The 109716-nt window shown below is 47.7% G+C and overlaps 3 protein-coding genes and 1 non-coding gene across 7 annotated transcripts; 2 read left to right on the top strand and 2 right to left on the bottom strand.

Annotated features, from left to right (window-relative positions):
* Positions 1-15834: 15834 nt before the first annotated feature.
* ZCCHC8 (zinc finger CCHC-type containing 8) lies at positions 15835-32272 on the bottom strand. 2 transcript variants are annotated; one of them, XM_028528110.2, is made up of 14 exons: positions 31905-32272; positions 30555-30597; positions 28356-28430; positions 26841-26946; positions 25649-25729; positions 22019-22122; positions 21836-21901; positions 21217-21277; positions 20403-20545; positions 19302-19444; positions 18996-19117; positions 17755-17841; positions 17396-17504; positions 15835-16649 (listed from the first exon to the last, which is right to left on the bottom strand). In XM_028528110.2, the coding sequence occupies exons 1-14, from the start codon at positions 32101-32103 to the stop codon at positions 15871-15873; spliced, it is 2118 nt and encodes a 705-aa protein (XP_028383911.1). In that variant the 5' UTR covers positions 32104-32272; the 3' UTR covers positions 15835-15870. The 2 variants fall into 2 exon arrangements, with proteins under 2 accessions (XP_028383911.1, XP_035869942.1); XM_036014049.1 differs by lacking the exons at positions 21836-21901; positions 22019-22122; positions 26841-26946; ... (1 more) ...; positions 30555-30597; positions 31905-32272 and having other exon boundaries at positions 25649-25728.
* Positions 32273-32513: 241 nt separating this feature from the next.
* LOC114510493 lies at positions 32514-32675 on the top strand. Its single transcript, XR_003685671.1, has one exon. It is a non-coding gene; the product is annotated as a small nucleolar RNA SNORA79 (small nucleolar RNA).
* Positions 32676-35235: 2560 nt separating this feature from the next.
* RSRC2 (arginine and serine rich coiled-coil 2) lies at positions 35236-51499 on the bottom strand. Of its 3 annotated transcripts, none has more exons than XM_036014796.1 (10): positions 51338-51499; positions 47526-47682; positions 46373-46416; positions 43777-43967; positions 42936-43085; positions 41015-41137; positions 38626-38705; positions 37531-37763; positions 37015-37104; positions 35236-36020 (listed from the first exon to the last, which is right to left on the bottom strand). In XM_036014796.1, the coding sequence occupies exons 1-10, from the start codon at positions 51341-51343 to the stop codon at positions 35841-35843; spliced, it is 1254 nt and encodes a 417-aa protein (XP_035870689.1). In that variant the 5' UTR covers positions 51344-51499; the 3' UTR covers positions 35236-35840. The 3 variants fall into 3 exon arrangements, with proteins under 3 accessions (XP_035870689.1, XP_028383366.1, XP_035870690.1); XM_028527565.2 differs by having other exon boundaries at positions 42882-43085; positions 51338-51496; XM_036014797.1 differs by lacking the exon at positions 51338-51499 and adding an exon at positions 45526-45603 and having other exon boundaries at positions 42882-43085; positions 43777-43989; positions 47526-47622.
* Positions 51500-51718: 219 nt separating this feature from the next.
* Positions 51719-105576, top strand: KNTC1 (kinetochore associated 1). Its single transcript, XM_028527696.2, has 63 exons — positions 51719-51846; positions 54219-54389; positions 55919-56039; positions 57314-57429; positions 58001-58079; positions 58445-58522; positions 59413-59447; positions 59687-59797; positions 60552-60642; positions 60980-61032; positions 61254-61369; positions 61808-61859; positions 62401-62499; positions 63605-63648; positions 63753-63818; positions 63921-63996; positions 64321-64446; positions 64537-64626; positions 65224-65277; positions 66835-66896; positions 68431-68542; positions 69479-69622; positions 69815-69871; positions 69963-70067; positions 71526-71645; positions 71732-71875; positions 72705-72803; positions 73876-73979; positions 74126-74225; positions 74517-74651; positions 75168-75287; positions 76565-76637; positions 77270-77337; positions 80045-80325; positions 80720-80892; positions 81340-81437; positions 81875-82013; positions 82257-82313; positions 82781-82944; positions 83769-83873; positions 84243-84371; positions 85105-85221; positions 86061-86170; positions 87478-87679; positions 89256-89345; positions 91226-91397; positions 91484-91542; positions 91686-91902; positions 92702-92775; positions 93062-93272; positions 93397-93506; positions 95823-95869; positions 97181-97259; positions 98231-98349; positions 98668-98803; positions 99427-99522; positions 99958-100014; positions 101470-101524; positions 101616-101679; positions 102208-102337; positions 103423-103512; positions 104071-104216; positions 105043-105576. Exons 2-63 carry the CDS (start codon positions 54261-54263, stop codon positions 105500-105502), a joined length of 6966 nt encoding a protein of 2321 aa, XP_028383497.2. The 5' UTR covers positions 51719-51846; positions 54219-54260; the 3' UTR covers positions 105503-105576.
* Positions 105577-109716: the final 4140 nt, after the last annotated feature.

Raw genomic sequence — 109716 nt, 5'->3', positions numbered from 1 at the left:
AAGCTGGGAGGAGCTGCGCACCGCAGGCTTGGGGTAGGGGGCATCCTCGGGCCCTCCGGGGAGAGATCGGGGCGAGGAGTCCCTGGGAAAAGGCTGAAAGCGCTGGGAAGCACCGGGAAAGACCGCGGGCTAAAAATCCCTTGAACCGAGCCAGGCACTTGCTCTGTTAGTTTGAGAAAGGCCTCTTTGATTCGCCCCAGCCGCTTGGACGGAAGCCCTGGTTGGCGTCCCGTCCCCCACCCTCCCCCACCCTGGATCTCTTTTAAAGCTGTTGTAAGGGTCTGGAGAGGTGACAGCGACAGCCCGCTCGGGGCTGGTGCAGAGGGGCGGCCAGCATTTCACCCGGACCATGGCAACCCCAGAAGCTTTGCAGCTTCTGGGAGGGATTTGCAGCTGTCGGGGAAACCCAGGATTTTGCAGCGATTCCGTGGTGGATAAGGGGGCCCGGCTTCCTCCTTCTGCCGGGTGAAGGAGAATAATCGGGACAGTGACCCGCTTGCTGACCTTTATTCAGAGCAGGCTGCTGCCTGGACCGACAGGCACGCACAGAGCGGGGGGAAGGGAACTACAGTGGACAGGCAACGAAATTCTGAACAAAGTGAATTGCTCTGGGGGCCCCCTCCCCTCGATTCGCGTTTTTGAGTCACAAAAAATGCCATTTCCTAATTCAACATCGCTCTAGTTTGCAAGTTCCAAGGTAAAGGGATGGAGGCACCCCTGAAATCCAGTATCCGAATTCCTCAACAGAAAGGCACACCCCCGCCGCCCCACCCGAACTTTCCCGGCTCTGATCCGCAACCTGTGTAATAACCACTGGTGCGTGGAGTGAGGCCCGGCCGCTGCTAACGAAGGCGGGGTGCAGCCGCACACAAGCCTGTTTATTCCCCTTCTGCTCTGCTCACTCTGCCGAACCCGTCTTTATTTTGAAATGCCAAGATTTTGTGCCTCACGGATTTGTTTGCTTTAATTTTTATTTTTTTAATATTGCATTAAAGTACTATTTTTGGTGCCTCCTTAAATGTGGTGATCAAGGCCGACCCCCAACACTACTACTACTGGGGGCATCTGTTCCAGCCCCACGGGGGGTGGGTGCCCGTGTTAGGGTTAAAGTTGCCCCGCCCTCAGCGCACCTGCCTTGGCACCTGCAACCACTGGGCTCTTCCGGGAAAGTGTTAGAGCAGCTCCAGGACAAAACTCTGAAAACGGAGGGAAGTGGCAGAAGCAACGCAGGTGGGAGTTCCCAAAGCTTCCTTCTACAGTAGGAAGGTGGGTAAACACCTGTGATCGTGTTATTAATGTAAGCAACAGGGGTGAGTGCAAAGAGTGGCAGAGCTGTCGAGGGAGAGAAGTGGGCTGCTTGAGTCAAACAGGAGATGGACAGACAACATCTACAATGATAAATGAATGACAGTGTAATTCTATTTTTTAGAGATGGAAGTTAACCACCAGAAGAGCAAAAAGCAAAAAAAATTAGTGATCTCTGGGGAAGAGGGGAGGGGACAGAACAATGATGCTTTTCATTATAAATCCTGACATACTTAATTTTTAAAAATTATGTGCATGACCCTGACTGGTGTGGCTCAGTGGGGTAGGCATCATCCAGCAAACCAAAAGGTCACAGGTTCATTTCCCAGTCAGGGCACATGCCTGGGTTGCAGGCCAGGTCCCCCGATCGGAGGGCGTGCAAGAGGCAGCTGATTGATGTCTCTCTCTCACATGGATGCTTCTCTCCTTCTCTTTACCCCCTCCCTTCCCCTCTCTAAAAGTAAATCAAATCTTTAAAAAAATAAAAGTAGAAATTTGTGCATGCATTACTTTGATCTTTTTAAAATGGCATAAGGAGCCCTGACTGGCATAGCTCAGTGGATTGAGCGCGGGCTGGGAACCAAAGTGTCCCAGGTTCGATTCCCAGCCAGGGTACATGCCTGGGTTGCAGGCCATGACCCCCCCAGCAACCGCACATTGATGTTTCTCTCTCTCTCTCTCTGTCTATCTCCCTCCCTTCACTCTCTAAAAATAAATAAATAAAATCTTTGAAAAAAAAGAGCAACACTCATGACTGACCTATATCATTAAAAAAAAGGTATAAGGTAGTTAAGATCCTCGAACAAAATGGGTAGAGGATATTCTCTGCAACTCGATAGGTGTTTGTGGTCTGTTCCTACTCAGTTATTCTCTCTGCTGGTTTTCTGCAGCAGCAGGTCCATTATTCACCTGTGCTTCTCCACCCCTACTAGAACGTAAGTTGCAACAGAGGAAGGATTGTTGACTCATTCACTGCTCTAGTTTTTTTTTTAACTTTATTTATTTTTAGAGAGAGGGGAAGGAAGAGAGAAACAAAGTGTGGTTGCCTCTCCCGTGGCCCCCACTAGGGACCTGGCCGGCAACTTAAGCATGTGCCCTGACTGGGAATCGAACCCTCAACCCTTTGGTTCACAGCCCACGCTCACTCCCCTGAGCTACACCAGCCAGGGCCATTGATTGCTCTACCTTTTAAAAGAAGTGTAGGACTTGAGGTTGGTGAACAGTATGAAACTGGCTGGAGTGCTGCGTGAACTACTCTAAGATGTAAGGATTTACAGAGCTTTTAAAATAAAACACAAACAAAAGCTGTCATAACAAGAATACTCTTTAAATTAAAAGTAATTTTTAAAAATTCCTGAACCATGGTAGATGGGTAATGATTAAAAACCTAACTTCTAGGAGATAGTCCATGAGCACAATAATCTCTATAAAGAAGACATAGGACTTCATTTTCACTATGCTATTTTTTCCTATTTTCACAATCACACCTACTTTTACTAGCGCTGTTGTTTCACTAGAAATCAGCAAAATTCATTCGTGCACTTATCCAACGACTATTTTCTGAACCCTGCTGTGTCTCCGGCACTGTGCAGGCACTGGGGGTCCAGCAGTGAAGACCAAGTGTCTGTCTTCCAACCTCGACTTCCACTGCTGTCCGATTTACGAAAGTCGGTTGGAGAACCACTGTTCTGTGAATTCCCCTGGTGTCATGCCCACGCCCCTTGTCAGTTTCACGCAGCTCTGCTGAAAACTGAGGTACCGATTTATGAAGTCAGACGCAAGAAAAATGTGTAACGTCGGTGCTTGAGAAAACACATTTCCTTGCAAAGCTAAGGACCTCGTGCTGGTTCATTTCATCAAAAAGTGACCCCTGGCTGGCGTAGCTCAGTGGATTGAGCACGGGCTGCAAACCAAAGCATCGCAGGTTTGATTCCCAGTCAGGGCACCTGCTTGGGTTGCAGGCCACGGCCCCTAGCAACCGCACATTGATGTTTCTCTCCCTCTCTCTTTCTCCCTCCCTTTCCTCTCTAAAAAAAAAATAAATAAAATCTTAAAAAGTATATTTTTTAAAAAGTGACCAGCACAGAGCAAGACAGAGTCTTCAACTGCAAAGAAAGGGTAAAAATAAATCCCGCAAGGCATGGCGAAGCATTCATAGATGCTTTGGGGCCAAAAATTAATTTTATCACTGAAACCAACGAAGACTGTCAGCTATAGCTCCTTTACAGAAGCAATGCCGATGGTGGTGGAATTCTTTAAAAAGCGACCTGATGAATGAGTGACAAACGACTAAGTTTAAATCCAGACGATCCCTGCTCGAGGAGAACCATCCTGTGACAACAAAAGCTGTACTGTGCCCGTTCGGTCAACGAGGAACAGCGTCAGCCAGGCGCCCACGTCAGGTCTCAGCAGACCGGGGCTCGGCCTGTGTGCAGTTTCTTGAGATAGGGTCGACAAGACGACTTAGAGAGTTCCTACCACAGACATTTTCAAGGTTCTGTGACTCTTACCCAGTAAAGCACAACATCTGTGGAATCAGAGGTCGGTGCGGCAGTTTCAGAAGTGCTTGCTGAGCACCTGAAAAGGTGATTCAGTCTCCAGCAGAAATCAGGCGGCGGACGCCGACAGATGCAAGTATACACACGTTCAGTGCAGCACTGGTCCCCATAGCCGAGGGGTGGAAACGAGCCACATGTCCATCAACTGATGAACAGATACACAAATTATGGTCCATCCCTACAATGAAATATACTCAGAAGAGAGAGAAAAGAAAGAAAGAAAAAAGCAAGCCCTGGCTGTTGTGGCTCAGTTGATTGAGTGCCAGCTTGGAAACCCCAAGGTCACCAGTTTGATTCCCAGTCAGGGCACATGCCTGGGTTGCGGGCCGGGTCCCCAGTTGGGGGTGTGCGAGAGGCAGCCTATCATGTATCTCTCACACATGGATGTCTCTCTCCCTCTCTTTCTCCTCTTCCCCTCTCTCTAAAAATAAATATTTAAAAAAAAAGATAAAGTGCTGATCCATGTTACAACCTAGATGCTGAGTGAAAGCAGCCAGACACAAAAGGTCACATATTATATGATTCCATTGATATGAAATATCCAAAATTGGTAAATCCATAGACACGGCAAGCAGATTAGTGCTCGTTAGGGTTTGGGGATAAAGGAGTAAGTGCTGGATGGGGAGGAGGTCTCCTTTTAGAGCAATAAAAATGTCTGGGCCCTGGCTGGTGTGCCTCAGTGAACTGAGCACCAGCCTGCGAACCACGGAAAGGTCTTGGGTTTGATTCCCAGTCAGGGCACATGCTCGAGTTGTGGACCAGATCCCCAGCTGGAGGCATGGGAGAGCCAACCAATCTCACACATCAATGCTTCTCTCCCTCTCTTTCTCCCTCCCTTCCCTTCTCTCTAAAAATAAATAAATAAAATCTAAAAAACAAAAGTTTGGAAGCAGATCGCCACAGTGGTGGCGGCAGCACATTGTGAAGGTGCTAAATGCTACTGAATTGCATACTTTAAAGTGGGTATTTTTTGTTATGTGAATATGGCCTCCATAAAAATAATACGTGAACACGTGAAAGTAATACTCAAAAAAAAAAAAAGTCCAGCAGGAATGGATGATGATCAGGCAGGGTGGGAGATTTTTAGAAGCGATTTTTCCCACTGGGAGGCAGCTTGGAGTGGAGTCCCTCCCGGCTGTACACCATTCTCGTTATTGTACGGAGTCAGGTCTTCCTTCGTGTGCAGTCCTGACAGCTGGATGCGCCATGACAACGTCCGGTTCTGAAGCCCAGTTGCGCGGAGGAGACCAAACTATCAAGTCCGGCCTGTGCGTCTACGAAAAGTGTGCGCGTGACCGCCCGGCCCCGCCAGGGGCCTGCGTGCAGCCAGGATGAGCGGTGCTCCCTATGACTGCTCCTGAACGGACGGCTCAGCCGAAACAGGCGGCATTGATGCGGTCCCCAGACCCACAGGGGGACGGGGTGGGTGCCACGTGGTTTTTAATTCAGTATAAAAATGTCAATACCAGATGAAGCAGTTTATTTGGCTTCTTTGGTTCACTGAGTGGATTTCGTGCTTCACAGTCTATGTGAGCATGTGTGTGTGTGTCTTGGTGGGAGACATCTAATTCACGTGTTGAAGAAGTCAGTCAGACACACGTATGATTAATGGTTGTCAACAAGACTCATATCAGGACTTCCTGGGAAAATATTTTTGAAAGGAAGGTACATGCCCTGGCTGGCATAGCTCAGTGGATTGAGCTCGGGCTGCAAACCAAAGCAGCCCAGTCAGGGCACATGCCTGGGTTGCAGGCCATGACCCCCAGCAACCGCACATTGATATTTCTCTCTCTCTCTCTCTCTTCTCTCTCCCTTCCCTCTCTAAAAATAAATAAATAAGATCTTTAAAAAAGAGAAAATAGTCTTTTTTAAAAAGGAGGGTACAAAACAATGTGCATAATATGCTGGGGATTTTTTTAAAGATTTTATTTATTTTTAGAGGGAAGGGAAGGACGAAAGAGAGGGAGAGAGAAATATTGATTGGTTACCTCTCACATGCCCCAACCAGGGATCTGGCCCACAGCCCAGACAGGTGCCCTGACTGGGAATTGAACTGACGACCTTTCGGGACTTGTGGGATGACGCTCAACCCACAGAGCCACACCAGTCAGGATGCTGGGGGCGGGGGGTTGTTTGTTTTTAGGAAGCAAGGGAGAGATCTATTCATAAATGCTTAGTGAAAATATTTAAGCAAAATATTAATGCTCTTTCTTCTCGCCTTTCTTCACACCTGACCTTGACCCTGAACAATCCCTTTGTTGTGACTGGGAGGTGGGAGAGAGAGTGAAGTAGGTTGTTACCCAAGAAGAGCAAAGAAAAAGAAGGAATTCATATCAAGTTTTGACATTCAAAGTAGGACCTTTGTAACAGCTTTACTGAGATGTAATTCACACACCCTATAATGCACCTGTTAAAGTGTACAATTTGGTGGTTTTCAGCATATTACATTATTAATTTTAAAAAATAGGGATAAAATATGTAATGTACAATTTTCCATTTTGACCATTTTAAAGCCATACATTAATTGCATTCACCATGTTGTGCAACCCAAAATAGGAATTTTGCAGAAAAAAAATGCCTTGTATCCCAGCATTGTCAAGTGAGAAAGGCTTATTAACAAGTGGATGAGTGCCGGGCCTGCAAACTGAAAGGCTTGTTGGTTTGATTCCCAGTCATGGCACATGCCTGGGATGCAGACCAGGTCCCCAGTAGGGGGCGCGTGAGAGGCAACCACGCAGTGATGTTTTCTCTCCCTCTTTCTTCCTCCTTCCCCTCTCTCTAAAATTAAATAAATACAATCAAGAACCTTGGCTGGTGTGACTCAGCACATTGAGGGCTGACCTGCAAGCCCAAAGGTTGCCAGTTCGATTCCCAGTCAGGGCACAAGGGTTGTGGCTCCGTCCCCAGTTGGGGATGTGCGACAGGCAACAGATAAGTATTTTCTCACACATGAATGTTTCTCTCCCTCTCTCTCCCTCCCTTCCCCTCTCTGTAAATAAAGTCCCCCCCCCCCATTTTTTTTTTTTTTTTTTTGCTCTGGCTGGCATAGCTCAGTGGATTGAGCTTGGGCTGCGAACTAAAGTGTCCCAGGTTCGATTCCCAGTCAGGGCACATGCCTGGGTTTGCAGGCCATGACCCCCCCCAGCAACCACACATCGATGTTTCTCTCTTTTTCTCCCTCCCTTCCCTCTCTAAAAGTAAATAAATAAAATCTTTAAAAAAAACCTTTTTTTTAAAAAGACCATCTCCAGATGGAAGAAATAAGAGAAGATGTTATACTTTCCGGGAGTGAGGAAGGCAGAGCAGCAGGTGAGATCTGGGGCAGAAGCAGGGGTAGCTCCCAGAGCCCTCGCCCTCGCCTGGTCCCGGTTCCACATGCCAGCGTCTGGAAGAAAACCCTCAGGCAGGAGGACAGCCCCACCCAGCACTGTTAAGATGGGTGGGAAGGTCACGCATAATGAAGATCCCATTTGCGCGCTGGCCTCCCTTGCACACCAGGAGGCGTGAAACGCTGACTGAGAGCTTTGTGTGGGACCCCTGTGACGGAGTCGCAGCAGTGCCAGCTGTGTCAGCGAAGGAGGGGGGGAGGGCTGAGTCGCAGGAGGAGGCACGGAGTCCTGAGCGAGCCGAGAAAGAGCATATGCCGGCGCCAGGTGCCAGGCCAACACACACTCGCTCGCGAAGCAGGACAGCTGCCCATCAAGGCCTCAGCTGTGTCCGGCACTGCTGATTGCCTCCCGAGATCCTCCCCTCCTTTTACTTAACAAGCCTCTGATGTGGCCACGTGCCCAGCAACTTACGCTCGCTCGCTCAGCCTTTTCCTAGAAAAGCTGGTGAGAAGCGCTTCTGGGAAAGCGTTTCCTTCCCTGATAGATGGAGACAGACACAGATACGACAGCTGGAGCCCAAGCAGCTATTTGTTACCTGAGGTAATGAGCCTAGGGACAAAAGCCAAGAGGGGCCGGGGTAGCAGACAGAAAGACTAAAAGGACAGAAGGCCGGCCCTGGCTGGCTGGCATAGCTCAGTGGACTGAGCGCAGGCTGCGAACCAAAGCATCGACAGGTTCGATTCCCAGCCAGGGCACATGCTTGGGTTGCAGGCCACAGCCCCCAGCATCGCACATTGATTTTCTCTCTCTCTCTCTTTCTTCCTCCTTCCCTCTCTGAAAATAATAAATAAAATCTTTTTAAAAGATTAAAAAAAAAAAAGGACAGAAGGCCTCTCCTAGGAAGAGACCTATTTATCTAGGCACAGACATTTGATAAGCACCAAAATAGAATTACTTAGAACAATAAAATAAATATTGAGGGCCAACAGACTGGTTAAAAGGGAATTTTATGAAGAAAAGAGAAATGACTGCTGGGGATTTATATTGTTTACTCCATGTTGCCCTTTACTCCCATTCTTCAGAAAATGTGTGCCCTGGTTAATGCTTTGTGAATTTCGATTTGCTTTTGGGGGGAGGTGCCCCAGAGCTCCGAGTCCCGCTCCCAGGCTGATGAGGTCTTCCTCACACGGATGGGATTCAGTGTGCGTCAGCTGTGAAATTTATCAGCTGCTGGACGTCTGTTAGCCATCAACAATCAGGTGACACTGAACCATGTGACTTCAAACTTGGATGCGGCACTTGGGGTCACTGGTAAGACAAACAATTCCTTGGAAGAGCAATCTGTTACCACGGGCCAAATGGACCTTGAGGAGAGGGTTTCAACCCGAGTGCACCGGAACTAGGTTGGCTTGTTAATGTTACTGTTGGGCATTGTGGCCCCAGCAGTTTCTGACTTTAAATACTTCCCTATTCCGCATGTTTTTCCTATTCTGGAAGTTACCTACTTTTAATCTCAAATATTTTTAAAATAGGTGAGTCTTGAAAGAACTTTAAAGCATGGTAACACTCACACTTGCTAGGCTATACTGACTGCATTAAAGGATTCCATGATCCATGACGATTCTTTCAGAACTGGAGACTTATAATAATAAATTGCTTGAAACATACATGATGGGTTTTTAAAAACTTGCCACAGTATTTTGTGGCTCATCCAAAGAGGCGGGCTCTCTCTTTCCCCGCCCCCTGCATCTGAGCTGGTCTTCCTGACTGGCCGCATTATCAGTGGATACAGAAATCCCTGCTCTGCGGAACTTAAATTCCAGCTGGGAAAGGCAGCAACACACAAGAAGCAAAGTAACTATGTAACAGAGAGTAGGCAATGCTGCCCGGGAAGGTGTAGCTCAAGGGAGGGGGGAGTGGCTGGGTGGTGCGTGTGTGTGGGGGGAGGTTTACATCAGGTGGTCACAGTGGAGTCACCGGGAAGGGGTGATGTAAGCGCAGACCTGGAGGGGGTCAGCTGGATCTCTAGGGGCAAGTGGTTGGAGTGAGGAAGCAGCGGGAGCAGCGGGAGCAAATGCCCTGGCAGGCCTCCTGCGGACCTCTGCTCTGTTAGCTGTCATCCAAGGGGAACCCCCTGGGCGAGTTCTTACTGCCAGCCCCCAGACCTTTGGGCAGCATTCAGAGAAACTCAGACATTCCTCTCACTGGTAAGTGACAGGCAACACGTCCTGCTCGCACCACAGGCCTGCTCTGCCCGTCCTGGTCGCTGATTCTCTTCGAGAAGCCGTCATGAGCTCCCAGCCACCCACCCGGCCTATGGCCCCGGTGTCCTGCCACGTGTCCGCCTATGAGCGGTTCAGTGCAGACCGATACAACCGACCGAACAGGCCCTGGCTGGGAGGGTCCGAGACCAGCACGGGCACGCAGGGCGGGGGGCGGCACAGAAGGACATGTGCCTGAGGCCTGTGAGAAATCTGCCGTGGGCCCAGTCCCACAGCCTGTCCCATCCGGTTTCATGTCACTTCATGTGTCATTCCTTGGTCATGACTAACAAGCTGGCCTCCCACCGCCGCCGACAGCTCCGAGAACTCGCTCCCTTCGACGATGACGTCACCCCTACAGACACGCGACCTCAGCCGTCCAGGGTGGCGGCGAGCTGAGTCAGGGTTTATTCACCGCCTGCATTTTCAGTGAAGTCCTTGTCTTAGAAACATTCCAAATGTCGTCGGTCTGGCAAGAGTTCATCTGGTTTAGAAAATGCGTTTCTTTTTTTTTTTTTTTCCCATTTTTCTCATTGCTTTTATTTTTTTTTTTAGATTTTATTTATTTTTAGAGAGGGAAGGGAGAAAGAGAGAGAGAGAGAGAGAAACATCAATGTGCAGTTGCTGGGGGCTGTGGCCTGCAACCCAGGCATGTGCCCTGACTGGGAATTGAACCTGCGATGCTTTGGTTCCCAGCCCGCGCTCAATCCACTGAGCTACGCCAGCCAGGGCTGAAAATGCATTTCTGATATCTAGAATGTGCGATGTGTTAGAATTTCCCATCACCACAGACATAATAATAAAAAGATTAGGATCGGAGCATTGGAGAGCTTGCTTCCTGGCAACTGTTGTCAGTGTTGGCTCAAACTCTTATAAAAGTTCTCCAAAAAAATCAGAATCATAACTTTTTTTTTTGCATGATCTGTTCTTTCTTTTGGTTAGGTTAAACATTTTTTTTTGTGTATTTCTGTCACAGTCATTCTTTCTTGACCCCCCCCCCCCCATTAATCCATATGTTAAAAAAAATCCAATGAAAGGAAAGACAATCATCGTCTTTCCAGTTTATTCAAAGAAAAATCTAAAATACAGTGATAGGTTAGGGGACAGTGAACTGAATTGGACAGTAATTAGTCAAATCACCCACATGAACGTCAACTTAGAGAGTTGCAAGGGGACGACGGTCTTACTAACAACCTCATTTAAATCCTGGGGAGGAGCCCTGGCTGGTGTGGCTCAGTGGATTGAGCGCTGGCCTGCGAAGCAAAGGGTTTCTGGTTCGATTCCCAGTCAGGGCCCATGCCTGGGTTGCGGGCCAGGTCCCCAGTGGGGGGCATGTGAGAGGCAACCACACATTGATGTTTCTCTTCCTCCCTCTCTCCTTTTCCCTCTAAGAATAAATTAAAAATCTTTAAAAAAAAAATCCTGGGGAAGAAGTAATTTTTCAACACCAGTTTCAATCAGGAACCACATTAGTGGATATCAGATGGTGAATTTGCAAAACAAAAATTATTTTGTAAACAGACCATCACACCAAAATTGCCGATTCATAAACAACTCAAAGATTTGACTCGAAGCAATTTGACATTTCTATAGTGCCAAAGGTACCATAAACAAGTAAAAAATAAGTGACAAATCGCAAACATAGCTTTGCAGTGTACTGAACCGGAACATATGTATTTTTAATAAAGAGTTCCTATGTGTCATTAAGTAAACCAAAAGAACAATGAGCAAAGTATATAAGCACAAGGCACAGGAGAAATAAAATTGCCAATAAGCACACGATATTCAACCCAATAGTCTGGGGATGCGCCCTATACACACACTTCCACCCATGTTCAAAGAGTTCCCTTTCTAACAGTTCGCTGCAGCAATAACAAACTATTGTAAATGATACTGAATAAAACATTGTGTGCTCCTATGCAGCCATGAAGAATGATAGATTTCAACCCCACATTGATGCTTCCCTCTCTTGAAAAATAAAACCTTTTTTAAAAATTTCAAATCCTGGCAAGGAAAGTGTAGCATAATCTCACTTTTGTTTACTAAAACACACTTGTAAGACTACCTGCCTGGTGTGGCTCAGTGGATTGAGTGTCGGCCTGTGAACCAAGGGTTGCAGGTTCAAGTCCCAGTCAGGGCACAGGCCTGGGTTGCAGCCAGGCCCTCAGTAGGGGGCGTGCAAGAGGCAACCACACATTGATGTTTTTTCTCTCCCTCTCTTCCCCTCTCTCTAAAAATAAATAAAATCTTTGAATGAAACACTTACAAGACTCACATATAGAAAAATACTAAAAAAAAAAAAAAACCCTTAGCATCTGCTCAGGAAAAGTTACACCAAACTGTGAACAATGAACAATGGGAACTGAAACATTTGATTGTACTTATAAAGGACTTTGGCATTTATAAAACAGGTATGTATGACATTTATATCAGAATCAAGAATTTCCATGTTTGGGAAAAAGAAAAATGTTTTAGGTTTAGAAAACAGCCTGGTGAGAAAACACATTTGGGTGTGAAGGAGAATGGCGCAGGCTTCCTTCCTATGGGCTGTTTCCCGCCGAATGTATGACTTCGCTACTCCTTCTGCTTACAATTTAAAATACGAGTATTTTAAACAAAACAAAACAAAAGTATCTCAATTTCCTCTTTAAGTGGCTATGAAAAAGTATAACTTAACTGCTCACGGAAACGCACTAAAAGTGGGCTCTAAGGCCTAGACGTGTAACAGCAGCCGCTGGAAGGGCATGGGACGTGACCTTTACAGAGAGAGAGGCTGCTTTCTGAATCAGAAAACCCCGTTTCAACACCCCAGTGTGTGTCACAAAGACGCGCTGCACAACACGGCAAGGGGAGCGTTCTTTCATCTTCATTCTGTAGCCTCGTTCTCCCCACCCCACGGACGGAGTTGTTTCCTTTGGAGACCTCCCCCCAAATCCTTCTTTCTTACTTGTGGGGGCAGACAGATGTCACTCCCCCCATCCATGGCAATATCCCAACATTTCGCCTGCCTTGCTGATACATTACAAAGCACGCTTGTCCTGAGACTCCCGATTTATTAAGAATAGAGAGTAGCACCTCTGCAACTGAAGACTATACATACTCTAAGAAAAATAATTTACTCCTAAACACTTAAAAGTAAACTCATACCATTAGATCAAACAAATATATTAAAGGAAAAGGAATTCTCCCCAATGCTGAGGGAAAACGCAGGTTGTGTGGACAGTGGTCCTGGCCTGAAATGCCACTTGAGAATTCACCGTTGTCACAGCACCCTTGCTGGCTTTACCTTCCAGCGACACCCTACGAAGGGTGAGACGCAGGGGCCACACGACTCCGGCAGAGGACCTGAAGCACAGAACCAGCTAGGAGAAACCTCTTGTCGGTAGAAAGCAGGCCGCATTTCTGACCACTTAAAGGAATGCAATCTCTTTTTTAAAAGAAGAAATCAGTCTTTTGGTATTTTAGTAAGGCTTTCTACTTACCTGTTCAAGCAGGTGACAGAGAGCTGGCTTTGTCTTAGCAACCTGTGCTTTTACCCAAGGCAAACATTAGACATCGGTCCCCACCCCGAGGTCCCCACCCCAATCCTGAAGTGCAAGGGTTTGGTAATGATGACCTCACCCTCCCACGCCTGGAGACCTGTCCTGGCTTGCCCACGTCCAAACCGCACCTCTGTCCTCCACCCAGCACCCCGCACCGTCCTCACATACGGGCACAGAATCGATCTTATAAACAGGGAACCTTTGGAAGGCAACTGCTTCCCATTCTCTGGGCTTCCTCCGACAAAATGTCGCCTTCCTCCCCATCGCCCTGCGCTCGCTGCTGGGTTTCTCTTCCTGAAACACCTCTTGGATGTTCTCAGTGAGCACACTGCCTGGGGAAATCTTTCGATCATTTTCCTTCATAAAATTCAAACCTCATAGGAAAGCAACCAAGAGTTCTCGGTGTCAGTGAATAAACAACCCTTTTAAGTCTCTTTCTACCCCCCCCCCCCCCCCCCCCCCCCCCCCCCGCTTCCTGAGTGTCTGCTTGTTTCAACCATGGGATTTCCGGTACATTTCAAGGCTCATTATCTATGGAAGTCCCATCTACCCTTTGAGGATTAGCTCAAAGCTCTTCCTGGAGTCTTTAAACGCTGTCCGCCCCACTCCCCCCAACAAACTTGAACTCACGGCCCTGGGAGTCTGAGGTCAGCCTTCCAGAGCCGTTTCCCCCACAATAGCCCGGGTGCCCGGCCCCCCCGCCAGCACACAGAATAGATCTCCCCAAAAACAAGGAACCACCTTTGTCTTCTCCCACTAAAGCAGATTCTCCCACTGTCTTTTTTTTTTCTTTTAGATTTTATTTACTTCTTTTTAGAGAGAAGTGAAGGCGGAGAGAGAGAGAGAGATACATCGATCAGTTGCTTCTTGCACACCCCCAACAGGGGACCTGGCCTGCAACCCAGGCACGTGCCCTGACTGGGAATCGAACCGGCGACCCTTCACTGAGCCACACCCGCCAGGGCGTACACACCCTTGTCTTCTTTCCGTGCCGAAGCGCATACAACAACTCCACATAAGCTGTGTGCTTCAAGACATAACTGAGCAAATCAAGAATCAGGACCCAAGTTTGGGGAGGAACCAGGGGTGTTACGGGGCTTTTGACAGGGAGGCAGCCCATGGGGTCGCACGTGGGTGGGTCGGGGGGATCTGGATTCCGAGCCACTGGGCTACTTACCAGCTGTGTGTCCGAGGCCTTCCCCCCACACGGTGAAGGGAGCAACACCCAACCCAACACGGAGGCTGCACACACGGGGCGAAGCATGACAGTCCCTGCGTGCGGCGTCTGCGGCCGGGGCCCAGGAGGCAGCCATGAGGTCGCTCAGGTGCTCAAAGGGGACTCGGCGGACATGGTATTTCGGGGAGCACAGGGGAGTCTCTTGGGGGAGGCCGCCGCCGAGTCCCGGGGGCCGCTGCACGGCCCTGGCGTCTCCTCAGGCACCCGGTATGGCGACACCGCGTTTCTCTGCGGGAAACGCTGAGTGAGATCACGCAAGGGGTCACTTGCATCGCGCGCTTCAACTCCGAGAAACGAGCCAGAAGTCCCTAACGCTGTACTCAATTTCCAGCATGTTCCGAGAGGGCCTTGAAAAATAAGTTTCCCCTTTCATACAGTTTCCCTTCCCTCTCCTGTTTACGAAACAGCGAATTTGACGGCGCCAGCTCTCCAGATGGAAACTAAACCCAGAAGGGCCGTGTTTAGTTCCCTCTGCTGGTCTGAGAGGGTATCACGGGGCTGGGGGGAGGAAATGTAGGTTCACAGTTGTTTCTACGGAAAACACAGAAACAGTAACTAATACATAACAATGTGAGAATGAACTCATGTACTCACAACTATAAACCTGCTTTTGCCCCACTCTGTACTGAGGCTAATAGTTCAAGATCATCTAAATGTTTATTTTCGTGAGCCTGACTATAAAGATGTAACTGTTCCACATAAAGACAAAAACCATATTTCAGCTCTTTTAGAGATCTGACAATTAAAAGCAATTTTTTGCCTACTTTCTATTCTTGACCATTCATTAATTATCCTGGGGTTCAAGTCTAGGGATTTTTGTGTGTGTACAAAGACTGGCTGCCTTCCATTTTTTCAAAATGGGTGCTTTAAGATTCTGCTGCTTCTCTATTTGAGGCGGAAGTCCACTGAAAACATCAAATTTGCAATATCTTGTATTCCCCTTGCTTTTTTTCCCTTTATATTTTCACTAATTTTTGTGAACACATAATTTACTTCCAAACTTATGGGGTTTTATATACTAATTTAACTGTGAGTCACTTTTTTGTATTCAAAGTCTTAGGTTATGTACATGAAAACTAATTTATTAACCCTTTGTACACAAAGATGAACACACCTGTAGAGCAAGCTCGTATGAAGAATGAAGTTACAAAAAAGTCATTAAAATTGATGTAGGTAAATCACTTACAAAAATATCCCAAGGGGGATAAAGCTGATCATCCCTGATTTTTCTCATTTGGTTGCTGAAGTTGAAATGTGAATTTAAAATGGTTAGACTTTTTTTTAAAAAGTGATATATTAAACTTATTAATTAGCAAAAGGTAGAAAGGGAAAAACAACGTACAAAAGACAGATAAAAACCATCACTCTTGGCGGACACTCACAATCCAAAAATAGTATAAACCTCCACAAACTATCTCGAAAGCAGCCCATACTTACGCCTCCCCCAAGCGTCTGTCAGTAGGAATAAAAACATGGAAACCAGCAGGCCCGATCTTTGCATTCATTGAAACAGGCCTGACCCAGGCCACGGAGCGGCCCCGGGGGGAGTCTGAAACACGGAGGGGCGACCGGGAAGACGGCGTCAGGTGTCCACTCGGTGCTGATGGCCAGCATCCCGCCGCTCCGTCGAGCAGCTGGTCACTCGGAGGTCTTCTTGTTCTTCTGCTGGTTGCGGGGCGAGTTCTTCAGCAGGCTTCTTATCCTGAGGTACATCCCGGTAGACTCGGCCATGTTCTCGAACTCGAACGGCGTGATCCCCGTGGCGAACTTGCTCATGTCGGGGACGGGACTGTGGACCTTCGTGGCCGCGGAAGGGCTGGTGTCCACGGGCAGCAGCTGCTGGCCGCCGCCGTTGCTCAGGTCACAGTTTGACACGGCACCGCCATGGTCAAGGGCGCCTCGGGAGTCCACCTCAGGGGGCTCGTCCTTGTCCTCCTGACCAGGCGGTGCCCCCTCGGACTCGGGACTGGAGGGACGGTCCACCTCCGACGTCTCCGTGCGAGCGTCCGGCCCCTCGGGCTCCGCTGGCGCCTGCCTGTCCGAGGGCCTGCCCTCTGGGGCGGGGGGGTCCGGCTCGTTAGGACCCGGGGAAGAGGCGACCGAGTTCCCAGTCAGGGGCGTGTCCGCCGGAACGTCGGAGTCGCTGTGCGTGCTCTCGGCCTGCTCCAGGGCCGCCCAGATCCGCCGCTGCTGCTCCTCCAGCTCCTCCAGCGTCAGCGTGTCCTCATCCATGGGCGCCGGCGCGGCCCTGGTCTTCGGCGAGTCGCCGGGCGTCGGCGGCGGGGTGCCCTTGGGCAGCGGGGGCGTGAAGGTGTGGGGAGGGGTGGCCCGGGGCGGCGGGGGAGGCGTGCCGGGGGGCAGCGGGGGCTGAAACTGGGGCGCCTCCCTGCGCGGAGAAGCGTGCGGGAACTCTGCATCTGAAACAAGACAGTTAATGTGCATTGCTGTACTCGAACTCAGGGGTGGTAGGGACTCAGCCCAGGGGTCCGGGGAGCAGAAAGCCAGGGGAGTCGGAGGGCCAGGCCTAGCTCTGTCTCGGGTCCCCGCAGGGCGGGCAGACTTTCCTCCTGGCCTCTCTTTCCCGGGGGTGGAGGGGCGGGGAGCGACTTACTGAATGAACACAGTTGGCGGGACGCGCGGCGGTGAACACACAACACAACACAACACAACATGCAGGTGACGTGTTATAGGACTGTACACCCGAAACCTATCATGCTATTAAATGCCACCCCAATAAACCCAGTGAAAAGGTAAAACAAAACAGAAGAGTTGGGCAGAGTAAGTGGGAAGCCTGGCTCGGCTCCGCCCTCCTTCCCGGTGGACCGAGCTGCCCAAGGGACACTTCGCACCTGTCCCCGCGCTCGCCGCCCACCCGAGGGGCCAGCCCAGACCCAGACCCGGGACCGCGGGGACAGGGCGACCAGAGACCCAGGTCTGCCGGACTCCGGAGCCGGCTCTCGGGCCCATCGACCCCTCACGCCGAGCTGCGCCTTCCAGCCCAGCCCCGACTGGCGGCGGTGCCGACCCGCTGGTCTCCGGGGACAGGACACGAGGGCTCCCGTGCGGCAGGTGCGCACGAAGGGCTCCTCTGTCCGACGGGACTCAGGAGCGCACCGACCTCTCCCACCTTCTCAAGGGAAGCGAAACACGGCCCCAAACCTACCCGAGTCGAGCTCCATGTCGGCGGGGGAGGCCGAGCTGCTTCCCTTCTTCGGCCTCTTGGGGCTGCTGGGCTGAGACAGAGGCCGCTTGGAGCCGCCCCGCGCACTCGGCTGGCGGGAGAACCAAAGCTCAGTCAGAGCAGGGGGGCAGGGCCGAGCCCCCTTAAAGCCACTTAAACACGACACAGACAACCACTCTGGGCCAAGTCTGGGGAGCTGGGGGATGGAGCTCGCTCTCTCCTTCCGAGTCAGCGGAAAACAGAGAGCTTTCATACAAAGCGAGGGAGGCAGTAAGATGCTAAGGCATCACACACTCCCACAGACACGCGCGCTGACAGAGGGCCCTGGGGAGTCTCCTTACCGCCTGGAAGTTAGAGGTCAGGTAGCTGGCAAAGGCGTCCTTCTGCTGCCAGGCCTGCATCGGTATGGAGCCGAACATCCTCCACTCCTGCCGGCGCGAAGGGAAGGGAAAATAAACCTCGCGCTCTGCTCAAAGGATGCGAACTAGAGGTCTCCAATTTCATTTCTGCTTCATGTGCGACTTTTCTTTTTGGGCGGATTCATGACCCTAATGGTGCCTGAAGGAAAAAACCTCCCCTCTGCCTACAGAACAACCAGGACTGGACACTAAAAGACAGCTTGACCCTCACTGTCCCGCAGACGCTCTGCGCACGGCACGAAGAGGGCACAAGCAGCATGTACAGGGGCTCCCGCCGGGCCCGACCCTCCGCCAGCCCCCGTGCTCCCCGCTCCCAACACATTCCCTCCCCAGACTTGTCCTCCTCCTGCCCCTCCCTTTCCAACCGAGCGCTCATCTGCAAGGTGCGGCGTCTCTCTGTTCGCCCACAGCCCACTCCACAGTGACCGTCACTAAGAATCGCCCTGGCACTTGTCAAACCTACAGGTTCCAGGGACTGCGGTTGGTTAGGTGTAAGGGCGGGGCTGCGGGCACCCAGGGGACCCCAGTGGGGGCTGGGGCTTGGACCCACTTGCAGAGGCACTGATGGTCTGTACCATGCAATGCAGCCCTCAGAGTAGCCCGTGCATTTCGTTTTTAAATTAAAATACCGCTGCCGCCATCACAATAGCTAATTGCTGAACTCTGACCCATGAGAGCTGGAAAAGAGTAGTAAGTGCAGGAGCCGTTCCCACACAGGCTGAGAAATTTTACTTTAGGGGGAAAAAGGAAGAAAGACTAGAAAAAAGTAATGGTACACTTAGATTTATCAAAGGAAGAAATGTACTTTCCAAGTAATTCTGTAAAACTTGTAATACTGCCTCAGAATCATCCCCTATTTCAAAAAAATAATTCTTAAAGTTTTGGGATAACTTTAGATTTACAGAATACACAACTTTAGATTTATAGAAACTATTCCATTTTAGTTCCTTTTCTTGGAGCGTAACATTAAAAAAAACTACTGTGGGCTTTTTCTTTTCTGATGAATGTAAGATTTCACTTAAGATTCTAGTCAACATAAAGGAAATTAGAAAGTTGAACACTTAGTAACACATTTACTTCTTTACGTAACAGTAATGGCTACATAAGCTCACATTCTGAACAATCTACACATCTCGAAAGAGTAAAAAACAATATGTACTTACGTCTGGAATGCCTCTGGGAGTAGAGATATTAAACCCTGGATAGTTTACCAATTTCGAGAGGTCGTAAGTGACGTTTTGATTCTGCTGAATCTCCCCGGTCTCTGTCTCCCCGCCAGCGCCATCTGTCACAGACCACGGGAGGGGTTAACGCGCTGGGCGCCGAGGCGAGTCCTCTCCGGGCCGCACGAAGACCCGGAGAGCACTTACATTCAGGGCGAGAGCAATGCTCTTCGACTGACCGCAGTATGTCTGAACCGCTCGGCCGGAGCCGTCCAAACCCAGGTGACTTATCTAGCCCGACATTACCTTTTCCGTCGTAGAGCGCCAGCCCCGAGTTCTCCAGCTCGGCCTCTTTGAGCCATCCTGGGGGGTATCCCAGCTGGCGCATCCGGTATATAAAAGGCGGAAGGCTCTTGTCCGTCACGCCCAGGGCGTCCTGAAGTTCCTCACTAAGTAAAAATAAGAGAGGAAGAAAAAATACTGTCCTCTAGTTTGGATGAAAACACTTACTGTTCCAATGCTTTAAAACAATTCTGTGCCACATGACACAGCTGGTGACACGGTCCCTATCAAATACATGAGGTCTGTCCGGAAAAAGTCCAGCCGCTGTTGATACAGGAGAACGGTGTGCATGACATCGATGTCGCCTGGCAGCCGAGGAGAGGGGACTGGGACATGCAAGTGTGACCAATGACGACTTCACTGCACTAGTCAGTGGGGGCGGGAGACGCCCGAGTGAGCATGCGCACTGTGTGGCCATCGCATTCAAACGACTGAGTAGAGCAACTAATCTGCATCCAATTTTGCATTAAGCTTGAACATTCCTGAAGACTATTTGGATGATTCCGAAGGCCACAGCAAAGGGGAACTGGTGAGTGGCAGCTTCATCATGACAACGCACCTGCTCATGCAGCACATCTCGTGCAGTTTTTTGGCGAAACATCAAATCACCCAGGTGACTCAGCCCCCCTACAGCCCAGATGTGGTTCCCTGCGACTTCTTGCTTTTCCCAACGCTAAAATCACCTTTGAAGGGGAAGAGATTTCAGACCACTGCCGGGATTCGGGAAAATACGACGGGGCAGCTGATGGTGACTGGGAAAACTGTGTGAGGTCCCAAGGTGCCTGCTTTGAAGGGGACTGAGGCATCATTGTCCTGTGTACAATGTCTCTCGTATCTTGTATTTTCTTCAATAAACGTCATTATTTTTTACATTACGTGGCTGCAGAACTTCCGGACAGACCTCATATAGTTAAGACTTCAATGAACATTTTCAAACGAACTGATACATATCATCTAGAGCCTTGCCAGAGAAGGCCTCCCTACTGATAATCACCCCGACACACAGCACGTCCCAAGCCCCGGGGACACAGGGAGGAGCTCGCACGGCCCACGGAGAAGAGGTACCTGATGACGCCGGGCTTGAACCGCCCGAAGCGCTCCTCCACCTCGTCCGCGTGGTAGCGCTGCTGGGAGCCCTGGCCGCTGGCCTCCCCGCAGGCGTCCAGGTACTCCTTCCTCTTCTCGCTGATGCGGGCGGCGTTCCGGGGCTAGGTGCAACACGTCCGAGGAGAACGGGGTCAGGCGCTTCGGAAACACACGGGCTGGCACAAGTAACGCCCCTCGTGCTTATCACAAAATCCTAAGCCTAAGCATGCAATTCTGTAACATAACAACACCACACTCGAGCACACCGTGTGACTGACATTTTAGGTGGAATGTCCAAATTAAAACTATCGTTATTACTAACGCTACCAACCCCACTCCAGCAAGCTTTACTTCTGCCCGACCCCGTGTTCCGGAAATCAAATAAATAATGAGTGCTTTAGGGCAGGCAAGAAGATTATTTTGGTTTTAATGTATAAGTAACAAGTATGAAACGGGGTGGATATTTTAGAAAAATACGCAAGAAAGAGAAGCAGTCACTTTAGTTTCTTATTATCTGAAATGATCATAACATAAAATCAAGTTTTTAGAATAAGCTGTCTGAAAATTAACTCTCCTAATGCTCATTCATCTCAAATACAGAGCACTGTTCTAAATTTTTCAAAAAAATCTAATGCCTGGAAATTTAAGTATGAATTTGAAAAAAAAAAGTCCAATTCAAGGACCACAGGACATCAACATAGGAAGATTCTTCATACCACACAATGCCGTAAATACGCTGGAAACATCAGAAAGCTGTGGTTCAAAGATATTTTTTTATAGGAGAAAAATTTACCATCGGGCAATCTTTCATTTGATGTTCTTCAGACCCACAATTGAAACAGTGAGGCTTTGGCCTATTTGGTCAAAAAACAAAGATTTCATCATGTAAATGAAAACACAAAAGCAAATGGTAACATCCCAGACGACGGTCAAGTGCATCGGAGAGAAGAAAGCAGGTCGACCCCAGACTAGTAAGAGCTGCCGTGGGTGCACTTGCGCCCCCCGCCTCAGCTACTTACACGGGCAGGACTCAACCAGAACCCGGTGCTCCGATCGGTCTGTCCCCTCCGGGTTCTGCCCGTGCTCTGCACCGGCAGAACCAGGGCAGACAGACTGTGCTTCCTCTGGGCATCACGGGAAGGGGCGGGGGGGACTTGAGGACAGCAACACACCGACAGCAACAAGTGACCCCTCCCACCCACCCACACACGTTAGGCATGAACCAACGGATTCCCATAAACAGGTGATCAATTTAAACAGTTAATATAGATCTACACATTAAAGTTACAGCTTAACCTGTCATTTATTTACAGTAAACCAGCAATAGAGAACATTAACTTTTCAAGCTAAAAGACTTTATGATTTGGTTACAAAGCAAAAGGAAGAAAACAGAAACCGCTGCCCACACAAACCTTTTTGCCTTTACTTGTATGTCTTGCCCTTCTAGAGAAACAATGTGGCTGAAGACTTGCTGGTACCTTTAGTGAGTGTTATTAAGGAATGGTTATCATGGTCTGCAAAATGTGGCAACAGTTTTTGTAAAGGTGATTTAATGGCAAGATGCATAAGAGATCTTCATTCACTATGTAGGATACTTGGGGATTTCCCATCCTTCGGTAAGCTGAGGGTTTTCATTTAGTAGCGGTTGCCCCAATTTATCAAGGCAAAAATTAGTAAAATACAGGACACTTCCTACAACCTGCGGAAAACAAGTCAAAAAATATTGCTATTTAAGCAGGGGGGAAAGAACATTAAATAATGTAAGACTACGATTGCTTCAACAACTTATTTTGGATGAAATCAGTAGAAATAATAATCAACTCCCTAGTTACAGGAGCCAGATTTTGATGTGAAAGTTAGGAGCCGCCTGCATCGGTCCATTTCCCTGCACCTCCTCCACCTCGGAGTTACTCCTCTCCGAAGTTACTCCTCTCCAGAGTTACTCCTCTCCACGGAGTTACTCCTCTCTGCGGAGTTACTCCTCTCCACGGAGTTACTCCTCTCCACAGAGTTACTCCTCTCCGCGGAGTTACTCCTCTCCGCGGCTCGGCGCTCTCGGAGGCACCCGCTCCAGACTTACAAAATGGAAGCTCAGGCACAGCCCTCACCACTCCCTCCGACCCCCCGTTTCTCCGCTGCCCTTGAAGCAAGACACTCAGGAAGGTTCACTGCACTCACTGACTCTGTTTTCTTTCCGCCCAGCCTTTTCTTCTCCCTCCGATTTTCTTTTGACAAATTTCATACGTTGACAAAAGTCGACGAAAGGGTGCACCGATACCCACGCACCCTCCATCTGCATTTAACAGTGCTCACCGACAGTTCTGTACGCACGTCTCCCCCCCTCACACACACTCTCACACTTTCCACACTGACTTCTCACTGAGCCATTTAAACCAAGTCACCACCATCGCCACAGCCCAAACTAAGACTGTATTTCCTCTTGCCTGAGATGAGTACAGTGACTTCCTAGATGGTTTCCAGCTTCGATTTTCCTGAGACTTCACCCCTACATATTTCAGAATGAGCCTTCTAAAATAAGGACATTCTCCCACAGACCACGGTACCATCAGGAAACTGTTAACTCCTTACTGGCATCGCCATCCAATCCATAGTCCGTTCTCCCCACGTGCTCCCAGAATGCCCCGCGGCCTCTCCTCCCTGCCAGGCCAGGATCTGAGTAAGGTTCACACGTGCACACACGTGTTACGGTCAAGTCTTTTCAGTCTCCTTCCACCTACACCGCCCCCCCCCCGCTTTTGTTGTTTAACTAAGACGATGCTGTCCTTCTCTCAAACGTGTGCGAGATGCTTCCTTCCGTTGCTAACACGACACTGAGTCATCAGACAGCAGAGCACCCCCCGGCCCCCCCCGGCCCCTGTGCAACGCAACTCAGGGGCCCGTTCTCAGTCTTCACTTTAACCTACTAGCTGATATCCCTTCCTTCTAGAAGCTTCTTCTTCCCTTGGCTGCCAGGACACCATTCTCTTGGCTTCCTTCCTACCTGGCTGGCGAATGCTCCCGGTCTTCCTTGATAGATCCTTCCCATCTCTCCACGTCCTGTAAGGCCCGGCCCTCGGTCCTCCTCTCCACTGTCCCTCTCTCGGTGGCTCCACACCCATGGCGTGAAACGGAATCCACGTGCTGACCACCCCCAGGGCCCAGTTCCGACCACTCTCAACCTCCGGCCATGCACATGCGAGGGCCAACGTAACAGCTCTCCCGGGTGTGCAAACACACCACACACTCACCTGCTGTTCAAAACTGCGCCGGACGCCCACCCCCGCCCCCGCCCCCCCTGCAGCCTCTCCCAGCACAGAAGAGGCAGGGACACTCTTCCAGTTGCCCAGGACAAAAGCCGGAGCCGCTCTGACTACTCTCCTTCTCGGGCTCTCCGTTCAGTTCATCAACCTACTCAATCAGTCCTACTCTCCAGGTACATCCAGGTTAGAAACCACTTCTTGCCCCGGCAGTGGGGCTCAGTGGATTGAGTGACAACCTGTGAACCAAAGGGTCGCCAGTTCAATTCCCAGTCAGGGCACGTGCCTGGGTTGCAGGCCAGGTCCCCAGTAGGGGGCGTGCGAGAAGCAACCACACATTGACTTTTCTCTCTTTCTCCCTCCCCTTCCCTCTCTGGAAATAAATACAATCTTTTAAGAAAAGAAAGCACTTCTTACTGCAGCACTACCGTCTTGGTGTAAGCTGCTGTCTCACCTCACCTGAGATAAGACGGCACCTTCCTCGCTGCCTCCAGCTTCCACATGGGAGCAGCCACAGGCTCTTTCCACAGAGACCCAGTTCTTTTAAAAATTCAAGCCACATCAAGTCACATTCCACTCGACAGCCTCCAGCGGCCTCCCGCCTCACTCAGAGTCAAGGCCAAGGCCTCTCCGGGGCCTGCGAGGCAGCGTCAGAGGTCCGAGCCCCCGCGGTGGGGGCAGAGCCCGGCGGCACCGCCCGGCCGCACCACCCCCCGCTGAGGGACCGCCGGCCAGTTCCTCGGGGTCACGCGCGCTTCCTCGTCTGTGAGTGCGACGGAGAACAGTGTCCTCCCCAGTAACGTCTGCAGTGCGCTCCCGACGGCGCTGGGCACGCAGTGGGCAGCACGCGTTTCCTTCCGCCTCGGGGCTTCCCACCGCCCCTCCTGCCTCCTCACGCACCCACGCTGCAGTGCGGCCACCCCGCCCACCCCTGGGGCCGGCGCCGGCGCCGTCACGCAGGACGCACAACACAAGCCGATACCCCTCAGCTACTGAGCCTGCTGTACATTTGTAACTCAGCGAGGGCAGGGGCTCTGCCTTTTTTTTTTCATGACTATGTCCCTGGAACCCGGAACAGTCCACGCATGGTACAAAGGAACATTTAGAAAGTACTTATTGAAGGGCAAATTTCACAAGTGTGCACAATTCCCAGTCTCTAGGCACCTGCCACTTCAAATCCCAGCATCTCACTGTGGAGGGGAAGGAGAGCAACCTGGATCAGACTCCGAAACCCTCCTTTCCCTGCCCGACAGCGTCGCCGTCTCTATCCGACTCCGGTAACGTGGAATTTGCTTTCACAGAAACGAGCAAACCGCTGCCTTCCCCGCCTGCCGGACGGACTCCTGCTTCCTAAACGCTGGGCTGAAATGGGCCTTTCTGTCCTCAGTCCAGCCCCTGGGCCTCGGCCTGCGCCCCGGCGCTACACAGGGTGATCTGGAACGACACCTTTCGTCACACCTGCGGGGATGGGGCACCCCCTGGAAACATTCTCAGTTCTCAGTGAGGTCTGTGGGCTCTTCGCTACCCCGGCAGGCCCCTGCCCCTGCCCCTGTGGACTGCTGATGGAGCACAAAGGTGAAGACTGGCCTCGCTTTAGTGGAGTCCCGGATGACCGCGGCATCTTTAAAACACCGCAGAGCCACACCTCGGCCCCTCACTGACGCTGCTCAGTCCTGCGCGGGCGCTAAAGAGGCCCAAGCGTAGGTGCGTCCCTGTAAAGCTTCTACTTTCAGGCCGATCGGGGCGGCACCAAGCCCGCCGGACAAGGTCTGCTGGGCAACACGACAGGTGCTAAGAAGCGAGCCGTGGCGCTCAGAGGCTGAAACCCGCACGGCTGCCCGCGCCACACCCGGGGGACGGGCGCGCGCGCGCGCTCTCTGCGTGACGCGCACGGCGTCATCACTCACGTGGTGCGCGCGGACCCGGGGCGGGCAAGCCCCGGGAGCGTTCCAGGACGTCCACACTTACACTGAAGGCTTCCTTGTCGTTCTGAACGGCCCCGGGCTCCTCTACTTTGCGCCGGTCCTCTTCCAGCGCGACACTGGACGGCTGGTGCACGGGAAACACACACGACAGGTGTCAGCGCCTGAGCACACTCGGTGTCTAACACCTACCGCTAAGGTCTATAAAAATTTGAATTATTGTTGTCATAACTAGGGCGAGTTAAGTTTAGCTAGGTACGAATGCTTATGAAAGAAATTTCACAGGTAGCAAAGTTTAAAAATTTAAAAAATATATAAAATAGCATCTTCTCAGGCATTAGCATACACTCTGACTTCTATGCTAATGAATATCAATTACGGAACTTTCAACACTTAAACTGGCAAGGCAGACTTTAGTGTGTCTTGCAACCAGATAACCAGAAAGATAAAAAAAATACAACTTTACATTATTGGTCAATAGTAATGTAACTTTCACCAACCTCAAGCCACTAAAAAATTCTGAACTGTACCTTGAATCAAAACTTCAATAATATTTAGTATGGTTTTGATTTTCCACTTCTTAAATCTTTAAAATTCTACATAGGTGAAAATTAAGGTGACTTAAAAGTTTAATCAATCAGAAAACTGATCTCGAACCCCAGAGGATAAACCTGAGGACCCTTACCTGAGAGACTCTACTTAACCTTAATTTCTAATTTTAAAAAAGCCCCAGAAAACATAATTCTGATTTTTAAAACATAAATTCATGCTCTAGTATTCACATAGTAAAATTTCTCAGATTTTTGGGGGGCGCACTATTGATTTTTTTTTCTTTAAATAGGTAAAGGGGGAAGAGGAGAACAGTACATAAACTTTCAGTTTTAGAAAAAAAGAATCCATATTTTATAAACTCCAGAAATATAGATTTTTTGGCATGAACTTAATTTTCTACACAAACCCCCACATCCAGTCAGGGAAAGGAAAAAAGCAAAGCCTCTGACTCCAAGTGCAGCCGGGTCCGACCCCGGGGCCCAGGGCAAAGGGCAAAGGCAAGCCCCAGGGCTGTGCACGGTGGCGGGGCGCCGGCCCAGCAAGAGGCCCACTGACATACTGACATGCGGGAGGCGAACAGACAATCTTCATCATTCTGGTTGTGATTCAAGAGGATCCTGGTGTCCTAACAATTAGCAGTGAAAAGCACAACCTACTAGTCTTAAAGGCTCTTAAGTTTGAAATACCTGGGGCAAAAGATTAAAGGAAGTCTTTTCCACATCATTTTTCTGCTGTTCCTCAAATCTTTTTACTAAATTTGATACAAATTCCTCTATTTCTTGATGATATTGCCTGCATAAGAGCACAAAACGGTCAGAACTCAGACAGTAAAACATGGAACAGGCTGAAGTCTTACCCGTTACTACGCCACGTGTAACTTTTGTTACTTTGTTGTTCAGGTTCACCGAGTCACTGACCCTCAGTCTCACTTGGTGTCTACTCCTTAGGAAGAAACCACGCCCCGCGCGGAATTAACGGAACAATTATGGTAACCTGACACCATGCTGGGCGCGGGACAGGCGGCAAATGTGTGCACCAAAAACAACGGATTTGTGGATTTTGTGTATCCGGATTTTGCACGGGTGATACACGTAAGTGGTTTGATAAGCAGAAGTAAAAGTGTTGGGTAATGAGAGGCTCCTCTCCACCCTGCGTGCCAGCCACTGATTTCTGCCGCACAAGACAACCCATGCATTCGCTTTTCCACATGCTCTTCCCAGGGACCCTCTACGCCTGGACGTAAGGAAATACTACATAATATTAAACTGGAAAAAAGACACAGCCTAAATGCAAGGCAAGAGAAACTACTGAGGTCTACGTTCCCCAGCTTTCGGGTCAAGAACCACTTGCGCCCCAATGGTCTCCGTTCAGTCTCGGGTCGGGAGGCGCCCAAGGGGCCCAGCTTGGCTGCAGCTGGGCACCCACGTCCTCTCCACAAGCCCAAGGATCTGTCTGGTCATTTTCCCGCTGACCTTCCTGGATGTCTGCAGTGAGACAGCGGGGGAGCGGTGCACAAGTCAGACCGCCAGGGGCTGCGGGGACGTGGTTTCTAACCTGAAGGCGACAGCGGTGGCCAGCACCGGGCTGCTGCTCCCCTGCCCCACCCCGCAGAGCTCGGCCCCCTCTCCTGCTGGGACAGCGCGGGCAATGGGCCTGCCTGACAAATGGACGCTCTGAACGCGGTCTGTCACCACTCTTAGAGCAAGTGTCTCACAACGGCCTAGCAGTCACACTAGACCCCGGCACCCTGGAAGGCTGTTTACAAAGGTCTAGCTTTGATGTTGAAAAATGTATCCTGAGGAGAAGCTTTGAAGATAGCCAACGGGGAGAACTGTTACCTGACGTGGGAGGGGAAGTGGCTGACATTGTGGTTGTGGAGGTGGTTTGTTTTCATTTTTATTTTTTAATTAGAGGCTATTTATTGGGCTCTCACAGGTGCGCATTTCGCTACCTGGGAGGTGGTCACTATTCACACCCTGTTTCCCGGTGAGGAAACTGGTCCGCAGTGGGCATCCGTGACCTGCCCAGGTTCAAATTCAAGTGGACATGACTCTGACGTCCTCGCTCTTCATCCCGACACCACAGATTGTAAGTAAAGTAATGGGCGTGGCATAAGTACAAACGAAGACAACGTTCTCGCAGAAAGCACTGTTTCATAAACACACACGTTCATTGTATTTAGAAAAGGGAAAAGGACTTACTTTGAAATGGCATTGTTCATGAACAGAATCTGTAATAAAGGTCCGTCTAACTTAGTGTTGTTCACCAATATTCCACTAAAACAGAAAACACATTCTTAGAGCAGTTAAAGCAAAACTTGCATATGTACATATAAACCAATAGCTCATATATTAATCCTTACGTACCAAAGATCACATAACATTTTAAAGATCAGATCTGGAACCACCAAGAACTCCAGTTTTCTCAAGAAAAATCTGTTTCACCACTTGGCCCATTTCTCAGTTTCACACAGGAGATCCCTGATATAACGTATTTTTTTTTTAAATATCTCACAAAAAATTAAAAGTTAATCTTTCAGTTTTCAACCAAAAAGCTTCTTTACCTATTTTTTTTTTTTCTTTACAAATTGGGGAAAAGAAGGAGGGAGTTGGATAAAGCAGCAGGTTACAAGAATATATTGCTAAAACAATCGGTGAATTTGGCTTGGAACTATTCAGGAAAATGAAACACTTTATAAATAAATGGACAGATGCTTCTCGGAGGGCAGACCACACCGCACTAAGCGTCTCCAACCCGAGATCCACAGCACAGACGCACACCGCACCCTGTCCTGGATTCGACTCTCAAAGGCTGCGAGACCCAGAACGGGATGCAGCCCGGAAGCCTGCAGTGCGTCTCCACGGTAACCTGTGCCCAGCTGAACCTCTGATCCCTCTACCTGGGCAGCACGTGAAACACGTCAGTCTGCGTCTAGAGTTGTCCTCACAAGTGCAGAAATGAAAGGAAAACACGGAAAAGTTCAGAGTCTTGTTTCAGTCTGAGCAAACTCCAGTTTTAAAAAATACATCCTGTTTTTACAAACCACATGTAACGGCAGGGTCTTTGGTGGGAGTCTATTTTGGTCAATCGGCCGGGAACACCTGAGTAGGTGCCGGGTTGGGAGTGTTATCAACGAGACCGTGGCCACTATTAGGTGTGATAAGGGTGTGGCTGTGCATGAGAAAGCAACTTTAAAAAAAGGTACACGCTCAAATATTTGGGGTGAAAGGTGTGTATGGGATTAGAAGAAACTATGGCAACAATACGGGTCGTCCAGCACAAGGAACACCCCCCCTTTTTATTACAAAATCGTAGGCATGGGATGCTGGGACGTAACGGCACCACACTCAAGCCCTCGTACGACACTTTGGGTGAAACGTGCACATCACTGTCCACCCGGTGTCACACACGCTCTACCCGGCCCCCAGGCACACACGCACCCCACGAACCCCACTCGAGCAAGCCCTCCTTCCGCCGGACCCTGCGTTGTTCATGTGACGAAGAATGGGCATTAATCATACTGTTCTTCCCAAGTTCTTTGAACGTTTTCAAATATAAAGAAAATACCACAAATAAACACAATGTTTACTGGATAAAAAGGGAATGATCATGATAGTTCCAAATTAAGGGTAAAGCCAAGAGACTTAGGGCACAAACTTTATGTAACTAATTTTATTTCTTTTTCTTCCTTGGTTTTCTGTAGGATGCTTTATCTGTGACAATTTGGAGGGTACTTATTCTAATTTTTTTTCCTTTTTCATGATACTTATGCTTACTTTTTATAAATTGGCAAAGCCTACAATGCTATAGTCATTTGAATTTAGGTGATTATAACTCACTTTTAAATAAATATTTAATGTTAAGTAATCAACTCTATCGGAAAACGTACTTACCTAAATAGAATACCTTATGATTTTTGAGGAATTGTAGTTATATTCAATGGTTAATAACCAACCAAAAATGAGTTTAGATCCACAAAAGTGTGCTCACCCAGAGGAAGAAAGGCAGTAAGTACATGGGTAAGTTATTCCCAAACACGTCTAAATTCTAAAAGTTTACACTTTTCAAAGTCACCAGTGTAGTCACTCCCACAGGGGTAAACCGGCTACAAAAAAGGCCCCGTGAAACTGCACCAGGCAGCAGCCCCCAAATCTGAGAGCTTGAAAATACCACTCCACGTGGTAACACACCTGGACTTCAACAAGTATTTGAGAACTCAAATTCCACCCCCACAAGTTAAACACAAAGGATCATGACTTCGGATTTCTTCAGAGTAGGCTGAACAAATAAAAACAAAACAAAAATCCGGGACACCTTTTTTACAAAGACACTGTGATTTCGTGTTAACAGCTGGCTAGCAAAGTAAAGGACAACTATGGTGGAATTGCAAGATTTCCTACCTTGGTCGAGTCAGAATGTTCAATTTTCTTCTAAGTTCCTGATGTTATCAGGGGTTAAGGAGCACAAGCCTTCCCTAAACATTCACGAACGTCACAGAAATCAACTACAAACCCTCAGACTCGCGTTCAAAGACACACTGAGCTCCCGTTCTGTTGCAGGGCTAGGCATTCGGACCTAAAGACTGAGTTTTCATCTCTTCCGACAAAACCATTTACAAGCTATGGTCCTGGAGTTCAAAAGAAACTAACAGACGGCACTAAAAACGTTATTCCAACAACAGTGTCCCGTCAACAGTTAAACAGTCACTCCCTTAGGAAAATTTTCCAAGCAAAAGCATCATGATGTACAATAAAGTAAATGATTGTAGAATCTAGGACACTTTCAACTCTTCTCTATTTTAATTTTTTTTCCGTAATAACAGGAAAAAGGCAGCACGAACAAAAACGAAACCTAGACCTAACTTCCCAACCGCTTTCAAAAGGGATCCTTACAAATTCTTTTTTTAATTTTATTTTAATCATTGTTCAAATACAGTTTTCTCCTTTTTACTCCCAATCCAGCCCCCCCACCCCTCCCCACTTCCCTCCCATTAGAATCCTTACAAATTCTAAAAGGAAAACTACCCGAACCAAAATTATCTGTAAATACAGTTCTAAAAAAAATCCCTAAGACTGTAAATAAACATACGAACACACCTTGCTAGAAAGCCTGTCATCATGTAACCAAACCAAACGGAAACATTTGGCGCGTTTTCCCTAAAGCTTTTGCACCGCACTTTCACCTCGGAAGCTGTTTCAAAGTGGAAGAACTTCGGAATCGGCCCCAATCTCAATCAAGTAATTAACCACTTCTCTTTGCATCCTCGCAATCCCTAAGGCCCGCAAGTCTGCATCCCAAGACCACTAGCATCTGCCCAGTGTCCCCCGCTACCCCGGAAAAGAAGAAAAACACACAAAACAGATCTACGCCAAGTCTAAGTACCCGACTTCTCCTAACACACAACTGTGACAGGTCTGCAGCAGCTTCAGCTGGGCTGCAAAACGAAACCGCAGCACTCCCCAAAGTCTCCAACCCAAGAGTTGCAACACTCCGAAATAACCCTAAAAACCGGTCCCGGGCTGGGGGCCGGGTAAAGCGAGTGGAGTCCGGGATCCGGACCCCACACGCGGAGAGGTCGCGCCGAGGCCCCCGGGGCAGCTTCTGCAACCCGGACCCCAGGTTCTCTGGCCCGCCAGTCGGGGGGAGACATTACGTCGATCTGCGGGCCTCGTGGAATTTCCGCCCGCGCGCGCTCGCGGGCTCCGCACCCACCCCACCCGGCCGACGGGCCCTGCGTGCGGGAAGGATATTCTCGGCGCGGAGCCGCTCGATGGTTTCCTCGCACTGCAGGAGGCGCTCCCGCAGCTCCGCGTCGCCGGCCCCGTTCTCGTTCACCTCGTCGCCGACGTCGTCCTTGAAGCGGGTGTGAACGGGTTTTGGAAGCGACTCCTCCGGGTGGTCGAACGCCTCGAACAGCTCCAAATCGCCAAAATCCACCTCGGCCGCCATGTTGGGCTGTGGGAAACACTCGGGAAGGGGCGGAGCTGGCCCCCCGGGCAGAGGGCAGAGGTCGTAGGCCAGCACCACGCTCTAGGGCGCTAAGCGACCCTGAGTGTAGGGTTTTTCTTCAGACCTAGGCCGCGGAAGCTGCACAAGGGGCGGGCCAGTCCTGAGAGACTACAACCCCCAGAATGCAATAGCGTTCCCTCATGCCCACTTCCGAGGTTTGCGCGGGAGCACGGCATGCTGGGATATGTAGTTCCTAAAACTACTGTTCGCTCATCGTTTGCATTGCATACTGGGATTGGTGCCTTTTAAGCGTTAAAGCTCAAGTTAAACAGAACGTGTGCAAACAACATGGGTTGTCCTTGTTACGTACCCAAGGCTGAAAAATCGGGACACGACGCTCGGTTTATTTCTGATGGTGGTGTGCATGCCAAACTGCAAGGGCAGAATTAAGAACGCCACTGGCACTAGGATTTTAGGTCATCACAAATTAAAATTAGATTTTGTTCACTCAGAACACATTAGGATAATGGGATTATCTGTTTATTTTCTGAAATTTGAGGAATCAAACACTGAGTTAAAAAAAAAAAAGCCTCCAGTTTTGTCACAGACTACCTTTGCGATCTTGGACAAACTACTTCATTTTATTGGGCTTGTTTCACTTTTTTATGAAAAAAAAAAAAAGATCGAAATATTGTAGATTTGTCTTGGGGATGGAAAAGGGGCCACCTACTAAACCTGATAAGCTCAGGGGAGGCCTGCTTGGCAGCCTTGCAAATTCGAGTCCTAAAATAAACACATGGGATGGTCTAAAATTACTTTTCTAACTAAAGGTAATTTATGATAGGTAGTGCTGTCCTGGACAGTTATCTTTTTTGACAAATATCAACATTCACCTTTCCTGAGCCAGTCTTAATGCTTTTTTGCATCTACTTTTGGATCGTCCGGGTAATTTCCTTTTCCCAGAACCTGCAGGGCACAATCTCCCACCAGAGCAGGAGACTGCAGAGCCCCTGGTTGTGTTGTTAACTATCCTACACCCACTTATACGTGGAAGAAGTAGGTGTCTATTTACTCGTTTTCTCTTTATTCAGTCCCAGAGATTTCCCCACTTGGCTTTCTCCTGCCTCCCTGCTCTGCTAAGAAATAAGGTGCAGAACTGCCAGCCTCTGGAGCACTTTCTGTTCAAAGAGATTTTGCTTCCCAGCAACTATCATCAGTTTGGCTCAAATAAACTCATAGAAATTCTTACATGTTTGAACCTTGCTTTTCTGACATTTCTTAGGTTGAGTCTGTTGCAACTCTCGATGGTTTCTCTGGTGGCGGAGTAGGTGTTTAGAAGTAAAGGATATTTAAAAGATAAAACGAAAGCAAAAAGCTTATTGAAAGTGTTGATGTAGGGGCTCACATCCCAGGCATGTATCCCAACCAGGAATTGAACCCGCGACCCTTCATTTCACAGGCTGGTACTCCACTGAGCCACACCAGGGAAATCCATTTTTTTAAAAAATAATCACATATACAATTAGAACCTTGTTGGCCCATGAAACTTAATAACCAGGAATGCCATATAAAGCAGCTTGTTTCCATCTCCTTCCACCAACCTACTTATTAAATAGTATTTGTTTTCTAAACACGCAATGAAATCCACCCGTTGAAAACTTCATCCGAATTTCCTGTTTCCAACACCCACACACCATGACCAAATCCTATTCCACCTTCCAAGTTCCCCTCAAGGGCAATTGCTCTCTCACTGCTCCTCTTACCTCGCCCCAGAGGGGTCTAGTTTTACCGCCCTGCTCCCCCGTGTGTCTCCTGAACAGCAGCCAAGTTCAGCTGCCGTCAGGCGTAGCACCCAGAAACACCCATCATGGCGTTCTGGCTCTGAAATGTACAGCACCGTTAACAGCCAGAAGGGGTAAAAAAAGTTTTAATACAATCAAATCTATGGAGTCCCTCCTCTAAACTTAATTCCAATTGAGCGAAGCAGTTAACTGGCCTCCTATCCCTTCACTCCAATTAGCTTAAATTATGCAACTAACAATTACCAATATGCGTCTCTCCAGATCTGCACTGTTGAGTATTGTTGCCCCTGGCTACATATGGTTGGTCTTAATTAGGATGTTTTGAAACATAAAATACACACTGGATTTGAATTTAAGTATGAAAATGTGAGTGTAAAAATGTGTATCTCAACTAAAAATACCCACTTTAAATCTATTTTAGATGTTGTACTAAATAGTTTTGTTTAAACTTGGCCACCAATTTTTAATTAGCTGCTTCAGAGGAGTACAGGATGAACCATGTCATTCATAAAGCCAACTCCTAACATACTCTAGAAAAATACAGGAGGCAGTTACATATGCTTTACGAGTCTTAAAACATTGATCAGAGTACTCTTGCACACCCCAAACTGGGGACCTGGCTGGCAACCTGGGCATGCGCCCTGACTGGGAATTGAAAAGGTGACCTTCCACTTTGCAGGATAATGCTCAACCCACTGAGCCATACCAGTAAGGGCAAGACTTCAAATGAAGTTGATTTGGTAATGTATACATAAAACTGAAAAAATGTGAAATGTGCGAGGATGCCAACATGAAAAATCTCGCTATCATTTCCCCATAACTTGACTTGATCAACCACTCGATATTCCTGCATCACAAAACCACGCCCTACAGGCAACCTGGGCAGACAAAGGAACTCGTTTCCACAGGCTGAAGCTCTGCCACCGTGGTGCCTCCCCACGCTGTACTGGGCCACGGCACTGAGCCCCCTTCTCCCAAGGACCTTCCTAGGGACGGCTGGTGGATTATGAGTCCTGGAGTCCCCACCTCCGCCAGACTGATGTCCCAGTCAGTTCAGCGACAAAGTCGTTTTCTGATGCTTTAGTACTTTAGTTTATGCTGGAGAAGGCTTCAAAGGGACAATGAGCAAAGGGCATACAGAGAACTTGTTATAAGGCACTTTATTAAAATAAAAGTGCTTACATCCCTTTAAGGTATTAATCTATTTCCTGAATAACATGGAATATTTAACAAATACTGTACACCGATTATGTCCCTTATAATAGTAGGAAAACAGCATGTTTTAATAAATTTGTTTACTCCTCCCAACTTCCTTTTACATTTTTTGCTCACTATGGAATTGCCAATAGCAGTTTTTTTCTTTAAAAAAAGAATTTTTAGTGTTTCCCTAATAGCAATTGCAAAATGCTACAGAAACCATAAAACAAATTCAAATAAGAATTCCAGGTAACTTAAATTAACACCAGTTTTGAGAAAAACATTTTTATTCTCATTACCCGCCAGCTCCTTTGTGCCAGTAGGTACCGAACGGCCAGATCTTCTAGAGAACATCTACGTAACTTTCTTTCAGGTTTCAAGAGATGAAAATAACTGTACAAGGTTAAGTACAAAAGTACACAAGACAGCGGACACGAAGAAAATCCATGTATGAGATTTTATCCCACCTGCAGCTTTTACATATTTTGAAAGTAGAATTCATCAACTAAAAAATATCGTCCTTCTATAGTCCTGTCAAGTTTAATGGAAGTGGGTTTAACCTAATTACAACACTAACACCAGTATCACTGATCTGATATTTACAAAAAATCGTTATTTTTCAATAAATTAAAGTCAATGCAACACCCATGCAAGCTAGAGTGCTAGCTGTTTGGTGAACAAGGACCTGACATCAGAACCAGAAGTCTAGAAAGTTCCAAACATTAAGTGTGATCTTTTTCAAACTGCATCCATTCCTCGCATCGATGACGTGAAACCCAATCCCATTCCTCTTTGTGTGTGGGTCTGTGACCTTGCCATTTCATACTGAGCATCTAGATTTCTAAATACTTCTTCCTGTTGCTTCAAAGTCTTGTAACTTTCTTCATCCACTGAGCTGCATCCAGCTTCATCTTCACTCTAAACAGCAGACGGAAAACACATTAAAGCGAATTCAGACAGGACTGAAAAGTGCTTCTCGCTTTGCAGTCCTGGTAAACCAACATTGTTCAGATACACATTTGACCTCCATTACTCAGCTCCATTCATTCCATTCAGCATCCCATGGTCTTTCTAGGACTGGGATGTCACACACACACACACACACACACACTCACTCAACTTCATTTTAGTGGGCATGATGAAGAACAGGAAGAACATGCCAGACAGTGTGTACCCCAAACAGCCCTTCAATGAAAAAACCAATTCCCTTAGTAGTGACCAATGTCTGAACAGCTGTGGACCTCTCCGGGCTGTATGAAATCTAATACTGTTTCTATGTTACTTACACTTGGCAAAAACTCAATTTCTACATGATAAAAAAAGCTTCCTTGTAACTTTAAGAAAATCAAGAAGATCCATCCTACTCCATCAGGTACAGTTAACATTAAATGAGCAGTATTTTTATACAAAAGCAAATCCATTAATGTCTTTTGTAAAATTTCATTTACAAACAGAATCTTATGATCTCGAACAGCGTTCACCTAAGGCAGAGGTGTCAAACTCATTGTCACCGGAGGCCACACCAGCCTCTCTGCTGGCTTCAGAGGGCCGAATGTAATTTCCGGACTGTGTAAATGTAACTACTCCTTAACAGTTAAGCGAGAGCTTGGCGCTGCGGCCGGGTAGAAACAAGGTGGAAGGCCGGATTCGGCCCGCAGGCCTTGTCTGCCACCTGTGACCTAAGGTATAAATACGCAGGAATAACCAACAAACCTGTTAATGTAAGTCAAGTAATTTGCGCTGTCAACTTAGTGATAATGTACTTTAGTTAACTCTGTAGCATGAATCTGGAGAACATACACAGAACAGAAAGCACCCAGGGCTGACACATCACTGAAATATATCTGAAGTTGAGCATCAGCGTTACCCTAAAAATTAAGTAGGAATTTTAATATAAAGTGTATATACTCACCTTAATACCCATTAATTTCCTAAATTTGACGTTTTGGTCCTTATTTCCAAAATTCAATTTTTCCCATATTTCAGCAGACTGGGATTTGTCCTACGAAGAAACACTGAACTTTCAGAATATGTACAGTTTAAGTATGTTTTACTAGGGTATTAACTCTTTCTATTATATAGAATAAAGTAAAAGAAACAATAGCATTTATAACTATCAATGAAATTTATAAGTAAGGTTTCTATTATAGAGTAATGAAGCAAAGAAATACAAGCCCGTGATAATGTATCTTATAAAAAAAGCTAAACTAAGGAGCCCCTTTTTCCTTAATAAATATATAGTATTACTGGTTTGCTTTGAAAGCCTGGTATTTTTTCAGTGATATATAATAATGGAGGCAAATTAAACCACTTCCATCAGGTTCTCAGAAGAAAAACCCAAACTCATTTTTTCTCCAATTCCAATCTGTTTTTTAAAGCAATTGTTACTTAGGAATAAATGACAAAAGAGGGGAATAAAAGAACTTACCCCTTCTTTCTTGCCTTGCCAAAGCATTTTCCTTTTTTTCTCTTGTTCAGCAAATTTCATCGGATTCACAGCTGCGGGGTTGTAATAGCTGGGCACAGCGATCCCGGTCTCTGCCAAAGCTTTCGCCTGCAGGGCGGCCATCTGAGCTGCCATAGCGATCTGAGGGGTGACCTGCGTGCCTGATGCCAACAGGGCAGCCACATTGAGGACGGACCCTCCTGTAGCTGCAGCCGCTGGAGGAGGAGGACAGTGTGAACTTTAAGACTACAATAAGCCTCCTGGTTTACCTCACTGCAGGCTACTCCTCACCAAATACCATATTAGGAAATGACTGCGCATTTGGTTATAAAGCAAAAACATTTACCAACATTTATTGAACGTATTCATTGATAGGCATATCTCTACATATGATCACTTATATGTACTAAAACTTCTTTTACTTCTTAAAGAGAATTCTGCAAATAGTAAAAAGGCGTATTTCAATGAAAATGAACTTTGCTGCTTGTAGCTAACTAAACTTACAAACACAATGAAAGTCTGTATTCACATGGTTTAGTTTTATGAAATAATTTGACATTCCACTGGAAAATGCTAACCAACATTTAAAAATATTAAAACAGGTAACCACACACATTTAACAGATACTAAACAGAAAGACTTCAAATTACGTATTTTTCTGCCAGTCCAGAATGTAAGTTTTAAAAGTTGTTAAAATTATTCCTATAAAAGGCTGTTTGTACAATTTTAGATTTTATAGTACAACTATTCATGAAGAATGTCAAAAAACACCCTCCCCAATAAAAACCAATCAACCAACCAACCCACCCTCCCAGCCCACCTTCCACGCCACACATCAGCAGCAAGCGTGCTCTGACCACCTCCAGTCCCCACGGCAATGTTCATGACTACGAACTTGACTTAACAGTGAGGCACGCTACCTGCTCCAGGCCAGGCCACCATCTTTAATAAACCCCACTCCCCAAACCATAACCAGAAGACATGTGCAGTGATGGGTAGCAGGGGTCACAGGTGGTTTTCTCCTATTACTTTTCTGAACCTGAAATGCCGCGCCTCCGTAATAAAGAAAAAAATTACCTGCAGCCATTTCTTGTTGTTTCTGTTTTTCAACCATTTCTTTTTCTCGCTGTTCTTGTAACTTCTTTGCCCTTTCCAACCTGTCAAAGACCATTTAGATAAATTTAAAATAACAATATAAAACCAGTGTCTATCTTCACTAGTTTTTAGTTTCCAGAAATGGTTAAAAAAGTAAAAATTATTCAATCTTTATCGGTGTTGGTTACAGAAACACGGATAAAATAAAATACTGCAAATAAGTCAGAGTATGTTAAGTAGTAAACAGTGTTTACAGATTTACCAAATATTTCTTGGAGGAGGCTGATACAGAATAAGGCCAATCAACATACAGATAATTTTTTTTCATTAAATATACTTCATTGTATAGCCTTCAAATAAATAAAAAACATTTTTTTAGCCAACCCCTTCCCACCCTGGCTGATGTGGCTCAGTGGATTGAGCACTGGCCTGCAAACCAAAAGGTCGTGGGTTTGATTCCCAGTCAAGGCACATGCCTGGGTTGTGGGCCAGGCCCCCAGCAGGGGATGGGTGAGACAACTACACATGATGTTTCTCTCCCACTTTCTCCCTCCCTACAAGTAAATATATAAAATATTCAAACAAACAAACCCGACTCCTGCCTGAATAAGTATACGAACTCAAACTGCCATTCCCTATAACCTAATGGGGGGGGGGGGGGTTGCTCAATATTAGGACATTTTTAGCACCTGAAAAAATGTATCATTAGTAAAGGAACTGGAAACAAAACACAAATTCATCCCAAAAGAAAATCAAAACATACTTCGGTTCACATTAAATTCACCAATTAATACACACACTAAATATGCTGCCAAGTCAGTACCTACTTCCTATATGGCGAATCCTAAATATTTTCTTCGTAATGAGTTCCTGAAAGAGAAAGCCTTTTCTTTGAAGAATTCCTTGATCTACCAATTGTAAGTTAAATGCTGCCCCTTTTCCTTCTGAATGTGATATAAAGAGGCAAGGATTGGGAGAAAGTGTTTTTTTTGTTTTGGGGAGCTGTAGACAGTACAACAGTGGTAGTAAAAATTGGAGATTATTGTTTTTAGATAAAAAACAAAAAAACAATTTAGACTACAGTAACAGTTTCAACTTTAATAAAATCCAAACTTAAAATATAGTAAACTTGTAGTAAATAAGAATAAATTTTATGGCTTAAACAATATACCAGAGTTAGCCTTGGCTGATGTGGTTCAGTGGATTGAGTACTGGCCTGTGAACCAAGGGGTCACGGTTCAATTCCCAGTCAGGGCACAGGCCTGGCTTGTAGGCAGCGTCCCCAGTGGGGGGCGTGCCAAGAGGCAACTACACACTGACATTTCTCTCTTCTCCCTCCCTGCTCCTCTCTAAAAATAAGTGAGTAAAGACTTAAAATAAATAAATAAAAACAGAATTAATGGACCACTCTTTATAAATTAGTTCAAATACCGTGGTAAATTATTTCCTAATTCTGTTATCTTAGTTTCAGAGTGAAAACATGCCCGACTGCTATCGGCTGCACTTTCAGAACGGCCACTGCAAGTCTGGAGTTAACACCATTCACTGAAAAGTGAATGGAATGAAGGAGGGGTAGGCTCACACCTTTGCTGCTGCTGCTGTTCAGGTGGAGTTTCTGCCAGGCTGGGTTCACAGGGCAGCAGCCCATCAGGTTACATTGTGATAACTGTATTTTTGTAATGGGAAAAAAAAATACATACTCAATTTCATAAAGAAAAAGTGTTAAAATCAAAAGACTATAGCCTTCAGAGTATGGGAAAACCTGCAGACAAGGACTGGGATTTTCCTTTCCTCTGTAGACAAGGCGGTCCTCTGAAAGGCGCCGCAGGCTGCAGCCAGAGCCGGCCTGCGTCCCCTGGCCACCCATGTTTGAAACGTGATAATATTAAAAAATACAATGGTGCCCCTATGCTGTCAGCAGTGAATTTAAGAGATCAAATAAATTGGCTTGTGATAAGAAAACCACAGACAGAATTCTACTTATTCTTTCAGAGATTCTTTTCTTAAGAAAAACAAGACAAAGCAGCTTTAGAGGCAGAATCAACCAAGTTCTTCAATCATATTTCAGATGTTTTTTAAGTTTCAACCCCGCACTAAAACACTTCGTCTAGAACGGAGAGGGTGAGCCAGGTCATCACCAAGGGAGAGAGGAACTGCCGCAGACACGCAACCTTCCCACAGTGTGCAGTGCGCTCAAGAGCTACATCACTTACTTAGCTCTAGAGCACAAAGGTGCGCCAGTGTTCGTGGCTAGATGTAACTATTCCGTTTACCTTCTGCCTGCAAGCACTCCCTTTGTCTACACAACCGAGAACCCACTTCGGGTGGGGAGGAGGGCGAGGGTAAACAAGCGCCCACAGAAAGTACGCACCTCCGAGCTAAGGCTTCCTGTGCATCCATTGCTGTGTTTCTGCCTCTGAAGGGGGGCGGACTAGGAGTGCCGCTTAAACTTCTGCTAAATCTTCTTGGTTTTTCAATTCTCTTCTTCCTATCTCTGTAAGAAATCATATTTTACATGTCTCACTGTGGCCAAGCAGTAATAATTTTGCTGAATCAAAGTCTATTATATCTATGGTTTAACAAAAATCAAACTGTGCAGGAAGCATTTTGAACCCTCTCCTGCCTGCCCCCGTCCTACACCTCCCACAGATATCCTGGGTTCTCTGTGTGCGTGGCTAGTTTTCTGTAAGTTCATGTAACCATCCCCGCTACACATGGCCCTTGAGGTTAACTCCAATCTTGCCATTTCACCCAATGTTGCAAAGACTACCCTTGTGCCTTTCTCATATAAATGCCTGGTGGTGAGATGAAGAGGTTAAATGTTCCTAGTATTTTAACCTAGGATGAATGAATGAATGAGTTTGTAGATGTTTTCAAAAATACAAAGTACAAATCACTAAAACAAAAGAATTAGAAAATAAAAGACAAAAGGCACGTATTGATCAGAACAAAAAGTACCAATATTCAAAACTAGAAAAGCCATAAATAATGACCTGAACTGCCAAAATGGCAATTAAAAATAAAATCTTTTCTGACAACAAACTCACAACTAGCAACAACCAAACCTTACCGGCCCCCCCAAATCAAACAACTAGAACAGGAACAGAATCATAGAAATGGAGGTCACACGGAGGGTAATCAGCCAGAGTGGGGGTGGCAGGCAGTGGGGGTTGGGGGAAAGGTACAGGGAATAAGTACCATAAATGGGAGGTATAAGATAGACAGGGGGAGGTTAAGAATAGTTTAGGAAATGGAAAGCCAAAGAACTTATACAAACGACCCATGGACATGAACTAAGGTGGATGGGAATGTGGATGGGAAGAGGAGTAGAGGGGAAAAAAAGGTGGAAAATTGGACAAATGTAATAGTATAATCAAAAAAATATTTTAAAAAATCTTTTCCATTATTCTAATCAGTATCCATGACTACAGATAAAATACACTATAATAATCACCTCACATAAATAAAGAGAACACGTTTTCTATTAAGAATTTAAAATCCCCCCATGCTCATTATTGTCCTGTCTCAACAAGTTTAAGTCTTCGCTCAATCAAGACAGGTTTGAATTAAGCTCATCTTCTTAAAATAAACAAGTACATATAAATAAATAAATAAATCAATAAATAAAAAAATCAAACTTCTCTGGGGTTACACTGGTTGGTAACATTATGTAAGTTTCAGGCGTGCCACTCTGCAGCGCGCCATCTCAGCTCATCTTTTCGGGTACTTGAGGTGGCTGAGGGGGCTGGCACAGCACGGAGGGTCAAGCACGCGCGCTGACTGCATTTGGACACGTGTGGGACCAGGTCTGAGTTCTGGCATATAGGAACCATGATGGTGGGCTTCTGGGCAAGTTACTCAAACTCTCAAATTCCAATGGGCCTGGCTCACAAAATAGTTGTTTTGAGAACCAGATGAACGAACATGTGGCAAGAACTATGCCATAACACACAGCACATGGTAGGGATGCAGTAAACCAAGCTACTGTGATAAACACAACGAATCCCGTGTACAAGTAACAAGCAGTTTTCAATGCAACTATTCACATCTTTCCTTCACAAGCGACCTGACCAAACTGGGCCGCGTAAGACTGCCACACAAGAATTTAGATTTGTTCTTTCTTGGCCAGGATGGGATAGTTCTATAAATCAATTCTGACCCACAATTTGTTCTGAGCGACAGAAGACAAACGGCCTATGAGAGGCCTGTATGATTTAGGGGCCTATGTGAGCACCCACCGACTTCTACTCCTTGTCCTACTCCTGCTTCTACTCCTATGCCTGTGTCTTGACCTTGAGCGTGAGCGAGACCGGATGCGACGTTTCCTTTCCCTGCTTCTGGATCGCGACTTCTTCCTCTCTCTGCTTCTGGATCGCGACTTCTTCCGCTCCCTACTCCGGGATCTCGACTTCTTCCGCTCCCTGCTTCTACTACGATGACGCCTGAAATTAAAGCACACAAATTTGTAGTGAGAGGTGCACCTTTCCCATTACAGGCGTTATAAACTAGGTACCTGTAGCGTATGCAGTCAAGATAGGCAATAAACTACACTGGACTAAACTAAACTTCACCGTTTTTTTGATGCCTCTTAGCAATCACAGTAAAACAATACTGTCAAAAATGCAGTGCATCCTACCCCAACTTAAGATTAGTAGTTCCAAATCTACTGCCTATTTATAAAATTTAAGAATATAACCATGTTACCAAACTACTGTAAATTTTGACCTAATTTACATATTCCTCACAGAAATCTCCCAACATGTTAAATACTGGCTTCTCAAAACAAAAAAAATCCCACAAATACGAGCCATGACCCAGTATCTCAAAAATCTTTGTCTCTGTACCACAAGACAAAATGTAGATTAGAATTCAGCAGCAAATAAATCCTTTATCAGCATATATGATAGTTATATTGGCTTAATTATATAAATATACTTGAGCAATATAATTTCTTTCACTGCAAAAGATAGCTTGGACATTAGCGAGCAGAGAAATACATCAAAATAACAAAAAACAAACAAACAACATTCTAATTAAGGTTCTGGGGACAGTGCCGATTAACGGGGGTAGATCCTTCATGTGACTTAGGAGCTCTACAGAAGACGCACACTGGCAAACACCCACATTAGTTACCTCTCGCGAGATCTGGATCTGGAGTGGCTTCTGCCCCTCGACGACCTCCTTTCTTTGCGTTTGTGTCTGTCCTCACCATTTTCAGATGAATTTAGTCGCTCTCTCCCTTTATCAGAAGAATGTTCTTTGTCATTATGTTCCTCAGACTTGTGTTTCTTAGCAGGTTTATCTTTGGACTCATGTCTTCTTGCCTGTTTTAAGAAGAAGTTGGTTCTTTCAGGAAAATAGTGCAACAAAGAGAGTTAGTATGGGCATCAATAGACAAAAATGTTGTGATGCAACATTAGTAACCTTAGGAGTGTGTGGCGAATTAAAAACGGCCCTAGCCTCACATCACCCGCATGCTGCAGCTACATACAACTGGCTGTGCTTTCTCTTCGCAAAGCCCTCAAATGCAGTTTCCGCCCCCAAATGTTCTCAATGCCGCTATTAATACAACGTTCAACGTTACACATAGGAACCCCTAGAGTCTCTTTTATCTAAAATAAGAGAAGTATACACGTATAAAACATTTTTAGTTTTCCCAAGAAGCCTTTTATATGAACAGACCCAGTATATACATCAACTTCTAAGTCCAGAGTACATAGTATTACTTGAGGCTTAAATAACTAACAATAACGAAGGTAATAAGGACACAAAGAAATGCACCAGAAATGCATTTCAAATTAGGTAGCTAAGTAAGTTAACTCAACTAAATGGTATTTTCTGCAATTTCAGACTACTTTACGCAGAGCTGAAGTGTCCTTTGTATAGCTATATTGCCACATCCTCTCTCTAAAAGATGTCTCTTGGTTTTCTCCCAATGTCTAAACCGTGAGGCAATCACTTTTCATCTCGCAATATCCCAACAGGCTTGAAGTTCTACTACATTTCATGTACCTAGGACAGAAAATGGCAACTGTATCTGTTTTGACTTTTATGCACTCAGACTAGGTATATAACATAATCCCTACATCATTACCCAATACAGACTTCCCCCTACTCTGAAAGATAAAAAACCCAAAGCTTTTGTTTTCACAACACATGCATTCAGAGACTGAGCTAAAATGGTATGATCAAGTCTCCACCCTACACTCACGTACTTAGATTAAGTGCAACACACTGGATTCCTCATGTTAATATTTGTCAAATCCATCTTGTAGCTACAGCTTAAAACCTCGAACATCTCAGAATCACAATCTTAAGGCTGGAAGGAAACTCAGATCCTCCAATTCCCTTTACTTTATACGTAACTACATTTTGATCTGAAGTCACAAAGCTGCATAGCTGCAGAGCTGACCCCAGGCCCCCACTTGTCTGACGCTCAGGCCAGTGCTTTTCCACAGCAGGACACGCATTTCATGTTTCCCAGAACAGGCCATAAGATATTTCTTTACAGTCAACATTAATTTCTCTTAAAAACAAAAAACTTGGCCAAACATTTTATAACATGCATGATGACTTATCTAAAATGATCATAGTATGCGATTTATTATCTTACAGAAAAACAGAGAGACCTGGAGTCACAGCTGAATTTTAGTTTCAGTGCCAGTTCTCTACAACATGAGCTTATAGAAAGTATTTCCTTGATTTTGCCATATAGCGGCAAACTGGAAAGGTTTTAAGTGGTTAAACTTTCACAGGTTTTAGTTTATTTCAAACCAGTTTTTCAAATGTAACATTACTATTAATTTTTAAAAAACCATTAAAACCCTTAACTGATTTAAGATATACTTAAGGGAAATAGGAGTTTGAATGACTAATAGTTACCTTATCATGAAGTAGGCTTATTATTTTGCTATCTGAGTCTGCAGCGTCTTCAGTTCAGTCTCTTCGCGCATTAGCACGCTGAGTATGATTTATTATAGAAATGTTATCATGTGAGCTAAACAAAATAGTCATTTTCACAAAAACTCTCCTAAATTAAAAATTTAACAGAGCTTCCATTAGGGGAAGAGGTGAAGTCCCTGCCCACGTTTGTTTTGGGACCCTTGCCCAGCCCCCACAGGACGCTGCCCTTTTGGCAGCTCCCTCTGCTCCGCCTTCCGCTCCCTGTCTGCTCAGGCGAGTGAGTTTGGGCGAGTTCACTGCTGCCTTTCCCTCTCTTCCAGTTTTGTTGTCACCGCCACCTCTCTGGCTACCTCTGACACTTTCATTTGGAAATTCAGAACCACTGTTAGAGAAACACAACTAGTCTACTAAAGGAAAGAGGACTCTCAGTGTCTTCCGTAAAGAAAAAGCAGCCCAGAGACATCGAGCCTACTGCCGTCCAGAAATCCTAGCGGTCATCAGGCATAAGGAGACTCGGGACCTCGGATTAATGGAAGCTCTGTGTGACAGGCCTAAAAAAACCAATCATATTCTTCACATGAAATTTTCATTGTGAACATTTTCACAACATAATAAAATTAATAGTTTTTGAATGAACTTTTCATACAAACAACTATCTTCTTGAAAAAATGATGAATCGAAATCATGCTTATTTTATAGCCCAATTAACCTTTCAAATTTCAAGTTCTGGTACTTACCTGGACAACATCACATATTCACACACAAACATTCTACTAGCACTTTACAAATACTTTAAACTGCCTATTCACTATAAAGTGTTAATTACCTCTTTGCTTCTGCTCCGGCTCCTGTGTTTTCTTCCTTCGTTGTCTGTGAAGACACGCAAAAATGCACCATAAACAAAGATAAACACCTCAAACACAAATTTTCAATACTTATAACAGGCTGAATTACATTTGATGTAAGTAGTCATAAGAATATTACAGTATAGGGAAAATTCCCATTCAAAATTACTTATAATACTGTAGTTTCAAATATACGTATATAAAAAATTACATTTGAACCGCATTGTAGATGATTATTTGTGGACAAAGAATAAAGAACTAGTTCAAAGCCTTAAAACTTTTAAACTCATCACTACTCAACTCTCTACTCGACAGCCTAATTAAACAGCAATAAGTAAAAACAAACAAAACAAACACACCACCCAAAACAGAGCAAAACACCATGCTGCTCGTACATTGGTCTGACTTTTTAAAATACCAAACCTCCTGCTTCAGAATACTCTAACATTATGTTAAAAAAACAAGATTAGGCCCTGGCTGGTATGGCTCAGTGGACTGAGTGCCAGCTTGCGAACCAAAGCGTTGACAGTTCAATCCCCAGTTGGGGGCACGTGTGGGTTGCAGGCTGGGTCCCCAGTTGGGGGCACGAGAGAGGCAACCCATCGACGTATTTCTCACACATCAATGTTTGTCTCTCTTTCTCCCTATTTTCTTCTTTCTCTAAAAATAAATACAATTGTAAAGGAAAAAATAATATACCACTGTCCACACTACAGAAATTGGCAAAAGTAGGTTTACAGTTGTTCATATGGAAAAGTATGTAATACAAGAATAAACTGTTTCATGTGCTTGCAACTGTAAACCTATTTTTTTTGTCCAGAACTATGTATCTTTCAACATAATGTGTCAATGTTGAAAGAATAAACTGAAGCATTTTACACATCTTAAAGTTAAATAGTTACTATGACACAGATTTAAACATACATTGTTGCTTTCAACAAGTAATCTCTACATTAGAACCTTTATATTCCTCCCAACTGAAAAATTCTCCAAGAAATTACCAATGGACTTTCATTATCCATTACTAAACTGGGGAGAGCACACGTATTATCAGTAAACAGTTCATGTATTATACACATTTACATGAATTACAGCAAATGCTAGCGGTGTGCATTTCGTTCCCTACACTCATACCTGACTTTCGTTTTCTTTCTCTTGACCTTGAGCGTGATCTTGAATAATGATGTTTTGAGGCTCTAGGAGAAACAGATACATCTGGCTGCTCTTTTTTCTTATCTGTATCTAGGGATGTCTTTTCTGGGGCTAGTCCATCACGTTCTGTATCACTAGCCTACAAGTTTCAAGAAAAATAATGGTAAATTCTTAATTACATTGAAAATATTACCAATTTCTTAAAAGACAGGGTGGGGAGCGAAGGAAAGACAGTCATCCTAGAATTTTAAAAAATAAACACGTTAATAAACCAGAATGGTTGATTTCCAAATAGCTAAATATGCTTTGTACCTGATAAAAAGGCCTGAATAAATCCAAACAACTAACCCAATACCAAAAACATATGGAACTAATGTATCTTTATTTTTAAAATTATTATTTTGTAACTTTCAAAGCAAGGGGCTAAGAGGGGAAAATTAGGACTCAAAGTCCAATAGACATTTCAAGCAGAGAAAACTTAGTCCATTTTAAGTTTGTGAACTCAAGGAGCCAACTTTACCAACACTTTTTAAACAAGCCATTAAAGGTGAGAGAGAGACCCATGCCCCGGCCAGGGAGCTCAGCTGGCTAGACCCATCAGGGCAGCCACGAATGTGCAAGTAAGTGGAACGAACAAATCAATGCCCCTCCTAAAAAGCAATTAAAAAAAAAAGTTAAAGAGACTCATGACTGTAAAATCTTAAAACAGTTTCTGAAAAAAGTAACAGGAAATTAACTCACCGATCTAAAAGCCCAATCTTAATTTTTCATTAATGCTCTTTAATGAAAACAGCCCTTTGGCACAGTGCTGCTGCAAAATAAGGTCTGCGTCTCCTTGCATATGCTCTGGACTATGGAAACATTAAAGTTTGTGCTTTAAAGCGGTTTATAAGTTATCACAATATAAACTAAAAAAAAAAAAGTGTACCCACTTTCCCCCTGAGGCCTGATTTCCCTCTAAGGGCAGGTTCCTCCACCTAAACTTCACTCCCCTGTTTTCCAGGCCACAGCCGGCAGTCTCACTGGCCTCTTGAGTACTCAGCACAGAATGTTGGAGAAGAAAACGAGTCCTAGTTACTAGCTTTCCATTAAAAAATGTATCTGTGGCTCTGCTTACTGTGTGGTCCAAATTACAAATAACCTGCACATCACAAAGGAGGAAATGGATTTGAACGAGTCATAGAATATCTCCTATGCCTGTGGAATTGATTCCTTAGGACAAGGGCTGGCTAAATAGGGTCCTTGAGCTGAGAATGGTTTTTACGTTTTTAAAAGGGTTGTCAAAGTGGGTGAACAAGTCCACCAACAAGGACCACGAGACTCTACGTGGTCCACAATACCTAAAATATTCATGACCCCGCCAATCTGAGAAGGTGGCTGAAATGGAGAAATGAGAAGTCATAAATAGGAGAGGCTGCATTATTTCAACTATTTACTGAGTATAAAAATGTGCCAAACTCCATACCAGACCCCAGGAATAAAATGGTAAATTAAAAGGGAAGGATTTACAGGCTAGCTGGGATTAAAGACATAAATTATGTGTTAACCCTCTAACAATGGTACCCCCACCCCCCTAAAAAACAGTAAGAAGCCGAAGGCAGTGACTAAATACTGTAGTGGCTCATTCAAGCACACGTGCTCCCCCGGTTTCTATGTGTGAGTGATTTCTGCAATCATAGACGTTTGTGCTGGAAGGCTTCATTCCTTAGAATCGAGTTCAACCTTTTCATTTTATAGGTGAGACCCAGCTACATTGGCTGACTCACCTAAGACGGTCCTCTTCACCGTCTCCTATTGGTAAGTGATGCAGTATCAAACAATGGAGGGTGATCCCGCTCTTCACAACACAGATCCTTTTCTTTTTGTTCTCGTTATCCTCAAGAACCACCTCAGCTGTATCTCTGATGCACTGAGTGTTGGCAAACCCCACCCTTTGTGCAAACTCGAAGCCCTGCTCCCACCCACCTCTCGCAGTGCACGCGGCACCAGCAGAGCATTCCAGAACCACCAGCACATCTATTCACTGTCATTACAGAGGCCACGGCTAGTGCCGAGAACCACCTTTGTGTGGAAAAGCCAACATGCAGCCAGGCATCAAGTTTGCAGTCAGTGGTTTACTTCCTGGGTACACGCTTAGCATCACCGAAGACGGGCGGCAGGGAAGTCAAATGCCCTGGGCAGGCTGCCTAGTCACACCCAACAGCCACCACAAGACACATCTGAATGACAGGAGACCACTAGGCTCACGCAAAACTTCTCTTTCCAAGAGGATATTTCATACTAGCATAATTAAAGTACCCCCCATCAACTGAGTATCAATGTTTCTCTAAAAATGTCCAAGCTTCACCTTGAGTTAGAAGGGTTCTCTCTACAAAGACCTTACACGCTAGCTGGGAACTACCCTGCACGCCAGCATGTGCTCTACAGGAAGGCCACCACTGTTTCTTCAAGTGTGCGTCTGGTTTAAAACCCTAATGATGCTCCAGACGTAGGCTGCAAATCCTTTCCCAGTGCAGAGAAGGTAGGTGGATTTAATACCAGGCCACCCCCCCCACCCCGGGAATCGTGTCTTTTTATTGAAGGAGGAACTGCAGGAACCAATGTTTGAGTTGTCTTTTAAAAAATTTATTGAGCCCAAATGAAACATCATTTTTTTTTCACTTAAAGTATCCTGAGGCCCAAAACACTATTTAAACAAAGGGAAATATTAAACCGATTAGTTGCATTAATACCAAGTAGTCTGCCAAATGTTTGAAACCTTAAAAAAAAAATTAATTCTAAATTCAATCAATCCGGTACGGGGGTGGGGAAGGAGGACCATCCTTTCTAATTTCTGATGCCCCCAAATATTAAAAAACAGTAAACTACCTATTTTTCATTATGTTTACCACTACTATTTGTTTTGGAAAATCAGAATATCTTTTTTGGTTAGCGGGAAGGCAGGCAGAATGCCCGCATTTTTCTTTCAACAGGATTAAGGATAAATGAAGCCATCCCACAGCAACGCGGTTCATCAGGCAGCCCTGTTGTTCGTATCACTTAAGAACCGTAATTTTTATTTAAGGTTAAGTGGGTCACCGAAAGCTTCACACATTTAAAGGAAAGACACCGAAAATAGGGCTTGATTATAAAGCTCCAACCAGACCTCAACCATATTACATCACGAGCCGCTCCAGAAACGCAGCATCAATTGGCTGCTTCCAAATGCTCCCAATGAATTCTAATTTTTACTCCTTTTCACCAACACATTCCCCAGGACCCCGCTAAGGTTTTCACAGACGAAAACGCTCCTCGAAAACATGCGCCTAGACTTCGTTTTACTGAACGTAAGCAAACCAAAATCGCCACAAGGCTGCTCTTTCCACATTCTATCCCTTACGGACCCTTTTTTGACAACCCTTTCCACCAGACCCGGGTCCCTTTTCTCTTCCCCACCGCGAGCCTATTCCCAAAACCTGATGTTAACTGCACGGAAACCACTAAGCCCAGGGCGTAACCTCGACTGAAAGCAGGTCTGTGGGCCGAAAGGTACAGGAGCTAGGACAGAGAAGAGGAAAGTTCTGGAAAAAAAAAAAAAGACACTCCTTGCAGCTCCCCACCCCCACCGACACCGCCTTAGTCCCCCGCCCTACGGCAGGAAGCCATGATGGCGGGCGCAGAAGAAGGCCGCGACGCCATTTTGTCCACACAAGCGCGGACAACAGCTCGAGGAGTCTCGTTTACGCAATCTTGGAGCGTAGCAAAAAAAAAAAAAAAAAAAATAGCCCTGCCCCAAACTCCGATTCGGGACCTACCGCCATAGTCCAGAGTCCTGGCCGCTAGAGCGGCGCCTCTACTTGCCGCTCTCAACAGTACAGATCGCACGGACGCCTCGCCACAGACTAAATGGCTCAGGCGAGAGACCCGGATGGCACAAAGGGGCTGAGGCCAGGCACGTCGCACAGCTTGCTGGGAGGAAAGGGGCTTGGGAGAAGGCCTTCTATAGCAACGCGGTTCGCGGCGGTGATTGGTTATTCTTTTGAAGAGGGCGTGTAAAGCCAGGGGGAGGGGCGGAGCCAAGCCCACGACCTCGATTGCGCAGCCTGGCGGCCGGAAACGGTGGAATGTAGGGTGGAGCGACTTCCTATTTCGAGTCTCTACCAATCTTGGCCTTCTCCGGCCGCCGTAGAAGAGGTTGGTCTCCGTCTTCTCCCGCCAATTTAAACAAGTTGGGCTAGAACCTGAAGGGATTGGGGGCGGTTGGGGTTAGTCGGGAAGAGGGGCAGTCAATTGACGTGCTCCGCTTTAGTATCTTCAACTGCAGGTGAGTTGCGCTGCTGTAGGAAGCTGGGCGTGAGTTCAGGTCTAAGTAGCAGCGTCTCGAGCACCGTTGTGGGTGTTTTCCCTTCAAGACCCTGTTGGGAGAGAACTTGGCTGGGTTCTTGCTGGCCCCAGGGTCCAGCTGAGCGCTTGTGGGGAGGGGGGGGGTCTCATTGGTACGGTTTCTTTTATTTCTATTTTTGAGAGAGAGAAACATGCATGGACTTGTTGTTCCACTTATTATTTATGCCTTCATTGGTTGATTCTTGCACGTGTCCCGACCCGGGGTCAAACCTGCAACCTTGGTGTTTGGAGATGACGTTCTAACAACCTGAGCTACCCGATGCTGTTTTCATTTTGCCTAATTCTGCCACTAATCTGTTCCCTAGCCAGCAGCCAGAGTGATCGCAAGTGGTTCATCAAATCACGCCACTCATCTGCTTAGTCTCTTCCCCCTGGCGCCCAGGAGAACCCCGATCTTGACGTCGCGGACTCTTTTAGCCCCAGCACCGTTCCATTCCTGCTGTTCCGCTCAGCGGCAGCCCGGAGCTCGCCCCAGCCTCCGAGCCTCTGCATCGCTGCACCCACTGAGCTTTGCATAGTTGGTTTCTTGCTACTCGGTCCCCGCTCAGACATCCTCTTCCCTTCCCACGCAGGTTCTCCTTAAACGACCCTCTGAGACCCTTAGCACTGTTCTGTTTGCTTTGAAACGTTTCAGTTTGTAATTATTTGTGCATTTCCTTTTTTTTTTTTCTGGTAGGGAAGCGGTGTAACAGTTACTAGCTGGCGTGGATTTGAGTTTTCTTGTCTAGCTACATCATTTACTCGCTTTAGGTGACCTTGGCCATTTATTTAACCTCAGCTGTCAAGTAGGCTGTTAACTAAATGAGTAAAGCATTCCAAGCTGGCTTGCTTGTTAACATATACTCAGTACATGTTAACTATTCTATGGCTGTCCCTCCTACACGGAGATTAACTTCAGAGTGACAAAGACCTTCTCTGCCTTCACCGTTTTTACAGATGGGGGATGCTGAGACCCCTGAAAGTATTCACTCCCTCCCGCCTGTCTTAATCTCCCAACTCCCACCCAAGCACCAGCCGCTAAAACCATCGTCTGTTCTGAGATGCTTCGTTTCTGTGCCCTTGCTTATGCTCTCAGCAAGAACTCCTCCCCTCCAATCACTGCTGTCCACCTGAAACTAATACAACATCGCATGCCAATCACAGCGGACACACAAAAACTTCACGAGATCTTAAACCACTAGCCCAAATGTGACTGCTTTCACCGACAGCAATAATAAATCTTCTAGCCCTTACAAGTGAGTGCTGGCCAGGAACCGAGAATTAGTTTGTGAACATTTAAAACACATAACTTTTCAGGTGGGTACAACGATCTTCCCGTTCCACTGTGGTTTAGGGAATTGAGAAGCAAAGATTAAGTTGCTGGCCAAAGGACCAGCAAAGGTGAAAGACCATGAGTCTAAGATTGTTCCTCCCACAGATTTTAAAACATAATCGTGTTAGCAGTTATCAGAACAACCGTTAATTAATCGGTTATTGTTCCCCACCAGCCTTCAAGTTTTCGCCCAGGGATCATTTTTCAGTTTTTATCCTAACATTCTAACTCTCAACCAGACTGCACATAAAATGAGTTTTAAATCTTTGTTGATGAGACATCAGAAACCCAGTCCAGATTCTTTCCTCCTCCCCTTAACATGTTCGTTTTTTTTTTATTGAGAGATTCCATTTTTTTTTTTTAGATTTTATTTATTTATTTATTTTTAGAAAGGGAAGGGAGGGAGAGAGAGAGAGAAACATGAATGCGCAGTTGCTGGGGGCCGTGGCCTGCAACCCAGGCATGTGCCCTGACGGGGAACCTGCGACACATTGGTTTGCAGCCCGAGCTCAATCCACTGAGCCACGCCAGCCAGGGCTGACATGTTCGTTTCTTGCGCTACACTGGAAACGTTAATGAACGTGCTTGTGAGCTTCATCCGGAACCCTCCCGTCCTAAGGTACCCCAGACGTTCTGACATCAGAGCTTTTGCTACTTATTGCTGTACCGATTAAAGATGTACTTCGAATGAGAACTGGTTATACTTTCAAGTTAGGCACACAAAACATTAGAAACTCGGGGACATGTTGGTCAGATTGGCTTCGTGTTCCTAAACTGTTCTGTTCTCACCTTGTGATGATGGGAGCTGTAGTTCCGTTTACCTGAATTGGTCCAAAGTCTCTCGTGACGACCGAAGTAACAGGAAGATAGAGAAGTCTTTACTTACTGATATATATTTTGGATAAAGCCTTGTCATTTCCTAGGAAATTGGATCCTGGTTAACAATATAAATCGGGCTCTAACTGTGCATGTGGCCGCAGGGAAGGCAGTGACTCCCGAACCGGGAAAACAGTCTCGGAAACATGTGGAATGATATCGAGCTACTGACGAGCGACGACACAGGAAGTGGGTACCTAAGTGTGGGATCCAGAAAAGAGCATGGAACTGCTTTATATCAAGTGGATTTGCTGGCAAAGATCTCCTCTGAAAAGGTAATGATTCCGATGCTGTTTTTATTCATGCAATTTTTACTGTGTTTAGTAGGCCCGGGAACTACACGGTAAGTATTTTGTGAATGAATGTAGCACTTTCTCAGGTAATCAAGGTTCAGTCTCAGATTCTTGGAAATTTCCATCTGAATTCCCCTTACGTTATCCTAAGATTTGTATTTCCCAAACTGAACTGTTATAGATGGGGAAGGAAGAAATAAAACTGTCTTCGTTCTCACTTGACATGAATGTCCACATCAGAAAGCGGAACAAATTGACAAAGAAACCACTGGAATAATGAGTGATTGCAGCAGGGTGGCGGGGTACAAGGTGAATACGCAAAGTCAACAGCTTCCCTGTATGTCGGCAGTGAACAAGGGAAATTTGTTTTTAATCCTCACCTGGGGACACTTTTTCATAGCATTTTGAAAGAGAGAGAGAGAGGGAGGGAGGGGAAGAGAAAGAAACATTGATGCGAGAGAGAAGCATTAATTGGTTGTCTCTTGAACATGCCCAGGTTGGGTATTGGAACCACAACACAGGTATGTGCCCTGATCGGAATCGAACCTGTAACCTTTAGGTTATGGGCTGGTGCTCCAGCCAGCTGAGCCACACCAGCCAAGAGTGTCAAGGGTCAGGCTGGGGTGGGGTTTTGAAGAATTACACCTGGAGAATGTGACCATTGAAGTAGGCATGAAATGAACTGATTGGCTCACAAAACTGAGCCGTGGAAGAATCAGAATAGTTAACATTTATTAAGCATGTGTATTATGCTTCTATCTTCTAAGCCCTTTACTTGAATTCATTTACCCTCCACAAAAGCCGGCATTGTAGGTATTGTTATCATCATAATCATCCCCATTTTATAGGAGAGTCAGTTGAGACATTCGCCCAAGGTTACTCAGCCAGTGAGTGCCTGAGCTTTTGCAGCCACCAAGCCTCCCATCTGCTTCAAGATACACACGCGTGGGAAGCCCTACTCAACAGAAACTGAAAACGAGACTCATGCTTGGCTTGCACAGTGTTCCTTACAGTGTTGACTTAGCTGCCAATATTTAAAAATCGGAACATTTCCCATAAAGATGCAGCTTTTCTTGATAAGTTGGAAGGCGTGGCTGTGCCAGGCATTCCAAGGGGGGTTAGTAGGTTTACGCAGGGGCACGTGCCCTCCGGTTCACGATTCGCCACAGTCCGCCTCCCTGTCATGCTCCAGACGGCCAGCCTCGGGCCACTGGTGCTGCTGCCTGCTGGCTTCTGTGGGCATGAGACCAACCCTTAGGGAGCCAAGACCTGCATGTAGAAATGCTCTGCCCTTTCCTGGCAGCCCTGGGCCTGCCCTGTTTGGGACTCGGAGTGGGTTCCAATATACACCATGCAAAGGAAAACTTGACCTACTTAGACACATGGGCTACAGAGAAAAGGACTGTCAAGTCCTAAACTTACTTGGGTGCTTGGGACCATGATACTGGTGACCGGTATTGCTGAGCACGTATGAAAATGTTTTCTATGAGTCCTGCTCTTCCCTCCCACAGGCCTCATGCAGCCCGAAGATACAAGCGTGCAGCTTAAGCGACGGGTTTGTCATCGTGGCAGACCAGTCGGTGATCCTGCTGGACAGCGTCTGCAGGTCGCTGCAGCTGCACCTGGTGTTCGGTGAGTCTGGCTCCCCAGAGAGCGGTCGGGTGGGTCGGAAGTCACGTGTTTGCTGCCAGTTTCTGCCGCTCTGCCTCTTCTACTCTGCATTATGTCTAAGACTTGAAGTTGGACTGGTGTCAAGAAATTAATCTTGAGTGCCTTTTTTAAGCTGCGTATCTAGACTCAGGACACTGGGCTGAACCCCTCTCAGTAGGTCTAAGGGGAAACACGTGTCAAGCAACAGTTTACTTGCGTGGCTTTTGTAAATATCAGAGTGACGTAGGAACCACTTGGGCCCCGTTGTGTTCAAGTACCCGAACTTGTACGTAATTTCAGTATCATCAGATATTCGAACGCTTTTAGAATGCAGAGCACTAGAAAAAGCTTTTTAAATACTTGTCAATTCATCACTGAGTTATAAAGAGCTTTAATTATATGCAAATATGGACTTGAGGGTAAATTAGGAGACTGGTGAGTAATTGTGCTGGAAAACAGGTGAAAATACTGTGAAAGCTTTTTCTGCAGTTTTGAGAGGAAGATGGTTGTTGAAGTGTTTGTGTAAGAGCTCCAACAACTGGAAAGAATCAAGGCGTGCAAAATCTTGATCACACTCTGGAGGCAAGATGCCCATATTCTGTGGAATCTCGGCATCTCCACCCGGCAGGGTCCACAAAATTCAGTGTCACCAACACAATAGAGGGCTGTGTTATCCGATACATTTGTATAAAGAGGTTGCTGCCGAATGATTTTCGTTCCTAAGACGCAGGGCTTTTACCCTCCCGGCCCCCACCAGGCCCCTGCAGGCCTGTTGCTGCTGTGCCAACAGTGATGCTGTCGCCCCCTTCAGGGCCTCGCTGGGATCGCGCCTCAGCAGGGAGGGCAGTCCTGAGCACTCTGGCCCTCAGCGGAGCTCTCTCTCTGCTCCACTTTTTCTTTTTTTCCAGAGAGTGTACGCCTTTTTTACATGTCATGTGCTTTGTTTGCTGTGCCCGTTGCTTAAACCATCTCTTACTGCCCTCACATTTGAGCTCCGTGAGGGAGGGGCCCACGTCCTCAGACGTGCGGGCAGAAGGCCTGGGGCAACGCCCGGCGCAGAAGTGCTCGGCCAGTCCTGTACTTGTTGGTCGATGAAGTCTGTGGCCTCCTGTTTCACTTTAATCACCACTTTTAAAAAAAACACTTAAAGGAAGCTTGAATATTTGACTTTAAATGACAGAATTGACAGGTTTCTTTTGCGTCGCAAATCAACGTTTTTTTAAAGGAAGCTCGTAACTTTGACCTGAAACTTTCAGACACAGAAGTGGACGTCGTCGGCTTGTGTCAGGACGGGAAGTTCCTTCTGGTTGGGGAGAGGAGCGGCAACCTGCATCTCATCCACGTGACGTCCAAGCAGACGCTGCTCACCAATGTGAGGCCCCCCCCCCACGCTTCTCGCTTCCGTGGTCCACATTCTAAGTGGTCTCTTAACTACAGCTCGCGCCAGCCATTGCTTAACTCATGTTGTTTTGTTTTGTTTTAAGATTTTATTTATTTATTTTTAGAGAGGGAATGGAGGGAGAAAGAGAGAGAGAGAAACATCAGTGTGTGGTTGCTGGGGGCCGTGGCCTGCAACCCAGGCATGTGCCCTGACTGGGAATCGAACCTGCGATGCTTTGGATCGCAGCCCGAGCTCAATCCACTGAGCTACGCCAGCCAGGTTAACTTGTGTTTTAAAAGAGAAAAGCAATGCCCCTTTACAGGAAATTTAAGGATCATCCCTTAAAGACCTAGGAAATAAGTGCAAAATTGTCAAACTAAGCTTTGCAGCGTGTTGTTAGTCTGCTTGTTCGAAACAGTTTTCCGTTTTAAAACGAAAATGCTTAGAACGGAGGCAGAATTATTGTTCACGATAGCTGGTAGCTCTGGGCTTTTAAAGAATATAATCCTTGATTATGTTTTTCTGGGTTTAATCTTACCATCTGAAATGCATTCGCACCTAGGCCTTTGTGCAGAAAGCTGATGGCGAGAAGCGGCCCACTTACCGAGCCCTGGTCATCGAGGAGGATGGTTCGGGCGAAGGCAAGTCTTCCGACGTTCTCTCATGACTTTCTTCAGAGGTCATCGGTCATCGGATTTTCGTTTCAACAAGTGTTAGCTGGATCTTAATTTGTTTTGATATATCTGAAGTCCCGTCCTGTGTCCCGACCCCCCCACCCCATCCCCGCTACCCCACCACCCCGCCGGGAAGTGAAATTTGGAGTTAAAGGAGTTAACATTGTTTTCGGAATTCTTTGTAAATAAGCTTTATCTGTAAGCTTTGTTATATTATTTGATGATTAGAATTTAAATGAGCAAATGGATATTTGTAAGCTAAGTTCAGATACTGGTTTAAATTTTATATTCAAGCGCCTTTTAGAGAAACCGTCTTGATCTTACTTTAATAGGTATCTATTATATGCTGCTTCTTACAAACAATGGATTTTTTTGTATCACAAACCTTCAGCTTGCAAAAATTCAACAAGGTAAGTAAAGTGTTACTTCCATATTATTATTTTGTGCCAGTATTTCTTATTCTCCAAGTCAGCTTTTAAATATTCTTTTTTAAAATGTTATTTTAGTTTAGTTACATTCTACGATACTGGGTGTACTGTGAAGTGTTTGTAGTATACTTATTCTCTGCTGCCTGGGCTGCAGCAGAATCTGAAGAAATGTAATTGTTCATAGCTGTCCAGGGTATGCAGCTCAGCTGGGGAGGCAGGACAGACACTAGCACAGTGATGCGTGCTTTTCAATGGAACGAATGATGGGCCCAGAAACAGATGACTGGATGCGTGTTCACGTTCTCGTTAACATACACTCTCGACAGTAACTTACTGTGTGCTAAGTGAGTGGTGTGGCCCACACATCCCTCTGAGCCGGGACAGATTGAGGAATTGGTTTGGGGCATGTATTCAAATATTTTTTTAAATCTACAATTGTACGTGCCAAGAACCCGCAAGGTCCCAGGGACTCGGCGAGGTTTAAGGTGCATGGCTCTCCTTAGTTAATGAAAGAGCAGATGAGTCAAACAGCTCCCCCAAAACGGAGCGTGAAGCGGTGGCTGTGCGGGTCGGACTTCGGAACTTGGATCTGAACGCTGGAGCCCGTTTCAGCGGGAGATGCTCTCAGTCGGGAAGGGGGGTTCTGGGGGACCAGAGGGACCGGAGGGCAGCCTGGCCGCTGCCCTGAGAACCGCACGTCACAGTGCGTGTCGTCGGTCAAGGGCCAGACACGAGAGTCGCCACGGTCTTAGGGGTTTCGGCCCCGCGTGCTTCTTACTAGACTGTACGTCACCCCCCCTGACACAGGGGGCGACGTGCATGTGCCTTGTGGTGAATATGATACATTTAGCTTGCTTTCTCTCTCTATGCAGCGATCGAAAACGTGGACCTGAATAAAGCAAAGAAGGTAAGAAAACAAAATCACACTGTCTTCTGACAACACAGAGGTAATGAAAATTTAGGAGAGTGTTTCTGGATATGACTGTCTCCTGCTTGACCTTTTGGGAATTAGCTTAATGTAACATTTTAATATTATTTTCGTTTCAAAATACATGTATATTGATTGGTTTAAAGTGATTTTTACCAATCTTTCTAAGGAATTTGGACTGTGGAGTGTATAACATTTTTATCTTTTAAATTTTGCAGTTACAAGGACAAATCAAGTCCAGTTTTATCTCTGCTGAGAATTATCATACTCTTGGCTGTCTCAATCTTGTGCCTGGAGATTTAGCGAGCAAAATCCCTATAATAATCGGGGTAATGACTCTTTGTATAAAATTTTGTGGTTTTTTTGTTTCTGAAATGTTTCTTCATTAAAAGTTATAGTTTTAGTTAAGTTACAGATTAATTTGTAATGTGTAACAGAAATGGGGAATTACAAAATTAAGGTCACAAATTAATAAGTAAACCTAAGTTTCTATATTGGAAAAAATATTGTGTCTTTATTGTCACGAATATCTACCTGAAATTTATCATTTCTTCCAGTTATGAGCATGGGCAAAAACAACAACAAATACAACGTCTAATCAAGGAGTAGGCAACGATTCGATATCATTACATTTACAACATCTTTTCTTGCCAAATTTATACAGGGAGGGGCCAAAGTAGGTTTACAGTCGTGAGTGTGAGAAGCAGTTTCCTTGTATTTTTATTATTCTTTGTAGTTACTATTTTCCATACAAACAGCTGTGCACCCACCTTCTCCCCTCCCTGTAGGTTGAGTTCAAGTTCCCCTGTGTCTTTAGAGTGACTCCCCCGCCCCCTGAATATACCCACTCCTCGTTAACTCTTCACACAGTGACAAAGAGCAGCAGCAGTTCACGCCTCTTTCCGAGCTGTCCCGTTGAGAACAATCGGAGGGAGGGGCTGGAAGGGGACAGCGAGCTGGGCTTGGATGTATACATTTAGATTTTGAAATTAGTCCTGTGGGCACCGGAGATGTTTCTCCTTTGAGGAGGATTCAGGCCTGAGAATCAAACCCGCAACCGATGCCCTGTTGTCGCCTCTACAGGGGTTGGGGACCTGTGCGCTCTCCAAATGGGAACCAGACCCCCTCAAAGCCATGACGGTTACGAACGTTATGGATGCAGAGATCATTAAAGGTAAACTGAACTCGTGCGACTGCTTTTGGTGATCGTTGGCCAGTTCTGATTTTCGTGTCGACACACTAAGTCTGGCACCTGGGCCGCTTTACCGGACCTCTCTTTGAAACAAGCCACACGGAACGGATGATTTCTCCCACGCGTGGCTGTTCTCAACATGTTGCCCCCGCTAGCCTTCCCTGTGGGAGTGTTTCGTTTCAGTGGTCATCTAAACATACAGACACAGGAATACATGGGAAGGGGAACTTTTTGTTCATAGATGTTCGTTTGCTATGTAAGGGTGGCCGTATGGGACACAGAAATCTAACCCTTGCGCACCTTGCTTTCTCTCCCGTAGGTGCCAAGAAGTTCCAGCTGATAGACAACCTCCTTTTCGTTCTCGATACCGATGTATGTTTCCGATGCTTCTCCGGCAACGTTTTTTCTTAGTGTTGTGCTTCACACCAAAAATGTTGTCAAACTTTCAGAGATACGGACCTTAGCCAGGGTGGATGGATTATTGCCTTGTGTACCGTGCTTTATTTCACTGTATATCTATTTATACGTACCAAAAGATACAACCTGAAATGGAAACTTTTTGTCCATGTGTCCATGAAACGTCTCTCTTGCAGAACACGCTGAGCCTGTGGGACATGTACACCCTAACCCCCGTGTGGAACTGGCCCTCCGTGCACGTGGAAGAGTTTCTTCTCACTACGGAAGCAGAGTCGCCGTCCTCAGTCACGTGGTACGTTACGACGCTGGTAGCGATTGCCCTTCTGTGAGCACCAGGCTTCCCACCCGGCTCCGAGCTGGTCGTTACGTACTGCGTCCTCAGTAGCCCTGAGCAGACTGACAGGGCAAAGACCACCTCACTGTCGGCCAGATGTGCCGAGGACAGGCCATACGAACCTTCAGGTGATTGTGTTAGAGTGTCCGTCCAAAACAAATACACAAGCAAACAAACCAAGTTCAGTCTTGCTTGATATATGCATCCAGATTTAAAAAATCACTCCAAAAAAAAAAAGAAAATGTCAGTCTGGGCCATAACGGTGCAGAAATCAAGTTCAATGTCATCTGTGTGTATCAATTTTAACTTTTATACAAGAATATCACTTTGACTTAGTTTATATCTAGCAATTGGCACATCTTGCTTGACTCACTTCGAACATCTTTTCTCTTTTAGGCAGGGGATTACCAACCTCAAATTAGTAGCTCTGACAACCACTGCTGATAAGGTACTGGGAAATTTGTCTCACGTTTGCCCGCGTTACGTGCTAGAAACAGTGTCAGTGCAACAGCAGGGGTTAGGTAGTGCTCGCAGCCTGTTGGCTCTGGGGTCACGCAGACGCCTGACGAGTCGGAGGGAACCCTGCAAGAGCCCTTTTTTCCCATCTTAAAAACATGGGTAGAAGTCTCGGCTCCGCATTTCAGTCAGAGCATAGCCAGAGCACTGTGGAATACAAACGTCCACAAGGCAATGCTTATGAAATGACCCTTCAGTCGTTGGGCACGGAGGAATTACGTGCACCTGAAATGCAACTTGTAGAATGGACTAGAGGTATGTGGGTTTACTCAACAGATTTGGAAAGTGGGATGGAACGTAATTTTATACGGAACATGTAAGTAACGCGGCAGCAGCCTTACCTGTAAAACTGTTCATGCGCGTAGCTTTGTCCCAAGTGCTGTGACCTGTGCCCTTGATTGTGCAGCGCTGACTCGTGCTCGGGGGTTACAGGGACCTACTGAATTAATCGCTCTGCTATTTTTTTTTTCTAGATGAAAAACCTCATGGTCTATTCATTACCTATGATGGAAGTACTATACTCTTTGGAAGTATCTAGTGTTTCTTCTCTGGTCCAGACAGGAATTAGCACAGTAAGTTGATGTATATTTTGAACTACTTCAAAAAATTAAGAATAACTAAGCTAAGCATGAGTGCAATTTACTGAAAAACCTGGATAGACCGCAGCTTTGTTAACTATATTGTTGTTAGATGTCCTCAAATACACTTGGCCCGAGGTCAGTCTTTATTTAAAAAAAGAAAAGAAAATTAAATAAAATATCAGTCAACTGCACGTTTAAGTTTCCTCGTGTCTCCATAGGAAATTTAGAAGATAATTGGGGGAAGGGGTTATTGGCTTTTATTTATTTTGTTTTTAACTGTGATCTTAGAAAAAATTTTTACTGCATTTGTTTCATTTCTTTTTTACACCCACACTATATTTTTCCAAACCTGGTAGAAAGTATTTGCTGACACCGTGCATGACCTGTCACCCTCAACCCTCTAACAGGCATCTCCTAGGAACAAGAGAATTCTCCGACAACACAGTTATCACACAAAATTTAACTATTGTGAAATATACCATCCAGATGCAGAATTACCAGGTGTCACAAAGCTATGTTTTTAAACTATGTATTTTTTCTTTTTTTTTTTCTGATCCAAGAGCCAACCAAGCCTCACGTATCCAGTTTCGTTGTCATGGTCACATGGCAGTCTGCTTAAGGCTGGCAGCGTTCCCTGACCCCTTTGTCTTCTAAGACATTGGCATTGTTTGAGCCCCAGGCTTTAGTGTTACAGAATCTCCCTCTATTTAGACTTGTTTGTTCCGTCCCGATTAGGTTCATGCCGCTCTTTTTTGGCAAGAATCCTGCACGGGTGTTTAACATTGTGTCCTAACTGCATCCCATTAAGGGGCTCAGTTGGCTTGTCCTGCTTTGGCGAGGTTACATCTAGCTCCGTGGGGAACGCAGCTGGGCCAGGTTTCTCACTGTGAATACACATTTTCCCCTGTGGAATTAGTAGGTAACGTCTCTGGTGTTATTTTGAGATGATGGGAATATCCTTTTCTCCGACAGTTTTCCCAGTGATTTTAGAATTCCATTGTTAGATCACTTCTTCCTAAACCAGTTGTTATTCTAGTAACTGCAAAATGGATTCATTCTGTATTTCCAGTGCCTTAAACATCTTTTGTGATTGTAGGACACCATATACCTTCTGGAGGGAATGTGCCAAAGTGATCCAAAGTACGTCACGTTTCGTTTTATCAGACAAGCTGTTAAATAAGAGCTAAGTTGGAATTATTCATACTAAATGACAAGTGTACTTAGAGTGACAACTTACTTTTCAGTCTTTCTGAAGATCCGGTCTCTGTTTTAGTGCTCAGATGTCTTACAGAAGCTTTGCCGGAAAATAGGTAAGTTCTCATTGTCTTTTAAGCAGCATTCCTTAATTTAAAACTTCAGGTCCCCAATCCATAAAAATTTTACCAAACTTTTTTTTTTTTACCACGTAACAGGTTGAGTCGGCTACTTCACAAACACAGATTTGCTGAAGCCGAGAGCTTTGCCCTTCAGTTTGGACTAGATGTTGAGGTAACAATCACTCATGAATTTATTTGTTCGTTGAACAAGCATTCTCTTTGTGTACTAGTGCTAGGGAGACAGCATTTTTAAAAAAGGCTTCATTTACTTTTTAGAGAGAGGGGAAGGGAGGGAGAAAGAGAGGGGGAGAGACAGCAGTCACACTCACACACTCCCAACTGGGGGTCTGGCCCGCAACCCCAGGCACGTGCCCCGACCGATCCAGCAACCTTTTGGATTGCAAGACCACGCCCAACCCACTGAGCCACACCAGCCAGGGTGGGAGGTAGCATTTTTTTACTTCGAGCTATTTGATGTGGCCTATTTATTTTACAGCTTGTTTACAAAGTAAAAGCAAACGATATATTGGAGAAACTAGCTTTGAGTTCTGTGGACACCAGTGAGCAGACCCAGTGGCAAACACTTATAGATGAAGCTAAGGAAAACCTACATAAAATCCAGGTGCGTTCTCCCTGTCACGTGCTAGAGTATGCCGACTGACAGGTGGATGGACAGAAGGTCGCCTTACTGTGTCTGGCCTTTGTGAAACAGGACGATGAATTTGTGGTGAGTTACTGCCTGGAGGCTCAGTGGATAACCTACGAAACGACCCAGGAGATGCTGAATTACGCCAAAACCAGGGTGAGTTCTTCCAGCGTTTATACGTGTGAATGAGTTTATCTAATGCAGAACAAAGCATTTTTTAAAAAGGAGTTCCTTTTCCATGGTAGGCCTTTTAAAAGGTCATTTTTTACTGTAGACTGTCCCCCTCGCTGCCCTGGGAACACCATTGCTAGTTATAGTCCATGAAATCAAGGCGTAACAGATGGGACCAGTGTTGTGAGCTCCCCCGCCCCGCAAAATGCATTTTTAAAGACAAATTATTTCTTTTTTTTAAGATTTTATTTATTTTATTTTTAGAGAGGGAAGGGGAGGGAGAAAGAGAGAGAGAGAAACATCGATATGTGGTTGCTGGGGGTCGTGGCCTGCAACCCAGGCGCATGCCCTGACTGGGAATCGAACCTGCGATGCTTTGGTTTGCAGCCCGCGCTCAATCCACTGAGCTACGCCAGCCAGGGCTGATAAATTATTTCTTTATTGTTCACTGTTTACCTCAGAGTTCAATGCGATTTTATTTTTAGAGATAATTCTTCCCTGAATTCACAAAAATACCCCTCTTCTTTGATGAAAAGCCAGTGCAGCAGATATTCTAACCGTGTTTCTCGTCGTTCGTCTTAGCTTTTGAAGAAAGAAGATAGAGCCGTTCCTGTCTACTCTTATGGCTTAAAAGAGGTAACTCCTCGATGTTCCTAGGTTGACTGAGGGGTGGCTACACCCCTACAGTCCCGCCGTGCACCCCTTCGCCACGGGGGTCCGTGCTGGGACCTGTGTGGTCCAGTGTTGGTGTCGCTGTGCAGACATCGCAGCGTGCACGTGCACACCTCGGCGGCACAGGGGCGTTGGAGGTCGTGCCCCCAGCCTATGTCCTCAGTGCGGCTCACACTCTTATACAAACGTGTTTCAAAGGCCCTGGATGGCACAGCCTTCTACACACCGAGGCTGTATGTAATACCGACGGTATATTGTACCGACGGTACAAACCTGTGTGGCCTATTACCAGGCTTTAGACACAATGATGGGTGTGTGGTATCTAAACACAGAAAACGTGCTGTAGAAATGCTGTATAAAAGATAAAAAACGGTGCAGCTGCAGCGGGCACATGCCATGAGGGGAGCTTGCAGGACCGGAAGCTTCCCGGAGCGCGTCAGTGGGTGAGTGGTGCGTGAACGCGAAGGCCGCGGATATTGCTGGTCCCATTGACGTCATAAACACAGCACACTTGGGCTGCACTCGTTTCATAAAAGAACGCGAGGTTAAGTCAGGCCTGAGAGCAACCCACACCACTGAGGCATGCTGCAATCATGGTGTGGACGAGGCTGCTGCTGGGGTAACACAGCACCCCGCCTTACAGCCCACTTGTTCTATTTAAGTAGAAAACATGCACGGGAAGAACGAGGAAAAGTTAAGTGTGGTGAATACATAAACTAGGAACGTAGCAGTTTATCTCCTTATCAAGCATCATGTATTATATGTAAGGTGGGTGCTGGGTTTCTCTACAGCTGGCAGTGGTGTCTGTTCCTCTCCTCCAGCGCCCCCTGTTGCCTGGGGTACTACACTGCGCCGCGGCATCCCGGGGCTGTGGGAGCTCCAGCTGCACCACAGTCTGTGGGGCCGCCATCGGACAGGTGGTCTGGCACCGCCTGGAATGTTACGTGGCTCGGGACTGCGTGCTTTCCCGTTAGAGCTGGGCCTGTGGTTTTTCCAAGAGCAACTTGTTTCATACTTCCCTAACATGCAAAATGGGAATAACGATAGTACCTGTAGAGTTATTTTGATGCCAAGTGAAATAATTTAGATGAACCATTTTGCGTGGCGCCTGGCACCTGTTAAACATGCAAATGAACGTAAACGGCGATAATGATTATGATGGTGCCAAAAATACGGGTGTGTGCACGTACATGTGCATATCTTTTAACTCTCAAAGTAAGTTCTTTACCTGATCTAGATAGGTTGTACCATAAGGGCATTTGTAAATCAATGGGAAGACTAACTGATTTTGAAGGTACCCACAATTAATGTGCAAATGGCTTCTTCCCTTGCAATGTTATTGCATCGAATATGGTTGGAAATGTTTCCATTACTCTAACCTTTCTTGTTTTGTGTTAAATGAAGACAGCCGTGTTCATGGGGTTGGACAACATGAGACTATGTGCCAGACCTCGCAAACGGAATGCCTGACTTTAATGTCATTGTACACAACGTGTGGATTATCTGTTTACTCCCTTCCAGGTGCTGAGGGCTCATGCAAAGTTGACTACTTTTTACGGAGCGTTTGGACCAGAAAAATTCAGGTGCGTACACTCCTCATTTTTATTTTTTTAGATTGTGAATGAGATTCAAATTTAGAATATCATGAAAGATACAGCATTGCCTTGAGTGAACCTAGGCTTTGTCGGGGTGGGAAATATCTTTCTTGCTAATTAGCGTCAGACACTTCCTACACTGTGGGTGGGAACTGATACGTTGGAGGTGCAGGTTTAACTCCTGTACCCCGTACCTCGGCGATTATACTTCTGGAAACTGATCTCATCAGATACACTCGTGTGCACCAGACAGGCGTATTTATCAGGATAAATCAGTACTGAAGGGAAGCTTTGTTTCTCCCCTGTGGCCAGTCAGTTATTCCAGTACTGTCATGGAATGATCCACGTTTTCACTGCCAACTGCAGTGTTCCTTTAATCCCGTGCTACGAATCTCGCCTGTGTGTGAGCCCGTCTCTGGACTTCCACTGTATTCCTTTGGCCTCGTCTTCCTGTCCGTCACCAGCGTCGGGCAGCTGTAACCGGCACAGGTTTAAAGGCAACGTCCTGGCGTCTGGTAGACGGGCCCCGCGATACTTTTCTTACTTTTCAGAATTTGGGGGCTGTTCTCGCGTAGATTTTTTTTTTCCCTGTATGACATTTGGAATCAGAATGAGCTTACTCAGTTTAAAGAAGTTTTATTTTTCAAGGGATTGATTTTTTTTAACTGGGAATGTGATGACCCTAGCATCAGTTTGGGGAGAACCGGCATCTTGACACTATTGAATCTTTCTGCTTAAGGACAGTGTGTATCTTTCTTCTCCTTCTCTCCTATCTTTTATGTCCCTGAGTGGTATCCGTTCAGTTGTCTCCGTCTAGGTTTTGTACATTTTTTGTTTGCTTTTTATCTTGTCTTTTTTTCTCTCTCTGTTGTTATAAATGGTACTTTTCTCCCTCATATTTTCAGAAGAACATAAAGTATTAATTTTTTTAAATTACTTTTTAGTCACCTACCTTATTGAATTTCTTTATCATTCATTGTGATATTTCAATTGACCTTATTTTTTCCAAGTATATAATTACATATTTGAATAATCGTAATTTTGCCCTACTCTCTTTCCTTGTCTAATTTTATGGACCGGTACTTGTAGAACAACAAATAAGAGTGGTACTAGGCATCCTTCTCTTGTTCCTGACATTAGTGGAAATGCTTCTTTTGCTTTATCATTTAAGCATGATAAAGGCTTTTAGGGTTTTTGTCTTTTTGTCAATTTAAGGAAGTATTCATCATCTATTTCTGATCTTTAATCAGGACCAAGGGGTCATTGCAGCATTGGGGGTTGTAGCGAAGGATTGAAAATGACCTGAAGTGTTCGACTCAGGGGGACTCGTCAAATCACAGTGAACTGTGCCATGGAATAGTGTAGTCCTTAAAAATATATATTATTTTAAATATATGACATGCATATGTGCTGATTTGGTACAGCACCAAGATAATACAAAATGAAATTTTTTAGGTACAGATAGTATTTATACCGAAAACTCTCATTCACACTAACTTTTCTCCTCTCTTTGGCTTTGCAGTGGCAGCTCTTGGATCGAGTTTCTGAATAATGAGGATGAGCTTAAGGATATTTTTTTGCAGCTGAGAGAAGGAAACCTCGTTTGTGCACAGTACCTCTGGCTCAGACATCGGGTAGACACGTTTCCCTTCTTTCTTTCTTAGTGGCTTCCAGCCCCTAAGATAGGTGACTGAGTCAGCGTTGGGAACTAACGGGGTGGCAGGTGTGACTGGGTAATGGGGTGTTTTCAGGTTGATAAATGTGACACGTCCCAAAGCAAACTATCCTGTGATGACTGTCAACTCAGAGGAAATATTACAAAGAGACAATAGAAGCCTACCTTATCTCATTCAGAGTCTAAACTTAGCTCCTAAACTTAGCTCAAAAGCAACATTTTATTAAGTGGTTTATTGATGGGCCTTTCTTTCTTTCTTTCTTTCTTTCTTTCTTTCTTTTTTTACTTTACTGATTTTAGAGGGGTGGGGACAGGCATCAATTTGTTATTCCACTTCTTGATGCATTCGTTGGTTGCTTCTTGTATGTGCCCTGAACTGGGGATCGAACTTGCAACTTTGGCATTTGGGGATGACGCTCCAACCAACTGAGCTACCCAGCCAGGGTGATGGGCTTTTTTATGTCGCATCGGTGGAGAAGGTGTTCCTATTGCAGTTCAGATTGTAGTAAAGGAAAGACTGCTACTCTGAATCCCCTTCATGTTGGCGTCTAAAGTTAGGCCCCAGAAGTAGTTAACTGGGTGTGATGTCGTTACTGGACACGTTGCTGGGATCTGTGTTACCACCTCCAGTGACGTTGTCCTCGGAGGACCCTCTCTGCCCGTTCACCTGCTGCCTAATCTGTTATTTGGAATGTTCTGTCATGAGATTCGTGGAATGTGTGGCTCCAGCTGGGTTTGCCTGTACAGAGTAAATCGCCTTCAGTGCTCATTGAAATGCAAATTTCTTGGAATGGGAACCAATTCTTGGAATGACTTCCTAAGAGGCTTTTCTTTCCTGGGAGGCTGTCCCTTTAAATTTGTCAGAGAAACCTTAATTTCTCACTCTATGACTTAGGCAAACTTCGAAAGCAGATTTGACGTGAAAATGCTTGAGAACTTGCTCAACTCAATTCCTACACCAGTCTCTTTGCAAAAGCTCTGTCCGTGGCTTAAGAACGACGTGATCCCGTTTGTGAGAAGGGTTGTGCCGGACGGACAGGTCAGTCGCCTTGGGGTTCCCGCCCCCCGTGGCTCAGTTTTATTTTTCACATCATATTATTGAACGTCAAGTGATACAAACGCTGGTTAGTTCATTTTAGTGTCTCGTTTGAAAGACTGTCATGGATGTTTTAAGTTATTTCAGTGATTAACAAGTTGAGTATTTTATTTTTAAATGACTTGGCTATTTCAGAAAATTCTTGCCAAATGGTTGGAGCAAGCAGCCAGGAACCTGGAATTAACTGATAAGGTAACATGCATAATTAGCACTGAAAAAATATTTAAGACTCTCCCAGTGGCATAAATCATCATTTTTAACTGTTTGTAAAATTTTTTTAAAGGCAAACTGGCCAGAAAATGGACTTCAACTGGCAGAGGTGTTTTTTATAGCAGAAAAACCACACGAGCGGGGGGGACTGGTGTCCTCCTGGCACTGGGTCTCCTTGGTAAGACACGGGAAGCACATTTTTAGTGGTGAAACATGCGGTTCATGTTGAGGTCCGTCTACATGTCCTAGAAATGTAGCCACGTCTGAAATCGTCTGTTTTTATTCTTTTGTTCGTTTCTTTGGATAGGTACTTTAAAAATCCACAAAAAGCAAAATTTGCTTTTTTTCTTCCTGATATTTCTGTAACAACTTCAGCCTGTCTTAATGCACTGCTTTTCTCCGTTAAGCCAACCCAGAGGGAAACAATATGTAAACGTGCCCCTAAGAAGTGTACTTGGGATGTTCTGTATTAGCAGCATTTCACATTGCGTTAAAAAACAAAATTCAGTACTGCGTTAGGATTGATTTTCAAAGGCTGTATCAGTCAGGTTTGCATCTTTACTTAAACAAGTAAACTACTTCTGGTTCTGAATGCATGCCTTAGACATTTCAACACCCATTATGGCTGAAGTACCAATGAATATTTTAAAAGACCAAACTAGAAAAAATCTGGCACTTCTGACTGTCTGAAATAAGTGGCAATTCTAGAAAGGGAACTAAGATTGGGAATGTGATGTTAAGTTGAAGTTAATGAGCTGAGTTTATTGTTTGGCTTGTGAATTTTTAAGTTCATTTCTGTTTCCCTTCAGGTTTCTAGAAACTAGCAAGCATTCATTGTATATATTTTTTTAAAAGTACATTCTTGTATTTAAAAATCTGTATTTAAAAGCTTAGTTTATACACACGAGACATCTCAGTGTAATCCCAACTCTGAGGTATTAAGTACTTGAGTATGATCTTATGGTTTAAATGTACAATATGAAATTACATTTTTCCCTTAAATTCCTGGAGCCCCCAAATAATAAATTTCCTCCTATTTTCCAGTATAGCAGATTCTTATTAATTATACTTATTGTTTATAGGTAATATACTGTTAAAAAGTAAAATGGGAATTTTTTTATGTTTCAAGCAGTATATTGATGTACATAATCAATATGTATTATACTGTATATTGATCACTATGATGTATTTTTCTGCAGAAGAGCATTTTCCTCTTGCTATATAAAACACTACTTTGTCTTTTCCATGTTAATTGCCTTTTTATCCATATTGAGAATTTTGATCCTTATAAATAACTTGGGAAAATGTTACAGCTTTAAGATAATACAGAGGGACATTGAGGGCCATCCAAGTGGCGTCTACACACCTCAGTATGTTGGGGTTCCAAAAGCAGACTACACTAACAACAAGTTTTCCTATTTTTTTTTAAGAAAGTAAGTTTCCTTTAGATTTTTATCAGATTCCGACCTGTTAGTTTGTACTAGTCAAGTTAAAGTTTAATATCTAAAGACGCACGTTGGCAGTGTCCTCTTTATGTGTATAATCATGGCCGTGGGACATAGTTCTGACCTGTGTGTATATTTCCTCCCCGCACTTTTATTTCCTGTCCTTGACGACCTCCTCGCTGCCGTTTCAGAAGGACTACGAGAACATGGAGGAGGTCTGTCAGTTACGGGCTCTGGTCAGTAACTTGCGGGAGCTGATCACGTTGCACAGGAAGTACAACTGCAGGTTGGCCCTCTCCGATTTTGAGAAGGTAAAAGTCTGGACTTATCAGCGTTATTTTTTTTGCCAGGCAGGATGAGTGGAGTTTGCATTTATCTTTTTTTTTTTGGCGTCCAGGAGACTACAACCACCATTGTGTTCCGGATGTTTGACCGAGTGTCGGCCCCGGAGCTGATCCCGTCGGTGCTGGAGAAGTTCGTGCGGGTTTACATGCGGGAGCACGACCTGCAGGAGGAGGAGCTCCTCCTCCTCTACATCGAGGTGACGTCTCCTTCATGGCCCGTCCGTTTTCTCGGGGCTGCGCAGTGCGCGATCGTAGGAAATGTGTACTACAGTGTGCTACAGTGTACTACTGTATTTTGTTTTGTATAATGCATGTTCTTTGCCCAGATTTTTGAGGGGAAAATAAGGATGCACATTATACATGGGTAAAACTAATGCTATCTATATAAATGGTTTTAATTCTTTTATGCATGCTTATGTGTTACAAGTGTAACTCTAGAAGGCAATAACGGCATTCGTATGCAAAATAATACCTTTTATAATACAAAAAACTGTCTAAATATAAATAACTAAAAAATTAAAACGAAAGCTTTCCCTAAAAGTTCGGGCCAAAAACATGGGTGCACGTCATACACAGCAAAATACGGTAACTCCCTAGAATTGAGCACGTGATGCTTGACTGTTAGAATCTGTGCGGCTCACCGTTTCGGCTGAGGATGTCGGTCAGCTCTGTGGTGATTGACTGGCGGCCTGGAGCCCAGCAGGACCATATGAGGGTTTTCTACAAACAGCTGTTGGGAGGCAACAGGAGCGTGAGCTCAGTAAACAGTAGCAGTTACTTTCTCTAGACATGAATGAGGTGCAACAATCTTGTTCATAGGGTCTTCAAGAATGTTTCCATCATAAGTTTTCTGTACCACGTAAGACCGAAGGCCAGGGTTTGGGCTGTTTTGCATTTTTTCAACCCTTGGTCAGCATCCATGGCTAAGCAGAAGCTTTTGGTCTTTACACATCTGTATGTGTGCGTTACTTTTTTCGTTTTAGTGAGCTTTAAGTTTAAAGCATATGCGTGCTTGTCCCTCGTTAGGATCTATTGAAGAGGTGCAGCTCCAAGTCCACGTCACTCTTCGAAACGGCGTGGGAGGCAAAAGCCATGGCCGTCATAGGCTGTCTCTCAGACACGGACGTGAGTGCGTCGGGACCGGGTATGGGGCACAGGTGTGAGCGCATAGGGACCCGCATATCGGGCACAGGTGTGAGCGCATAGGGACCAAGTATCCGTCACAGGTGTGAGCGCATAGTGACTGCGTATTGGGCACAGGTGTGAGCGCGTAGGGACCGCTGATGGGGCACAGGTGTGAATGCATAGTGACTACGTATGGGGCTCAGGTGTGAGTGCGTAGGGCCCACGTATCAGGCACAGGTGTGAGTGCACAGGGACCATACAGCTTTTCCTTTTCAGCATTGCCTCTTAAAACTTTTTTTCTGATCACAAAAGCAACATACATTTGTTAAGAAGAATTTATGTAGTGTGAGAAAAGGAATTAAAAACAATTTAAAATCACCCATAATTCTATTTCCTGTAATTATGAAAATTAAAAGTGAAAGTTTTCTTAATCCCACCCCCAGAAGAACCACCATAGACAGCTGTATGCATATACTTCTAGGCTTTTCTGTGGTTTTACAAACCCAGAAACATTTTAAAAATACATTACAGTATGCCTTTATTTTGACTTTCACTTTTCATAGGCACCGTTATAAAATATGAATTAAAAATCATGGAAAATACTTTTCAGCTCTGGCTGGCGTAGCTCAGTGAATTGAGCTCTGGCTGCGAACCAAAGTGTCGCAGGTTCGATTCTCGGTTGGGGCACATGCCTGGGTTGCAGGCCATGGCCCCCAGCAACCGCACATTGATGTCTTTCTCTTTCTTTCTCTCTCTCTTCCCTCTCTAAAAATAAATAAATAAAATCTTTAAAAAAAAAAGAAAAATACTTTTCAACATAGACTGTAGAAAGAAATAGGGTTATACGACTTAACTTTCGGCAAAGAAAAGTTTTCTACATTTTTCTAAATACTAAAATGACCCTTCGTGTGTGACAATCGGAAGAAATACATGCCCTCGCAGTCAGAAGATCAGACCTTCCCCAGCGATCAGAGCGGCAGACGCGAGACCTCTGCTGCGGGTTGGGCAGCGCCGGGAAGGCACACGCGTGTGACTCCGAGGGCCGCTCACTGCCCTGTGCGCGTCCTTGCAGCTCATCTTCGACGCCGTGCTGAAGATCATGTACGCGGCCGTGGTGCCCTGGAGCGCGGCCGTGGAGCAGCTGGTGAGGCAGCACCTGGAGATGGAGCACCCCAAGTAAGACGGCGGCCCGCCGGGCGGCTCGGCGGGCGCTGGGGAACCCTTGGGTGCGGGCACTCGTTTCGGGTTTCTGGCCATTACCGTGTGCCTTGGTATTTCGTGAAAAGGAAAATCCGCGTTGACACCGATAAATTTACTTTTAGAGTCAAGTTACTGCAGGAGAGTTACAAGCTAATGGAGATGAAAAAACTTCTACGAGGCTATGGAATAAGGGAGGTGAACCTCTTGAACAAGGAAATAATGGTGAGTACAGTGAGGAGCCCTGGAACCCCTCGGTCCCATTTCCGAGGCGACGTGTACGCGTGTTCGACGTTTATTTGCCCGTCGCACCCCGGCGAAGCCGGAGGGAAGAGAAGCTGGCGGCACTGCCGTAAAATTCTGAGCGTGTTTTATTTTCTAGCGTGTTTACGTGGCTTAGTTTCGTCGCTGCCTTACGTTAGCTTACTGAACGCTGCGCCTTACGTACAAACAAACGACCTCTGGGGCCCCTCCAGGTCGTACGACAGAGAAGGGCACATGTTGTCTCTGTTTCAGAGGGTGGTGCGGTACATCCTCAAGCAGGACGTCCCGTCCTCTCTGGAGGACGCCCTGAAGGTGGCCCGAGCGTACCTGTTGTCCGACGACGAGATCTACAGTCTGAGGGTCATCGAGCTGATGGACAGAGAGCAGGTGCGCGGGCTCCGGGCTCCCCTGGGCTGTCTTCGTGAGGGGGACCCTGAGACACCCAGACAAGCGTCAGCTCATCCAAACAGACGGGCGCCGGGTGAAGTCAGACCAAGACAGAAAACTTGGAGTGTTTTTCACACGTGCAGGTTCTTGAACAGCGTTTCGTGACTAGCCGATGGGTTTTCACTCTCTTTGACACTTAGTAAAACTCACTCACTTTTATGATTCCTGTGGAGCCCTTCGATTCCAGAATAGGATGTGGACTTTTTTTGTATTCTTACTTGTCTTTTTTTCCCCCTATAATTCTACAACCATAAAATTACCAAGTACAGAGAGTGGTGTTTTAATTTAATTTCTTTTTATTTACTGTAATCAACGGAAGTTTCATATTTTTATCTTGCCAGAATCTAGTTTTCCAGATATCTTTTTATCTCCCAGTAGAGAGGAGAGGAGAGGGGTAGGTCCGACGGTTGTTCGTTTCTCCCCCCGCCGCTCCCCCTCCCCCCTGCCCGGGTCCAGGGCGAGGACGGTGTCCTTCTGCTGAGGTCTCTGCCCCCGGCCGAAGCCAAGAAGACCGCGGAGAGAGTCACCACGTGGGCGCGGCTGGCGTTGCAAGAAGAGCCAGAGAATTCTCAAGAGGTAAGACTCCCACTAAACAAAATGTAGACAAACCCGACTTTTATAGAGAGTAGGTGATCGGATAGAAAAGATAGGCCTGCCCATATGAGTATCTGCTTTCCCCGCGGCCGGCCGGGCCCCATGTAAACTGTTCCGGGTCAGTGCACCGTGCAGTGAGAAGCCCAGGGTGGAGGCTCGGGAGGGGCGGCTCGAGCCCACGCCGAAGAGCAGCCGGGACCTGCACGTCAGAAGGGTTAACTGAAGTCTGCTGGACCCAAGGGGCTCCCCAGGATGCCCTCCGCACACACAGCGTTCTGCGTCGCATGGGACGTGGTCACTCCTATCCAGTAGTGAGGCTGGCCCCAGAGACAGTGTCAGTCTAACTTGTCTCCAAACATTGAAACTCAGAAACCGTCTCAGGAGAGTCAGTTTACTTCCTGACAGCGATAAGGAAACAAATACGCAGGTTTCTGAAGCTTTAGAGATAAGGACCTGCCAACCCGTCTCAGCGGTCCACGTCCGTAGTTTCGGCACTTCCAGGGAAATGAGGTTTGCTGGGGGTTTAACATCTAATGTTTACCATGGTCTTATTATCAGGTGGTGGGCATTAGGTTAAAGACTGCAAACGAATTGTCCACTCTCTCTTAGCTGGGAAGTACATTCTTATAGATTAAGTTCAGAAACTAAAGTCTTTATGAAAATGCCCGTCCCGAGGTTATTGGAAAGGGGCGGCGCCCCAGCTTGGACTGACGCGGAAGCCTGGGCTCTCACCCACCGGCCTGCGCCACGGCCCGTAGGGAGTGGTTTCTGTGCGGGTCTGGCCGGCAGCATCCGCCGTGTCCTTCAGTGAGAGCTTCTCCCTGTTTGGTTTTTCTTCTCTCGTTTTTAAAAATGTTTTTCAGTCCTGAAGATAATGATTTGACTTCAATTCTCTTGGTTAAACAAGCTCAGTTCTTTTTAACTTTTCCAGAGAGCTTTTCCCAATGTTTTTCCAAATAATAAAAACTATTAAAAAATCAAACAAACAAAAACCCAGTGTCTGTAGCCGAAAGGCGTACGTTCTGTGGCATTTCCAAATCATATGTCCGAGGGTTCGTGCCGGTGATTTTTACGCTTGGCTTATATGTGATTCAGTTTGGACCCATTTCTTGGTTCCCCAAGCCCAGTCACACAGACCTCTCAGTGTTTCAGCAGTTTTTACGTGTTTTTCCGCTCCTTCAGTTCCCGTGTGTCACGTGTGTATGTGCTACCGAAGTGGCGAATAAGGCGGCAGGTTTCATCGCACATGTTTCTTTCAGGACAAGGCCTGGAGGGTGTCTGTAGCAAAGACGGCAGTGGACATTCTTAAGATGCTGTGCAGCCTTCAGAAAGGTAGTGCCCACCCCCGCGCCCTCACGGTGGGTTGGCTGTGAAGTTTGTCCTTCTCGGAAGGAGGCCTCAGCGCCCGCTGTCACCCTCGCCCGCGGGTTTTCCGGCCCTGGCGGCTTTGCTTGTCCCCACCCATCCGTCCTCTTCACGGAAAGTCTTCCCGGCCTCGTCCTTTAGATCTGTGGCGTGAGAAGTAGACGCATCCGACATCGACTCGCCCCTGGCGTGCACGCCCCCGTGAGCTCATTCCGGCCGGGCCAGGTTGCTGGTGCCTTGCACTCAGTGTTCCTCTTTCTCCCTAATGTTTGGTTATCATCAGGGAACAAAACCCGTTTAACCTTGACCCTCAAAAAAAAAAAAGATTAACAGTAACTCTTGGGAAGACAAAAAGAGCTACAGTTTATTTCAGACAAAGTGCCAGTTCTCGGGTAACCCATAAACCTCTCTTTTTGTACCTTCTGAAAGAACAGTTAAATTAGGTTTCTTTTTGGATCTGAATTGTCTTATCAGCATCTCAGCAGAAACTACTAAAGAATCGAGAGAAGAAAAGCAAAGCTGATTCAAAGTTTAGCTTCTGTATGTCCCGACACTGCGGGGATTTGCATGTTTCCTGTAACTGGACGTTCTGATTGCAGACAACCCGCAGAAGAGGGACGAGTGTGCGGAAGCCCTGAACCTGTTTAGAACCGTCGCCAGCTTGCAGGTAAAGACGGGCTCCATCGGACAGGGTCGTTTGGCTGATGAGTGAGTGCGTTCGGTGTGGACGGGCGGTCCTCCCGCTTGAAGCTCTCCGCATTGGCCGTCAGAGACTCCGGACGTGCCGCCTTTCCTTCTCTTTCTCTCGTTAAAAACAGGTGTATCGAGGTGTAATTCACATACCATACATTTCACCCATTTGAAGTGTCTGATTCAATGGTCTGGGAGTATATTGCATCATTAATTTTTTTTAAATTTGTATTTTAAAGATTTTATTTATTTTCAGAGAGGGGAGAGAGGGAGAGAGGGAGAGAGAGAGAGAGAGAGAGAGAGAGAGAAAGAAACATCAATGTGCGGTTGCTGGGGGTCATGGCCTGCAACCTAGGCATGTGCCCTGACTGGGAATCGAACCTGTGACACTTTGGTTTGCAGCCCGCGCCCAATCCACTGAGCTATGCCAGCCAGGGCTGCATCATTAATTTTTTAAAAATTATGGCAAAATACATGCAACATAAAAGTTGCCACTTTTGTCGTTTTTCCATATGCAACTCAGTGGTGTTAATTACATTGACAATGTTGCCCAACCACCACCACCACCATCGGCTTCTGAATCACCTCGGGCAGGAGCTCTGTGCCCGCTGAGCCGTAACTCCCCTCGCCCCCTCTTCCCACCGCTCCCGGTAACCCCTGATCTACCCTTTGTCTCGGTGTGTTACACTGTTCCGTGTACTTCATGTAAGCGGGGTCACACGGCATCTGTGCTCTCGCGCCTGGCTGTTTTTACTCAGTGTGGTGTTCTCAAGGTTCACCCGTGTTGTAGCTTGGCTAGAACTCCACTCCTTTTTCTGGCTGAATAATATTCCACTTCCTGCACAGACCAGGCTTTGTTTCTTTCTCTGTTGACGGGCATTTGGGGAAACTTGGCAACGGACGTGCCAGTGCTACAGAGGAATTGCTGAGTCCTACGGTGACTCCGGATTAGTCATTTAAGGAGCTGCTCTTTCTTTTTTCATTGTATTCTAGTGTGTGCTTTAAAAATGTCTTAATTGAAGTTGTCTTTATAGGTTATTTATTTAACTCACAGGGCCCTCAATAACGGCCAACAATCTCTGTCATTCAGTGAGTGCTTACCATGTGCCAGGCGTCCAGGGTGCTATTTCATGGTCCCCGTGGCTCGCTGCAGGGAGGAGTGTCGTTCTCCGTCACAGACGAGGAGACTGGGGCCCAGGGTGTCCCCGAGTACTGTCAGAGGCAGTGGGCTGTCTGCAGGCACTGGCCCAAAAGACCGCTGTCTGTCTCCCCCTTCGTAATCTGTTAAGTGTTTTTCTACATCGTTTTAGACTGTTCCGTTTTCTTAAAAATTAATTTCTATTAACTTTGAATTGATTCACTGCCCTGAGATTTGAGATTAGAACGTAATTAATTTTATTATGGCTCAAAGTCCTCCCTAATATAAACGATTTTGTGAATAGAAGGACCTACAGAGTTAGGGGGTAAGTTTTAGCACATAGAGAATTAGGTAGCTTTGAAGATCTTTTGGTGAAAACTTAAAATTGATGCTGGCAGATTTAACTCTCAGAGGAAAGAAGGAGTAGTTTACTTGGGTTCACTGGGCCAGGGTTTCTCAAAGCACAGCCCCTGGAACAATGGGGTGCCTGAGGCCCTCGCGGGGTGTCCATGACAGTAAAACTCTATCGACGGCAGTGAGAAGTGGTTCGGGTTTCTTCGTCCGAGGGCTGCGTGACGTGGGAACATCATCACTCTGAAGGCGAGTGGCACGTGCGCTTCTACAGCCCCTTTTGTCTTACAGTTTTCTGTTTAATTTCTCGTACAGTAAATATCGATAGCGATCCCCAAAACAAACGGGTTTTGGGGTCCTCGACATTTTCCGGAGCGCGGAGGTGCGCTGCACGGGGAAGTGTGGGACCCGCCGTGTTAGACGCGACGTCTCCGGGAAGAGGGCGGGGGGCGGGGCCCGCGCCCGTGGACCTCCTCCCGTTCCTAACCCTCAGATACCGTAAGGCAGTGGGTTCGACCTCAGCAGAGGCCTGTGTGTTTATCTTCCTGCCCTTCGTGGGGTGTTTATGGCACCAGACCTCGCGGGTAGAGGTCAGGGACGCGTGCTGCCATGCATAAGACAGCCCCCTCCCTCCCGCAGCGAACCCTTCGGCAAGGTTGAGGAACCCCGTCCTAAAATGTGGCGTCGGACCGGAAGGCCTGCCTCACTCCCGCTGCCCCTGTGTGTCCCCCCCTGGGCTTCCGTGGGGTTGTTTCAGGTCTAGGGTCGGCAGCCAACCAGGGGTCACGGTGGGAAAGGGCGAGGCCACCAGGGGAGAATTGCCCAGATCTAGCGCTTAATCCCTCCCTCCTCCCACTCGGGGCCCCCCCCCACAGTTCTGGCCCAGAATGTCATCGGTAGTGCTGAAACGCCCTAGGGTAAAGTGACGTTTTCCTATTTTCTAAACTTGCTACAGTATTGTTCCTTTCATAGTTTGAACAATGAAGTCTTTTTTCCTTTAACTTGTGAATTACAGTTGGCATTTAATGTTAGTTTCAAGTGCACAGCACCGCGTTTAGACATTTGCAAGACGTCTTACATCCTTATTTTATACAGGGGGAGAGGGAAGAGAGAGAGGTTTGCGACATCCCGGTGGTTTTTCGCAGGGGACGAAGAACTAACAGACTCGGGGTTTGTCCTGCTTTCCTTGCGACAGGAGAACTTTGAGGTCTTCCTCGCGTTCGGAGATTACAGCAATCGCGCCCTGGTAGCCGAGCTCCGAGAGCAGCACATCAGAGCCCAAGAGGCCGCGCAGGCGGAGCGCAGACTCAGGAGCTCCGCGGGGCCGGCAGCCACCGGGGAGAGGATCCCGAGCGCTGAGTCCAGGCTGCACCGCCAGGCGCTGGCCCTGCAGGTGTCCGAGCAAGAGCTGGAGGCCGAGCTGACCTGGAGGGCCCTCAGCGATGGGAGCGTGGGGACGGCGCTGAAAAGGTGCAGGTGGGCTCCGGCTCTCCGCGTCCCACAGCCGCTTGGGAAGGGACCCGTGCTCTGTTTGCTCCTGTGGCGGCCAGGGGAGGGCCAGGGACACTTGCCGTTCCACCAGAGTGACTCGTGGTTCCTTGCCCTGAGAGCCTGTCGGGACTCTGGGTCAGGAGGTGGGAGCACCTGTGAGAACTGACCGATGCCGTGTAGGTAGGTAACCTAGCCTAACCGCCGGGCGGAGGTCGCCCTGCGCTCCACTGGTAAAGGGTGTCCCAGGTAAGCTGAAAAGCGAAGCACGCTGTACACCACGGAGTCGCTTCAGGAGCTGGCGGTGGTCGCACATTACCCAGGAAAGGCAAACGCTCCCGATGCAAGGATTCTGACTCTCCACACTGCCTTCCTTCCAAAGAGCCTTGTGTGAGTATCACCGCAACCCCGACACCGGGAGGCTGCTGTTCCTGGCGTGCCAGAAGCTCTGCCACATGTTGGCCAGCGACGTTCCGATGACGACACCTGCGGGACTGAACCTGCCTTCCGAGATACACGACCTCGCCTGCCACGCTGCCACCATCTGCAGTCCAGGTGACAAGACCTGTAGCGCATGCGGTCTGACGTTCTCTGGTTCACGTCCTGCCTGTCTCCCAAAGGCTGGCCCTTTGCGGCTGGGACTGTAGTTAACGAGAGAAGAGGTTGTATCTCCGTTTCACAAAGGCACGATTGTGATCAGTTTTCTGTGGGGATTGTTGTTTCAACATATCTCCAAATAGTGGTAACAATGTCATTTCTGACCACTGGTGACGCCTCCCTTTGCAGGATTGTGGCATTCCTTGCCTGCCCGTACCTGGTCTCACGTGCCAGCCAGGCGTTAGGAAACACTTAACTTGCGTTATTTGGGGTTGTGTGGAGACCCCTCTCTCCACTTGGTGGCCTGCCTTGGGATTTTGAATGAGAATTATCAGAAGACCGTTTTCCGTATTGTTGTAACCAGTTGAAGTGTTAGTTTAGCGCTCTGTCTCCACTTCCTTTCAGACTTCTTGCCCGACGCGCTGGAACTGTGTAAATACACTCTCATGGCCGTAGAGCTGTGCAGGCAGTGCCAGATGGGCGACGACGGGGCCCTGGTGAAAGTGAGCTGCTTCTGGGTTTCTCTTCCCCCGGCAGAAGCCCTGCCAACCAACCCATCATGCATCACGTTGAAATCACGGGCACAGTGCACGCAAATACTGAGTGTACCGCTCGCGTGTTCTTACTCTGTGCCAGGAGGCATGAGACCGTGTCTGTTTCCCGGTCACACGTATCGGCTCTGATTTGCACGGTCTTGGGAAACACTGGGCCTCAGACAAGGCATCTCCGGACGGTGTCCCTATCTCAGCCCATGTAGTTTGCGATGGCAGCCTCCTAAGCCGTCATCGGCCAGAGGAAACAGACCACACGGTGGTATTTGACCGCCAAACCTGCGCTCGGCCCTTTAAGGTCTCCGATTCTGGGTTCTGCTCGGCGAAGGTCGTTTTGTGTGTTCTGGAGTCTACTTACTAGCGCCTTTTCCGCGTGACTTGGTCTCTAGGCGTCGTTTGGCACCCACAAAGATCCCTACGAAGAGTGGTCGTACAGCGACTTCTTCAGTGAAGACGGGATAGTCCTGGAGTCGCAGGTGGTGCTCCCCGTCATTTACGAGCTGATCTCCTCCCTCGTCCCCCCGGCTGGTACGTCTCTTCCGTGCCGTTCTTTTCTGTGTGTTTCTGCCTGTGTACGCAAGTTTGCGCTGTGGAGGGTGGGAGCTGGAACTACCCACAGTAACGTGGGTGGACCTCGGTAACGTGGGTGGACCTCGCAGGCCCCGTGCCCAGCAGAAGAAGCCGGACTCGCGAGAATGTCCTTGAGACGCAAAGGTGCTCTCCAGGGAAGAGTTATTTTATTGAGTGTGTTTGTTTATTCTTTTTTTGTAGAAAACAAGAGACTTCCCCTGGACTTCACAAGTTTACCGTACTGCTCCATCAGCGAAGGTATTTGACCTCAGAATGTACGCCATTGTATTGTGATGCACGCCACTGTAAACACGCCGTACAGAAATGCCTTAAAATTCTGTCTGTGAATCTCCTTATGTTCTTAATGTCGCTAGTTATTACTCTCCCGTTGTGATTGTTCCAAAGGGTCAGAAGACTGTGCCATTAGGCTTTCTAGCCTTAATGTTTCTTGATCTGTTTATAAATTTTGGTCTTCCAAGTTCCTTAGCAAATGATTTAAGCGTCTCCAAAGGAGGCACGTTACATTCAGAGTATCTCATTATCTAGCGAACCTAGAGATTTGCTGGCCTAGGTCAAGCCTCATGCTAAGTCTCTCATTTACCAACGGTGATCACGTTGCCTGCCCTGAAGACGTGTCCCTGAAAACAGCTTCCAGTGCTGTGGTCTGTCCTTGGCTGAAGCTGAGTAAATGTGGACACACTGTCGCCCCCGCCTGCCCCCCACAGGGGACAGCCTCATCCTGCCCAGCGTCGGCTCCATCTCGGCCCTGCTTCAGAGCCTGCAGGAGTCCAGCCAGTGGGAGCTGGCCCTGGGCTTCGTGGTCCGCGCCTTCGGCACCTGTCTCCAGTACTCCGTGTCCAACTTCATGAACGCCGGCTTGAGTGAAAAGGTAATGGTTTCGAGAACAAAGGAGCTTCACCTTGGGTGAACACAGGCACGGAAACAGTGCCAGACAAAGGAATCTGGAGCCCACAGTTTCCCGCGTGGCGCTGTAGCGAGGAAATCGGTCATTCGTCCGAGTGAAGGAACGGCGGTCGGGCATCCCCTGAGACCCGCGCGGTGGTCAGGGTCCTGGCCCCATTCCGTGCTCGGTCCTCACAGCGGCCCTGAGACTCGCCCCTTTGCAGACGGGGAAACCCCACCCGGGGAGGAAAACGGGGGCCTGGGGGCCAGGCTGCAGGCAGCCCATCCTCCCAGCCTGCTCCCGCGCATCACATCAGGTCCAGACTCTGCTGTTTGTTCTGTGGCCCGAATTAGTATAATTATTACCCGAGGGCACCATGGACGGATTCCAGAAGACAGACTACCTGTTGACAGTTTGCTCTTGAATCTGGCCTCAGAGAATCATGTTCATTTCTACCGGTCTGTTGCTGTTTAATAAAGGATAATTGTTAAAAACTGGCTTTATTGAAGTCTGGCTTTCAAAATTCAAATGCACACGTTTGAAGTGTATCCACCGGTGTACTCACCTGGGTCGCCAGCACCACAGTCAAGATGGAGACTCGAAGGTACAGACCGACTTAAACACCAAGATACTTGGCCCTTTCCCGGCCAGCTCTGCCCCAGCCAGCCCCAGCTTTCTGCCATTATAGAGGAAACGCCCATTCTTTTTGCATATAATGACGGATTTTTGAAGTCCCTTGATATTATACAGAAGTTTTCAGAATGTTGCATAGGAGCGGACCTAACGTGTCTTTTGTTCTTTTCCAAAAGCTGTTTGGAGGGGCCTCGTTAGCTAAGTCCAGGCAAGTTATCATGGCGCTGAAGGAGAAGGCCGTGCCGTTCGTCCGGGGAAACGCCACGACCCTGCTGCACAAGGTGAGTGTGTGTTCTCGGCAGGCTGTCCCTCCCGCGCGCTGGTGGCTCCTGATGGCTCGGTGACAGGAAGAGTGAGGGGGGGAGGGGACCAGAAGGAACGCGCTGAGACCGGAGTCAGGCGGGAGGGAAGGCAAGGGCCGTCCGCCGTGTAGAACAGAACGGCCGTAGTTACTTTCCGTCAATCTATGATACCGATAAAGGACGTTGAAACTAAGCAGATGAGTTGCAACCGTGTTCCCACAGCTAACATTTCATGCCACACTTGTTCCTTCACGGGGCCTCCGATTCAATGTAGTGACCGGCCTTTAGAGCCCGGCGTTCTCTTCGGGTTGTGGAGGATTTGCTTCTCTCGATGCTTTTTCCCCATAGGTTTTTAATTGTCGCCTGGTGGACCTTGACTTGGCCTTGGGTTACTGCACCCTCTTACCCCAAAAAGAAGTGTTTGAAAATCTCTGGAAGCTCGTAGATAAAGCATGGCAGAATTACGACAAAATTTTGGTATGACCTGGAGGCACACCATCGGTGCTTGAAATGTTAAAGATTTAGAGGAAGAGCCCTGGCTGGTGTGGCTCATTGGATTGAGTGCCGGCCTGTGAACCAAAGGGTCGCTGGTTCAGTTCCCAGTCAGGGCACAGGCCTGGGTTGTGGGCCAGGTCCCCAGTAGGAGACGTATGAGAGGCAACCACACATTGATGTTTCCCTCTCTTTCTCCCTTCCCCTTTCTCTAAAAATAAATAAATAAAACCTTAAAAAAAAAGATTTAGCAGAAGGAATGTCACACTAACTCAGTTGGTTTCTACCAGCTTCTGCTTGGCCTGGTGGCACGCTGGTCCTAAGCCTTGCTCGGCCCAAAGAATCGCTGTGTGTTTTATTTCTTGAAGTCTGTGGGCAGCCATTGAACTTCACTTCTTAGGCTTGCTCTGGTGTATCGAAACCTCAGGCCTGTGAGCTTGTTCTTTTTTGTAGGACAAGTTTAAGAGATGCAAAGCCTCTCTTTGGTGTGTATGTTTTAAATTTGCCTTTGGGTGGGGTAGGACATTGCCTGCAGGATAACTGAAATTCGGCCTTTTCCCATGAAGGAACCCCAGGCTGAATTTATGGCATCAGACCACTAGCTGCATGACCTAAACATTGTGAAAGTAATGACTGTGCAAAGAAAGCAATGTACAACATGTCACACCGTTCGCCCGAAGAAGGCTTGTGGTTTTTATTGTTGTTGTCCATTCCTCAGGCGATCTCGCTGGTGGGCTCTCAGCTGGCCAGGCTGTATCAGGAGGCAGAAGTGGAGCTGAAGTTCCGTGAACTCAGCACGGATGCCCGGTGGGGCATTCGCCTCGGTAACCTTGGTGTGAGTATGTGCAGCGCCACGAGGCTTCCCTCATGCTGATGTCTGCCCAGTGAGGACACTTACAACGAAGGCCTCCTTGCCCTTCGCTGCCGGGGAGAGGGTGCGTGGGTAGGCGTATGTAGGCCAGCTCATAAACTTCAGGTACATTAAGTGCACACATTGGTGCTTCCAAAGAAATGAAGGGCCTTTGGCCTCATTTCCCTTTTTGTTATGTTTTTAAGGAAATTAAGAGAGTCCTGACATTTCCATCTGCTTAGCTTTCTCATTCACAGGAATATATGTAGCATGGGCTGACACTCAGACTGTTTCGGGCCTAGCCTCCGGCCTCATACTCGTGCTGCTGGGATCTGGTCAAAGATAATATTAACACGTGCGGACAGGCGCACCAGGCTTTAAGAACTCCTGGTAGGGAGAGTAAGAGGCCCTTCTTTTTTACTTTGCAAAAACAAGCAAGATCTTGTTTTCTTTACTAAAACGTACAACATTTTATTTAGTTCCCAAATAGTTGACCTTTCAGGGATGTAGCCGCTCCAGAGTGGTGTGTGTTTTGGAGTCGGCGTCCTATGCAGGGGCAGGACGGCTCGCCGCCGACAGCCAGGCTCCCGGTGCAGAGCCGCCGAGGGCCAGCGCGCCTAAGGGAGGTCGGGCCCACCACCAGATGCTCCTGAAACCTCAGCCTGGTGTCCAGTTGGGTGGTGTGATAAAAAAACACGTCATAGGAGCGACAGAAGCGTGTTTTTCCATAAAAAAGGATAGCGCACGGGCACAGTTAAGGGCGCCCTTGCTCTCACACCCTTCGGGTTAGCGGAGCGTTCTGTTTTGCTCTTTTTATTTTCTAGATTTCTTTTCAGCCAGTTTTCAGGCAGCATTTCCTGACCAAGAAAGACCTGGTGAAAGCCCTCGTGGAGAACGCAGATACGGACACGAGCCTCCTTCTGGAGTACTGCAGGTAAAGCCCTTCGCACGGCGCCGGCACTTGCGCCGTGGGCCTAACGAGCCGCGGCGATCCTGACCGCAGGGACACGGTGACCAGGATGATCGCTACACGTGCGTGGCCCACGGGTCTGGAGTGTTCTCTTTCGCTCACTCCCGGATTTGAACGGAACTTAAATCCAGAACCAGATTAAATCTCTCCGGGCATGGCCGCTTTCATTCCCCGGTCAGTGTTGCCCGCACTTCCCTCCGGATGAGCCGGGCCCCAGGCCCCTCCTCGGGCCTCTCCCTGCGGGTCGGGGCTGAGGCCCAGGAGCCGGAGCTCGCGTGGGCGCCTCGGGGGATTCCGTGAGCAGGGGAGTTTGGGAATATTCTTCTGAGCAATGACACTTCTAAATCAGATCACACTAGGGGCAAGGCGATCTGAAATTAAAACTCAGTGAAAAGTAGGATTTAGGGAGAATCCTTTTTTTTTTTAATTTAACAAGTGAATTAAAAACATTGAAGACTAGATGTTACATAATAAACCCTTGACGGGCACGACATTGCACTGACCCTGTGTCCGGTGGCCTTCGCGGGCAGGTTGCTCAGGTGTTTGGTGCGGAACGCCCACTGTTCCCACTCACCTGCTGCTCATCCCCGACGCCTTGTTTGTTCAGTGTGCCACCAGGAGTCGTGCATTGCTCCTTGCTCTGCATATATAGGCACACCTCTTGCCCAGACAGAATTCAGTTTCATCTCAAGCATAAACACCTTCAGTTTCAAGAAGAGCCCTGTGCTCCCTCTGGTTCTGGAGACCCTGCCTACAGCCAGCTTTGGCCTTGGCCCGCCGCCTTCCGCACGTGCAGCCTGTTTCAGGGGCCCCGGGGCCGGCCGTGCCACAGGCTCCCAGGGGGCAGGATGAGCAAGATTAATACCTGTTTTTTTATGTATATTTACTTTTCATGTTTTTAAATCACTTTTTTATTGTTATTCTCTTACAGTTGTCCCAATTTTTCTCTGTTTGTCCTCCTTTGCCCGTCCCAGCCCCCACTCCTGCAGTCAGGTCCCACACCGTTGTCCGTGTCCCTGGGTCATTCACACATGCTCTGTGTCTAGCCCCTTCCTTCCACTGTTATCCAACCCTGCCCACCCCCAGTAGTACCTGATTTCTTAAAAGGCTACAGTTCACTCTGACAACAGGCAGGTTATGTGGTTACAAGACCGGATAGCAGAAGGGTTGGATTCCAGCGATGGGAGCCTGGACCCGAGTTGTCCGGGAGAAATTCCGTGTGGAGACGCGGGCGTCTGGGGGACTGGAGTGTGACTGAGTCCTTCTCTTAGCACCTTCCAGCTGAACGGGGACGCGGCCCTGCAGCTGTTCATCGAGACCCTGCTGCACAACACGAACGCCAGCCAGGGCGACGTGGGCCCGGACGCGGCCGCGCAGCCACACTCCCGACTCCTGGCCAAGGCCCTGGAGATGGTGCCCCTGCTGACCAGCACCAGGGAGCTGGTCATCAGCCTCAGCGGCATCCTGCATAAGGTGGGCGCGTGGCGACGGGATTCATCGGGATCTGTCCCGTCGGTTTCAGCGTCCCTCCTGCACGTTCGCAATTCAATACCTAGGAACAGACTGGAAGTGCAAGCCCTACATTTTTGTAACCTTTTGATTTTGAAGTACTTTTAGATCTCTATTTTTAATACAGCAGTTTTTTGTCTTTTTTAAAAAATAGAAATAGCCTCTTTTTTTAGATTTTTAAAAATAACACATTCTTTGAAAAAGATCAAACTAGAGAGAAAGGTAGAAATGAAGAGGTGGAGGCCCTGGCCAGGTAGCTCACTTGGTTAGAACATCATCCCAGTACGCCAAGGTTGCAGGTTCGGTCCCCATCAGGGCACACGGAAGACCCAGCCAGTGAGTGCACCAATGAGTGGGACAACAGAAACCGATGTCTGTCTGTCTGTCTGTCTGTCTCTAGAATCAGTAATTTTTTTGAAGTGAAAATATTTAACTCCACTCCCACAGATAAAAATGTTAATAGTTTGGTGAATGTCTTACACTAAACATACTATCCTGTTACTCTTTTTTTTTTTTCATTTAACATATTGTTATTATGTGTCGGTAAATATCTATCAACCTCATTTTTGGGAAGTACATATTTTATTATTCCACAATATGGATGAAACCTACTGGTATTTTACCAGGTCTTTATGGATGAACATTTAAATCGTAAGTTTTGTTACTATGGATATCTTCATGCATAGATATGTGCCATCTTGTTTGTTACATTTGCCTGTATATATTTATTTATTTATTGGCTAGGAGATCTGAGAATTGGAACTTTTAGGTCAAGGGGTAGTTTGGTGGGGGAATGAAGTTAGCTGGAAGGGGAAATAGGATTAGAAGACTACAAGAAACACTTTAGTTTTATATTTGGCCTGTAGTTCAGCCAAAAAACATGTATCATTTTTGCTCAGAGTTCAAGTACTGGAGAGATCATGTTTCCACTCTGTCCAGTGTTCTGATTCATGTGACTTGGGCTGGCATTAAAAAAAAAAAAAAAAAAACAATGATGTGTGAGCAGAAACAAAGAACAAAGAGAACACTTCCTTTCTCTTCATAAACATAATCGCCAGCCGGCTAATTCTTTATCGCAGTGTGTGGTCGGCGCTAGAACGGAGCCCTTGAGAAGCTTGCTTCAAGGGCCGCACTCTTGGTTCTGCTGTTCTACAAACAGGCCGGTTCTTTGTATCTTAACTCTCCCACCATAAATGGAAGAAATAGAATTTTAATTTTAAAGTCTTACAAAATTATGGTATTTTAACACATATCTTTTTAGGGTTTTAGTAGTGTAAATCTTTATTTTTTAAAACTATTGCCTTATTCGGCTTTTTTTTCAATGACTTTTGAGACATTTTAAAGCATTTATATGTATCCTAATAGAACTAATTTTACACATGAGAAAATGCTCGTTTCTAAAAGAATAATCTGATTTAACTCGTAGCGCACTGCGAGTTTGTGTTTGTGATCTCCGTACTGGTGAACGTCACTGCACGAAACCATCTGACCGCTGGCAACATCTTTTCAAGTTTTGATATTTTTTTTTGTTTTTATACAGTTGAATCCCTATGACTATGAAATGGTCGAAATTGTCCTGAAAGTTATCGAAAGAGCTGATGAAAAAATAACCAACATTAATATAAATCAGGTATAACTAGTATACTTTTAAATTCCTTTTTTGTTTTTATTTGGATCTTTAAAAAAAAATTAGTTACCTGTGTGTCTTTCTGGACTGTCCCTTTGAACTCCCTTTAAACTCCACATTTTATTCTAGCTCCTTTTCTTTAAAAAACGATACAGAAGTAAAAAGGTTTTTCATGCTCCTTGTATTTTATCACTTATCTTAACCCAAGTTTTGCTCTACTGAGGCGATTTACATCAAAGTGCACGAAGCCATTAACAGACTGATTTGGAAAAAGTAAGGCAAAATTATTTGTCAACTGGGAGAAATTTATATATTTATATATAAATTTATATATTTCTATATATATTATATGTGTATGTGTGTACACACGCACATACAGTACCCCCATTCAATTCTGCTTTCTCTATTAATAGGTGGATCCAGGGCTCACTCAATTCCATTTCAGTACTTTCAGTAACTCCTTGGTTTCTTCTGAATTTTGGTCGTAGTAGCTATTATATCTTCTATTTGAATTGGATTTTAAAAATTAAAATGGGTGGATTCAAAAGTTTTTTGGTACAAGCCTGAAAAATGCAAGATAGAAACTGAAGAGGAGTAAGCGATATAGAGGATCACTTGCAGCTCGACTGCCCCGGTATTTAAAGTGGAATCTTGGGCAAAGGGGCCCCAGTACACGGTGACGGGAGATGGTTTGACTGTGGGGGGGGGGCTCACAATACAGTGCACAGACCAGGTGTCACAGAAATGTACGCTTGAAACCTATATGACCTTATTAACCAACATCACCCCAATAAACTGCATTAAAGAACATTAAACATAAAATAAAATCAAGCATTTTGAAGCACTTGCTCAAACTCTTTGGAGACACATAAGCTAGCTCCTCAAATTCCGCAGTGCACCAAAAAATGTATTAGATTTTTTAAATATATTTTATTGATTATGCTACTACAGTTGTCCCATTTTCCCCTCTTCGTTCCCCTCCCCCTGCACACCCCCTCCCACCCACATTCCTCCCCTTTAGTTCATGTCCATGTGCCATAAGTTCTTTCGTTTCTATACTTCCTATACTATTCTTGCCTTCTCTTTGTCTATTGTATTAGATTTTTTGCCCATTTGACAACAAAAATAGGTACAATTTTGACTCATTCACACCAGATAGTTATCATTGTGTTGGTTGTTCCCTTTTTTTAAGATTTTATTTATTTAATTTTAGAGAAGGGAAGGGAGGGAGGAAGAGAGGGAGAGAAACATCAGTGTGGTTGCCTCTCATGCGCCCCCTACTGGGGACCTGGCCCGCAACCCAGGCATGTGCCCTGCCTGGGAATCCAACTGACAGCCCTTTGGTTTGCAGGCCGACACTCAATGCACTAAGCCACACCATCCAGGGCTCATTTTTTATTTTAACAGTCTAAGGGAAAAGAGGTCAGTGCCCCTGACTAAATAGTTGGGTATTGTGTGTTTTAAAAATTCTTGTGGCGCCCTGGCTTGTGTGGCTCAGTGGATTGGTCTGCAGCCTGTGAAGGTCACTGGTTCAATTCCCGGTCAGGGCACATGTCCGTGTTGCAAGGCAGGTCCCCAGTTGGGGGTGGGTGAGAGGCAATACATCAGTGTTTCTCTCCCTCTCTTTCTTCCTTCCTTCCCCTCCCTCTAAAAATAAATAAATAAAACCTTTTTTTTTTTTAAAGAATTCTCATAGCACACCGGTTGAAAATCACTGGTTTAGAAAAATAACATTAAAAGTAAAACTGTGAAAGGTTTTGATCATCTTGACGAAACCAGTACTGACTCGGAAATGGAGACCTATGATGGCATAGAGTCAGATGATTTTAAAACACTTGGGGTTAACTTAATTTCAAAGGAAAATATTTCTCATGTTAAAACAGGCGTTGAGTCTCCTACAACACTTGAAGTCATACAGGAGGATCTCCCCGCCGGTGGACCTCGAGTACCAGTACATGCTGGAGCACGTAATCACTCTGCCGGCGGCCGCCCACACCAGACTGCCCTTTCACCTGATATTTTTTGGCACAGCACAGAACTTCTGGAAAATTCTCTGTACGTCCTTTAACCTCTCACGCATTTTCCCGAAGAGCCAACATTTCCTTCTTAAGCAAGTCACGCTGTCCTTGTCTCCTTTCCAGCTATGGAACTCAGCGAAGAGTCCTTCCCGACGCTGCTCTTAATTTCTAAGCTAATGAAGGTGAGCGACGAAACGCCGTCGGGGGTTCCTCTGTCCTGTAGTTGATTCCGGTCCCGGGCCGAGGGTTCCGTGCGGCTTTCACATGGAACCCCTAAAGGGGAGCGCACCCACCCGCCTCAGCTCTCCTTTTCCCCTCTTCCAAGTTCTCCCTAGACACTCTGTACGTGTCCACGGCCAAGCACGTCTTCGAAAAAAAGCTGAAGCCGAAGCTCATGAAGTTACCGCAGGCCAAGTCCTCCCCGCTGATGAACAAGGAGATCTGCAAGATCACCCAGACCATCGAGTCCTACTTGCTGTCCATCGTGAACCCGGAGTGGGCCGTGGCCATCGCCATCAGCCTTGCCCAGGACGTCCCAGAAGGTACGAGCCTGCCGTCTTCCATGGCCGCACCCCGGGCGGCTGGGTTGCTTTTCTGAACTTGGAGCGTGCGCTTTTGTAGCTCTAAGGAGAAGCAGTGTGCTAGTTCAGAAAGACACGTGCGTCCTCTCCACGCTTGTTTGACTGCTGAACGCTGAAAGGGCCAGAGTCGGGTGAGCCGGACCCCTGGCCGCTCACCCAGGGTGTGGGGGTGCGGGCCGCTCCCCGGCGGCAGGAAGGTGGATCGAAGCTTACTTCCCACTACCTTGCCGTACTGCCAGCGACGAGCCCTTGGATGGTCTCTCGTGACCAAGCAGGCACACAAACACGGGCGCTCGATACCGTGGGTTTTGTCGTCACCAAAGTTGAAAACAGCTATTTTTTGCAAGTGTTCATTGGACAGGAACTGGTTTAAACAAGAGAGCATATTCAGAGAACAGAACACTATGTGGTTGATTTGGGAAGATGCCCAAGATATATATTAAGTGGGACCAGCAAATGGCACTACATGTGTGATCTTACCCCTTCCGGGTGAAAACGTGTGCACACGTGAACACACACTCACACACACGCGCGCGCACAGAAAACTGGGGGAGTGTAAGGCTCTAGGGAGCAGGCACAGAAGCTGATGAAGGTGCTTCTGGATTTACTTCCGAGTCTGTGTTTCTCTGTCCCGTGTAAATTGCTCTTCACTTTGAGTGTGCATTTTTATAATTAAAGAAAATAAAAGCTTGCTGACTTGACTGAAATGCATTGTCTTGAAAGGATTAAGATGTTCTTCTCAGTCTCTTTATCTCCTCAGGCTCCTTCAAGATGTCCAGCTTGAAGTTCTGCCTGTATCTGGCCGAGAGGTGGCTACAGAACATCCCCCCGAAGGTGTGTGCTGGCTAGAGGAGCGAAGGCCCCCACCCCCACCCCATTCCATTTAAAGTGCGCTCGCCGCCGGGCATACCTTCTGCCCCGATGAGAGGCCTTCTCTAGGGTGTGCCCGGGCTGGGTGCCCGGAACGGAGCCGGGGGTGGGTGAGGCCTTGGTGTAGGGTGCTTAACGGCGTCACCGAGGCAGGGCCCCCCCTGGATGGATGAGGCTGGATCCTGTGCCTCCCTGGAGATTTTGAAAGCGAATGTCTCTTTTTGCTTTCAAACGTGGCATTTTCCCCCAGGACGAAGCACGTGAGAAAGCCGAGGCTCTGCTGAAGAAGCTTCACAGCCAGCACCGGCGGTCCGGCACGGAGGCCGTGCTCATCGCCCACAAGCTGAACACGGCCGAGTACCTGCGGGGCGTCGGGAGGCCGGCGCACCTCATCGTCAGCCTGTACGAGCACCCGAGCATCAACCACAGGATGCAGAGCCCCTCCGGCAGGGACTGTCCCGGTGAGCGCCGCGCCCCGGTCTCCCTGCGTCCAGAGGGAACTCGCATTTTGATTTCCCGTTATCGTGCATTCAGAAGGCGGATTTTCCTTTTTCTTCTTTTAACTCTTTATCTCGACTACCTTAGATATCCACGCAGCCGCTAAAGAGATAGCCGAAGTCAACGAGATCAACTTGGAGAAAGTCTGGGACATGTTGTTGGAAAAATGGCTGTGCCCGCCCACGAAACCCGGCGAAGTAAGTTTGCTCTCACGGGCGTCTCTCCTGCCTGTCCTCTCACGGGGGCTTGACCTCCTGGTGCGGAGCACGAACCTTAAAAGGGGGAACTTCTGCTCAGTGTGTTCCCTCCATTATCTGCTCAGTTTTAATGTTGTTTGCATTTCTTTTTGCTCAGATACTGGTTTGCAACGATTTTCCCTTCTAGTTGCTGGTTCCAGGTGAATGCTATGTATAAAAGCAATGGCCTCTTCCTACACGCAGATTCACGGGATTTACTTTTTATTCTGAAGTAATGTTAAACATACGGAAAAGTCACAATAGTATAAAAGAATCCCTGTCTCCCTTTCACCCAGCTCCATCAGTGCCTCAGTTTGCTGTTATTTGCTTCATTACTCTCCCTGTGACAGAATAGTTTTCATAATCATTTGAGACTAAATTGCAATGTCATGCTCCTTTACCCCTTAATGTTTAAGAGTATGTTTCCTAAGAACAAGGCTTTTCTCTTAACCAGTGTATAGTTATCAAAATGAGGTAATTTAGTATTAACATAATATTGATACAGTACAACATGGACTTGAATCTATAGTACATGTTACAACTTTTAAAAAGATTTTTAATTAGTTAATTTATTTTTAGAGAGGGAAGGGAGGGAGGGAGAAAGAGAGAGAGAAAAATCAATGTGTGGTTGCTGGGGGCCGTGGCCTGCAACCCAGGCATGTGCCCTGACTGGGAATCGAACCTGGGACACTTTGGTTTGCAGCCTGCGCTCAATCCACTGAGCTATGCCAGCCAGGGCTCCATGTTACAATTTAACCAGTTGTCCTAATGATGCTCTTCATAGCAGTCTGCCCGGGGACCAAGATGAAGTTCAGGGTTAGGCATTGCTTTTCATCTATTTAGAACAGTCCCATCACTTCTTGTCTCTCTTGACCTTGACATGTTTGAAGAGTACAATCCAGTTCTTTTACAAGCTGCCTCTCAACTTGGATTTCTATGTTTTCTCACGATAAGATTCGAATTACGCATTTTGGGCCAGAATACTGCCTAAATGACGCCGTGTCCTTCTCAGGATGTGACATTTGGAGGCACCCATGTCTGTTTGCCCTAAAAGGGGAGTTAGTTTAGACAACTCAGTAAACAGCTGCCCGTTTCTCCATTACCTAGTCACTCTGTTTCCCTTTGTAGCTATTAAGGGGAGATACTTTGAAGCGATACATTTTGTTTCTCTTCAGACTCCTCGCCCACCACAGATAGGCCCCGGATTGACCACCTATTGACAGTTCTGACTTGACCCCTTTTAACTCCAATGGACACTGACGTTTATGAAGGGTGCCAGCTGGTTGGTTTGTCAAATGTTTCTCTGTGGGTTCGCTGACGTGTCTCGGGATGACATGTGGGTTCTGCGTTCTTTGAGTTCTTGGCAAGAACACTATGTGGGTGATGTGTTCTCTTCGGTCAGCATATCTTATCGGGGGTGCCTAATGTCAACACACGATGTCAGTGTTTCAGAAACAATAGCATTAAGTCTGAATTTATGGAGGGATTCAGCGATCCAAGTGCAGGACTTTCTGCACTGTGTCGTCTGAGTTTTTAGGCAGCACTCAATTCTGGGGACTCTGTGATTCCTCTGTCCATCTAGGCGGGCATCCCTGGGGAAATCCACCTGCAAGCAGGTGGTATAACTGCCAGGACGTGAGGTTTTTAATTAGCAGTGTTTCTGTCACTTGGCATTTGATCTCACGAGTCTTTTTGAAGCATTTACCAGGGGTGAGACCTGAGCGTCAGTGCACACGGAGGTGTTAGAAGCACATCCAGGCCATTCAGAATTTGTGACCGGAATGTTTTAACTTGCACATTAACTTACAAAACTGAAAGTTCTTCAAGGCTGGAACTTTGTACCTAGCACCTGAAACACTGCTTTGTAAATTCCAGTAAAAATATACTGAATTGATGAACGACTCAGTGTTGTTCACAGAGCCCTTTTCTTTTAACAATTACCCAGTGGGAGAAAATAACATGAAAATGACCCAACGGGTGTAAGCTTCGGGGGGACAGGATTATTTATGTTGTTCACTCAGCAGCCCACGTGCCCGGATCGCTCCCGGCGCACAGCGAGTGCTCGCCAACACTGTGTTTGTTGACCGACTGAGTGTTAGTAAACCCGTTTCCTAAGCAGAATTCTTACAGTAATGAGCTGTATGGTACTTTCTTGTATGTGAACATCATTTTTATATGTAATTTTAGATGGCTTTTTCATCTAATAGATTTTCATAAGTTTATCTAGTTTAACAAATCTCACTGAGTTTGACCTTTTTTTTCCTTACTTTTTCAAAGAACCCATCCGAAATATTTGAACTTGAAGAAGACGAAGCGCTTCGGAGGTACTCTTTCCTTGCTTGCCTTTGTCCTCACCCTGCTGCCCGGCAGGAGGCGTGACTGGTACCTTTGTCGGAGGGTAGTCTGACAACACTTTCTTGGTATCAGTGGGTCAGGGTCTGAGGAGAGCCAGCTCGCTGGCACGTGGCTGTGAGCGGGGTCAGTGTCTCCAGCGCGGTCAGTAAGCAGCAGCCAGGACTCGGGCCTTCTGGACCCTCAGTGAGTTCCTACTGGGCTGAAGTCGGGGGCTCCCAGAGCACCTCCAGCGGAGAACACAGCTCAGCGAAGGGGAGCTCTCTCGTCAGCCAAGACCTCGGCCCCAGGCCCCGCTGCGTTCTCTTGCTCTGGGAGCTGGGCCGAGACTGCAGAAGCCACGTGGGTTTCGTCTGATGGGCCGTGGCTTGCTCTCGTGAGGAGACTGTATCTGGGCCCAAATCAAAACTGGTGTGGTAATCCATTCCTGACGCGGGGCCCAGGCCGGAGAGGGAGTGGCGGCCCATACACTGCCGGTTTCTCCCGTTCCTGGCCCCGGCCAGAAGTAGGGCAGGCCGCTCATTCGTGGGGCCCTGCGTCGGTCCTGGGGTCTGGCAGAGGGTGTGGAGAGACGAACCCAAGGAAAGGCTGTCTCTGTGTTTGGGCAGAGCTGGCCTGCCACCCGCTCCCTGACCTCCTTGCATCTGGACTCCACCGGGTCCTTGCGTAGTCCTGTGAGGGCAGAGGGCAGGGGCACCTCAGCTGAGCAAGAGGTAGCTCCCGGAGTGTCTGGCTGCATCCGCCACCCGGGAAGTCTGAGAGGGAAACAATTCAGAGAGAGATGGGGGGAGAGAAAATCCCAAAAAGGAAACCCCAGAGGGGTTTTTCCTTCATGGCAATTCCGTGCCTTCCAGCCTTTTCCCACTGAAAGCCCCACCCCCCGCCCCCCAGTGCGCCTGCTCCAGCTTGCTCCTCCTCCTCTGGAGGGAGCCATTCAGGCCCCAGTCTGCAGGCAGACATGTGCCACGGACGGTGTCCCGTGAACGGAAGCAGCATCGTCTGTGCACAGTGTCCGGGGGGGCTGCGCAGCTGTGGTCCGTGTTGGCTTCCGTCTGACACAGAGAGAATGTGCATTATCAAAGATCGGCTCGCTGTTTTGCAGGCGAGAAGACTATTTATTGTGTTCGTTGTGGTTCAGATAAAGGAGAGAGCAGAAACGCCCTCGACCCGTAACCCGTCGGGGCTGTGTTTGGGGCGACTCTCTCCGGACAGTGAAACAGGTCTGTCGTTTTAATGGTCTGTCACTAAATTGCGATCTGATGTGATCAAAACCTTGTCTTCAGAGTCCTGTACCTGCTCCTGTCTCGTCCGATTGACTACAGCTCCAGGATGCTGTTCATATTCGCCACGTCAGCCACCACCGTAAGTCCCGGGGGTGCAGCCGAAACGCGCGGCTGGGTCTCCGCTCTGTTGTCCCGCGTGTGGGCCGTGCTGGGTCTCCTTGGCGGAGGACGCTCGCTCACACATGGAAGGCACACGCACCGCGTGCTGTAGCGTCTGCCACCCCCTCTCGGCGCTGGCTTCCGTAACCGACCGAGTGGCGAGCTCATGGCTCCCACGGTCGTCTGCACGCTCAGCTGTTCACTCCCCGGTCGGTCGGCATCCCCGGCAGCAAGGGGCCAGACCAGCTGGCCAGGTGGAAGTCACCACCCTGGCCCCGAGGCCCTGCGTGACCGGGCCTCCCCGTCCAGTCACACCGTTGGACTCGAGCTGGACTTGAGTGATCCTTTTCCCTCCCCGAGAGGCCACCTGGCCCCTTTGCCTCCGGGCGTTTGCCCCCAGAGATGCTCTGAGACGGCAGGAGCCCGGGGGAGGAGGAAGGACGGGAAGTCCGAGGTGCTGTTGGGGTGTCCTCGACAGCACGGGGTGCACACACGACCCCTCCTTCACGCACGTCCCACTTCCCACGTCCTCTCACAGCACACGAAAGAGGATGTGCCAGCTGGCGTGAGTGTGTGTTCAGCTGCGAGTTCTCAGGAACCTGTTCAGGAGTTGGGGTGTAGTAGAGTTAATTCCTACCGTTTCAAGGGCCTTAAGTCCTGGTGTCCAGCACCGCGGAGGCGGGGCTCTGCAGAACCCGGCGCCGCTCCAACCGCCCGGGCCCCCCCCCGGCAGCAGTGTCAGGGAGAAGCGCGTTGCCCGGTCCCTCCCAAGGGAGCCGAGGGCCGCTCTGCAGGGTCCCGGGGTCGCGCTTCCCCAAACACTGCCTCCCTGGGGGCAGGGGCTGCCTGTAGTTTGAAAAAGAAGGCATCGTTGCGCGTGTCGCCGGAGCCTTGACCCGCACCGCGCTCGCGAGCGTGCGGCGCCCCGACCGACCTCCCGTGCCTTTGCAGACGCTGAGCACGCACCAGCTGACCTTCGCCCACAGGACGCGGGCCCTGCAGTGCCTCCTCCACCTGGCCGACAGGGAGACGATAGAGTCGCTCTTCAAGAAACCCCTCGGGGAAGTGAAGTGAGTGGGCGGCCGTGCACTGTGCACCGCGTTCAGGGAGAGGAATCGGCGGTCGTGCCCGGGGTCGGGCACGCGTCCGAGTGTCCCCGAGTTCTAGAGCCTCTTGTTTCCCTCCTTCCTCTGAGACACTTAGTAATGGATGTCTTCTTTGTCTTTCTACCGCTGTATTCCGTGAATGTATCTAGAAGCCTAAATTGGCATTTAAAAACAGGGCCAGTTTATCCAGGTGTAAACTTAAGTGGTAGCAGTGTTAAGTGGTAAAGTGTAAACTTTAAGTGGCCTACGAGAATGTTTCCCGTGAATACCTCTGTTTTCCAGATCTTACTTGAAATGTATAACTTTTCTGGCATCGTTCGAGGCTTTGAATATCCCCATCACGTATGAACTGTTCTGCAACAGCCCTAAGGAAGGGATGATCAAGGGCCTGTGGAAGAACCACAGCCACGAGTCCATGGTACGTACGCCGAGCGCTGCCCGGGAGACAGACCCAGAGGAACCCTTGACCCCTGAGCAAGCCGCTGCTGCTGTGAGAGACCTCTCCCTCCTCCCTGTCCCGGCGGGGGACGGGGTGACTCGGGAGTCCCCTTCCCTCTCTTCCTTGAGGCCTAAGGCCATCCCTTTCAAGAAGAGGGAGCACGTTTAGACTCCCCGCCGAGGCCCGTCTGTCCTCAGCCGGACCCGAGAAGGGACGCCCCGTGTCCCCCAGGGGCGGTGTTTCGCGGCCTCCTGGTCGTCCGTGGGAACTCCGTCTCTGGGGCAGCTGCAGCCCGGAGTGTGGCAGGGGCGGGCCAGGGGCAGACTGTTCTCAGACGGGGAAAGGAGAGGGGGGAGTCCGAGGTGCTGTTCGGGGATTTATGAAAACAGTTTTTTAAAGGATCATCTAACAAACAATGATAAACATAAAAGGATCATCTTAATCTCCTTTTCTCCTTCCATCAGAGAGGTGGGGCCTGCACTGAATTTAGGCAGCAGGCACAGCTAGATTGGAAGCGTGTTTTGTGTCCGGCTGCCCGCCTTCTCCAGCGGTGGGGTAGCTCTCTGGCACCCTCCAGCAGCACGGTCTCTCTTCTGCTCCAGGCGGTGAGGCTGGTGGCTGAGCTTTGTTTAGAATACGGGATCTACGACCTGCAGCTGTGGAACGGGCTCTTGCAAAAGCTTCTCGGTTTCCACATGGTAAGGCTCCGCGCCCCGGACTGCGGAGGGCGGGGGTGGTGTTTCTCCTGTCGGCAGGGGGCCGCCGTGCATGGCACGGCACGGCACAGCTTGGGCCCGGCTCCTCCAGCGCCCTGGCTGCCCCGCGTCGCGGAGCACATGCACACTGGGAGCGCCCGCTCTCCCTGCGTTCGGACCACACTTAAGGAACCTGGAGCTAGGCCAGAGGAGTCGCAGAGTCACGAGTGACACAAATGTCGCGGGAAACAGATGGAAGTTTCCCGGCCTCCCTTGGCATTTGTGACTCTGTGAGTGAACCACTCCGGCGGTTCTCAGGGGAGATACATTCGACTGATAATCCTTCTGAGAGAATTTGCTGTCTCATGTGGAAATTTTCCATTCCGGCGATCTTAGGAACGTTTTCCTTTTCTTTATTTTCTTCTTTTCTTTTCACAGATTCCTTACCTAAGGAAAGTCTTAACAGCCATTTCTAGTATCCATTCTTTATGGCAGGTATGTAGTTTCGTTTTTCCTTTTTTTTTTTTTTTAAGTAAGTTTTATAGAATTTAATCTCTGTACACGCTGGCCTGTGACCGCGGGGCACGCTGGTTAGGAGCTGGCTCCCTGGGGGAGAGCAGGACTGGTCTGCGAGAGGCTGGCGGCCCGGGGCCGCGGGGTCGCCGCCGCCGCCGCGAAACTGCGCTCTCCCCAGCTCCGCAGGCCTCGTGCGACACGTCCCCGCTTACGCTCTGAAAACGCCGGCCCGCTCTGATGTCTGTCACAGTGCCTTCCGCAGCCCCTCCCCCTCCTGGACTGCGATCTTCAGAGGGGGGGGGGGGGGGGCACATCGCACCCACCTTTCCTGAAGGCCATGGGCTGTGCGCCCGTGCCGCCGCGTCGTGTGGAGACGTGGGCTGCGCTGGAGTCTGGGGCTTGCTCCCCGGCAGTGCACACAGCTCTCCCTCGATTCTTCAAATGAAGACGTAATTCACACATAAAAGTCGCCCCTGCGAAACGTGCAGCTCATTCCGTGGTTTCAGTGTGTTCACCACGCTCCGCGGCCATCACCCCCGTCTCCGTCTAGAACGTTCCCCTCACCCGGAAGGAAGCTCCGTGTCCGCTCGCACTCACCGCCCACTCCTCCCCGCCCCCCGCCCCAGCCCCTGGCTCCCGCTCGTCCACTTCCTGTCTCTCTGGGCTCCTCTGATGACACGTGGCCTTTGTGTCTGCCATCTCCCACTCGCCGTCGTGTCCTCAAGGTTTGCCTGCGTCACACAGTGCGTCCGTGCGTCCTCCCTTCTCACTGCTGGAGGACGTCCCGTCGTGCGGCTGCACCACGTGGTGTCTGTGCGTGCGCCGGTTGGCGGGCGTTGAGCTACTTCTGGTCTTTGCTCACTGGGAACGATGCTGCCGTGAGCATCCGTGTGCAGGTTTTTCTGTGAATACGTGTTTTTGTTCAGCCATACACCAATGGTAGGGTCTTACAGTGACCGTGTCTGGCCCTTGGAGGTGGCTCTGTGTTTGTAACTCTTAATCATTCTCCACAGTGCAGGGTAAGATGCACCGTGACTTGGTCGGCCGCCCTCCTGCTGATGGAGGGTTATGGGGTGTCCTTACTCATCTAAACTGTTCTCCCTTGTCCCTTGTCCCCTTGTCCCTTTCCATGGCCCGAGCACAGTGTCTGGCCCCAAACAGAACTAGTGTAAGTTATGTTTTCCGAGTTGGGTTCTGACGCCTTTTTTCCCAAGTAAAGCAGTCCTGAATCAGCCGCGATTGTACGTGATCATATCGTGAAATACACAGTAAAGACGAAAAGTGCCCTAGAACCTAATCCCCAGGAGCACAGAGGCACCCACCTGTGCTTTGGCTTGAGCATCCGGCACCCGGATCTGAGGGTGCGGCCCGTGGCTGTAACACGAGGGGTTCGCGATGTCCGGCGTGACCTCTGCCATGCGCTTGTCTCCGCAGGTGCCCTACTTCAGCAAGGCCTGGCAGCGAGTGGTCCAGATGCCCCTGCTCGCAGGTACCGCCCTCTCCCCGCCCCCTGGGGCGGAGCGTGTCACGTGGTGCGTGTGTGCATGTGTGTGTACATTTTTGCTGTTTGTCTTTTTCAGCCTCGTGCCCTTTAAGCCCCAGCCAGTTAGCAGATTGTCGTGAGAGCCTCGTTGCTATTCTCGAGTAAGTGAAATACCTGTTTTCTTTCCGCCCCACAAAACCCAATGCATTGCTTATACAATTCCTTCTTAACAACATCTCGTAATTCCCTTTTCTTGGGAAGGTTAGGGTACCCCTCATATTTAAAATACAGTGCCCGTTGTCTTTACCCCGTCTGCGTCCTATGTGTGGTACAACTCGTACACTGTCCCCAAACCTAACGTGCGTGGCGGGTCCCCTGTGACTGCCCGAGTGCTGCCGGGTGTCCCGGAGGTTCTGCGTCTCCTGAGAGTTTGGCTTCGGGCCCTCGGGAGTTCTCAGATGCAGTCCCAGCAGCAGCCGGCAGCCTGTGCCCCTTGCAGGCCAGCCCTGTCCCCCCTCCCTGGCCTGGAGGAGCGCCGTGAGGGGCGGGCTCCCCGTCGCTAAGTGGCAGACCCTTAATGCCTGGAACCGCTGAAAGCGTAGGCGGGCAACCGCTGCGGGCCGCTAGGGGCCAGGGGCCCTGCCAGTGCCCCTGGCGCCTGCCTGCCTGACTGACGTGCCCCTTGGAAGGTGTCCGGTTTCAGGCGACCTCGACCTGGTTGGCGTCGCCCGGCAGTACGTGCAGCTGGAGCTCCCGGCCTTCGCCCTGGCCTGCCTCATGCTCATGCCCCACTCGGAAAAAAGGCACCAGCAGATCAAGGTACCCTGGGAATCGCTCCCCTGGGACTGCCAGAGGCACGGAAGGTCTCCCCCCCCCCCCCCCCCCCCCCCGCATGTCCCCTGCAAAGGGCTGCGTCCTCCCCTCCCCACACCTGTGAAGCGGGACAGGACATCAGTGCAGGTGGGGCAGAAGGGCTGCGCGTCCCACCCCGTCCCCGCACGGCGACCTGGTGGGTAGGCCAGGTGGGGGAGTGAGGGGGCCGGTCTCCAGGCAGGGTCGCTGGGTGCATGGAGGTGAACAGGCTGGAGAAGAGCACGAGGAGGGCACCTGGCTCACTGATGGGAGGTCAGGGGTCGAGCAGCGGGGACAGCCAGGTTCCGTGTGTGATGCCACGGCGGGGGGGGGGGGGGGGGGGGCACAGCCGCCCTGCGGACAGAGCTGTAAACACGGCGCTCGTCCCGCCGTGACACAGAACGAGTGGGACGGGGCGGTTGGGAATGCTTCGCCGCTGTGTCCCCGAGGAGATGAGCCAGCGGGCGGAGACCCGTGTGCGTGGGTGTGTGCGCGTTTTCATTCGTCATTTGTTCTGCTCAGTCCATCTTTCTCGAAGCCGTCTGTGCTCACCTCTGACCTTGTTCTTTCTTGGCTGTTCGCACACTTGTCCGTGCTGCTTTTCAAAGTTTCAGTATTTAAATAGATTCCTTCTGGCACTGAGGATGGCAAAACACTTGTTAAAGAGTTCTTGCTATTGGAATGGATGTTTGTAAAATGTTTTTTTTTCTTATTTCAATAATTTTCTGTTGAAAGAAGTGTTTTTCCCTATAAACGAGATCTTTCAAGATAGTTCATATTTAAAAATGAAAACCTGCCCTGGCCGGGTAGCTCATTTGGTTAGAGGGTCATCCTGACACACCAAGGTTGTGGGTTCGATCCCCGGTCAGGGCACTTACAGGAATGAACCAGTGATGCATAAACCAGTGGGACAACAAAAATCTCTCTCTGTCTCTCTGTCTCTCTTTCTCTCCCCCACCCTCAAAACCAGTTTTAAAAAACCTTACAGATTTGACAGAAACTAGTAGTAGTTACACTTTTTCATTAATTAACATTTTGACTTTTTCCTCTAGAACTTTCTGAGCTCGTGCGATCCTCAGATCATTTTACAGCAATTAGAAGAGCATATGAGTACCGGCCAGTTGGCAGGATTTTCCCATCAAGTAAGAGAACATTTCCTTTCCTTTTGGCTATGGGAAATTAGATATTAGAGGCAATCATTTTCCCCAAACCGAGATAAAGCAGAAAATTACCATCTCAATCTGTTACTATATAATTATTTTACTTTTATTAAAACCTCTAAGCCCTTGGCTGGTGTAGCTCAGTGGATTGAGTGCGGGCTGCGAACCAAAGTGTCACAGGTTCGATTCCCAGTCAGGGTACCTGCCCAAGTTGCAGGCCACGGCCCCCAGCAACCATACATTGATGTTTCTCTCTCTCTCTCTCTCTCTCTCTCTCTTTCTCCCTCCCTTCCCTCTCTAAAAATAAGTAAATAAAATCTTTAAAAAAAAAGTTCCAAAGTACTTAACCACCATTGCTTTTACTGCCCTACCTGCTGTATGAGGCTCTGCAGTGGGCCCCGGCAACCCTCCCCCCAGAGAGGAGGCTCCGTTGCGGTGTGGTGGGTGATGCTCTAACTCGGACCGTCGTACATGTTCCCGTGTTGGGCTGGACTTGGCACGTAACACGTTTTTAATGCGACGGTGCCTGTCACTCTCTAGATTCGAAACCTAATTCTGAATAATATCATAAATAAGAAGGAGTTTGGGATTTTGGCAAAGACGAAATACTTTGAGGTGTTGAAACTGCACACAATGAACACCGGCAGCATCACTGACCTAGTCAACTATTTGGCAAATGAACTAAGGTACATGAATTCAGCGGGGGGGCGGGGGGAGAACCCTTGCTATAGAATGTCCTTCAAACTTGTCTTTACTTTGGGGGGAAGGTCAAACCACTGTAGGGCTCTTTGGCTGTGCTCAGCGGCTCCGAGCGTTCGGCTCTGGCGCCACCACACACACCCCGGAGGTTACTTGCCTTCCGGCCCCAGCTCTTGGAGCACGAGCTGGAAGTCGGACAGTTATACAAGCTGTCTGACCCCCCAAAACAGGCGTCTCCCGGTTCTCCAAACCCCTAAATGACAGCTTTACTTCTGGAGCACTTGCTCAGAGAGTCGGGAGCTTGATGCAACGTAACTTTTGCAGAGCGTGGTTACCTGACCTTCCAGCCTGCCCGAGTCCGGAAACAGCGAGCCCCTCGGCCTAGGGTCGGGCGCAGACTGGGCCAGCAACGGGGAGAAAGAGGCAGCGGTGGCCCTGGGGAGGGGGTGAGGACCCAAAGTCCACGGGGCCCATCCCTGCACTTGTCTAGCTGTGCTGGTCCCCGGGGGGAGGTATTCCCCCCCCCCCCGCCCCCGTAGGTTTCTTCCTGCTTGCTCCCGTCACGGTGACCGAGCCGTGGTCGCATCTCGTCGTTTGTGAACAGGGGTTCTTTTTTGAGCTGTGGTCTCTGTATGACGAGCCGTGGTCTCTGTATGACAAGCCGTGGTCTCTGTATGATGAGCTGCACGCACTTTGGGTGTGCAGCCCGGTCGGTTAGTCTGCACCCGTGAACCGTCGCCACAGCCCAGGTGGCCAGCATGGTTATCACCCGGCGGCTTCCCCACGCCCTTCTTTGTCTTCCCGGTGCCGCAGTTTGGATGAAGCTTCCGTCTTCGTGGCCGAATACTCAAAGCACCGGGGGAGCCCTGTGCCCGCGGATGCCGCGCCCTGCGAGATTCTGAAGGTAAAGCGGCCGCGGCTCCCTGGACTCGAACCTGACGCCATCTCCATTCCCAGGGTCGTGAAATGGAGCTGGCTTGCTCTGGAGATGGGTGTATTTTTGCATGTGCCTGCGTGTACTTTTGTATTTTACTTTCTGTGTAAGAGAGTGCCGGGTGAGAAATGGAGAGGCCATGGTTCTCCGCTGAGCCCTGCGCCCAGCGACCGCGTGGCCCCTGGCCAGGCGCCGACCCCGGGTCCGCTGTGGTCTTCACGGCTGGACCCCGGTCCCTCGGGCGCCTTGCAGCTTCCCGATTCCTCCCGGGGTCTCGTTGCTCACGCCGAGTGCAGCTCTGGGGCTCAAGGGGCATCAGTGAATGTTGCGCTTGAGTAGTAAGTGCTCTCACTTCGCCCTTCTAGTTACCTGAGACATAATTATTCGCTATGGAAAAGAGACATTTGCAACAGGAAAAAAACAAATATCCTAATCTCCTGAAATCTCCCTACCCAGACCCAGTGTCACTGTTAACATCTCGGTGTGTATCCTTCCAGACATTGTCGTATGTAAAGTAGGCATATGAATTACTTTCACTCCTATCTTGAATTTAAATATAAGGTAAATGTTTTTACTTGGATCACAGATCGGGAGCTTTAGTAAACCTGGGTATCGTGGTGGCTTTTCCTCCCGAAGTCTAAAACAGACATTAAAACAAGCTTTCGTTGTGTTAACTGTCACTGACGACTTCCAGCGCTCACATCCCGTCTGCTGTGCTCAGTGGTGTAAAATCGCTTTTTCTCAAAAAGGGGAGAATGTTGGTTCAGGAGATGTATTTGTGACCCTTCAGGTGGTTTTCCTCCGGCCACGTTTATCCAAAACACCGAAGCACGTTATGTGTAGGTTTTCAGCAATGCAGTTAAACCTTAAGTTCCGTAGTTCATCTGAGCACTTTCCGTTTGAAGAAGCTAAATGCCACTCATAAAGATGCTTCTGTGTTTCTCCCCACTCAGATGTTCCTTAGCGGGTCGTAGGAGACCGTCGGACCTCCTCGGGGAGAACAGGGGGGCGCCTGGAGCCCGCTGTGAATGGACCGTGTTTACTGTGGGTCTGACGGTGTGCCGTTGTCAGCTGTCACCTGACGAGGAGCAACTGCGACAGCCAGTCGTCCTGTAAAGAACTCATATCCTGAATTAGTCAACCTTTTCTCTGCTAGTTGTTTGTATAACTTACAGAGACCGTCCATTTTCGTGCCATGTATGAAGAAAACGAAATGCAAAGATATTGTGTTCCCCGCAGAAGAAAAGCAGCTACTTACAGCCTGTTTCTGCCACGTACAGGAGTAAGACTACCCGTCGTCTTCACGCTCCTCTGGTGAGCACGTGTGTGACTCGTGGGGCAGAGAGTGTCGGGCAGGGGCCAGCCAGAAAGGGAGAGAGCGCTCTAGATCCTTCAAGTGGGGCTGGATGGAGTGCCGGGGGTTGGTTACAAAGGTGTTAGCTGAAAGGGAGATGGAGGGGGGCCCCCGCTTGCGAGGCAGAGTGGGGAAGGGGGAAGGACTGCGAGCCTCAGATCAGGGAGCTGCTCCCTCCCGCCCCTGGGCCGGGGCCTGGAGCCCCTGTTTGCTGCTGAGCTGGTGGTGGACCCCGCGCTCCTGCTCCGTGGTGGTGGCGAGTCTCCCCGACACTGCCGCCCAGAGCCGCCCTCGGGCCTCCTCCACCCGTGGCCTCCTCCTCCAAGCCGCCCGCACAAGAGAAAAGCAGCTCTTGGCTTTCTCCAACCTCCAATTCCCGCGCCGCTGCCAACAAGGGACAGAACCGAGCGGGAGGCCCTCCAGCTGGCCGGGAGTCTGGCCGTGCCCCGCGCAGGCTGCCCGCCCTGGATTGGGAGGCTGAGGCTGGCCCGCACGGGCAGGGTGGCGCGGAGAGCCAGCAGCCGCTCCCGGGCACGCAATGATGATCGCAGCTCTCACTCTGCCCGCCTGCCTGATCTTCTGCCATACTTGTGGAAAACTCCACAATGATAGGGTTACTTTGCCGCTGTTGTGCCAGTTGAGAAAATATCATTTCTGTACTAGTGTTGTTATTTAAAACATGGGTTCTGGAATAAAATAAGTTGGGTTTGAATTATGGCTCCATCCTGTATGAGCCGTGTGCTCCTGGGCAAGTTACAGGATTTCTCAGGCCTGAATGCCCCCGTTTGGGAAGCCTCCTGCTTGCTGGAGATTCGAGTGGTCGTCCGCTTCCTGTCTGCCAGGTGTTTACAGGTGACACCAATATTTTTCGCAAAGCTTCTCCCATGTTTGCAATTATTTCCTTAAGATACATTCCCAAGAACAGAGTGACCAGATCAAAGGGAATGAAGAACACTATTTATTTGTTTGTTTATTTCAGGAGAGAAACATCAATCAGTTGTTTCTCATATGCCCCTGACGGGACCAAACCTGCAACCCAGGCATGTGCCCTGACCAGGAATCAAACCCCTGACCTTTTTCTGTTTGGGATGACCCCCACCCACTGAGCAACACCGGTCAGGCCCTGAAGAACATTTAAGGCTCTACGTGCAAATGGCCAAGCCGCGTGCATTTCAAAAAGCAAAAGTCCGTTCCTACCACACACCTGCAGTAGGAGTGTCTGCCTTATTGCACCCTCTCTGATGCTGAGCGATCTTGCTTGCAGAAACTTCTTGCTAATTCGAGAGGTAAAAATGGTATCTCACTACTTAGGTTCGTGTTTCTTTGACATTCGTGGGATTGAACCTCAAGAAAACTAATCATAAGGCTGACCGTGCAAGCAGAGCTGTAATTGTATTCGTGGGCGTGATGAGCGTGCAAGGACAGGGAGGGTCACGTGGTGGCAGTAGAAGGTAACAAATGGGAACAGGCCCGTGCCCAGGGGATGCAGCGGAAACAGTTCCTCCCCAGCCTCAACGCTGGCGTCCCCGTTCAGAACACGGTTCTGACAGGGAGAGGGTCAGCTGCGGGTGCACCAGAGAAGTAAATTTTTTATTTTTTAAATTTTATCATTTTTTCAAAGATGTTACTTATTTTTACAGACAGGGAGAAGGAAGGGAGAGAAACATCAATGTGTGATTTCCTCTCCCAAGCCCCTTCCTGGGAACCTGGCCCACGCAACACAGGCCTGTGCCCTGACTGGGAATCGAACCAGCGACCCTTTGGTTCACAGGTGGGCACTCAATCCACTGAGCCACACCAGCAAGCACAAGAAGTAACTTTTTTTTTAAAGATTTTTATTTATTTATTTTTAGAGAGGGAAGAGAGGGAGAAAGAGAAACATCAATGTGTGGTTGCTGGGGGGTCATGGCCTGCAACCCAGGTATGTGCCCTGACTGGGAATCAAACCTGCAATGCTTTGGTTCACAGCCTGCGCCCAAGGAAGTAACTTTTTGAAAAATAAATATATTTGGATTTATTTTAAGATAAGGTTGACATTCAAATATACAACTAGCCAGGTTTCTTGTTATATTTGTTACATTTTTTATTAGCCTTGATCATTTTTTTAATTATTCTATTCTTTTCTCCATACCATTGCCTAAATATATTCTTAAAACATACACCAAATATCCTTAACACCCGACCTCACCTTTCATCGGCTCCCCCTTTCTCTTGGCGTGAAACCCAAGTGGCCAAGTGAGACTCATCGACCCCTTGGTTCACAATTAGAACCAGGGACTCGCTCTAGGAAGATGAATTATAAACAGGCTCTGGGAGGATCTACAAAAAGGCTCGCCCTGTGGGTGGTCTCATTTTTAAAAGGCACTGTATTTAATAAAAGCTGGACCTGTCACAACTCCACACCACCTGCCCATTCGGAATGTCCTGCGTGATGCAGCCCCGCCTGTCTTTCTAGCCTCTGCCTCCCCCCTGCCCCGCCCCGCCCTGCCCAACTGTCGGTGCTTTGAGGCCACCCCCAGGGACTTGCTATGACATCGACATTGACTTTCTTCTCAACGCCACCCAGAGTTAACCTCTGTAGACTTGTGCATCGACTGTCTTACTCTTCATCGTTTTCTCGCCAGTCCCCAGGCCGCCAGCCTCACCTAGTATACTCTTAACAAATATGTATGAGACGTGAATTTTGACCACCCGTGACCAGGGTGGAATTTTCTCCTTGAGTGTTGCATGACCACATGAGCAAATGACAGCACCTCCTTACACAAAGGAAAAGGGGGAAGTTAGCAACAGCTCGGTGAGAAAGGCTCCATATTTAATTTTCACGACTCATGTGCATTCTTGCACCATCTCTCGCTCTGAATGAGGTGGCTGGATTTCCAGTTGACCGTTGGAGGAGAGAATTTCATTAGTAGGATGGTGTCCTCCTGCATCCTACAGACGGAAAAGCTGACGAGACGGGGGGTATCCAGTTCTCCGGGGCCCGGGGACTTGGAAGCTATGTTTACTGTAAACCCACATTGGCTCCCTCCCTTGGGTACTTTTTTGGCACTAGTTGGTTTTGTTCTCTTTCTTTTTAAAATTTTATTTATGTCTAGAGAGAGGGGAAGGGAGAGAGAAAGAGGGAGAGAAACATGCAAGTGTGGTTGCCTTTTGCATGCCTCAACCGGGGACCTCGCCCGCAACCCAGGCACGTGCCCTG

This window comes from Phyllostomus discolor, chromosome 13 (assembly GCF_004126475.2).
Source record: "Phyllostomus discolor isolate MPI-MPIP mPhyDis1 chromosome 13, mPhyDis1.pri.v3, whole genome shotgun sequence".
NCBI classification, from domain to species: domain Eukaryota; kingdom Metazoa; phylum Chordata; class Mammalia; order Chiroptera; family Phyllostomidae; genus Phyllostomus; species Phyllostomus discolor.
The sequence above is the reverse complement of the archived record's forward strand: the minus strand, read 5'-3'. Positions and strand labels throughout refer to the sequence as shown.

Bases quoted from the DNA above. Each gene is read 5' to 3' on its own strand.
- ZCCHC8 (XM_028528110.2), bottom strand. From the start codon at position 32,103: ATGGCGGCCGAGGTGGATTTTGGCGATTTGGAGCTGTTCGAGGCGTTC. The intron at 30,598-31,904 runs ATATCCTTCCCG...ACCCCTGATAAC, and splicing joins CGAGCGGCTCCGCGCCGAGA to ATCAGGAACTTAGAAGAAAA. The intron at 26,947-28,355 runs GTAAGTCCTTTT...GCTCTTATGCAG, and splicing joins ATGAACAATGCCATTTCAAA to GCAATATCATCAAGAAATAG.
- RSRC2 (XM_028527565.2), bottom strand. The intron at 46,417-47,525 runs GTATGAGTGTAG...GTGTCTTCACAG, and splicing joins AGAAAGAAAACGAAAGTCAG to ACAACGAAGGAAGAAAACAC. The intron at 41,138-42,881 runs GTGGGTGCTCAC...GATTTCTTACAG, and splicing joins AGGACAAGGAGTAGAAGTCG to AGATAGGAAGAAGAGAATTG.
- KNTC1 (XM_028527696.2), top strand. From the start codon at position 54,261: ATGTGGAATGATATCGAGCTACTGACGAGCGACGACACAGGAAGTGGG. The intron at 54,390-55,918 runs GTAATGATTCCG...TCCCTCCCACAG, and splicing joins CAAAGATCTCCTCTGAAAAG to GCCTCATGCAGCCCGAAGAT. The intron at 97,260-98,230 runs GTAAGTCCCGGG...GTGCCTTTGCAG, and splicing joins TCGCCACGTCAGCCACCACC to ACGCTGAGCACGCACCAGCT.